This window comes from Cajanus cajan, chromosome 6 (genome assembly GCF_000230855.2).
Source record: "Cajanus cajan strain Asha chromosome 6, NIPB_CcT2T_4, whole genome shotgun sequence".
In the NCBI taxonomy this organism is placed as follows: Eukaryota; Viridiplantae; Streptophyta; class Magnoliopsida; order Fabales; family Fabaceae; genus Cajanus; species Cajanus cajan.
The window spans coordinates 53,624,452-53,759,652 of record NC_138522.1 but is presented as its reverse complement, the minus strand read 5'-3'; the positions used below and the strand labels follow the sequence as shown (position 1 = coordinate 53,759,652).

The 135,201-nt window shown below is 32.8% G+C and overlaps 15 protein-coding genes, 1 long non-coding RNA gene and 1 pseudogene across 22 annotated transcripts; 5 read left to right on the top strand and 12 right to left on the bottom strand.

Moving 5' to 3' along the window:
- Positions 1–1,506: 1,506 nt before the first annotated feature.
- LOC109798071 (putative homeobox-leucine zipper protein ATHB-51) lies at positions 1,507–4,473 on the top strand. Its single transcript, XM_083077641.1, has 3 exons — positions 1,507–1,799; positions 2,455–2,774; positions 3,705–4,473. The coding sequence occupies exons 1-3, from the start codon at positions 1,580–1,582 to the stop codon at positions 3,951–3,953; spliced, it is 789 nt and encodes a 262-aa protein (XP_082933767.1). The 5' UTR covers positions 1,507–1,579; the 3' UTR covers positions 3,954–4,473.
- A 2,769-nt stretch (positions 4,474–7,242) lies between these two features.
- On the bottom strand, positions 7,243–9,467 carry STV1 (Ribosomal protein L24e family protein). The gene is made up of 5 exons (XM_020356995.3): positions 9,317–9,467; positions 8,609–8,684; positions 8,393–8,494; positions 7,978–8,126; positions 7,243–7,573 (listed from the first exon to the last, which is right to left on the bottom strand). Exons 1-5 carry the CDS (start codon positions 9,325–9,327, stop codon positions 7,423–7,425), a joined length of 489 nt encoding a protein of 162 aa, XP_020212584.1. The 5' UTR covers positions 9,328–9,467; the 3' UTR covers positions 7,243–7,422.
- A 1,441-nt stretch (positions 9,468–10,908) lies between these two features.
- Positions 10,909–14,493, bottom strand: LOC109796838 (sulfite exporter TauE/SafE family protein 4). Its single transcript, XM_020356656.3, has 12 exons — positions 14,182–14,493; positions 13,928–14,087; positions 13,648–13,848; positions 13,463–13,524; positions 13,305–13,353; positions 13,018–13,073; positions 12,836–12,922; positions 12,701–12,751; positions 12,342–12,581; positions 12,020–12,113; positions 11,561–11,701; positions 10,909–11,484 (listed from the first exon to the last, which is right to left on the bottom strand). The coding sequence occupies exons 1-12, from the start codon at positions 14,338–14,340 to the stop codon at positions 11,402–11,404; spliced, it is 1,383 nt and encodes a 460-aa protein (XP_020212245.1). The 5' UTR covers positions 14,341–14,493; the 3' UTR covers positions 10,909–11,401.
- A 4,855-nt stretch (positions 14,494–19,348) lies between these two features.
- Positions 19,349–20,486, bottom strand: LOC109797586 (uncharacterized). The gene is made up of 2 exons (XM_020357671.3): positions 19,795–20,486; positions 19,349–19,710 (listed from the first exon to the last, which is right to left on the bottom strand). The coding sequence occupies exons 1-2, from the start codon at positions 20,416–20,418 to the stop codon at positions 19,513–19,515; spliced, it is 822 nt and encodes a 273-aa protein (XP_020213260.2). The 5' UTR covers positions 20,419–20,486; the 3' UTR covers positions 19,349–19,512.
- A 7,522-nt stretch (positions 20,487–28,008) lies between these two features.
- Positions 28,009–31,372, bottom strand: LOC109796956 (putative glycosyltransferase At5g03795). Its single transcript, XM_020356822.3, has 4 exons — positions 30,837–31,372; positions 29,347–29,585; positions 28,893–29,241; positions 28,009–28,801 (listed from the first exon to the last, which is right to left on the bottom strand). Exons 1-4 carry the CDS (start codon positions 31,167–31,169, stop codon positions 28,133–28,135), a joined length of 1,590 nt encoding a protein of 529 aa, XP_020212411.1. The 5' UTR covers positions 31,170–31,372; the 3' UTR covers positions 28,009–28,132.
- Positions 31,373–38,904: 7,532 nt separating this feature from the next.
- On the bottom strand, positions 38,905–41,932 carry EMB175 (Pentatricopeptide repeat (PPR) superfamily protein). The gene has a single exon (XM_020358309.3). It carries the CDS (start codon positions 41,787–41,789, stop codon positions 39,240–39,242), a length of 2,550 nt encoding a protein of 849 aa, XP_020213898.2. The 5' UTR covers positions 41,790–41,932; the 3' UTR covers positions 38,905–39,239.
- A 3,520-nt stretch (positions 41,933–45,452) lies between these two features.
- UPL7 (ubiquitin-protein ligase 7) lies at positions 45,453–56,952 on the top strand. 5 transcript variants are annotated; one of them, XR_014434884.1, is made up of 16 exons: positions 45,453–45,611; positions 45,716–45,838; positions 47,015–47,255; positions 47,506–48,095; positions 49,213–50,178; positions 50,267–50,601; positions 51,199–51,477; positions 51,585–51,837; positions 53,070–53,240; positions 53,336–53,428; positions 53,749–53,856; positions 54,915–55,031; positions 55,480–55,569; positions 55,964–56,057; positions 56,482–56,575; positions 56,665–56,952. XR_014434884.1 is itself a non-coding variant. In XM_083077639.1 (15 exons), the coding sequence occupies exons 1-14, from the start codon at positions 45,588–45,590 to the stop codon at positions 56,045–56,047; spliced, it is 3,474 nt and encodes a 1,157-aa protein (XP_082933765.1). In that variant the 5' UTR covers positions 45,453–45,587; the 3' UTR covers positions 56,048–56,057; positions 56,482–56,952. The 5 variants fall into 5 exon arrangements, 3 of the variants coding, with proteins under 3 accessions (XP_082933765.1, XP_082933764.1, XP_082933766.1); XR_014434883.1 differs by having other exon boundaries at positions 55,964–56,575; XM_083077639.1 differs by having other exon boundaries at positions 56,482–56,952.
- A 1,825-nt stretch (positions 56,953–58,777) lies between these two features.
- On the bottom strand, positions 58,778–59,780 carry LOC145959149 (uncharacterized). The gene is made up of 2 exons (XR_014434885.1): positions 59,298–59,780; positions 58,778–59,117 (listed from the first exon to the last, which is right to left on the bottom strand). It is a non-coding gene; the product is annotated as an uncharacterized LOC145959149 (long non-coding RNA).
- A 950-nt stretch (positions 59,781–60,730) lies between these two features.
- LOC109797810 (CHUP1-like protein) lies at positions 60,731–63,530 on the top strand. The gene is made up of 2 exons (XM_020357949.3): positions 60,731–61,744; positions 62,723–63,530. The coding sequence occupies exons 1-2, from the start codon at positions 60,935–60,937 to the stop codon at positions 63,182–63,184; spliced, it is 1,272 nt and encodes a 423-aa protein (XP_020213538.1). The 5' UTR covers positions 60,731–60,934; the 3' UTR covers positions 63,185–63,530.
- A 7,820-nt stretch (positions 63,531–71,350) lies between these two features.
- On the top strand, positions 71,351–73,799 carry LOC109797288 (wall-associated receptor kinase-like 20). Its single transcript, XM_020357272.3, has one exon. The coding sequence runs from the start codon at positions 71,608–71,610 to the stop codon at positions 73,501–73,503; it is 1,896 nt and encodes a 631-aa protein (XP_020212861.1). The 5' UTR covers positions 71,351–71,607; the 3' UTR covers positions 73,504–73,799.
- Positions 73,655–76,848, bottom strand: LOC145958764 (uncharacterized). The gene is made up of 3 exons (XM_083076300.1): positions 76,426–76,848; positions 74,388–75,792; positions 73,655–73,758 (listed from the first exon to the last, which is right to left on the bottom strand). Exons 1-3 carry the CDS (start codon positions 76,846–76,848, stop codon positions 73,655–73,657), a joined length of 1,932 nt encoding a protein of 643 aa, XP_082932426.1.
- A 14,217-nt stretch (positions 76,849–91,065) lies between these two features.
- LOC109797351 (splicing factor Cactin) lies at positions 91,066–97,041 on the bottom strand. Its single transcript, XM_020357363.3, has 13 exons — positions 96,766–97,041; positions 96,593–96,684; positions 96,340–96,439; positions 95,313–95,384; positions 94,675–94,737; positions 94,454–94,594; positions 94,224–94,319; positions 93,695–93,979; positions 93,448–93,589; positions 93,200–93,345; positions 92,940–93,116; positions 92,053–92,319; positions 91,066–91,973 (listed from the first exon to the last, which is right to left on the bottom strand). The coding sequence occupies exons 1-13, from the start codon at positions 96,955–96,957 to the stop codon at positions 91,854–91,856; spliced, it is 1,893 nt and encodes a 630-aa protein (XP_020212952.2). The 5' UTR covers positions 96,958–97,041; the 3' UTR covers positions 91,066–91,853.
- Positions 97,042–103,198: 6,157 nt separating this feature from the next.
- On the bottom strand, positions 103,199–107,935 carry PAB7 (poly(A) binding protein 7). 2 transcript variants are annotated; one of them, XM_020358231.3, is made up of 9 exons: positions 107,539–107,927; positions 107,247–107,365; positions 106,965–107,158; positions 106,425–106,791; positions 106,151–106,340; positions 104,896–105,185; positions 104,530–104,682; positions 103,838–104,032; positions 103,199–103,643 (listed from the first exon to the last, which is right to left on the bottom strand). In XM_020358231.3, the coding sequence occupies exons 1-9, from the start codon at positions 107,732–107,734 to the stop codon at positions 103,446–103,448; spliced, it is 1,902 nt and encodes a 633-aa protein (XP_020213820.2). In that variant the 5' UTR covers positions 107,735–107,927; the 3' UTR covers positions 103,199–103,445. The 2 variants fall into 2 exon arrangements, with proteins under 2 accessions (XP_020213820.2, XP_082933763.1); XM_083077637.1 differs by lacking the exons at positions 103,199–103,643; positions 103,838–104,032 and adding an exon at positions 104,053–104,275 and having other exon boundaries at positions 107,539–107,935.
- Positions 107,936–113,561: 5,626 nt separating this feature from the next.
- LOC109797610 (aspartic proteinase 36) lies at positions 113,562–120,098 on the bottom strand. Of its 2 annotated transcripts, none has more exons than XM_020357706.2 (10): positions 119,760–120,098; positions 119,363–119,492; positions 119,002–119,258; positions 118,396–118,623; positions 117,325–117,487; positions 115,020–115,093; positions 114,815–114,911; positions 114,623–114,686; positions 114,074–114,145; positions 113,562–113,992 (listed from the first exon to the last, which is right to left on the bottom strand). In XM_020357706.2, the coding sequence occupies exons 1-10, from the start codon at positions 119,990–119,992 to the stop codon at positions 113,823–113,825; spliced, it is 1,488 nt and encodes a 495-aa protein (XP_020213295.1). In that variant the 5' UTR covers positions 119,993–120,098; the 3' UTR covers positions 113,562–113,822. The 2 variants fall into 2 exon arrangements, with proteins under 2 accessions (XP_020213295.1, XP_020213296.1); XM_020357707.2 differs by having other exon boundaries at positions 119,766–120,098.
- A 4,418-nt stretch (positions 120,099–124,516) lies between these two features.
- On the bottom strand, positions 124,517–126,049 carry LOC109797920 (protein PELOTA 1 pseudogene; annotated as a pseudogene).
- A 3,727-nt stretch (positions 126,050–129,776) lies between these two features.
- LOC109795886 (non-classical arabinogalactan protein 30) lies at positions 129,777–130,619 on the top strand. Its single transcript, XM_020355445.3, has 2 exons — positions 129,777–129,968; positions 130,041–130,619. Exons 1-2 carry the CDS (start codon positions 129,791–129,793, stop codon positions 130,409–130,411), a joined length of 549 nt encoding a protein of 182 aa, XP_020211034.1. The 5' UTR covers positions 129,777–129,790; the 3' UTR covers positions 130,412–130,619.
- Positions 130,620–130,654: 35 nt separating this feature from the next.
- On the bottom strand, positions 130,655–134,464 carry VPS37-1 (Modifier of rudimentary (Mod(r)) protein). The gene is made up of 7 exons (XM_020355303.2): positions 134,305–134,464; positions 133,916–134,107; positions 133,633–133,720; positions 131,654–131,693; positions 131,508–131,554; positions 131,300–131,420; positions 130,655–131,188 (listed from the first exon to the last, which is right to left on the bottom strand). Exons 1-7 carry the CDS (start codon positions 134,316–134,318, stop codon positions 131,028–131,030), a joined length of 663 nt encoding a protein of 220 aa, XP_020210892.1. The 5' UTR covers positions 134,319–134,464; the 3' UTR covers positions 130,655–131,027.
- Positions 134,465–135,201: the final 737 nt, after the last annotated feature.

Below are 135,201 nucleotides of genomic sequence, written 5' to 3'. Positions count from 1 at the left end.
TTTGCTTTCTTAAAATAAAATAAACACAACTCCAATTGATGAATGAACTTTGTCTCATCCATGATCTCTATCACCATTTCTGGATCAAATGACTTCAGATTTTGTCACAGAAAGTCCAAACACACGTTCAGTCCTATAACTGGAAATAGCCACAATATCCAAATTGCAGCAAAAATTGTGAAAGCAAGGGAACCTAGATCCCAATTTTATGGTCAGACAGAAGAAGGAGTGCAAGTAAGATAGCATCAGCTGTATTCTCTGAAACACTGCAGCATATATAATTAAGTTGAAAGGGAAATAAGGTTGAATGAACAGAAGATGAGCCCAAGTTCTGTTTTCTTTACCGTCCTTTATTTGTCTTTAATTTAATGGTGCATCAGATATATGCCACCTTCTCTGTCATCATCGGTTTTGCAATTTTCCAACTCTTGCATTTGCCTATGGAAAATACTATTTCACACTATTTTCGACATCTATTTACCATGTTTCTGTCATACATTGTTTATAGGCAAAATAAAGTTTGTGCATGTTTAAATGCATATTTTATGTGTCTTAATAAAAAAAAAAAAGACCAATTAATAATGTTATCAATTTCATGTACGAATATCATTATTTATTAACAATTCAATTAATTCATAATTAAGATAAAAAAATGAATCCATCACTACTAAGAGTGAAAACAAGTTAGATCAACAAGCCTAGGCTTGAGTTATATTTGTTAAAAAAAACTAAGTCTAATTATTTATCTATTGCAGACATTTTTTAAAAGTATAATCAGACTATCATAAAAAGTTTAGTTCGGTTTAAAATTATATTTTGTGATTAGGACAATAAAAAGGTCGGAAAGCCTGCGGTTCTTAATAGGACTATCAACTTATTAAATAGACCTAATTTTATATTATTATGTTTAATTAATATAATATACAATAGTATAATATTAATATATATGTTTGACTTAATTTCTCTTTTAAAGGTTTAAGGGCTGACTTTTTTTATTTAAATTAAATAAGTTTCTTTAAAAGCTTAAATTTAAGTTTCTTAAGTTATGAACTAGGTCGGTCGAATCGTTATAAGACTTATTTTCATCTTTAATTATCACCAAACACGTAAATTAATTAATTTGAAGTTATTCTAATTTGTCTCAAACGATCATAGCTTTTTTTTTTAAGAAATAAAAAAGCTCATTAAGGTATATATAAATCGAGTAATAAATTATTTTTCGTCATAGAAACTGAAGTTAGTATTCATTTAATTTATCCATCGACTGATAACCAAGATAACTATCTAAAAAAATCAAAATGTACATTTCACAAATGTCTCGTATTATCTTTGTTAAATTTAACTTTGATCTCGAAGTAATTAACGAAATAAATGATTTTATGTTATTTTGATAATTACTTCTACTTCAGTAAAATAAATTTATTTGATAGAAGCAATGAATAATTTGACAGATCTCTGATTTACAAGCACCCAAAAAGAGAAAGGAATGTAGAGAGCCTTTAGCCTCTCATAATAACAAGTGCCACACCTCAGTGCCTTAGCTAAACTCCTATTCACCTTTTCTATCTTCTTTCTGCCTATGTGGTCCACGTCCTTTCCAACGCAGTGCATTGAAACCCTCCATCAGCCATATAAGACACACCATTTTTTTCAGATGGAATTCAAAGAAAGGGATCAAGACAGGAAACTGGAAACAGACATGGATTGGCATCACAACACAAAACTGCCGTATGTTCCTCGCCCAGACTCCTCCTTAAGCTTCTTCTACAACTGCAACAACGACAACAACCCATATCCAGGTAAAAGAACAACAAAAACACTCCTCTTTCAAAGAATTTACCTTCATCCTCCTATATCAACTTGCATTTCTTTTTCACTCCTCATGTTTACTAGTTTCCCACATGAATGGTAACTTGAATCCCAAGTAATGGCCCCATTTTCTTGCTTTTCTGAAGAAGACACAGCATAGAAAACCTTGAGAAAGCATGTATTTGAAAACTACGTAGTTCTCAACATCATAGATTCATTGCTGAATATACACTTGGTAAGTTGGTATATTCAGCGAGGACAACATCAATCATAAAAACACTTGGTCAGTAGTTGTAAATTTGTAATGTTTATCCTGATTCATGGATCGTCGTGGTGCTTCAAAAAAATCGATTGTCATAATGTTAAAAATAATATTTGATAAATAGAAGTTATTATTTGTGAATGTAAATTAGTCTTTAGTTAGTTTTTAGCTGCTTCTATTTTTATGGAGAAAAAAAAAAGTAACCAAAAGCACTTGACAACCTAAATGCTTGTCATGATTTCATTATTTTTGTAGGAATGTATTTTTATTCTCAAAGTTACTACTATGTGTTAACTTAATCATAAAATAAGTTATAACTGTATCTAGCATGCTTTCATTCACGTATCAGAGACTGAATTTTGTAACCTGCATATGTTGAGCAGTGGAAGTGAAACAACCGACATTGATGGATACAGAACAAATGTCGGTTCCAACAAAGGACAACGGAAACAAAGAGAAGAAGAAAAGATTAACAAATAACCAGATAGAGTTATTGGAGAGGAGTTTTCAGGAGGAGATAAAGTTGGACCCTGAAAGGAAAATGAAGCTTTCGAGGGAACTAGGCCTCCAACCTCGCCAAATCGCTGTTTGGTTTCAAAATAGACGTACAAGGTGGAAGGCCAAGCAGCTTGAGCACTTGTACGATGTGCTTAAACACCAATATGATGTCATCTCCGACGAAAAGCAGAAGCTTCAAGAAGAGGTACCTTCCCACACTTTACAATTTTCAAAAACAAACAAGTTATATATAAGTTTTGCCTTTCAGAATTCAGAGATCTCTTTTAGTTTCAAGTTTGAATATATATATATATATATATACATATATATATATATATATATGAGGAGGGTTCAAACAACATTGGTGTAATTTTTACTAAGTGTTACACCGCTCAATAACTTTATATTAAATGTGAATTTTAAAAATCTAACCGTTAGATTGAAATTTCATATTTCTTAGATCATATATGTCAAATTTTGTATTAATCTAAGATAATTTGATACTTCATTCTCATAAAACAAAATTGACGTAATATATACATTTCAAAATATACTAAAATATGAATACTTTGATTACCTTTAAGTTATTGTTCAATTTTAACAAAATTTGACATATATGATCTAAGAGATATGAACTTTCAATCTCACGGTTAAATTTTCAAAATTCACATTTAATATAAAGTTATTGAGCGGTATAATATTTAGTAAAAATTATACTGGTGTCATTTGAACTCCCCTCTCTCTCTCTATATATATATATATAATGGTCGTCTATATCATGTCTTGGTCTTGCCAAAAAAGTTAATATGATTTTCATATTTATGATTAGGGTTAAATTTTGATTATGTCGCATATGTGACAGATGTGAGAGCGAGAGAAATGTGAAAGTAACATTTTTCATGCCAAAATTATTGTTTTCAAATTTGAATTTAGTTATTTACACATTAGTATTTTTATACTATTTTTACTTTGATCCATTTGCGTTAAAAGAAATAAAGATAAACAAAATAATTTAGAGTGTGTTTTGTTTTATTATATTTTATGAGTACAAGAATGGAAAGATATGTAAAAGTAACAGTGATTATTCCCTGAATTGGTTGAATATTCCTATAGCTGCTACATGTGTTGTGAGCAGGTTATGAAGTTGAAGGCAATGCTAAGTAGAGAGCAAGGTTTCGGGAACCAAACATATGGAGGTTATACAGAAATATCAGGGGAAGAAACAGTAGAAAGCACGTCAGAGGGTCTAAGGGTTTCGAACACGGCACGGGGAAAGAGTACCATTGAGCAAGTTGCAGATCAGGTTTATAGTCCTTTCACTGTGGAAGATTATAACAACACAGTTACACTGCCTCACTGCCACTGGCCTGTTGTGCCTTACTAGTTATATGTTATCCCTAATATATCTTACATAAGTTTGAACTCTATGAGTCAGCTTAATTATTAATTAATACTACTGTTAGTGTTGTAGCTAGAAGATGAACTGACATTGGGATCCATGCAGACCTGTGACTGTGAGATGGTAGTTATATCTCATAAAACAACGTACGTACTGTTCTGGGCATGCATAATATAACTCGTAGTTTCAATTAATTCACTCTTAGCTACTTTTAGATAGGGAGATCACATTGCACTCTATCTTCCCACTTTTCAATTTTCATCATACCACTGGTTTATATAGACTGAGGAAGTCACTGTGCAAAAACGTTAATTTTCCCCTATTTTATTAAAAAATTGTAAATATTATATGTAACAAGAATTGGGTGCATATCAACATGATTTATGATGAAGTCCGATAATTACTATTAGTAAGAATTTGATTTTAATCATTATAATTACATTATTATTTAATTTTAGGATAATTATGTTAAAAATCATATTAATGATGATTATAATTAGTTAAATAACGTGAATCTAAGTTCACCGCATGTTTATATAGAATTTGTTTACAACCAAGTTTAAAATTATTTTTAAAATGTTATTTATTAAAATATATTAATTTGAAGAGTTTAATAGTAAACGGCACATCGCCATTAAACTTTACTTTTAATATAAAAATTCTCAAAAAAATTTAAGAAAAAACTACTTTTTTCCCATAAAGATAAATAACAGAATGAACTATTTTTTTCATTAAAATTTAAAAGATGAACATTTAAATATCTTAAAAAAATTAGTAAATAAATCCAAAATATGTAAAATACAGTTAAAACGCCTCATAACATTTTTAGGGATGGACGCTCGAGGATTTTATAGTTTATCTATATAAATATAGATAATTCTCGTAAACTATTCCTTTTTTTTTCTAATTGGTTTCAAATAAAAGAAATAATTTATGAGTTTATTGATATCTAGGAAAAATCCATGAAATTAATGTGATTTTTCTTTATGTGAAATAAGTAATTATTACAAAAAAAAATTGGTGAATATAACAAATTATCATTAAGAATCTCATCTTTTGAAAAAAAAAAAAAAAACACAAGCAAAAAGGTGAAATACCAGAAGGAAAAAGTGCACCTCTAAACTTATAATAAACAACACATACAAGATCTCACATAATAAATTATTAAATTAATATAATTTTCACATTCTTTTCCGAAGACACATGAGCATGTAAATAACTAAGTCTGTATATGATTCAAGTATTTTTGGGTGGCCTTGTACTTGGGCCACGTCTGTCAAGCAATTTAGACCTATCTGAGTGCAAGGGCGGAACATGAATAAAACAAGATTTTTTTATGGTAACAGTAAAATAAGATTTCATAATAAAAAGTTTAGTAAAATTTTAATATTTTATTGCACAACCTCAATAAGAAATTATAATACTAAATTATATAGTAACTAGTATTTTAATCTGTACAGACTAAATATTTATATGTAACTAAAATTTATAATAAATTATATATAAAAATAAATATTATGTTTGAATATATAAATTATATTTAAAATTGTATAAATAGATACTTTTAAATATATAAATTATATTTTAAATTTATAATAAATAGTTTATATTGTAGTATAATATTATTGATAACTTATTTTAAAAGTATTAAAATTTAATTTATAAATAATTATGATAAATAAAAACTAAATTAAATAAAAAATTTAAAAAATCTCTAAAAAACTCTCTGATTAAAAAAAGTCATAAAATACTCTTATATAAGATAAATGTTCGTGTCAGATCATTTACTTAGTTATTGAATCTAACTTTTGATTATAATTTTATCAATATTTATATGCCAAGCCGATTTGTTTTTATTATTCCTTGATTAGTATCAGTATGTCAAAGATTTAAAATTAATTTTATTATTTACAAGTATCTATATATCAAATTCTAACAAATCCTTAATTTACAATTATTTCTGTTTATTCATTACTAAAAATGTAATTTAATACCTAAATATTATGCATATTTTATTTAAAAATAAATGTCAACAACCTAAAGTTTAAATTTATAACATTTATATACATATTTTATATAAATATGTTTTGTAATTCAAAATTATAAATTATTTATAACCAATAATTACCTTTTAAAATATATAACAAATAATTTATATTTTAAAAAAATATTGAAAATTTTATAGTATTATTGAACTACTTTTTCAAAACAAAAAAAAAAACTACAGAAAATATTATTTGACTAATATTTTGAACAAAAAAATTAACAGAATTATAAATAAAAAAATTGAAAAACATCTAAACAACACACTACAAAAAAATCCTAAACCCTAAACCTTAAATATATAATGACATGTTCAAGTTACATTTGAGTTTTATAACCAAATTTTTTTTTATACTTTTAATGCCATTGGTAATTCCAAAACAAAATTACAAAAATATACATCGTAATGAAATGGATGAAAAATGCAATTAAAATTATAAATATTTGTAATTTAATGTGATTTTATATTTATATATGAACAATTATACAAATAAAAAGCCTCAACAATTTCTTAGTAAAACAAGTTTATTATTCAATTTCATAATAAACACCTCACTTCATTTATCCTAGAAGTATGTTTGGTATTGAGGAGAGAAATAGGGTGAAGAAAATTAGAAAATAGTGAATAGTTTAATATATATATATATATATATATATATATATTATAAAAATCAATTTATTTGATTTAGAGAAAATAAATGAGAAATAGAAAAAATTAAATATTTATATGTAAAAATACCCGCCCCGCTTAATAATATAATTAAAAAATTATTTTTATATATATAAACCAAAATTATAAATATTTATATGTAAAAATTTATATTATTTTATTTTTCTTTTATTTTTTTTAAATTGTTCATATTTATTTAAAAGAAAAAAAGAAGAAAAAAAAATAAAAGCGGGGGCGGGGCAGGAAAACCCGAACCCGGCCAGGGGTGGGGATGGAGACCTAGATTTTATCCCCGACGAGTATCGAGGGCGGTTTAAATTTGCGGGGACGGGGCGGGGAACGTAAAACCCGCCCCCGCCCCGTTGCCATGCCTAGTCGCGTGTTAATAATAAAAGCAAGGGTTTGCTTCAGATCAAAAATCACGTTTGTCCGTTTGGGAACAAAATATATTTTGAGCCCATGTTGCAAATGAAAAACATAACATATGCAAAGCCAACAAAGGATTGAGCATCTACATCACTTCAGCTAATAAAAAATTCACAACCAAACACGAACCAATAGTAACAAATAAACTAGCACAGGTGGCAAAATCCATTCAATAACCAGGTACCTTCTGAAGTTCCAAACACAAGTTTAATAAAACAGTAAAATACAAGATTAATCATGCAAATAAAATATCAATACAGAAGTTTCAAAACAACTCTATTAAAATAGGGGCCAAAAATAGGAAGAAAAGTAAACTCAGCGCTTGCCCCCTCCGCCACCGAGTTTGGGACCTTTGGGCATAGCACCCTTCGAGATACCTGTCGATTTTGCTTTTTGCGACTTAGCTACTTCTGCTTTCTTAGCCTTCTTCTCGTCCTTTGTTTTTTTGATCCTCTCTTTAATTTCACTGCACCACATCATAGATTCAGATATAATCCATATTAGAAAGCAAAAGAGCAGTCAATAATAAGGCTCTGACATGATTAAAGACAAAGTAGAAAACCATGTCAGAAATGAAGGAAATTCAAAATAAAAATGAATTCAGTTCCTCTTAACTGAGAGATACACTTTGAGGATGAAGTAGAATTACAACAGTTGATTGGAAAATAAATGGTCGAGTTCTAACAACTATCTTTGTTATAGATATGTACATATTTATATTTTAATCACACTCTCCACCATTAATTTTCTAATCGACAGTTATAACAGTACTTCATTCTTCTCTAAAGTGCACGGCCTTTTAAAAAAAAGCCAAATCCAAGAAAGCAAATCCAAAAACTAGCCAGAAACAATAAAAAAACAAAAACACACCGAAGAGCAGCTTCTCTAGCTGCGTCACGAACTTCAGGCTTCTCAGTTCTCTTTTTCTGGATAACTTCCAAAGTGGCACCAACAATGGACCTAGAGTAAGGCTTCTTGGTAGCACGTCTCCTTTTTTTCACGGCTTCTTGAGCAATGTCCTACTCATCACATGCAAACAAAAATCAATTAAAATATGCATGCAACCATTGCAGAATTACTCATCACAATCACCTGTTTAATGTGGAATAACTAAAAGCACAAAGCATAATCAGATGGTCAAATTTAGCACCCGTAGAAGGGCCAGCAACATTTTCACTTCCCAACCACATTCATCAATGCCTATGGCAATTCTGATTTAACATGTTCTGGATGTCTACATCAGCTTATTGTTTAATCTCAAGAAATATTTCAAATAAATAATCACCTTTTTGTGTTGCTTCCGGTACATTGCTGTCCAGGTAAGCTTTGATGGCTTCAAACGGTTGTGGAAATACCTCTTACATTTTGAGTTTGCAAACAGGAAGACCTGCAGATTCAACGAACACAACCCCTCATATCAGTTTCATAACTAATAACAGAACAAACATACTGAAATAAAGTCATACACCAACCAAAAATTCAATGAGACATATTTTGTTACCTGAGAATCACCACGAACAAACCTGATGCCTCTTCCAGGGTAGATCTTAGCACCACTGAATCGGCATAGTTCAGTTCTGATACATAAATATCATACATTAATATACATACGTGGCCTATAAGAAAAATGATCATTCATTCGACCAAACATAATTCTAAAAGCACTGCTTTGTTTAGGAATAATTATTTTCAAAAAACATCAAGAGTTGTGTGTCTTTAAATGCTACATATGTCTCTATAAGTTTCTAAAAGTCGAAAATGTGCAAGTCTATTGAGAAGCAGCTCCGAAACCGGTCAATATTTCAGAGACTCGGTTAGAGAACTGAAATCAAGTCATTAAGCAACAACAAATAAATTGGTAAATCTTGTAAAAATAACTTTTCTACGCATCGGAAAAATGTTAAACTCAACGTCAATTTAGATATCATTATCCAATATTGAATACAGAACGCATTTAAACGCTCCAGAACCCTAGTACAATCACACAATAATCTTAATTTTAAAAAATAGAAAATGAAAACAACATAGCCATACACAACTTCACAAAATCAAGATAGAATGAAAGGCGAGACTATCTTGAACAAACAATAAAAGTCAAATCGAATTTTGAGTTCATACGAGTTTATGCATCACAGAACTATCAGAAGAATTTACAAATAAGACCCCACGAATGAAGTCGATGAAAGAAGAAGGTGTCATGACTACTTACTTGAGAACCATGGTTGCTGCGGAAGGTGTGGCTGCTCAATGTAAACCCTAAAAACCCAACTCTCACTCATCCCCACTATCTATACCCCGAATATAAAACCACATATTTTCATTGATGGGCCTGGGCCCAAAGACTTCTCATGTAGATTCCTTCTCAAGTCTAGTGCAAACAGCGTATTCCGTAAAAATGCTTTACTATTTGGGCTCCGGGAATGAGCCCATATAAAATAAACAAAATTACCAACCCTGTGGAAAATCATTTTTTTTCTTGATAAATCATTTATAAAAAGAATTTAATTTATATATACTATCGCTAATTCCCTATAAAAATTTTCTATATATACATTTGATAAAGCCTAGTTATTTTATTATATTGATCTATTTATTTATATGATGCGATAATGTGATGGATTTTTTTTATTAAATGTCTATATAAAAATATTTTACGCTCATATTACATATAAATTAATTTTTTAAAAAATTAAACACTTGAGTAAATAATGGGAATTCTGTTACATTTTATCGATAGACACTTCCGATTTCTTTGTGAAACAAGTCTTTTACCTTTCTTGTTTTAATGATGGTAAAGGAGTGAAAAGGAAAAGGAAAAAAAAAATGCCGAATATTATAAGTATTCCACGAACAATAACATGTGTATAGGTATGGAAATCCAAAGTTATTTCAACAACTTCTTTCACATACAAAACAGACAAATATTTTTCAAAGTAATGGAAACCAAACATACACTTATAGCGTGTTTGTATGCACGTTGGAAACGTGGAAAACCACGTTTAACGTGGAAGCTTCCACGTACGTTAAACGTGGTTTTCCACGTTTCCAACGTGCATACAAACACGCTATTAATCTCAAAGATATGGCCAGATCTCTTTATCTCATTTTCCTTCTTCAAAATAAGATAGCAAGCGCGTTTAGGAAAATCTTATGAATCCCGCTGCTGTAAACATTTTTTTAGGGTGATTTTTTACAATTATGTTATCAAGGGTTTATTTGAATCCTGTAAAATAATATTTTTATCGTTGGCTGAAATGAGAAATAAAGCAAGTTTGTGAAGGAAAATAACTCTCTTCTTGAGAATAAAATCTCAAGTGTTAATTACAAGTTAATGATTGGTACGTTCAATAGAACATATAATATGACAATCAAATTCGTAACGCAAGTTTATGGTAATATTTAAGTTAATTATAATGCCATATAAACCATGAATTCTTCAGGTTAGGTTGTAATTGTTTTATAAGCTTAATTATTTTGGGTTGTTGAGCTTGTGCCTAGATTAACCTGTAATTAACACTTGAGATTTTGTTCTTTATTTGGTTTAAAAGCTTGATAGAAAGAGTGCTGGACTTTATTTAAGTTTATTACATTAATAAAAACAATTATTTAGTATGTGAATAGATGAATGGGCTGGTATAGTAGTACGTAGTCCTTTAACCATTGAACATTTGAACTCACCAAAGAATAATTTCCGGAGCATAAATATGTTCAACTTCTGAATATCCACACATAAAGTGAATATCACTCCAATATTTTGCCTAGCACAGAGCAATAATATAAAGACCAAATGATAAACTGCAATGAGAAGTGTGTTAACCAATAGCTAACACTCAAACCACAAACAGATTTTCTCAAAGGGTAGGGCAATCAATCCTTGTTTATTTATTTATTACATGGAGGAAAGGATCTTCCTGGAGGTCAACTAAACATTGACCAACATTCCTCAACGCTGTTGTCCTACCCTGAATATACAAGCTTTTTTCACATCGACTCAACAGAAATTTGAAGAAAAAAAAATATAAATATATATATCAAACAAATGTTGCACTTCAATGAGAAAAGCGTTATCCAGTAGCAAACACTTAACTAGAAACATGTTTCACAAATGGGAGAGCAAGCTAGCCTTAATTATTTGTTACTTGAAGAGGAAGGATCTCCTTGGGTTGGTCAACTAGACATTAACCAACATTCATTAATTAATATTGCTATTGTTCTACCCTGGATTTGCAAGCTTTTTTCACACTGACTCCAGAATATGTTGCCTTTGTTTGCCACCTACTGCACACTACATAAATCATTGACTGCTACAGAAGTCTAAAAATCCCATGAACTCGTGGTCTTTGATCATTTCAATGCTCTCGACAATGCCAACGACACCTGAAAGGAAAAAAAGGGTAACATTTACTACATGTATTGTGTATATAAATCAGAAATTGACTTTGATTTAGTTTACCCATGGTGAGAGCGCTAGCAAAAATGACCGCTGAGAGGATGAATACAATGATTGAGGCCCTTTTAAGAATTGCCATCAATTTCCTCACAAAATATTGTCCCCAAAAGCCAGCCAAAACAGACACTGCGGTGAGGTATAACGCTGCAAAAGAGATATGGCAACAACAATAGGATCTAGTTCATATGATACAGCTAGCATATCAGATCAATATAGTTTTGAGCATGTAGGTATTTTAAAATTTGTTCATGCTCCGAATCCGGTGAAAATATAGCATGTAGCCATAGTGAAAAGGAAGGCAAGTTGGTCGATATTATATACAAACATGATATATGGTGGAGTGTGGACCATGACCTGTTTCCACATGGTCCTGTCTCTTTCACTCTTAAAGGCAGGGAATGAGAATTTAAAGGCAACAAAAATTACAAAGATATATAAGCTAGGAAAGATGATGATAGTTACCGTAAGGAATGGGGAACCTCTTGAGAAGGTAGAATTCCACCACAGACAAAGATGATGAAAACATCATCACAAATGTTGCTGTTGCACTAGCAACCTGCAATTTCAAACAAAAACACGTACGTCCTTGGAAGTTAAGTTGCTTGAACATTAATGTGAAATCAAATTGTGTCTAGCATATAGAAATTATTAGGTGATATGACTATCATGATCCTAACTAATCTACATATGATATATAATTAAGTGTTATTAATTTTTTTCATAAATTGAAAAATTTAATTAATTGTAACATAAATATTTGTCATGCATATATTATGTAGCCTACCTGGGGGATGACGCCAATTTCGATGAGAAGAGGGCCCAAAATGAAGCCACCTCCCGAACCAAGTAGGCCTCCAACAGTTCCCCCTAAGATGCCACATAGTGCACAAAACAAAATGTGCAAAGGAGTCCATTCAATTGATGCCTCACAGATGGATTCCGGGTTCCCTGTGCTCATTCTCTCTTTGTGATCCTTGTACAACTTCACTGCTTCGTAGCCAAACACAATGAGTGCAATAGGAAACTGAAAAGATATCAACGAAGAAAGGTGCATGTCAATAATTCTGATTTGACACCACTGCACAATAAGTTAAGTAACAAATTGTGCTCCTGTAATATAATTGGTGTTACCATCTTAATTACCTGTAAGAAAAAAAGCACCCAATACCATACACCGCAGACCTGTACATCATTCTGCAGATCAACAAGTAAAATTAAAATAAAGAAACAAAAAGTGAACAGACTTGTGACATGAGTGGGAGAGAGAGAGAGGCTAGCCTTGATCATTTGAAGTGATAGGAAAGAAACCCACACGGCCATGAGTATCAAAATCCTTTTCCACTTGAGGTTGAAACAAAGAATTTGCTTGAGGGTTTGAGGGAGAAAACAAAAAGACAAAAAGTCAGGTTTCTAATCATCATCTGCTAGAACTCAATGAAAATTAGGACAAGTTAGCATACCAAAGATGACTTCTCTTCTTTAGGAATCAACGACTCATATTCTGTGCCAATTAGAACTGCATATTTCAGGAAATATAGTCACTATCACACCCAACACCATCAAATCATTTTGAGAAAATACAAACACAGAGGGCATGCTTTACAGAAGAGAATCTATTCTTAAAATTTCCAAATGTTTTTAATTTTTATTTCATATTTTTTATGGTTGAATTAAAGTACACCTTAAAGTAAAAAAAATTGGCTCCTATTTAATCCCAAATAAAGTGGAAAAGTATAATTTTTCTTACGTTCTCCACGAGAATTAACAAAAGCATCTTGTTGTCTGGCCATTTCTTTCTGCAATTAGCAAACACAAAAGTTACTATGGAAAAATTTTGCTCATGAGTTTCTTCTTCTGATAAATGATTCTGTTGAGGACTTATAATATTCATATGGTAAAACTTACCTTGAGAAGAGTCTCTTCCTTCCACATCTGAGTTCCCTTAAAGAAAGACCTTGAAGAGGTACCTAGCAAAAAGTAAAAGAACTTATTCCCCCATTTTTGAGCAGAGTCCAACTAAAGTGATTCATCCAAAGCACGGTTTGTTTTGCAGGTAAACTTTTTTCAGGGAATAGAGACAAGAGAGAGACCTATGAAGAGAATAATAATGAGAACAGTGATGAGCCAGTAGGGGAAGACAACACTAAGAGAGACACCAACAGTTATACCAAGCATGAGCATGGGCTGGAAAAGAAGGGCGAGATCATAGTCTAGTATTGGCACCTCTTTGGTTGGATGAGGCACTCTTAGGTTATACCAAACGGAAGCTGTTGAAGCCCCCATTATCATACCTGAAATTAAGTACAAGTGAAACTTAAGAAGAATTAACGCCAAACTTAATGATGACAAGTTGAAGGAAAGGAGATTTACATTTAGAAAGAGCAGCAGCAGACTTGGTATCAAAACGAACAATGAGAGTAAGCATGGGGACGAAAATGCCTCCCCCGCCAACCCCTCCAACGGTGCCAAAAGCAGATCCCAGAAACCCAATAACTGTGGCCAACGCAACTCTCCAACCCACCTTCAATTCCTGCACCGCAAGCGCAACAAACCAAGCATTAGTGTGTGTTTTTTGGACGTGCGGTATCGACGATGATAACGTGACAGAGAGAGGTGTGACGTACGGGCCAATTCTTATCGGTTGCGGATCCATAATTAGGAGAGGAGGGTGGTGACGTGGACACATAATGTTTGTAGTCGTTGGTTCTGGTGAGGAACAGCGCAGAGAGAAGCGCGAGGGAGAAAGAGGCTAGGAGATAGATGATGAAGCCTCTGGTGGACATGCCTGGCGCCGGCGCCCAATTCTTTTTCAATACCTCAAATTTATGTATAAACCTTCAAGGGATAGGATACCCATCTTATGCTTATGCCATGCGTCCTACGTTGTCGATTAACAACAACATTTCACTACGGACACATACTATTATTATGCATACATGTACCTGAGCCAAAACAATACAACAATTGTGTATCCAGCAATTGTAGGTGTAGTGATCTATTAATGTTTTTCTATTGTTGTTGTTTATATAATATTATTTAAATTGGTTATAATCAATATTTTTATATACATGTTGCATTTTTATTTTTATTAACATTAAGCTTGATAACACATAAATTTAACAAAATAATTAAATAAAACATTTTATATTTAAAATTAATAAAAATAGAAAATCACATTGAACAACTCGAGTTCTCAATGTTAAAAAAATAATAATAATAACAAAGCCGGGTAGGGGATAATTTGTTTTGGGAAAATAATATGGGAGGAGATAATTTGGGATATAATGATTTTTATAAGATTTTAAATTAAGCAAATAGATGGTAGTTATGAAATTTGTTTAAACTTGTTAGAAACACTCCTGAAAAAAAATGAAATAATTGTTTTATAAATTAAAATTAACTTATATAAATTTGTAAGAGTTCTTTTGTATTAATTTTTAAAAAAATTATACTTAATTTTTGCATAAGTTACTTTTAATTTAATAAAAAAATTATTTTCTTTTTAATACAAATTAATTTTTAACAATTTTTTTATTTTTCATTTAAAAGTAATCTTAAATAAATTTATTTAAACATTTCATAAATAAAAATCTTAATTATTATAAAAATGTAGAATATTATATACGAATAACCCCAAGCGTGTGGTTCAGCGGTAGGGGTTGATCCACCCTTAAACAAGGTCAGGAGTTCGAATCCTGCCTTGTGTATGCCCCCGCGTTAAATTTTGGGGCCAGCTATCCCACCCTTTGAGGTGCCTCCAACCTAGCGAGGAGATTAGTCACTGCTGTCGGCCCTGTATACTCCAGGAACGATAAAAAAAAAAAATATTATATACGAATAGTATCAATTAATACTGCCTGACAAACTTTTTTATCATAACACTTTTAATAGTTGATTAACTAAAGTACACTAGACAAGACTAGCTAGCGACACACAGATGACAGAACTATTACTGTTTTTTATTTTATTTTCTTCTTCTATGTTTGTTTTTATTTTAAAGAAAAACGACAAGACTAGGGACAAATATTTTTCCATTTTTTTTTTCAAATCACTCCTAATGATTAATGAGTAAATAATATATAAAAGTATGATATAAAAATGTCAGTAATATTATATATATATATATATATATATATATATATATATATGTCTTAAATGCATTATTAATTTGTTAATATTATAATTGTATTTTATTTTAGTTTCACAAAATTTAATTAATCAAGTTTATTTTATTAAGCATGGTAATTATGACATTTTTGTCATCAAATTTTAATTAAATTAGACTTACAAATATTGTAATTATACCATTTTAACCCCTTTCATTAAAAATTTAATAGTTTTTTTTTAAAAGGAAATATAATTAGTATATTTCAAATTAAATTTCTCCTATTATATATATACATATATTCCAATATATTTATATTTGTGTAAAACTATATTAATATATACTAATTTATATTTGTGAAATTATTAAGTTATGTAGAAATATACTAATAAGATTATTGATATTAGTTTATCAGTAATATTATAATATTAATAATATAATTTTTTTATTAATTTAATAATAATAAATATATATCATTTATTATATTTTTTATGGGAGAGATTAAAATTAAATAATTGAGATATTTAGAAGACTAAAATCATTCAAATAAAAATTGAGGGATAAAAAATTACATAATTACAATATTTAAAAGATAAAAATATAATTAAATATATAAATTTTAAATCGAGGAAACATGCTTCTTATATAAAGTTTGGGAAAATCATCAGCCTCAATTGAATATATAAACTTATTTCATTAGTTTTTATAATTATAATTTTATTTCATAAATATTTACTTATGTACTTCTAATAACTACTCATTATTATATATAATTTTTATTATTTATTATTTTTAAAAATAATTCATGAAGACACACAGTGTCTTTTGTATGTTATTATGTAATAAAAGCAGTAATTTTGGTATCATGTGTATTAGGTAAATAACCGAGAAGAATATATTTTTAGTAAGCATTTTTAATTAAAATAAAATCTACATATTAAAATAGTTTTATATTTTTATATCATAAACATTTTTAATAAGTTTTATCGTCGAAATTATAGATTTGACCATACCAAAAAAAAATGCATTTGATTGAGAGATAGATCGTAAATATATGTTACAAAAATCGTACTGTAGCATAGTTATTTTTCGTTTACACGTAATTTTTTTTTCATACGTATTGAATGTTGACAAACTTTAAAACTCGGTATTCAGAACATTACAACGATACTTCGTGTGACTATTATAACTGTAATGTTGAATTATTTTTTTATTCCTTATAATTTTTAAAATTTTACCTTTTAATTTCTATAATTAAAAATATTTTATTTTAGTCTTTATACATATAATTTTTTGTTTTCTTTTAGTTTCTATGATTACATAGACTTATTTTTGGCCACTGTAAAAATGGGATATATATATATATATAAGCTAAATTAAAAAATTAAAAAGACAAATTAAAAAAAATCATGTTTCTCCGTCGCACTTCTCTCGTGCGCTGTTCTTCATTGGTTGATGCGGTGAAAAAAGACAAATTCTTGGTTAGTTGGGGGTGCAGAAATTAGAGATAAATTGGTATAATCGAATAATAGATTAGAGTTGTTAATACGGGCTAAAATTCTCAGCTCACTCCTTTTTAACTCTCAACTTAACTCATTAAATTTACAATTCTCTTCTATGAAGTTATTTTCATGTATTTAATTTTTTAGAGGGTTAGAACTGGAATTTTAATAAGTGAGTTCATTCTATATATTTTTTTCTTAAGCAAACTCACCATTTGCAGAGTTTGGTGAACCGGACATTCAATGCCAGCTTTTGCCTTGTTTGGTGAACCAGCCTATCACATGCCAACCATTTACACCGTTTGATGTCTAAAACGTGTTCAGGATTTTACAATAAAGTATAATTATTCTCTCTATTATAATTTTACAAACTTTAATTTGTTAATTTTGTAATTATAAATATTCCACTTTAATTTCGATACATACTTATTTTTATTTTTATTTTTTTATAATTTAAAAAATACTGCTTCTTGGCGATAGTTGTTAAAATGATAAAAAATAATAAATATGAAAACTAAAATGAAACATTTTTTTTAATGATATGAACTAAAAATGTATAATTTATAAAATTACATAAACTAAAAAATAGTTAAAATAAACTCAATACCAAGAAATTGCACTATAATTCATGCATATTATTTAATCAACAACAAGTTAAACTCCACCTAAGATATATATAAATATTTTTTCAATCTCTAGTACGTAATAATATTATAAATATTTTTCTTATACATGTTTTAAGAGAATAGATTCAATTACTTTAAAGTAGGTCTCAGAATTACTTTTTTCAATAATTTATAATATACATTAAATTTCAATAATTTATTTATTAAATTAAAAATACTTAATAAATAAGTTATACTTCATATTAAATTTGAATGATTGATTTGTTATTTTAAAAAAATTCTTAAGAAATAGTTAAGTCTATAATTTTTCTTTTAAAAACTTAACTTTGAAAATTATTTGATACGTATATTGATAATAGTATATTATACTTCGAATTTATTGTCTAGACTTATGTGGGAAAATGTCAGTTAAAAACTTGAACAATAGTAACTCTCATTATTGTTGTTCAAAATCAATTGAGCACGTGAGAGCTTGAGATCTGACCTACATATCCAAGAAAAATTATTGGTGGCTGAAAGTACGTCCAAACCAAAACATTCCTTCTTCCTCATTTATTTCATCTTATGCAATAATATATCGACAATATAGGCAGAAATATGAATGAACATACACTTAGTGGAATTATACGACCTGATCACTTCTATAAGTGGTGTCAACTTTTATACTTTGTTTGGTGGAGAGGAATCGAAAAAAAATGATAAAATAAAATAAGTAAAAATTGATTTTAAAAAAAATGTATAAATACTCTATATATAAAATAGAGTAAAACTTATAATTATTTAGTCAAGTGAAATTAAGAAAAAAAATATATAGTATTTTAAAATTATATTTTATATAATTAAATTTAATATAAAAATAAATTATTTAGATAATTATATTTTTACCTTTTATTTACTTTTTTTCAAATAAAAATTGAATAAAATAGTCATAAGATTTATGTGTAAAAAAATTCACACAAATTTACTCATTAAAAAAATCAAATTAAATTCACATAACCCCAATATACTCTCAAATCCACTAAAATCATCTCCTAACACATAATTTTTTTTTAATTACTTCATAATTCCTCCCTATTTTCTCCATTCCCTGCTACTAAATCACCTGTAGACATGACCTGACTTTTAAGTGGAGTTACATGATGTTGGCTGAAATATTTATCAACCTTACGAAAACCTAACTAACTAGGTTTAGTGTCTCATTATCTCAATTGCTTGTTTTTTTTTTTCAAGACCCAAATGTTACTAAAGTGACTAAAACTCGCACTAATTCAAACCTTTCTTTTATTTATCCAGAGAACTCAGTTAAAACCTTATTAAAGTGTCTAATTAAGACTCGGCCTAGCTCAATCTGATCCACAATGATAGAGGTAAAGATGGCTTGAAACAAACCAGTTGAACAAAATTCTAAAAATCTAGTTCACGTTGTATCTAGTGAAATTTTAAACATTAACGCGTTGTTTTTATCACTTGCGCCGCGTATTCTTTTCCCTTCCGTTGGACACAGGTAAAGCTTCATACCGATAGGAGTTCGGAGGAAAAAGAGAGAGGGAGGGATGGATAACCAGAACAGGTTTTCATTATTCCGAAAAAGAAAAATAAAATGCAGATTCTAGAAAACATAGATGATGTTACAAAGAAAAGAGATGGTGTAAAATGAAAGGTACAGGGGCCCCGTTAAAAGAGGTGGCCACACATTTATTATATAGAAAAAATTGCATTGGATCACATTTTCTGGCGACGACGCTCCACATGAATGACCCCTTCCTCCTCGACATGGCCGCCAATGGCCCTATCCGCCGCTTTGAGCGCATCCGCCACGGCTCCCGGGCGAGACTCCTCCATTTTTATGACCAACTTGTCTCCTCCCCGCCCCACCGCATCTTGCACCCTCACTTCCTCCCTTCCACTCACCACCTTATCCTGCACCACATGCAAAGTAACTAATTAAACAAAAATTAATTATTAATAATTAAAGCAGAAATTAAAGTGTGGAAATTAATTAACATGTGCATGTGGCTCGTCTTTCTTGGCGGTGAAGAAACCCATGGCCCTGTCCTTGAGCTCCCCAAGCTTCCCCGTGGCAGCGTCCTTCCCTTCCTTAGCCTTATCTCCAGCATACTCCGTCGTTTCCTTCGCTTTCTGCGAAGCATAATCTGCATACTCCCCGGCCTTCTGCTTCGTCGCATCCTTCGTCTCCCTCGCCTTCTGCCCCGCGTAATCCGCATATTCTCCCACCTTCGACCCCGCCGCGTCTTTAGTTTCCTTCGCCTTCTCATAAACCCCGGGCGAGTAGCGCTCCTTCTCCGTCTCCTGAGGCTTCCCAACCACGGCTTCTTTGGCGTGCTCGTAGGTGCCCTGCACCGCTCTAAACATGGACCCTATCACACCGGGTTTGTTCTCGTCGCGGGGCTCTCTACACGCGCTTTCTTTTGCTCTGTTCACGTCCTCGAGGTCCTTCGCGGCCAGCTTGGCGGCGGCCTCGGCTCGCGCCTGCTTGAAGTTGAGCTCGGAGTTGAGCGTGTAGCCCTCGTCGCGCTCGTTTGCTCTGTTGATGTCGCCGATGTCCTTCGCCGCCAGCTTGGCCGCTGCCTCCGCTCTGTCTTCCTTCAGTTGCTGTCTCGACGCCATTGGTGATTGTCCTGTGTATGTTGTTTCAACCAATTGTAACTTGTGTTGTATGCATGGTCAATTAGACGTGAACAGAAACATATATATAATAAGGTTTTGAAGCGGAAAAGGTTGAAAGAGGGAGATGACACGTGGAGGTGAAGTGACACGTGGAGGTGAAGTGACACGTGGAAGGATATTTGTGTGGCACGTTGACGGTGAGGCTCTTGGGTGGTGACATCTATCCGGAAAGAGAAAGCGAAGCAAATCTGTTGTTCACACGATCAGATGGTCCGCGTGTCTCACCACGTGCCGTGTTTAGGGTAAGCGCCTCTCTTAAATTTAATACACCACCTTGCCTATTATGCTACCTATTTTTTTGCCTCCTCTGTTTATATTAGAATTCGACTTTTCTATAACTTATTTTAAAATGTGTATTTTTTATAAAAATAAAAATAAAAATAAAAAATAGTGCAAAAGTTTTTTTTCTTCTTTTTCTATCTGTAACTAGAAGATATATAGAGACTTGATGATAACGGTAAACTAAAAAAGGGTGCATGACTAAGAAATGTTATTTGATTAAATTAAAACCCAAATCTTTAGAGTTTTTTTTGGTATCTATCATCATTCGGTCCTAAGCATGGAGCAAAGTGAAGGAACATCAATCTCCTCACCTAGTTCCATCATTTTTGGTATCTAGAGCCTAGTGCTCTTGAGGTTTTTATCTCTAATTTTTTCTACTTGAATCCGTGTTGTACCTTCTTTGTATATGTCTAAATTTGAGTTTGCTGCATGGATCTAGTTCTAATACAATTTTTGATGGATCCTATATGTCAAGTATGAAGTAAATGATTCATGTTTGCTTGTTCCTATTCTTATGAATCATTTTCGGTTTTGTGCTTTTAAGTACTCTTAAACTTGTGCATTTTTGTATTTGCTTGAGTCTTCTCCATTCATTCACATGTGTCCGTGATTGGACAACATGCATTGAGTTAGATTTTGCTTTTGAATCAATTATTTTGTCTTAGAAAGTCATGTGTAGTTCTTTGTATGTTAAAACTTCCTAGACTAGCTTGCTTGACCTAATTTTGTTTTGTGTCTTTGTATCCGAAAATTTGTGTGTCTTTTCTTATTAAATCTGTAGCTTACTATATGTGCTTTTGTTTTACATGATTGAGTTCTTAATTTGCTATTAGTTCTAGCAAATTTCCTAGAGTTAGGTTTCTATTATGTCTTGTTAAAAGTTTTGTCAAAAAAATTGTTAAACACTTCTCCTATTAGGTTTCCTTGTGTCTTGTGTTGTGGCTGAAACTTTGTGCAATTTTTTTAGCCTTAAAACAGAGCCAAAACAGAGGTGTGAGTGTCTTAAATGCATGAGAAAAATAAAGGAAAAAGTGCTTAAAAAATTGACCTAAAATAATACAAAATTGTGAAGCACTAGAAAAGAAACATGCATGTGAACACCTTTGTTTTGTGTAGAAATTTTGCTGCAGTTTTTCTACATTTAATCCAAGACTTATAAGTGTTTAAAAGGCATTGAAACTCCTGAACATCAAAAGAAAAATAAGAGAAAAATATTTTGCAAAAGAAAAAGAAAGAAAATAGCAAAAGAAAAAGCCATAGGAGTGAAAATTTGGTGTTGTGTGCTCTCGGATTTGGAAAATTTTTGTGACATGTTTGCACTGGTCCAGCCATATCATTGAGTCTTATTTTGTTTTCTAATCTTAGCTTTTGATTTGGTAATCCATTCTAGTGCCATTCATAGGTTATTCTTTTGTGTGCTAGCTTTCTAAACTTGCCTTAATTTTTGCTTGTCAATTTTGTGGAACTCTTTCTAGTTTTGTCTCATTTCTCTTCTACCAATTGGTGTAGCTTTCCTAAATTGTTCTTTTTCAGTTTTTAGCACTAATATTCAGTCTTGAAGGTGGTTGAGTGCTTCTTAAAAGGTGTAGGAGGCCAAGGCAAAGGACATCCACTTGAAGGCTTTGGTGGTTGCTTAGGGAGTTTGTTCTCTCTTGGTGGTTAGGCTCTTGGAAACACCTAGAAGTGACTAACATCAAGGTTGCTTCTAAGAGGAGTGAAACACCTTGTGAGGCTGCAGTTGGTGGCTGAATTGAAGCAAGAAGGAGTGAAACTAATTATGAAAATTTTTGTGAAAATTTAGAACTAAATTTAGTGACGGAAATTTTGGTTACTAAAACTAGTTTTCCTTACAAAAATCCGTCTCTAAATTTGTTCTAAATTAGTGGCTAATTTGTTTTCTTTGAATTTAAGTGCAGCCACTAAATTCATTTGAGAGTAAATTTACATTTCATTTGGAGTGTGAATTTACATTTCATTTGAAGAAAATTTGAATTTCATTTTCCTTGTAAATTTTTGTCTTCTAAATTTTTGTACAAGGCCTTTATTAAGGAGTGTCTTGGAGTGCCTTTGGTGTATCTCCATCTCTCCTTAAGAACTCTCATAGCTAATCACGTGTAGTACTTGTGAGAGTGGTCCTTGAAGGTCTTTGGTGCCTTTCAAGCTCTCACTTAGGTTTAATTGCTTTCAACGACTAGTTTATGTTTTAAGCAATTTATGTTTTCAAGCAATTTATGTTTTCATGCTCTTTATGTTTTCAAGCATCTTATAAATTGTACACATAGGCACTTGCTTGTTATTTTTCCTTTAAGAAAAGTTCTTGTGAAAATTGTTTTGTGCAAGACAAAAGTACAAGGGGGTTTAGAGATTTTTACTTGAAGAGGCTTGGTTATTAAGTGGCTCTTTAGTAGCTCACCTCCCTCCAAAGTTCAATTTGTACTCTTAGACCTCCAAGTGCCAAGTCTAAAGCACTTCAAAAACTTTATTTTCATAAAAACTATTTTTGTGTGAAAAATCTCTTGAATTAAAATGTCTCAAAATTCCTCCAATAGTGAAAGTGATGGCTCTCCAAAAAGTCTTTCTTACATCACTAAAGAGCTCAAATCACTTAAACTATGGAAAAAGCAAGAGTCCATTCAAAGAGAGAAAGAAAGAATTGAAAGAGAAGGACAACTTGCTTATTTAGAGGAAGAATTGAGAATTTTAAGGCAAGAGGAAGAAAAATTAAAAGAAGATATGAAGAAACATAGGAAAAAGAGTAGGAGCTCATATTCCCAATACACATCCCCTAATGAAAGCATGAATCAAGGGGATCACTACCAACATACTCCTAGGAGAACCACAAGGCCAAGGGAAGTCAAAGTTGACCTTCCCCAATTTTTTGGCAAAGATGATGTGGAGTCTTATTTAGATTGGGAAATGAAGGTTGAGCAACTCTTTGCTTGCCATAGGGTAAGTGAAAAGAGGAAAGTACCTTTGGCTGCCCTTAGCTTCCAAGGGCATGCCATGTATTGGTGGACAGCCCTAGAGAGAGAGAGACGCCTCCACAATGATCCTCCAATTCAATATTGGAATGATCTTAAAAGTGCAATGAGGAGGAGGCACATTCCCACCTACTATGGGAGGGAGCTTATGAACAAGCTCCAAAGGCTCCAACAAAGGGACATGTCTGTAGAACAGTACATGCAACAAATGGAGCTTTACATGATGAGGGCTTGTATTAGAGAAGAGGAAGCCACCACAATCGCCAGATTCATGAGTGGTCTTAACTTAGAGATTAGAGACCAAGTGGAGCTACTACCCTACAGGGACCTAAATGACTTGGTCCAACTTTGTGTAAGGGTAGAACAACAAATGTTGAGAAAATCTTCTAAAAGAGAAAGCTCCCACTCTATATCTCTTAAGAAAGACTACTTAGAGGAGGAAAAACATTTTGAAAATAAAATTTCAGAACCCTCCAAAGAATTGGCTAAGAAGAAGGAGAAAAACAAAGATAAGGATAAAGATCTCATCACTCCACACACTAGCACAAGGTCTAGTGATATTAAATGTTTCAAGTGTCTAGGGAGAGGCCACATTGCTTCTCAATGCCCTACAAAGAAAGTCATGATCTTAAGGGGGCATGACACTTATAGTAGTCAAGAAGAGACTACCACCTCCTCTTCTAGTGAGAGTGAGGTTGAAACAAAGCTTCATAAATCCAAAGTGGAGCCAATTTATCCTTATGAAGGAGAGCTCCTAATGCTTAGGAGAATCCTTCATAATCAACCTAGTGGTACCCTATCACAGAGAACATCTTTCATACAAGATGTAATGTTTTAAACAATGCTTGTTCTCTCATTGTTGATAGTGGTTCATGGTGCAACTGTTGTAGCACTAGGTTGGTTAAAAAGTTGAGTCTAATTACTATGCCACATCCTCAACCTTATCATTTGCAATGGCTTAATAAGGATGGTGATATAGTAGTTGACCAACAAGTGAAGGTCAAGTTTTCCATTGGGAAGTATGAGGACCAAGCTTTATGTGATATAGTACTAATGGAAGCTTGTCATATTTTGTTAGGAAGACCATGGCAATTTGAAAATAAAACTATACATAATGGTCTTACTAATGAAATTTCTTTCACTCACAAGGAAAAGAAATTTGTACTTTATCCTCTCTCACCTCAACAAGTGGCTGAGGATCAAGCACAAATGAAAAACAAAAGAAAAAGAGAAAAGGTAGGGAAGAGTAAAGAGGAAGAAATATCCTCTAAGGGAATTATGTCTAAAGAGAATTGCTTTATCACTAAAGAACCTATAAAAACTATTCTCTTTATTCATAAAGACCTTAACTCTTACCCTCACGCTGCCACTAGTCTTGAAGAAGAGATTCACAAATCCATTAATTTTAAAGAAAAAGAATCTCAACTTCAAGATTTTGTGAAGGAGAAGTGGACTTCATTTAGTTATACTTCTCATGCTACTTCCTTGGTGGTGCCCGAGGTAGATAGTCTTCCTTTTTGTAGGACTTGTCCTACCTTAGTTGTGTCAATAATGCACCCAATTTATGGAATATATTATTTGTTGGATATAACATATGAACCTTCAAGGTTCCTTATGACAAATTCTTTTCATAACTATCCAACAAATAATATAATCCAAAATTGTTTAGGAAATTTCTTAGTAGTATTTTCCTTATTTTCTAGGAAGTGCCTAGGTTTCCACATAGGGTACTTTAGGCAAGATATTTTAATTTTTAGGATTAAATCTTTAGTGTGCTATAGTTATAGTTTTAGCACATTTTTAGGATTTAGATATATACCTAGTCTATGTTTAGGAGAGGATCCTAGTCATTATATTAGTAGGTCTAGTATCATAGATTTCTTTAGGTTCCGTGAAAGGATTCCTACTAGGATATACCTTTCACATTTATTTGTTGAGAATATCACCTCTAATGAATTTTATTATATATTTGTAGGTGTGGCCAATAATCATGAAGACCCTCGAGATTTGAGGTCAAATCCTTTTCAAGAGGGAGGGGATGATAGACTATGGCCAAGGCCAAGGAATCCAAGAGGTGATATCTTAAAAGAACCAAGAGGAATGGGATGATCTTAAAGACCTTTTCATTTGTTTGTACATATAGTAGTCTCTTGTATAGGTTATTTTGCCTTTGTATTTGTAAGGCACTTTACTTGCTTTTTCCTAGTGTTTGTATATTGTTTTTAAGGTAGGTTACTTGGAGAGTTTAGCTCCATTTAACCTCCCTAGTTGATACTTTCATTTTATATTTTTTCAGTAGGGAAAAGGGGGTGACGTTTAGCAAAGCTAGGGAGTGTGCTTAGAAATTGGGCCTGAGTTGGGCCTAGGCAAAATTTTGTATATTGGACTCATTTTGCTCCTAATTTTTTATAGATTTGAATTAGCTAGGCCTCATCATCATATGATGAACCTAGCTAACCCAAATCAAGGATTTTCAAATTAATTCATGGAGCATTTTGAGAACAAGGCCGCCTAGCCCACATGTGTTCCTTTGGCCGGATTTCTAAAGCCCCTCCTCTTGGTTTTTGAAGCTTGCCTTGCAAGCTACTAAACCAAGGGAGGTTAAGCCAACCTTACCATGGTTCTTAAGTGAACCATGGTCAAGGTTAGCTTCTCCTAGAAGCTACCTAAATCGTAGGAGTTAAAGCTAACTCTACCATGATTCCTAGTGAACCATGGTTAAGGATAGCTTCTCCTACAAGCTTTCTTTTTCTATATATTTCTAAATACCTCATTTGTAATCACTTTTGAGCAAATTGAGAAATAATAATCAGATTTCTCTCATCAAGAGTCTTCCTCAAAACCATGGAGAACTTTCCCTCCTAAGTTCTCTCCAAAGTTCCTCAAACCTTAGCCTAGGTTCCTTAAACTTCTTCATCCAAAAGGAAGTAACCGAACCTCCTTCTAAGGCTTCACCTCCATTGAAGATTTCTTCAAGGAGAATTCAAGTTTCAATCCAAGGTATAAAAGTAAAAAAAAAAAAATAGTGCAAAAGTTTTTTATTTTCTTTTTCTATCTGTAACTAGAAGATATATAGAGACTTGATGATAACGGTAAACTAAAAAAGGGTGCATGACTAAGAAATGTTATTTGATTAAATTAAAACCCAAATCTTTAGAGTTTTTTTTTTTTTTTTTTACCATGAAACATCTCTTAATATTTACTTTAATGTAATTCTTAGTTTTCCTCTGCCTTTTTACGCAACTAAAAATTATACTATCTATTTTTTTTTTCACTAGTGCCTTCTCCAAGTGTCTCCTTAATTTGAATATGTGCAAATTAATCACCTTATTGATTTTTTTTAACATTTTTTTCTCTAATTAATCAGGGTTACGCCAATATTTTTACGTATAGGCGTATAGCATTATTGTACTCGCATATCATTTTAACATTTTTATTTATGCTACTTCCTTCTTCTTCTTTTTTTCTTTTGTCCCTTTAAAGCCTACTATTTTATACAATCACAAATAATTGCTATATCTTTCTCTATTTCAATCATCTTGCTTGAATTCATTGTCTGGCATCTTTTTTTTTCTTCTTCATTTTATATTTTCGACACAAATATTTAAATATAGAGATTTGTTGTATGACATTTCCTCCTACATTTATTTCCAAATCATATATATTCTTCCCACCTTCGGCTAAAATTAAAATTAATTTTATAAACCACAATCTTTTCATAAAAGAAATTAAGTTTAGGTTAAGATACGAACTCAAACAAATTCAGAATCAATCACCAACTTTTTTATTACATTAAAAATAATAAATAAAAATGTATAAATGTAAATATAACGTTGGTGCTTAAATATTTTATTTCATAGAGTGAAGGCTCAAATATGTTATTTTATAGAGTGAATGGTTATTTGGATATGGCAAGACATGCTATATTAAGACTTATTTGTACTCTTAATAATTTGAAGTATGTTTGATTTTCGTTTTTTTTTTTAATTTTATTGTTTTTTATTTTTAAAATCAAGTAAATTTGATTTTTATCGGTTTTATTTTGTACAAAGTTATCTCTTAGATTGTGATAGTAATTATCTAAATTTTATTTATTAACCCACATATCCATCCTTCAAACATTCCTTGGCCGTGATCCACTCTATTCAATAGAAAAACTAAACATCACAACCAATTTTTTTGGTGGAACAATAATTAAGATTATAAGATATGGCAAACATCTTTGACCTAATTAGTAATAAGAAAAAATAGTTACTGGCATCGAATATGAAAAAACATATTTTATTTTTACTTCTGACAATTTTACAGAATACAGGAAAAGAATCACACATTCACATTTCACACCATCTTACATTGCGAATCAGAAACTAATTTGTTAATCAGCGTAGGAGTTATTGATCATCATGGACTCTAAAGTTCAATCTTCTAAGCCAAACAGAATGAAGGATCATATGGAACACATCGTATCTCTTGGGAGGAGAATGCACCTCGAAGTGCCTCCTAATTTGCACCACTCTCCTGTGCATTCTTATATACTGCCTCGGAGAAATACTCAAGAGAATGTCCTTCAATTTGGGAATGTCCTCCACCGAAACCTCAACGGAAAAGGACTTCCAATTCAAAACATCACTGAACGGAGGGACATAATGGTCCGAAATGAGCACTGGGACGCACCCTGTGTATATTGCCTCGACAACTCTGGGACTCGCCACCTCGTACCCACTAGGACAAAGACAGAACTTGCTCTTCCTCAGCATATCGTAGTAGGACACACCCTTCGGGAGGTACTTGTGAACCCGCATGTCTTGGTCCTTGTTTTCCCAGTGTTCAAGAAGAACGGGCCTAATTGGGCCGTGAAGCCCACCAGCAAAGAAGGCCAAAAGTGAACGTCTAGACGCAGACGGCCCACCAATGAAACCGTTTATTGAACCCGTTTGGAGATTGATTTCTGGGAAAGAGACATCCTTTGAAGGCTTGAATCCCTCAGAGGTGTTAGCATTACACAGCACACGGATCGAATTGTTTTGCAAGTTAGGAACGGAACGTGAAGTCTCTGGCCCCTGAAAAACAATTGTACAACATTATCTTATACCTTAAACCATATATTATTAATTTAATTGTTCCAACAATAAGTAAGAATGACATAATTACCCAATCATGGCATGCAATGTAGAAATGATCAGCACCAAGGCTTCGGTTCCAATAGGGATATTTTCCTGCAATGACGTTGACATAGTCCGTGACAGTTTTTTTTATGGGGCCGAAGTCATGAGAGTCACGTACGTACACAAATTGGACCAACATTGCTACACTAAAAGGTAAGAAAAACACATGTGCTTTCTCGGGATCCCTTGTTCGGAATTGCTCATTCATCTCAATAGCATGGATGAAATTTCCCTCCATTGAGTATATGCTTTTGCATGGTCCATTGTGGAAAACTGGAGGCTCCCCTTCTTCGTAGACAAATACTTTGAACTGTTTCTCCATTTCTAAGTAACTCCTATCATACCAATTACCAACAAAAAAAAAGTTAATTATAAAGTACAAGGTCCCAATTGTGAATGTTACTTTTCTAAGATTGAAAACGAGGAAGTGCATTGTGTACCTGTGAAATGCATTAGCATTGTTATACATTGGTCCAACCGGAACATAGTCTTTATCTTGTGTTTGATTTTCGTTTCTTGCTTTTCTAATTGCAGCTCGTGCTTGTAATAGACCAGCTTCGGTTCTATCTAAGATGCTGAATTTTCTTTGCAGCTTTGGCCTCTCTGGTGGAGGAACATAGGACTCGTTCACGGGAGTCAAATTTGGCAAAATTAGGGAAATATTTTGTTCATCCTTGTTCTGTTAAATATAATGATGGGTCAGCATCAACTTTATTTAAAACTCACAAATGGATAAGATTTTTATTTCAACCATGTTAGAATGCTCTAACTAAACCCGATTCAATATGATACATCAGAAATTAACCAAACCTCCCTTGTCTTTTCGCTTCTCTTAAAAGGAAATTGACAACTAATTTTTTTTAAATCAAACCTTTCGTAATCATTGGTTCATGTGCAGGGCTTGAATGTATAAGCTGAACTAATTAATTCCTATCTAAAATGAAAATTATCAACAAAAAAAAAAATAATACAAGAAGATAAACACAAACAAATAATTGTAAACCTTCCAAAAGTCCAATTTACTGGAGTAAATTGTAGAAACAAAGTACAAATTGTAAACCAACTAAAATACTTGAAAAGTGAAAACTCAAAGGCAGGGGGGGTTCACATTTCTTTGCTTATTTACAAAGTTACTATTCTACAAGGAACAGAATAATCATAAATTTTAATTCTGAAATCCTTAAATCCGCAAATAACTCCTTGAATCGCCACACTCAGGCAACGATTTCAAGGCAACATCCGAGTTGATAAGGCAATTTGCATTATTTAAAAAATCCTTCCATTTCGCCGAGAAAAAGATGTCTCGTAAAGATGAAATATAAAGCAAATATATGATACTATCTCGATAATATAATAGCAGTGCGTAGACGAAAACGTAAGGTTTAGTTTAATGTTAATTTTTAATTACTCAACACAGGGAACATTCCAAATTCATCTTCATTTTACAATTTCAATCTGGGAAAACAGAAACAACAACTATAAGCAGGATGTTTTCCTTTCCTTTACTAACATAATTAAATTGAGGAATTGTCTCCCCTTATTCTATAATTTACTATAAAACATAGTGAGCTTATGTAACAGCATCTCTCTCAAAAGGAAATTAAAAAAAACAATTGATTTAAATTTTTTAGCTTTTCTGCAAAATTAAAGAGAAAAGGTCAATTAAAGTAGTCTTTAGTCGGTAACATTCTCAAAGAATTGCATGTTTGAGAATTCAGAGGGAACTCAAAAGAAACATGAATGGGTTTAGTTACATTCTTTTCTTTCTATCTGTACATTCTTTTCTTCATGAATATAACAATCATCTGACATATTTTGCATAAATAGTTCCATCAGAAAAGCTTCCATAGCACTACTAATTATTCCATTTCCACCCCTGGTTTAATTATTATTTATTGTTAAAAAATTCGTAAAATAACAAAGCTCTTACATGTTGTTGAGGTGTTGGTATGGCCTGAACAGAAAATGGAGGAGTGGAGGAGTGATTGAAGTCAGTGTCATCGGAGATAACTCTCTCGCCACCGTGAGCATCCACGGCCACCACCACCAAGCCTTCTCTCTGCATCACCTCAGACGGGGTAGTTGAAGAAGAGGAAGTAACAGAGTTGAATAAGAGAGGTGGATTTGCAAAGAAAAGCCAAGTAGCAGGGTTAGGACCAAATATAGAAATAAGGCCTGCAACGAGTACAAGTGGCACCATGAACCACAAGAGCTTCATGGATGAAGATGAGTCTTGACCCCATCTAACACCACTACCACCCATTGGAGTATTCGTTTCTGTTCTGTACCTAGCTAGCTATACACTGCGGTATTGGTAGCAGAAGAAGAGAACTCAACTCATATATGCTTTCGTTTTGTTTGTAACGAAAGAAAGAAAGAGTTTTGGTGGCAGAGGAATAGGATGGTGAAGTGTTGGTAATAAATGGGTGCCATCTCAGGCCAAGCGTCCTCATACTTTACCCTCAAAATCCGAGTTTTTGCATGCAACTTTTTGGATTTCCCTTTTTACCCTTTTCTTCTGTTATTTTACCAACAACTCACCGATACACTTATTATTATATCACCTCTTTAGTTTTCACTCATTCTTGCCTTTCTTCCATGCCAGGTGTTTTGCTCCACACGTCTCGTTTTGCTACTTCTTTTCACTTCAAACGTGTCGTTTTGGGTGCAGATGACAATGAATGAGTCATTGAATAGTATTTGTCAATGGAGGACGTACGCTATTAAATTTGTCTTTATAGTAGTATTTTACAAAGAAAGAAAAAAAATTATACGAGTAAGACTAGTAATTTTATTATTCATTATCAGGCAGACAATGACATACGAATAATTATTTTACAAGATGTCGTGTATAAGAGAATCAATTTTGCTTCGGTCAGACCAAATTATTATGATCAGATTTCTTTTAAAATATTTAACGTAGCCGTGTATTCATCGAACCATTAGCATGATATAGTGTGGAATTTAGAATAATATGTATGAGTTCATGTATTTTTAGATCTTAAGGTAACTGTATTGTATAAATAAAAATTTAATTATTATTTGAATATAGAGTGACGATCAAAGATAAAGGTTGTCCCAATGGAAATAAAATAAAATTATAGTACTACTAATTGAGAGTAAAACGCAAGAGAAATTGAATGAGGAGCAAAACGGTAATTACACAAGTCATAACTCTGATGAATGGCACCTCCCATTTATTTCACCAGCGTGAGTAGTGGTGAAGGCATGAAGTGATTTTATAAAATTTTAATGCTCTTAATTACCATTTCTGCAATAACTTCACGGTTTTACGCACACCAGGTTGCTGTCCAAGGTTTTAATCTACAGTAGAAATTAATTATAAAACTTGGGTTTATCCTATTTTTCGCAAGTATAAAAGGTTAGGCTAAAAAATAATTGTGAAAAATGAATAAAGAAATGTCCCAAAATGAATATTTTTTTCTCAACACATAAACTGAAGCACAAACACAGATCAGCAGCTTCTTGTTTTGAATGAGTGTATAGTGCGACATTATCTTGTTACAAGGGATTAAACTTTGTTATAAATGAGCTCTAGCATATTTATTTTTCTTTTCTTATTTTGATGTTGTGCAATAAAATAGCGATATGACCATATTACTAATTTACTATCTCTCTCCTCAAAATTTAAAAGACGACACAAAAATATGATCAGTAATGATATTTTAAGAAAAACTTTTAATACATGTTACATGTAAGCATACGTTGTTTTTTGCATATCGTATATAAAATGACATTTAATGAAGACTACTTTAGTCACATGATGTCGATATTGTCTTCCGAATAAGTATAACTGAGAATAGTATGGAACTTTATTGTTGACGGTAAATGAAATATCAAATCAAATAACGTCATTAATACGATCGAGAAGAATTAATTTCAGTGGTGATAAAATATTACTTAAAGCACTACACTACTACGGTACTCCCAAACATTTTTAGAAGTAATACAAGGGTGATTTCTTCACAAATAAGCACTTAGTTACTATTATTACTTTTTTTTTCTTTTTTTTTTTTACAATAGCACTTGGTAACTATTATTATATAAATAAACATGAATATAAATAAATAAGGGATCAAAAATGAACAAAATATTTTATATATAAAAATTAAACTAAATTTTGAAATAGTTGACGGGTGAAAAGGTTAGTTAATTAACCCTAAAAACTATTGTTTTATGTTTCACTTGTCTATGCAAATAGGTACAATTAGGGCGTTCAGAGAATCCAATTAGAAGAGGAAATATTAATCATTGAGAGTAAATATATAAAAGTAAAAGTCGTTCCTGTCAGGAATAATGTCAACAAAACTGGTTGGGACAAGTTTCTTTATGTTTCTATTCGATCTGAAATTTTGATAGTTTTTTTCTTTTTTTACCTCAAATTTAATTTGATTACGATATGAGAGTATACTTATTGATATAATGTATTAATCATAATATTATATATATATATATATATATATATATATATATATAACTTCAACTCAAATATATTTTATAAAATATATTTTAAAATAAATAATATTATTATAGTTATAATATCATATTAAATAAAATATAATTTATCAAGTCAATAATTAATACATAATTATTTAAAGATATAATTTAAAAGAAAATACATGAAATTAGATTGAATTGGTATGATTCAAAATATAATTCAAACTTATTTTTAAATTATATTAGATCTAATTTTTTTCGTCAAGAATATCTTTAATTTAAGTTATATTAATGTGTGTTTAAATTTCATATATTTTAAAATCAAGTCAAGTCTCAGTATTGATAAAATTGAATTTAGATCAATGCAATTTTAGAGAACTGATGATTATGATAAAAATAATCTGAAGTAACGTTTTTTTAATAAATATTGTGTTTTTAAAAAATATTATTTAGATACTATTATAATTAACTATTATATGATATAATAATAGTATATCTTTAAGAAATAAGTTCCAATGTAAATGTGTATATTTTCTATTATAATTAACTATTATGATATATACATCAACATATAAAAAATAAATAGAGACATGTAGTAAATTTCTTTATTTCATGTTAATTATTAAAAGAGAGGTTAATTATATATCTATAGTATTCAATATACCCAAGTATTACTATGTTGAAACAAATGAGTATAGAATCACACATATGAACAAACTTTTTGTTTCAATAATGAAGTAAAGCTAGTTAGGAACCAACATGGTGATCTACCCGTCGTTCAAATTTCAATAACTTTTTAATCTATTTAAATAAAGAAACTTAAATAATTTCAAAATTATTCCTAAAAGTGAAACACCAATACACCGATGCATATATATATTGGATGCTACCATCGTAGCCTCCATTATTTTGCACAACCCTGATAATAAAATAAATAAATGGCGTAAAATTCTATCTGTATGCTATATTGGAATTAGGTGGACATGTGTGAGCATATTAATTTTATATTATACCCAAACTCTCGTTTTTGTTCCATCATCTCTATTTTCTAGTCTTTTATATATTATGATTCAGATATATACGTCATCAAACGGAAACGGGACAGCTTCTTTGTTTCATACACCGTTTTAAACATATTGGAATGTAGTTCCATGTTATGTGAGACTTGGCCCAACCAAAAATATTATTATTATTATTCCATGTTGACTGCATATTTATCGATTTATGAGCAAAAATATTTGAGTATTTCCGAGTTACCAAAATACCTCATTCGTTTCTATCTTCTCTTTTTATATATATATAAGTAAAAATCAAATTTGATACCAAGATTTTATAAATTTTTTAGTTTATATAGGAGTAATTTATATTAAAAAATATTCTTATTATATGAATCGTAAAACTCTTTCTAACACAGCTATATATATCAAGTAATTAAAGTTGTTGATTAAGTTAAAAGAATTAGACGGTAACAAATAAAGGAAGTTTTGCGTTTTGCGGTGTGGCGGCGAATGCATATATAACGCAACGGCACCGCAGGAGAGTGGACGTGAGGTCTCTTAAAACGAAGTTGGGTGCCATAAATAATATAAAGCATAGGGAAGTAATTTTCCATTTCCCCGTAACACACAGATCCGTGGCGTGGAGGTCATTCTCAACTTAATCTATCTATGCCATTTTGTATTATATTATTAAAGGTATTCCAACACAAACAAACCAAAAGAATTGGCTAGTTGCCAAATTTTAACAGCAACAAGTACATGCCCCGTTTTTATCCTACAGTATTTATTGTTAAGAAACTGTTGTCTGTTGGGTTAAGAATTAAGATCTTCTTTATCGGATCATGTGGTCAACACAATCTTTCTTGTGGAAGGCTAAATAGGGAAAATCAAACATATAGTTTGGATATTTAATTGATATTCATCTAGTTAACTGAAATAACCCATATGGTCAGTTTGTAAATAATTAACGATTACTAGCTGGTTATTCTAACATCCACTTTTTAGGAGTTAACTTCATTTTATGAATAAAACAGAAAATAAATTCGAAACCGCGTTCGTAATCAAAGATAATGCGCATCAATTCACGTCTATGTCTCAATTTCTTATGTTTCTATATTTGGGACGGAGATGTAGGTTGCATAGAATGTTGGGAGGAATTGGTTTTGTAAAAAAATTGAGTATCAGTTTTGAGAGGATAGTTAAGCTCATCAAATATAATAACATGTCTTAGAATATACTGCTTACCTTTATGGACTTGTATCCTTTATGTTTAAAGTTATAGCCTATGAAAACACAAGGTTGAAACCTCATCTATTTTATGTTTGTTGAATGGTTTGAGATGAGGATAACAAGTGCAATCAAACGATTTGAAGATAGAGTAATCAGGGAATTTGTTGAAGAGAAGTTTATATGGTGACTTGTAATTTATCGCGGGTGAAGGAAGCCTGTTGATAGTAAAAATAACAATAGTAAAGGCTGTCTGCCTCCCAGAACTGAGAAGGAAGACATGAGTTAACAAGTAAGGTCAATCCTGCTTTAGTGATGTGCATGTGCTTGCACTCAACAGAGTCTTGTTGTTGATGAGTATATGCACAGCTTAATATGTGCACAATTCTCATATCTATGAGATGCTGATAAAGTTCTTGGATATATCAAGAACATGAAATAAATTATTGAGTTTGAAATGAAAAGTACTATTCTTGGGATGTAATATAAAGTGACTAGTATGAGTAATTTTTAGGCTATTACCATCACCTATGAAAACAGAATCTTTACCAGTGTAATATGATTTAATGACAGGATTACTGAGGTCATGTGCCAGATGGTTGGTAGCACCAGTATTAGGCTACCAAGTGTCATCCACATTCTAAGGATCATTCGCAGAGGCAACCATGACTTTCATATTCTAATCATTAGTGGAGGAAGAATCAGAATTGGATGCAAGTGTTGGTTCAATAAGATTATCATCAAAACGATACCAACAATGAAAACTTGTATGTCCAATTCTTCTGCACACTTGATACTCGACTTTGTTTCCACGACCTTTTGAAGAGTTACCAGTATTTAAGCGACCACCACAACCTCTTCCACGATTTTGAGATCATCCTTGATTTCATCATTTATTATAGTTCAAAGAATTTTTGCTGAAGTGATTTTGGGCTTGTGCCACATTTGCTTGAATAAGACTAACATGACATTGTTTGCGTTTCTCTAATCGCTCTTCTTAATACATCAAAAGAGCCTCAATTTCTGATATAGTATAAGAATATGCTCTAGTGATACATGATGTGATAAATCCATCATACTCTTCAGAAAGACTATCAACGATGGCGTCAATGCGTTCTGCAACACTCAACGATGAACCAATGGAAGTTAGGGCTTCAACAATCTATTTGATTTGAACAAGATAGTCATTGATTGAACCCTATTTTTGAATCTCGCAAAGTTGGGTGTTTGATACGAGCCCGCGTATGTGAAGTGAAATAAGTTTTGAGAATATCCCAAATTTGATATCTCCATTCGCATCCAACCGCATAGACCTTGAATTTTGCCTCCATAGACTCCAAGAGCCAAGATTTTAGAAGATTATCTTGTTGCTCAAAATTCTCATACTCTGGATTCACTATTCCTTTTGCTTGATCCTCTTTGCTAAGATATTCACGAGGAATCATGGAAATACCAAGAATGTGCTTCTTGAGTTGGAAACCCTTGATTGTGGCTTTAGCATGGTGCATCCAGGTAAGATAATTGTCATTTCTTAGTTTGCAGGATATAGTAGAGGAAAAGGTTTGAGGAACGAAAATAGTGCTGGTGGCAGAAGCCATGGATGAAGGATCACAAAGCGTTTATATTGATACCATGTGAGAGAACATACAAAGAGGGAGATAAGCTTGTAATAAGAAAAAAGGTAAAAAAAGATATGGATGTATTATTGTGTTTCATATGCACACAGTTACCCAAGAGTATCCATTTTTATATAAGGGAAGAAAGTAAATATACAAAGCAAAAAATATTTTAAAAAAACCTTTTTTGATAGAAAAATAACAAATTTCTTATTATATCTATCCTTTATCCTTTTCATGGGTCTTTAATGCGAAACCAAAGGTGTGTTTGGAGTTCCTTCAAAGTTCAAACGCAAATCATGAAATAGAAGCTATCATACCGTATACTATCCACACAAAAAAGAACAAAAATTCAAATCTATTTAAGCCCAACACGCTTACTTCTCATTCTAAATCCCAGTATTCTTTACTTCTTGCTCTATATAGCCCAACATATTTTACAAGTTTGAAGCTTCGGAACCATTTGGCATTATGTTTGGTATCTTACAAAGATACACAATGAAAACTAGTTTCCATCATATCTTGCCATAAAGGGAATTGGTTTACATCAGATCAGATATACGTGGAAGAAAAAAAACTACCAAAGATAAGATTAGAAGCGCGAACACACACATAGAAAATGTAATGAAGGGCAAGAAAGCAATGCTTATAAAAGAAAAGTGAGATGTTTGAAAAAAAATGCGGTGAAAGCTGAAAGGTGCTTGGAGAGTGGGGGGAGGGGTTGTTAGGAGAGAAGTACAATAGAAATTTCAAAGAAACCAAAAAAATATTTGGGGATGAGAAGATAAAAAATAAGGGGTGAAAAAATCATGGGCCTTCCAAATTTCCAGCTCCTTTTATATTGGACATTAAACCCAAACCACCAAATTGGGGTCATTTTCCACACTTTTATCCATCAGTTTGGGCTCCAGTAGCACCTTGATGAGCTCTTTTATTAATTTTTAATATATTATATATACATGCACCTTGATGAACTTAACAACCAAGAAAAGAAGTGGGTGGACATCTAACTTTCGTGTTTGTTTAAATAATCATGGAAATAAACATGTTAAAAAATAATTAATATCTGAGTAACTTATTAGATACGATTTAACGGTTGTAAAATAAATAATATTATTATTTCGAGTATGTGAAAATTATACAATTTTTTGCAATCGTCTTTCGAGTTTTTTGTATTTAATTTCACAATCAAATTGTATTTATCAATTCCTCCGAATCAAATTAGAGCAAAACCAAGAAAACATTAACTTATTGATCACCAACTATTGGATACAATATGATGACGAAACTACTTTGTGGACATCCTAACTCTCATTTACACCTAGAGAAAGAAAGAAATAAAAAAAATAATAATAATAAGATACATGAAATGATAAGACGAGATAGATAAAAAAATATAACAAAATAATTAAGCGCAAATGTTTACAATATTAAGGTGTGTATGTATCAATATTCATATGATGAAAGGACCCGAGTATCTTCTCACTAACTACGTTAGTCAGTGCCTCTTTATAGGTTGAATTTTGTTCGATTTTCATGCAAGAACAAATTAAGCTGGTGTTACTCGAGCGTGTACATACAATAAAACAGCAGGAAGACACAACAAAGAACACTAACGTAATGAATTAGAATTAAAATAAAAAATAAAATAAAAAAGAAGTTATATGAACATTAAAATTTCATGTAGTTGGAGTAAAAATTTTCAAGAGTCGAAACCCGGACAGAATACCCAGTTGAATTGGTAAATACCGGAACTGTGTCAGATCATACACGGTGAAGGTTTTCAGTAAACTAGGAAATACATCTTTGTTCTAATGAAGGCTGTGCAGTTCTAATTCCTAATTATTTTACAGAAGCATTTGTAATGAACATCTTTCTTCCACATGATTGGTGCCACAAAATTCGGTAGTATAACATCTATAAAAAAATTCTTTCATACTACTCTTATATAACATTACTATCCTACAACTTACAAAATTATTCAGCAAACATCACTGAAATGAATGATGATGACCAGTTGGACGAAACAGCGTCTCACCAGCAGTCCTTACACGAGCACTGGCCATTGTAGAAACAATGAAATCCAGAAGAATCTCTCAGAAATATATCCCTCTTTGTGACAATAGATGCATATTTTAAGAATTCATGGCAGTCCCCACAAAGAAGGATGTTCTTTACTAACCGAACAGGCTTTCCGGGCTTGGTCATCAGTATCCCATAAGTTGCTGCAAGTTTAGCACTGTGATGGAATAGAAAAGTTTTCTTGTGATGCTCCTCTACTTCATGGAGAACAAAGCTCGTGTCAGGTTCATATCCAACCTTTAGGCACTCCATGATCAGAATCTCCAATCCTCTATATATATCTTTCTCCTGTGTGTGTGATCTATCCCTAGGATAAAATGTATGTATTTTCTTCTGAGAAATGATCCAACTTTGAACTGGGTGTTTGCGAAACCCCTTTTCTCTCATACTCTCCCTCACCATTTCAGAGCGATCCCATCTCCCAGAAGCAGAATACAAATTTGAAACGAGTATAAACGTGGAAGGATCCTTAGGTTCTAGAGAAAGAATATTCTGAGCCGCCCATTTTTCAATCATTGCATTCTTATGCAGTCTGCAACCCTCAAGCAATGAGCGCCAAATGAGAGCAGAAGGCTTGAAAGGCATCTTATTGATAGTTTCTAGTGCTTCTTGCAGAAGACCCCAGTGACCCAAAACACTGATGAAGGAAGCATAATGCTCGGATGTGGGCTCGATTTGATAAACACTTCTCATTGAATTAAATAAACTACGACAATCATCAACCAAATTCGAGTCAGTTTGCCTGTAAGCTGAAATTACCAAAACAAACGTAACTTGATCGGGCTTTATGCCCTCCTCCTGCATTTCCATCCATATTTCCAATGCTCTATCTCCCTGTCTGTGCATAAGATTGCCAGAAATCAAAGTATTCCACGTAACCACATTGGTACAAGGCATATCATTAAAAGTCCTCATTGCATCATCCACACTCCCGCACTTAAAATACATGCTAACAACTGCATTTCCGACTTCCAAATTACATCCCAAGCCACACTTCACAACATGGCAATGGATTTGCTTACCCATATCAAGATGGCCAACAGTTCCACAAAGACCAAGCATCGTAGCCGCCGTAACTTCATCCATAATCAGCTTCCCACCCGATCGACCAACGTGGAAAAGAGAAATGGCCTCCTCCGGTTGCCCGTTCCGAGCATAGCCACATATCATGCTTGTCCAAGCCACAGAGCTAAACTCCTCCAACTCCCATCTCAAAAACATCTTCTCAGCATCCACCATCCTCCCACACCTCGTGTACATGTCAAGCAACGCAACTTCAACACAAGCATTCGATCCAAACCCAAACTTCACCGCAAACCCATGAACCTGCTTGCAAACCTTGTAATCACCAAGCAATCCACTAGCATCCACAGCACTAGTCAAACTAAAATCCGTCAACTCCAGACCCTCCTCCACCATTCTAACAAACAACTCCATCGCCTCTAACCCTTCTCCGTTTCGACACAAGCCAGACAAAACTGCATTATACGACACCGAATTCTTGTCCGGCATTTCATCAAACACCTTCAATGCCAAATCCACCAACCCAAACTCCATATAAGCAGTGACCATCTCAGTCCAAGTGATAACATCCCTCACTCTCATCCCCTGAAACAAGGACTCCACCTCAGCAATACTTCCATACTTGGTGTAAAACCCTACAAGTCCATTCCCAACGTTCAAACAAGTTTCGAAGCCTAACTTAACAGCGTGCGCGTGAACTTGTTGACCCTCCACCAACGAAGCGGACGCGGAGAAAAGTATGGACAGCGTGAAATCATCAACGCTAAACGCATCCGTGGTTTGCATTTGACGGAATAAGCCAAACGCGGTGTCGTATAAGGAGTGGTGCAGCGCAGAGGATATAAGAGTGTTCCACGACGCAGTGTCCTTGTTTGGAGTTTGGTGGAATAACTTAAGCGCGACGCGGAAGGAGGCGTGGTTTGCGTAGAGAGCGATGAGGGAGTTTGCGACGAAGGGGGACTCAAAATGGGCCGTTTTGAGGGCCGCGGCGTGGAGCTGGCGGCCCAATTGGAAGTGGAAAGTTCGGGTGCAGGCGGTTAAAACGGCGACGTAGGTGTACTCGTTGGGGATGACGTGGGAGCGCGTCATGCGGAGGAAGAGGTGGAGCGCGTGGCGGGAGTGTGCGAGGGCGGAGATTAGGGTTGTGTAGGAGACGACGTTGGGGGAGGCGAGGGAGAGGAAGACGCGCAGCGCGTGGGGGAAGAGGCGGAGTTTGAGGTAGGAGGTGATGAGGGCGGTGGAGAGGTGGGTGTCTTGGGGGTGTTTGAGGAGGGTGGCGTGGACGCTCTTCGCCAGGAGGGTGTCGCCGGAGCGCGAGGAGACGTGGAGGGCGTGGAGGAGGGAGTGGTGGGTGGCGTGGCGGAGCCGGAGGGTGGTGGGTTTGTGGCGGAAAGGTGGCTTGGGGTGGGGAGGAGAGAGGAAAGGGTTTAAGGATCTGCAGTGGAGGCCACATTGCCATGTTTCCACTGCCACTCCCATATCCTCTCTTTCAAGTTTCAACTGTAATTTGCACACTTCTTCCTCTACATGACGCGCCAAATACACATCATTTTTTAATTATTCTTGTTTACTTTCCATAATTAATGGTTGAGGTCATTGTTTTCTCTGTCCTGTGATGAATTTTTATTAATGACAAATGAGACATGGTTCAGCTTACTTGTTAGGGTACTAGTAAATTAGTGATTATATAAATATTAAATGCTTGAGATGAATAGGGATAATTCTATTTTCATTGCTATATTATTATATAATATAAATATAAATATAAATTAGAATACACAATTTAGAGGTAAACGTCACACTTTTTTAATTACACAAATTCTATACTATAATTATTCTCTCATTTAAATACACATTTTATATAGTTAAACAAATTATCTATCCACCATCACAAACTAACACTTTTTTCTCATATATATATATATATATATAATATTTTTTCTTTTATCTTTTTAAATTAAATTTTAATAATTTTATAAAGAAATTATTCACAGTTAAAAAAATTATATTACAATTTAAAATATTTATGTAAAACATAAATATAATTTGTATATTCAAATAAGTGTATTTATAAGTTTTTTTTTTCTGTTTTTAAAATTGTTTATTTGTTATAATTTTTAATTATATAAAAAAAATATTTTGTATATTAAAGTATTGTTATATTACTCGTAATATTCCTTGTGTTGAAATAAAATTTACATTAGTTTTCTTTGATTTATATTAAATAATTAGAACTACTTTTGATGTGATAATTTATCTATTATTATCTGAATTAAAAGGATGTTACACTTAAAGATTATAAATTTTATTTCTTACTCATAAAAAATATTAAAAAATATAATATTATATTCTTTTTTATTAATATAATAATTTTTACTTTATTTATTTTTATCGATGGAAATTGAAAAACATAATGAATTACAATCCTAAAAAAAACTAAACTACATGCATATGCTAAAAGAGACTAAGAGTCTAAGATCAAATAGAAGATGTCTCAAGTAATTAAGTTGTTTGTTGATGGACAAATCAATCTAATATCGATTTCCCACACGATACACATGTCAAAAAGTTACATCTCATTGACAACCCTTAGAGAATATAATATAATTGATAACGGTGGTATAATGAAGAAAATGATTGAAACATTGTGAGTTTTAGGACTAGTAGTTGATGTTGTTTAATTATATGAGGTTGTTGATTGTTGTTTTGTGTTGAGAAACACTAAATCCATGACTTTCTTAAGAGTTATAAGGTAATTATTGGTTTTTATAGGTAAAGGTTAAGTTTGACTCTGAGGGGAAGGTAGTATATAAGATTTTTGTTAAAAATTAAGCTTCATAAATTTAGTTCTTTAGAAAATCAGAGAAATAAGTTTAGACTGAAGAGCTTTGGTCCTTGAGTTCTCTTCTTCTGTAACTATTCTCTTATAAGGTGATTCTTCCTCAAAAACCTCATTATAAGCATGTGTTTTCTGTTTATGTTGTTTAATTATATGAGGTTGTTGATTAATGTTGTATGTTTGTGTTGTCTGTTGATTTATTTTATTCTTCTTATTCTTCTTCCTTCTTCCCTTCTTCTTGGCCTAGAGATTTTTGAGGTAAAGGGAGCTAGAACTTGGTTTGTTATTGATTTCTGAAGTTGCGTGTTGCATGATTGTTGTGTAATATGCAGTTGTAATGGTATTCGAGATAAAAGACTTGAAGTTGTAGGTTTTGGGTTAAGGATGACAAAAATACCCGCACCTGCGGGTATCTGTGGGTAAAACCCGCTATGGATAATAAATGGATAAGTTAATTGGATACCTGCAGATAATGAGGACGAATAATTTTTTACTCGATTATAAACAAGGCGGGAGCAGGTATGATGATATTCATACCCGCAGATACCCATTTAATAATATTTTTTAAATATCCTAATTATCATTGTACCACATAACCCTTAAACTTCACTCTCTCATATTTGTGATATGAGACTTTCACTTACTTGTGAGATTGATGTATTTTAAGTTATTGATTATCTTGCATTTTTATTTATTTCAACAAAATTAATGTTAAATACAAGTTCAAAATTAACATTAAATTTTTATTTTTAATATTTCAATGACATTAAATATAAACTTAAAATTATTTGTAATATATTTTTTTTAATTTCTTAAAAAATTTATAAATATCCATGAATATCCATGGGTATTTAAGAAAATCATGGATACCCATTTAATGGATACCCGCACGAATATGGGGTGGGTGTGGGGCTAATTTTCATTCAGCAGGGCGAGGACGGATGTACTATTACCTGCCCTCATGAGGCCCCATTGTCATCCCTATTTTGGGTGTTTTCTTAAATATGTTGAAAGAACTTGATGATTTGAAATAAATTGTAGTTGCATGTTGTTTATGATGATAGAATGGAGATACTTGAGATGTATATATGTTATATTTTGTATTGAATGTGTGGAATCTTCTGAATTTTAGGTGGGTTGAGCAAAATCATGATTTTGTCAAGTGCAAACTTCACTATTGTGTTGAGTGCACCTTCATGGTGTCGAGTATGACTCACGTTGGAAGCTCTCTATCTCACTCACGCACGGGCATAAGATTGGTGGTGTCAAACGTGGGTTAGGGTTAGGGATAAGTCTTTGGCCTAGTCACACTAGGCGTATTTTGAATGAAATCGAGTGTGAGGAGAGAAAAACGTCTCTAACTTTGTGGCATTAGGCCCCTAGTTGAGTGGCGTCCAACGTGATTAAGCAAAAACTCTTTACTTAAACGACATCAAACACCAATATGGTGATGTAGGATATAAGACAAACAAAGACTTTTTGCCTGAAATGAGAATAGGCATGGGACTTTGCCACGCCAAGCATGAGGGCCTAAGGATCTTTACCTAATTCACATTAGGTGTGGGTTGGATAATAATGGGTACAAGTTACCTTAATTTAAAATGTTGTTTTATGATGGAGTTGGTAAACATGAATAAAGCACATTAACTTGTTACATGTTGTAGGTCAATAAATGTTTATTCTATATACATCGATCTAATATAATGTCTATAGATGATATCTAATTAAAAGTTGAGTTGAGTTGTATGTTAAACAATCAGGTATTTGTGTTGAATATGCTTGATGCATTATATTGTATGTTATTGACATTGATAATGTTTAAGACATGGTGTTGAAAATATGTTGATCAATTTAAGATAAGAGGAGATGTTATTTTAAAGTTGCATATCCTATTTTGAAGATATTGTATTGTAATGTTCCGAAAGCTTATTTTATTCAAAACTCTTATTAGATTTGTTGTTAATATTATAACGAATTAGTTTGTCAAAGTATATAAATTTAATTATTTTAATGTTATATACGATGCACCTTGAATATAAAATTTAAATTTATTTAAAGACACATTTTGATTATATTTAACAATTTAAGTTTATTTTGTAAACATTAATTTTATCGAGTTTTAAAACAAAGGAAGCTTGTCTCATAGGGGAAATTCATTATAACTATGTAAGCCTTGTAAGGTACACGCTACGAAGTAAAAGAGAAGGGACGGACAGATGGAGGCATGGGAAATTTGACCAATAATAATGACAATACTTTGTTTTCGATAAAATTAAAAAAATTTACTGGTCAACTTTTATGACGGAAAAACTTAAAACATACTTATTGTTTTTGCACACCGAAAATTAACTTGAAAATAAAGCAAAGAAAAAAAATTTGGGTGCTAGAGAGCGTAGAAAGGGGAAGCAAATGGAATTGAACCTCTTTTGGTGATTTCCATGGACGGAACTCGTAAACAGCAGGTAGGTACTCATTCACTCACTCACTCCTCTTACCTGCAATTCATCAATTATTCAAGTGACTCTGATTTTGATTCTGACAATGGAAGATTGTTGTTAACGTTTAGGTATCGTTGAGAGGAGCAAGTGCGAAGGAGATAACGCGAGACGCTCTTCTTCAAAAGGTCTCGCAGGAAAGAGAACTTCGCAATTACGCAAAAAGAGCTGCTGCTGCTGCTCTCTTCATTCAGGTTCATCGTCTTTGCTTCCGATTTGTCCAATTTTAAAAATTACCATACCACATAGATGCCCGAATATCATCAATTTTAAAAATTATATGGTATTACAAAGTTATAACATATATAAAATTAATCTATCACCGAGCACATAGATCGAGTAATACGAGGTTCTTCCGGTTTAACCAGTTGTTTCAACTTCGATTCCTAGATATGCAACAACTTTATATACTTAGAGAAGAGTTTTGTCGCCTCATGCTGTCACATAGTAGTTCTACTTAGTTTGAGTAAGATTGCCTCCATACCTCTGATTTGTACAAAAAAAATCTAAAATTAATATTAATAGAAGTAGAAATCTTAAATCATGAAGAGAGAATTCGTGTTTTAAAGAAGAGTATGGACCATTGTAGACATAATAAAATGTTAAAATTTATCTCATCTTTATTCTACTCAATTTTATAGTGGAATGTACGAAAAGGTCATTGGTCCGAGTGGTATTGAACTTGGTTCTTTTAAGCAAGGTCTTGAATTTAGTCTTGTGTATAAAAAAAAACGTGGTTGGGAGGACAGATCCTACTAAAGGTGGCCAACTAGGTTTTCCAACAAAGATTAATCATTGGCGAAACTAATGAATACTTCGTATCAATAACATGGTTACTAAAAGATAAATAAATTTTATAGTGGTATGTATAAAAAATTAAAAAAAGAAATACAAGTAGAAATATCGTCAGTGTTCATGCAATGTCCATGCTTTTTAATGAACCTTGTTGCAATTGAAATTGCAGCCTGATGTGATCTTGACATCTTGTGGTCACGAGTTCTGGTTGTGGAAACAGCCTATATGCTCAGGACCATGTGAATGTGTTACCTTTCCCTAGACCCCACAATGGAGTCAGTCTTGTGACCTTCCCTTTTATGTCAGGTTTTGCGTCTTGGAGCTGTCATTGAGTGTCATTTCTCGAATGCTTAGAGAAGCCATTGGTTACAAAGTGAAATGTAATATTGAATGTCCAAGTTTTCTTAGGAGATTTTATTAGTATCTTCATAGTTTTCATTAGTCTTGTGTATAGAAAAAACTGTCCAAGTTAGAAAGTTGGAAACTGCAATTTATTAGTATCTTCATAGTTTTCATTTGCATCTCACATGTTTGTATCAAATGGAGAAATAACACCTCTTTCTTAATGTTAAAAGAGAGTATGGAGGCGCTTCAAGGTCTCAAAGATGGTTTCTCTGCAGCTTCAGCAGGAGTGGGAGATAGTGGTGAATCATTATTCTGGTATGATGACAGCAAATTGGATTTCAAACAATTTGTTGAGACCATTTCTGTTTTTTATCACCCGTATCTCAACTCAGCATCAGAAGGTCCACAGAAAGAGAATAGATTCGATGAAGTTGTGCTTTACAATCCTACTGGAAAGCCTGAAATCTTCTGGTATATCCCCTCATTCAGATGTTCTATTGGATTTCAAGTTCACTTTCCGATTATGCAATTTATTTTATTGTAGTAACATAACGAGATTATACGAAATTATGAATGCCAAGATACTTTTTGTTGCTCTCTGTTTTTCTCAGTTTTGAGAGTTTAAAGGAGCTGCCCCCTCACCCTCACCCTTTTTATTTCCCTTTTGTTAACAAACCTACTTAATACATTACTAATGGATCTTTTTTTGGTCTTTGGTTAGATACAAAGCAGAACTTTTGCTTTCTGGCAACGGGTACAACTGAAGAAAGAAGAACATGGAAATACCAGGCACAACAGCTGACTTCTCTTAGTTTTTTCATTCTTTCAGAGTTTAGTGAATGCAATTCAGGGGCTCAAGATATTACTATTGTTACATCCCTAGCTATGCGAGTTCTTGTAATGTTAACTGATCTGAAAGGATGGAAAGGCATTACAGATGACAACCACATAGATGCAGATTTAGCAGTCAAAGATTTAATTCAGTTCATGGGGGATAATAAAAGTGGTTGTTATGTGTCTATTTCCAGATATATTAGTGCATTGGATAATTATTCTTCTCAGTCAAGGAGTATCACCCAGGCAGATGAATTTTTTTTCATTACTGCAAGTGCAATAACTTTAGCTATGCGGCCATTTTATCTGACAAACTATGATGTAGAAGTGCCTGGTATGCTGGATGTCAACCATGCTGTTAAGCAGTATCTTGTTTATCTGCTGACTATACCTTGTCTAGTGCAACGTCTCCCACCTGTTCTTCTACCTGCTTTAAAGCACAAATCTATTTTGTTTCCATGCTTCCAGACTTTATTGGTAAGCATCATTAATGTAGAACATCTCGCCTGCAAAATTATTAGCCTGCTCTTTTATTTAATGACAACTTGGTCTCCTATATTGTTTTTTATTCTGTTCGAATTTTTGACTATTTTTATTCAGTTGATGATTGTGCATGCACATTCAGCTTCTCTACGCATATATAATTTGTTTGATGTTGTAGTTGTAAGTTTGCTAAATCAAAGATGGTTCTTTTTTGCTTAATAGCTAATTTTTATATTTTATAGTATCTACCATTTAGAGTATATTTGGAGAAACTGTGAAAATTAGATTATTTTAATAATCATTTATCATCATAATGAAATTTGTTTGGGCAAGTTTGTTGAGTAGTGATTTTAAGATGTTTAATTTCGTTTAGATACAAAAAAAAAAAAAAAGAGTTTTATGTAGTAAATCAATTTAAAAGGGAAAAAAAAACTGTTCATAAAAGCAACTTATTTATAAAAAAACTTAAAAATAATCACAAGCTTTAAATTTTCAGCTTCATAAAAACAACTTATTATTATTTTTTTTTTATAAAAAAACTTAACAAATTGAAGTTGTTGTTCCAAAATAGTTTTTTCCCCCTTTAAGAAAACAGCTTAAATGAGAGATTATAACCTTTCTCAAACACACAATTAGTATTGGAATCATGACAATGCAAATGGTTGTTCTGCTATTTCTATTTATTAATGTACTATCTAATTATTTTTCACCATTTATATGTAGGAATATAATCATATATAGATAAAGTACTTCTAAACTGGAAAAATTCTTAATATATTTTTCTGTAAAATAAAAAATAATGGTTCAAAGGTGAATTTTCACCCTTAGTTATCGAATATGTTCTCATTTTTTTGTGTGCATAATTGTATTATTTTATATTATTGATGGTAAAGGAAAACCTCTCTCTGATATATTGAGATGCTGCTTTCCTGTGACAGATGAAATTAAAAATAATGAGCCTTAATTGAATTTTTAGAATTTGAAGTTTAATCTTTAATATGCCTTCTATTAAGCTTTCACCTGTCAAGTCAATAAGATCATATAATTTCATAGATTATGATTTATGATTCAAACATATCAGAACTGATCAAACTCCGACAGGCAATGCCAGATTTTGAAAGAGAAAGTTTTGATGGAGATGTCAGAGTTCATCAAATCAGAGAATATTGTCTCTTTCAAGGCTATTCCACCAGTTGGTTGGGCCCTCACTAACATTATATGCCTAGCAACGGGGAATGAGAATGAATCTTTCAATCAAGGTTTAGACTATGCATTGTATGTCAGTGTTGTTATTACTCTAGCAGAGGCCCTACTGGCTTGTCTCAATAATATTGGATGGATCAGAAAGAAAAGCAAAGCCCTAAAAACTGATGTTGATAGTTCAACACGGCCAGTTGATACAGTAATGCATGAGGGTGAAGCAACCAATGAATCCTTAATAATGTCATACATGGATCAATTTAGGCCTGTTTGTCAGCAGTGGCATCTCAAAAATCTTTTGGAATCAATAGATAGAAATGCCACTAATGAGGCTGAGACTGTGCTCTCAAATAGCCTAGAATGTTTAGGGAAGCTAGAATTGTGTGATGTTGCACTTTTTTATTCTAACTTACTTGGAATATTTTCAGCCTTGAGTCCAATTCGTGGGTCATTATCAGTTCTCAACATGCTATCATTCACTCCTGGATTTCTTGTGAGATTGTGGGATGTACTAGAGGATTCTTTTTTTTCTGGAGACAAATATAATTCTGATAATAACACAAGTGAAAACAGCAAACATAAAGCCTTTGGGAAGATGCAAAAACACATCAGTAAAGACGGGGCTAATAAGTGGGTGAATGTACTTCATAAATTTACAGGTAAGTCACAAGCAGCAACAGATTGCACCGATTCTGTTGGAAGTCACTCTGAGCCTAGTAGGTTGAATGAGGATTCATCAGATGTATGGGACATAGAACCTATGAGGCATGGCCCACAAGGCATTCCAAAGAATATGTTTGCTATGCTTCATCTTTTCTGTGCGACCTATTCTCACCTGCTTTTAGTTCTTGATGACATAGAGTTCTATGAGAAACAGGTAACTGCCTGGTTTTCCCTTGTCCCTGTCCTTTTTTCTGTTAATTCACATTTGCAAAATCTAATTTTTCAGCATATAACCTTGTTAGGTTCCATTCAAAATAGAGCAGCAAAGAAGAATTGCGTCAATGCTAAATACCCTGGTTTACAATGGCTTGTCCCATGTTAGTGGTCATCATAATAGGCCTCTCATGGATTGTGCTGTCAGATGCTTACATTTACTATATGAAAGGGATTGCAGACACGTATTTTGTCCTCCTGCTTTGTGGCTTTCTCCTGCTAAAAAGAGCCGACCACCAATTGCAGTTGCTGCCAGAACTCATGAAGTTTTAGCAGCCAACCTGAGATCTGATGATTCATCAGCTTCACTGAGTGTAGGTTCTGTTGTCACCATCGTCCCTCATGTTTTCCCTTTTGAGGAGAGGTAACTACTATCTCCTTGACCATTAAGAGTACTCTTGCTTTTTGTGATATATGTATTATGTAATCATGTTGTTCTGTACTTTATATCTGTATGACATTTCAGCTGTCACATTCAGTTGATACTTTAGAAGGATAAGATATAAATAAAATAAAGCTAATGACCAGGTTGCAGCCAGCATGGCTTGATTTATTAAGTTTTCTTATGTGAGTATAAAGTACAGGTTACAAAGAAAGGTTAATCTTAATTTGGTTGTCTGGTCACACACACACACACCGATATATATATATATATATATATATATATATATATATATATATATTGTTCCTTTTACTGTTGGCTGATCAATTATTATAAGCTAAGCATTAGGGTTTTGTCAATGAGAATAAACTATAAAAAGAGAACTTTTGTCAACGAGAGTACTGATCAATGTGATTGAATTGGATTTTCTTTTCTCTTGACAAAAGTAGTGATTGAGTTTAGATGGGATATTTGATTGCGACCAGTCATCAAAATCATTTTCATTTGTTATTTTGTTTTGAATGTAACCCATGATAGATTATAGAAAGTACTCAATCAGATATTTTACCACTGAAATAGAGTTGAGATGTTTCGGGAATTCATCAAGATGGATAAAGCATCCCGAAAAATGGCTGGTGAAATTTCTGAACCTGGTTCACGAGCCATTGAGATAGTAGTACGCCGGGGTCATATTGTTGAAGATGGATTTCGGCAATTAAATTCCCTTGGATCAAGGTTGAAGTCATCCATCCATGTATCATTTGTCAGTGAATGCGGCCTTCTTGAGGCTGGCCTGGACTATGGTGGATTATCTAAAGAGTTTCTGACTGACTTATCTAAAGCAGCATTTTCTCCTGAGTAAGTTTGACAAGCTATTGTGTACTTGTTTGCTTTTATTTCATGGTTATTGCCTATTTCGAGAGTGAATTTATAAACCTATTAACTGGCACTTTTTCTTGTCTTAGATATGGGCTCTTTTCCCAAACCTCAACTTCAGACAGGCTTCTAATTCCAACTGCATCTGCCAGATATTTGGAGAATGGTATTCAAATGATCGAGTTTCTTGGAAGAGTAGTGGGTAAAGCTCTTTATGAAGGAATATTACTCGATTACTCTTTCTCCCATGTTTTTGTACAAAAGCTACTGGGACGATATAGCTTTCTTGGTGAATTATCGACACTTGATCCAGAGCTATACAGGAATCTTATGTATGTCAAGGTAAACCAAAAAATGCCACACATTATTTTATATAAGGATCCATGTTTTCTGAAATCTGAATTTTGATTTGGTTTAAGGCGGGCTTGACACCTAAGTTTTTCCTCCTTCTGTAGACAAGCCTGGTTCATTTGCAATCCTGCTAAAGCATAAATAGTATTGTATATGAACATTGCTTAAAGAGTCCATGTCTTGCTGGCTAGGTGTAGTAGCTGGATGTTATATAACTATAATAAAAGTATTATTCATGACAAATTGACAATCTTAAACTTGATTATGTTTGAGTTTGACTTGAGTGTATACTGTGTATTCATGTTCTGGCATTTTACCATTCTACTGGAAGGTTCACATCATGGTTATCAAAATCGTGATTGCGCTCAGAAACCTGTATGAGTATACATTTCTATTCCACTGACATGAGCTAACTCAATTGCAGAATTGTTTTTGGGTGTGCTCGTGCTAACTCGAGCAAAATTGGATAGAATCATGTAGGATTGTGAGTTCAATATTGATTGGGAAATTCTGTTTTGGCTAAAATAAATTGCCCCCAAAATGACATCATGCATTACGTTTTAGTCCCATTTTGATTCACAACAACACAGAGCCCTCACTCTCTTCTATTCCACTGTGATTTCGTCATCCCTTCTCTGCAGTGCTTCTTGTCTCTTCTCCGTTGTGCTTCTCATCTCTTCTTTGTTGCTTCTTGAGTATGATATTTTGCTTGCTCAGTCTGCTGCTTCTCATCTCCTCCGTTGTTCTCCGCTGTTGGCAAGACCCATCAGCATTCAAGGTCTGTTAACCCTTTTTTCTCTCTAATCACCTGACCAGTTCGCAAGATCCCTATTTTGCTTTAACAATCCATTTTTTTTGCTGAACAATCAAAATTCAAAACGCAGACACTGACCCATGACCCACTGTTTCATTCTCTATTTTAGTCAAAATGTTATTTGTTACTATTTGTTTACATTTATAATTTGTTAATTGATTGTTTGTCTTTTTGATATTAGTAACTGATTTGGTATAGTTTGATCTTATTAAGTAGTAATATACTACTAAGCTTTGCTACTTTATTGTTGAAATGTTGAGTTATTATGATATTTATAAGTATTTTAATATATATTTTTATATTAAGTAAGTAAACTCTTATGAGTTTACGAGTCGATTTTAGGGAACCTCCATGAGTTTACGTAAACTATTGAGTTTAACAACCTTGGTTCACATACCAATTCATGCAGAACTATGACGGTGATGTCAAGGAGCTCTGTCTTGATTTCACAGTTACTGAAGAATCATTGGGGAAAAGGTATGTGGTTGAACTTAAGTCTGGTGGCAAAGATATTTCTGTGACAAATGAGAACAAGATGCAGTACATACATGCAATGGCAGACTACAAACTTAATCAACAGGTTTTACCATCATTTATGTAATGTAATGCTGGTTATTCACTTTTGTATCCCCTGTTGTGTCATGGGTATATATATGTGACATGTTGCAATTGCAGATATTGCCCTTTTCAAATGCCTTTTATAGAGGGTTAACTGATCTTATATCTCCATCCTGGTTGAAGTTATTCAATGCTAGTGAATTTAATCAGGTATCTTCTTTTTCTTAGTGTATTGAAAAGGTTTTGTTTGCGAGTCTACTGTTTCCTCTTCTCTATTGCACAAAGGAAAGTAGAACATTATTGTGACAGAATTCTACATTTACTATTTTCTTCTGTGTCAGTTTTGAAGTAGTTTTTAATTTGTGTAAAGGAAAATGTCATAATAAAAGAAAAATCTTTATTAGTCTCCAAATCACGATACATTTGTTTATTCACCAACTACAGCCAATGTGCAGTGATTCATACTGTGAAGAAAGAGTGTTAATGAGTTCATTTTGCCTGCAAGATATCTTACATATACTACAATGCAGTTGCTTTCAGGTGGCAATTATGATATTGACATTGATGATTTGAAAAATAACACTCGATACACTGGTGGTTATAATGAGGGAAGCCGGACAATCAAGATATTTTGGGAGGTATTGGCATCTCGATATTACTCACATGCATAAAATGAGGAAGGATCAAGTTATTCTAAGAGTAACATTAAAAGAGTTACTCTTCATCTCCACCCATTATTTTCTTTTAATCTAACAGCCAAAGATAGGTTGCTCGTTAGAATCGTTAAATTGAGAGAAAATAAAGGGTGAGGATGAAAAGTAACTCTTTTTTAAAGTTACTCTTTGAATAACTTGATCCCTCCTCCCTTTCTCTCTCTCTCTCTCTCTCTCTCTCTCCATATATATGGCAAATTTTGCATATTTGATTTTTTCTTTCCTGCTGATTTTGCTTGTAGGAAGAATTAATGACTTGATGTAAAAAGTTATGTTCTTTATTATATTATCTTCAATACATTTGCATAAGCTGGACTTAACTAGGTAATAATTCCATTCCACTGATGACACTGTCAAAATAATTGAGGGACTTTAGGGCACTAACTTTTCCTTCCAGAAGAGGGTAGAACCACTGAAAACTTAACAGAAACAGATAATTTCATTTTCGTTTCAAACCAAACAATCAAATTTTTGTTCTAGAAACTAAATTGACAGATACATACAATAGCTATGTAGATTCCTATTTGAGTAAAAGCACTTGATGGGTTGACAAGAGTCCAAGTTATTTCTTTATGGAGGAATGCTAAGTTGCTAACAAGTAACAACACTCTTTCTAACATTCTCTTTATTCTCACATCTCATTTAACGAGTCTTTCTCTTGAGTTAGTGGCAGGGACCATCAAAATTTGTGATTTCCAATAAAAATTCTAGTCAATAATAGAGATAATATTAGAAAGAGTGTTAGAGAAAATGCCACTAGCATTCTTCTTACTTTGTATTTTCTGTAGTTTGAGATTGGTGGTTTATAGTTGAAGTAAATCCTCCATAGTTAAAGTATACATGTTGATTACTGAATAATGTGACATTTGACCATTATTTTCAGCCTCATGAATTATAATGAAGAGTTTATGCATGTTACTTTGTGCAGATGCCAATTTTAAGACATCTATATTCATTTTGTGCTTTCTGACAATTGTGTACAGGTAATTAAAGGCTTTGAACCTAAAGAACGCTGTATGCTTCTTAAATTTGTCACCAGTTGTTCTCGTGCTCCATTACTTGGGTTCAAATACTTGCAGCCACCTTTTGCCATCCACAAGGTATGTTCTTGATCTTTTATGTTCGATGGGAATTCAAAATTATTTATACCAACTCCTCTTTGTTCCCATTCTGCTTTTCTTTAAAGATTATGGCATGGTTTGTAATTTTTCTGTTACTCAAGCAGTGTATGTTAAGCACAACAGTAGAGTAGGAAGCAAAACATCCTGAACTCTTCTAATCAGTTATCTGAAATAACTTGTTGCCATAGATGGGACTTATGCACGAAGCAGTTTTTCTTTCATTAGATATTATTTGCTTTAATTGCTTGCTGAGTCGAAAGCCTTACCAGCCTTTGTTTTCTAGGAGTTCTGCTTTTCTCTCTCTCGTTTGCAACATCGTCATCCAGTTATGTGCTGGATGAATCCCTAAAAATAGTGCATCTTTTAATGAAATAATAAAATGTCTTGATTCCATTGATTAGCACTTATTGTCTATTTGTTTACGCAGGTTGCATGTGATGTTCCTCTTTGGGCAACAATTGGAGGACAAGATGTAGATCGGCTTCCATCAGCTTCAACCTGCTACAATACTCTTAAGGTACTAATGATAGAGTAATAGGGGAACACGTCCTTAACCAAACACGTAGGAGTCATTTAGCATGATAGGTTCCTACATTCCCAAGTATTTTTTAAGATCTATGAATAAGGTATTTGGATTTGGTATGAGATACTTAAAAGTGAAGATCCTTATGTTGCTTACTTGTTATGACATATTGAACATGAGGATCTCGAAATTTTCATAATCTTATGCATCAAAATATCATATAAATAGGTTTCTAAGCAATAAGTAGGGACTTTTGGATGTCCACTAACTAGCCATGTCTATTTAGTGATTTGAGTCATTGGAGACAAAATTGTTGGCATTTTTAGGCAATCTCTAGTTATACTCCTGAATTATTTACACTTTTATTTTCCACCTCTCATAATTACAGCTACCAACATACAAACGTCCAGGCACTTTGAGAGCCAAGCTTCTATATGCTATCAGTTCAAATGCTGGATTTGAACTTTCTTGACCTGCTTCAGGTGCTCAGTATTTTTATGTTGTATAATATAATGAAGTGGTGCCAATTTCTGTTGCACCTACTTTGATAAATCATGCTCAGCAAGATTAGGCATGTTTCTGTGCTTCTGTTCACTTGTCATGTACATGCTAGTCTTTTTGGTTGTGCTCTTTTAAGTGTTGATGATATCAATAAAGTTTTTATGTCTTAATTTTATTCAATCAAAGAGCCATTGGAAGCAAGGAGTCCAGGAGGTAATATTGGTGTTAAACAAGTTTCTGAAGGGACTTGCATTTCATTTTAAATGGCAATTTAAAAACAAGCCAAATGAGTGAGGATTGTTTTTAGAATAACGTTTGGATTTCGGATTTCCAGTTCAAGTTTGTGTATGTATCTGAGTCTGAATGGCGCAGGTGGTCTAGCTAATCTCATGCAATCTTTTGCAGTTTAATTCACATTCAAGGAATTTGAGAGTTGTCTACTTGTTCGTGCGACTTTTTATGTGTCTGTTTTCAGGACATACCATTGTTAGTGGGTCAGGTGATAATATCCCAAAGACCAAGGCTAGTATACATCATTTACCATAATGTTTAGATTACTGACACGGAGTCTATTCTGCAACTTCTCAGATGTGCTATTCAAGTTTTTGTTAAAGAAAATAGCATCCTGATTTTGTCTGGAAGATCTTGGTTGCTTCCAGAGACTAATAATGACTCCAAACAGCTAGTCTGTGCCAATGTTACTCCAATCTACTATTATCCCCGTGGAGGTTATGTTGAATGTTCATATCGGAAATACTGTTATTTTATTGGTTATTTGAAGCAGGTGTAAATGAAAATAATTATCATTATGCAATCAAAATATATAGTTATAAGTTTTCACGCTAGAATTAATATTTAGTGCCGTGGTTTGAATCACTTTGGGAGAAGTGCTCCAAATTTAAACTTATTGTATAATTATTCTGAGTAGAATTGTTTGTGAAGGATGTGGAAGCTAAAAAGAAAAATAGGTATTAGTCTCCAATCTCCAGTCATTCGTTATACGGTAATGGGAAATTTTCCTTTTCGTCATGCTTAGCTGAAATGGTACGACCTTGTGTTGTGTGGTCTTCTTGTGGGGCTCCGGCTCTGGACGTATATTTTGCCTCTTTCGTTTTGACCTTTTTAGGCAGGATTACTTAATATTGTTTGGGATACTGTTGCAGACCTTAAAAATGAGGTTAATCTTGTACAACGTTAAGAAACTTTAGGGGTGTTATTGTCATTTGTTTATAATAAGAACATTATGCTCCCTTCTGCTTTCTTTAATATTCCACACTTCCTTTTTCATACATCTAGTCTTATATTTTGTTTTTGTTGTTATTCATTTGTTATATTTATTTTAAAACTTAAAACTTTAGAATCCCTGGCATGCAATTTGATGCCTTTTTATGTTTAATATAAAAATTCAATCAAGATTTGGATTAAATTATTGATTCTGCAAAAGTATTAATAATATTCTTTCCTTAACAGGTAGGAGTTACAATTCTTGGTACTATGGAATGGGATATGTTTTCAATTTAGAGGTCCAAAATAAAATTTTATTACGTAGTGTAAAACTAATGTTAAATCTTATAACAACGTACTAATGTTGTTTTATTATAAAATTTTACAAGAGACGCCATATATATATTTCTGAGGGTAAGAGATGCCATATTCATTTGGTAAAGATGCATGCCCCAACAAACACGATACTCTAACCAAAAGGCAGCGACATCAGATGAAATGAAATCTTGACCAGTGTCAGCCTACATTCATAATACGAATTACATTGTCGCAGAGTAATTGTTAGAATATCATCTTAGTTAGAACAGTACCTGCAGAATTAGTCTTAATATCTTGTAACAATATGCTGATAAATAATACTCTGATAAAAACACTAATAGGAATTTCTTTTGCCATTTTTCGTCTATTATGATACGCTCTAAAAGAGAGTTACCTCCATTAAAAATATTAATATCAAGAGAAACAGCGGACATCTACAAAAACATGGAAAATTACTTAGAGATTATCATTAAAAAAACGTTTTTATTATTTTATTGATATTTAGGAATTAGGGCCATGTAGGGGTAAATGCAAATTGCTTTCCTCCGCTAGCATCGATAATCGTTAAATTGTAAATAACTTTTCTAATGCTAGAATTAGGCTTTCCTTGATTAGTAACATAATTTTTTAAAGTTCAACATTGTAATGTAGAATAATTTTTTTTAATTTTTTTAAAATTAATATATTCTTTAATAAAAAAATTAAGAACTAATTCCTAATCGTAGAACTTATATAATTTTTTTAAAATAAAAATAAAAATGTTCTCGAATACTTAAACCAAGTAGTCCTATTTTATTATTATTATTTTTTTATTGTTATTATTATTTTATATTCTAACTTTTGTCTGAACTATTTTTGCAAGTCTTTGGTCTAACTTGCTTTTCTTTCTTTTTCTTCTTTTATCTCATCATTTTTAGGATGATGGATATTGCATCAACCTAATTTCAACTAAAAGTTCATTTCTCTTTTTATTTTATTGCATTTTATTTATTTCATCTTTATTCACTTTCTTTTAATGTCTTTTCTTTTTTTATTTAAATGAACAAATGTTAAACAAGATGAAATTTTTTTTCTCACTCTTATTTTCTTTTCTATTTTTAATAGATTATAATCAAAATATGAGTTATATTCTTTATTGATATTGTTTTACATATTTAGATGCAAATCAAAATGTAACATTTTTTTTAATGTTTAGGAAATAAATATAAGAGATAGTAACTAACCTACTCAATAAACTAAGTTCTTACAACATCTAATACTGACAAAGTGTTTAAGAGAAGATGAACAACGCCTTAATACTTCACAAGGTGAGAATGAAGTTGCACCCTATTTTCATATCCAATCAGTGCAAACGTTTGCTTCCTTATAAGCACGAATAAAGTTAACATTTCATGCACGAGATAACAAAGAGTGGATTCTATAAATAAGAGGAGCATATTGATGAATTGGGACAATCTCATTATTTATGAGATGAATAACAAGCTCAGAATCCGATTCATCTACAAGAAAATAATATTCATTAGTCCAGGTTAACTGTAGACCATAAAGAATAACAAATAATTCTATATTTAAATTAAAGGAAAATTCACACGAATCAAAATAACCAGAAAACCATATACCAGAAACATCATGAAACTTAACCTCTAAACCCCAAGCTACCCAATTCCCATGAGACCTACCATCAATATTAAGCTTAATGGTGTTCCCAATAGGAGGTTGCCAACAAACTAAATTTTCTATACATCTCACAATTGGTTTGACCAAAGAATGTGTGATGACCAAATGCATATTTTGAATGCATCAAACAATATACTAAATGAGCCACTTAGATTCATTAAAAGTTACATGATTCCATGACTTCTATAACCACCAACAAATAACTGCAAAAAGAACTCCTTGATAATCCTCAACATGGTGATGCAACCAAGCTCTAAAGTCCATAGTGACTACATCCATGTGAAACATCACACCAACATATTGTCAAATAGAAGTAGATTTCGAACTAATTGACTCTCGATTAAAACCACACCTAGGACAAAACACATTAGTAGAAATGTCTTTGATGCAAATATGGTCTTTTATCCATAAAAATTTTAAAATATTTTAAGGAATAGATCAAGATGTAATTTGAATAAAAAGAAAATCAAGATTTAATGTTTTTTGTTTCGCATATTCGGCACAAATATAGATTGTGTGAAGTGATGCAGAAATTTATGTTGATGCAAAAGAATTTTTGTTTATTTATTGTTATTTTCTATTAAAGATCCCATTAACTAATGCATAAGGCGCAAAAGATTTTTTTTTTTCCTTTTATTTTTACCTTCTTAAATGTAATTATTGTAACGATTTTTTTAAAACGTAAAAATGAAAGTAAAGAAAATGAAGACGAAATATGCTTCTCTAATGTCTTAAATGGGTTTATCCTAAATAAAACATGAAGCTTCTAACTTTAGGGCTTAAGATCTTTTTTATTTAGTGAATGCTTTCAATGTGTGATTCTCTAATTCTAATGGCCTCTAAAGATTTTAATATTTTTTTTAGGAGGATTGACCATGACAATAATAAATAATTAAATATTGAATATTAACAAAATTGGTCTCGTCAATGACAACCATATATATACTTGACTTTTGATTTGTCAATTAAAATTACAACATCAATATTAATGAATTAGATTATTAGACTACGTATTTATAGGACAAAAAATAAGTATTTATGTAGTGTTTGCTCTAGTTTTCTTTTTCTTTTTCTTTTTTAGAAGTTAAATCAAATACCTTTTCAACAAAATCTTTAAAAAAAGAGAGTTTATTCTTAATAAAAAAATAGAAAAGAAGCTTAAAAATAAGTTCACTAGAGTAGCTTTTATAAAGCTTTTGGGTGGCTTATTTCGGAGGTACATTTGAATAGTATGAATATTGTGAAGTGCACTTCTCGAAATTAGTAATTCCCAATGGATTCCACTATATATGCTTAATCTTTGAACATGTGGAAACTATAACATCACACGTATGATTTCCCATAGAAGAAAAGAAGCCCAAAAATTTATTAAACCAGAAAAGAATTAGATTCCAAAGATCACGAACAAGGCTAGTTGACAGCATTTGGTGGCGTAGAAGGCCTCATGGGGAAGTCAAAAAGCTATATCATTGTGCTTCTTCCTCTCAACAAAGAAAAACCAATTCCAATGACACAATGGCACACTATGCAAACCATCTTTCAAACCTTTGCTAGCATAACAAATATCAAGATTTTTTGTGTCTTCCATTGGGTTTTGATCGAAATAAAAGTGTAACAAAATTGCTGAAACTTGCCTTTGATGTTCAAGATGGAAAACACAACATCAAAGCATGAGGTCCTAAAGCCAGTGATCCTCAAAGCTGGTGTTCCTTTGGCTGTGTCTTTCGCTGGTTGCATTTATGCTTGGTTCGTGGCAAAGAAAAGCCTCTCTAAAGCCTCTTCTATATCCAGTTCCCAACATGAGTCTAAATATGAAGAGAGTTGTGATAGTCATAGTCATAGCCTCTCTTCTTGTATGGAAGATGAAGGACATAGTGTTGTTGCTGAAAGCTCTATGATCCATGACACCCCTTGTTTAAAAGAGGAGATTAATGGCTTAAGAAGCAGGATTGAAGGTATGCAAATGAAAGAGTTGGCCTTGAGATTGCAGTTTGATCGTTATTGTGATTTGAAAGAACAAGAAAGTGTGGTTGGGGAGATCAAAAACATGTTGTCACTAGAGACTGCTCGTGTTGACTTATTGGATAGGGAGATTTCATCGATGGAGACACAGAATAGGAGGTTGGAGAGTTTTGTTGTTCAATATCTCAGAGTTGTGGAACAGATTGAGATGTGCAAATCTGAGAATAGAATGCTTCGGAGGAAGTTTGAGAAGTTAGTGAGGAAATCAAAGGCTCAAACTCGCTTGGCACAGGAACAGGCTCTGAAGATCAAAGTGGAAGAGGCAGAAATCTTGAGAAGCCGTGATGATTTGGAAACAAAAATTAATGTGATAGGTAAACTTGAGGAAAAAATGGAAGAGCTGCAAAGGACTTTGGATCAATTGCAGGTTGAGAAGAATGAACTTCTGAAGAAGCTTGACATTGCAGAAAAATCATATGCTTCTAAGGTAAGCAATGGATAAGTACAAAACCAATCATTTGCTGCATGAAATCTAAAAGGTTTATCAGATCAACTATGATAAACAAGAATACCTATAATAGTATTTATGATTTTAATTTTGATATACTTTTAGTGTCAGGTTTAACTTGTATTCAATCATATATTGGCATGTCATAAAAAGGGTTGGACTATGTAAATGCTTTACTCTTTGAGAGTTTAATTTCGGTACACTGTAGTGTACTATCAACCAATTAGAATTCATCCTAAATATGATTTGTAAGAGTAATTATTACAAAAGTTAAATATTTTCATTTATATAACAATCCATGATTGAATGATAGGAAAAAAATAGTGTATTCCAAATTTCCAATTAAATTAAATTTGGAAGGAGAGTTTATTAGCATCCTAATTTTATAGTATTTGTTTGAGGAAATATTTTATGAGAGTTATTTTTTATAAGGTTATATTACACAAACATACTCCACAATGATGAGATATTGTCTGCTTTGGGCCTAAGTCCTCACGGTTTTACTTTTAGTTATTATTCAAAAGGCCTCTCAATCATTGAAGTATGTTTATGCTATATAAATTATTATTTCTTGTCTTATTTTATTGATGTGAGACTTATTTGTATCCCAACAATCCTCCACTCAAACAAGGGACCTAACCTTTCATACAGCGAAATCTGTCTTTATATATCACATTATATGTTATGAGTTATGATAGTTGTTACCATGGTGGCTCTGATACCGCTGTTGGAATTATTTTATAGTATTTGTCTGAATGGATATTTTATGAAAATTATTTTTATAAGGTTATTACACTGGCCTAAGCCTTCACGGTTTTGTTTTTAATCATCACCAAAAAGCCTCTCTTACATCGAAGTATGTTTGTGCTATATAAGTTGTTATTTCTTATCTTATTTCATTGACGTAGGACTTGTTTGTATCGCAACACATTATAATACAAGGTTTTCTAATTGCAGATTGAAGCTGGAGATGTGAGTAGGGAAGAGTACAAACAGCTTCTGGATGAATTGGAGAAGGTCAAGAAGGAACGAGCAGATGAAGCTAAAGAACTCATTTACTTGAGGTGGACCAATGCTTGTTTGAGGCATGATCTAATGAGGCATCATGAACAGAAACAGAATCATGATATAACCCATATAGAATTGGAATTTGGAAGAAGTGATGAAGTTATCCATTATGACTCAGAACATGAATTGCACAATTCCATTTTGGAGGAACATCATAGTGATCCTGCCTTTGATGAGCATCCTAGTGGCCATGATCATAGTGACAGTGCTTGTTCAAAAAGGACAAAGTTGCTTGAAAGGCTAAAGAGGTGGGTGGAAGGCAGTGAAAAAGGGAGAGTTAGGCATTCTGTTTCCAAAGGGTCAGCAGAGGAACATCTAGTTCCTAGAAGGAGGTCTTGCTCTAGTGCTTGAGCCAAATTACTATTCTGTGTTATTGCCACTTGTAAACAACAAACTTCTGAACTTGGCATAGAAGCACATTTGTTGCAATGAAATATAGATCCACCAATATTTGATCTTCAATGAGCTGGTGCATTTAGATTAAATTTAAAGGTATCTGCACATACATATTTATTGGTGTTGTAAATAATTATTAAGCATAGTCTAAGCACCAACTACATATTATATTCAGTTGGAAGTATAATAGACATCAACTAATTGGGAGCTACAAGAAATTTGTAAGTAACTTGTGAGTTGTGACATCATTTGGTTTGACTTTGAGAATTTCAACTTTAAAAGAAGGATGTTTATTATTTAAGATGGTTGAGCACATGTTTGGAATTGGAATTTCGTTGTCATATGAAACTCGTAACAAATAAGCACGTGTTTGTTTTAGATGTTTCTAAACATTGATTTGTTTCCCCTTCTATGGTACGTTGATTTTGGTTTGATACTCTTGATATTCATAAATTATTTTGGATTTCGATTAATGTGTTGAGTAAAAAAAAACTCCTTACTATTTCAACCAATAGCCGTTAGTCTTCTATAAAACATTAGGAGATCAAAACTTGTCTCAAAAGAAATATAAATTTTTGTTTGTGATGACTGCAGTTCAACAAAATAAACGATAAATAATTAAGGATACAAACAAATATATATACTTATATATATACAATTTTTTTTCCTTTTGTGAAAATTATCATATGATTGATGATTCGTCTCTTTCTAAGATTAATTTTAATAGGTTTTTGAAGAGCCGAAAGCTATGGATCCCCGTTAATTTTCTGGCCATGGTAATTGAAACAGTACACGTTTTTTGTGTTCCCTCAGCTCCTCTCTCTCCCTTGTCAATATTGTAGACTAGTGTTTTTGTTCCCTCTTTGTTTAAGTTCCATATGCACTTTGTAGTTTGGAGTTCAATTTAAGAGGTGTATGACTAGTTGGAGGCAGTGATTGTTGATTTATTTATTTTAATGAAAATTTAATTATTTTAATCATACCAAGCTCATTTTTTCTTAGGAACTTCATTAAATATTAATCACTACAAGAGTATAAACTATAATGTGTTAGAAAAATAATTATTTTATATACGTAAATTTTAATCTTATATTATTTATAACCTTATATATATATATGAGGGATCTGTTTACTTTACGAGTAAGTCTATCTAGACTTACTCCGTTCAATAACTCATGTTATCATCAAATTTTAATGATCTAATCGTTGATTTAAAAAAATTTAATATATAGATCAAGTCTGCAAATTTTTAAAAAATTTGAAAATTATTTGATACTTCATTTCATTAATTCAAATTGATGGATAATCATAAAATTATTTTATACATTATTTTGAATCAATGAAACGAAGTATCAAATAATTTTCAAATTTGTTAAAAATTTACAAATTTAATCTATGTATTTAAAACTTTAAATTCAACAATTGGATCGTTGAAATTTAATGTAGAACATGAGTTATTGAATGAACTAAGTCTACTTAGACTTATTTACTCCTAGAGTAAACAGATCCTTCCTCATATATATATATATATGAAAGGAGGAATCTGTTTACTTTAGGAGTAAGTGTACATAGATTTATTCCATTCAATAATTCATCTTCTACATCAAATTTTAACAATCTAATCATTGAATTTAAAATTTTTAATAAATAGATTAAGTTTGCAAGTTTTTAAAAAATTTGAAAATTATTTGATATATTATTTTATTAATTTAAGTCATCGTATAAAATAATTTTATAATTATTTATTTATTTAAATTAATGAAATAAAGTATTAAATGATTTTTAAATTTTTTAAAAATTTATGAACATAATCCATGTATTAAATACTTTAAATTTAATGATTAGATCATTACAATTTATTATAAAATATAAATTATTAAACGAAATAAATTTAGGAAAATTTATTACTGAAATAAACAAATCCCTTCTATATATATATATATATATATATATATATATATATATATATATATATATATATATATATATATATATATATATATATATATATATATATATATATATATATATATATATAACCAGCCTAAGGGTATGGTGGCGCAAATGGATTAGCCCAACCCAAATTAAGTTGTTGTGATACAATACAGAACCTCGCGTCAAGCTTTCGGAAAAAGTAAGAACATTTCATACATAAACTTTAGGGAAAACAAAGAGAAAATTTTGTAAGGTTGTTTTTTATTTGAAATAGAAAGAAAGTGAAAGGGGTTTGTTTCAAATAGAAAGAAAATGATGGGTAAGAAAAGAAAATAAATTGATTGAAACATGAGAATCATAATAAAGGGAGAAAAATGTAAATATGGTTAAAGTAATTTTATATAACAGTGCAAGAGCTATTATATAGGTCATAAACATGAATTTATTTAAATATTCAAATTTACTGCGACTGACTCCACCATTCTAGAAAGCCCATTTATGTTTTTGCACTGGACTCCGGTTAAGATTGTTGAAGGTTAAAGCAATCATTTTTAATTTATAAGTGTATCTTTGGAATAATAACAATAACGATATTAGTGATGGTAACGGTGATAACAATGATAATAATAATAATATTGTAGTGGATGATAATAGATAATGTTGAAAGTTAGTGAAGTTGTTGTACACCACGATAGTGATAATGTTGAATGGTAATGATAAGGATCGAGATAGTATTGGTACAACACTATAATAGTGAGTATTTTTATATTTAGGATAAATAATTACTTCTTAGTTTATTGAGTAACAAAAAATGAATTTTTATTTTTTTCTTCTATCTTCTTTGTCATATTCCTTGACCCTTGTGTAAGTCAAGCATATGACAAATATATTTCTTCTATTCATTATCATGATTTTTAGGGAATCAATCAAACCTTAAAAGTGTTAAAAACTTTAATGTACTCCACTCAATAGGTTGGTTGATTAATCTGGTGCAAAAGTTGGGGTGAGGCATTGAACTATATGATATCTTACTCTATTTTTGTGTGTGAACTTTTTTAAACCCCTCATAAACATATATTAAACACAGTTTATAAATTTATCACAATAGTTAAGTTTATGAGTTCAGCAATAACACATAATTTTACATTATTATGTAATCACAATCTACATAAATGATAAGTTTGTTATGATTTTTGATTGGTTCTTTATGTAAAAAAATTTACATTGATAGTAGATCACTATTAAACCCTAAATTTATACATATAATATAGTAATTTTTTTATACTACTTTTTAGTTTGCACTAAAGATACACTAAAAAAATTGATATATAGTGATACATACTATAATAATATAATACTTGTTATTATAAATTATTTTTACTTATATTATATATATAACATATGTTGGTATATTGTTAAAAAATGTAAGTATAAATTATAATGACAAATAATATATATTATTTAATCTCATTTAAAATTAACACTAAATTTATATATAATTATATATTAAATAAATTTATGTCTATATATATTATATTTATATTAACACTTTTTTATATATATACGCATGTAACATTTTTTGTTGAGATATTGTTTATTGGATAGTTGAAAACTAACTTGTTGGAGCGCAGAGATCGTAAGAGTATTTATAACTCTTCCAAAGTTTTCTCCCTACGTATCAATCAGGAATCGAAATGCTGACAATACTATGGTTTTGTTTCTATTGCTTTCCTTTACTTGTATCATTTCCAAGTTGTGATAACGCTTTTGCATAAATAAGATTGAAATGATATAGAGATGGCGTTCACAGAGCATAAGACAACTGCCAAAACATAACTAGTCTTGAGTCACTTCATGTGGAATCGCCAGCGGGGAATTGTGGGAAATTGTATGAATGGAAAATTTATAAACTTAGCTCCTATTTTTAGGGTGGATTAAGATGGAAGAAAGATAACAAAAAAAAAAATAGAAAAAGAAATTTATAATTATAATATCAGAAATGATTAAAAAAAAAGTAAAATAAAAGTTATAAGAAAGTGGATTATATGCATGTTTATAAAGACTCAACGAATGAATGCAAGTGTTTATGAATAGCATTCTCACCATCATATTGCTACACCCTAAGGAAAGATGCCCAAATATTAGTCGCTCTGATGATCATTAAGTGATTGCAAATTAATGAGAGAACAAAGAATAAAATATTGGTAACCGGAAAGTTAATCATGAGTGTTTACCATTATTGTTTTTTTTTTTTTTTTTTTTTTTTTTTTTTTTTTTACCATGGTTAATCGGAATCTTGATATATAGTGGTTTTAAACTTTTAAAGCTCCTAAACTAATTAAAAGGGATTTGACTACTAAATTAATTAAGAGGATTTCACTCTTTCAAAATAAAAGAGTTAACTCATAATTATTAATTATAAAATCAACAATAAAAATTTGTAATAAAATTTAAAATTAATTATAATATTAATCCTTAATTTTCTAAGGTACAATCTTCTCACAGATGAGCTAGATTCGATTAAAAGATACGGATTTGCGAAAATGTCATGAAATGAACATCATCGCAAATAAAATACATTAATTAAAGAGAAGATGCGGTAGACAGTGCCAACCAAGAATTTCCCTGGCCACAAATTCCTATAAAAACATTCCTAATTAAATGAACATTGTTTATCACATTATCTTTACTACTACATTTGATTGTTATCATGCATAAAGTCATTCTATATATAAATTGTGTATTCACTGTATTGTAACAAGTGTAATATTAAGTGGAGTGTCTTCAATAAGCTACGCTTATTCAAAAATTTAATATACAAAAATAGCAATTTTGAATAGTGTCTACAAACAAATTACTTAAAAATTTAAAACAATATTAATACAATTTTAGTAGACTTTTGATTAATCTATACATATTTTACTGTTATTTATTTTAATATATTTTAAATTTTTTATTAACTATATTAATACAAGAATTGCTCAAAATAACAATAATTGACTCCATTTGCAAAAGCAATACATACATACATATATATATATATATATATATAAAAGCTAAAAACCTATTTTGGTCCCTTATAATAATTGTTTGTTTCAATTTAGTTCCACTTTTATTTTCGGTTTCAATTTGGTCTCAAACTAATTAATTGGTTTCATTAGGTCTCTAATAAATTAATTCGTTTCAATGTGGGACTTCCGTCTAAATTTCTTTAACGGTGTTAACTGTTGGCCACGTGGATGCCACATAGATGCATAGGTGGATGTCACGTGGATGCCAATTTTTTTGAAAATACTTGGAACCAGAACGGCCTGTTCTGAAACCAGAACGGGCCGTTCTGGATGCACTCTTGGTGTGTTAATTTTGCATCTGAAACGGGCCGTTCCAGATGCAAAATTAACACACCAAAAGTATATCAGAACGGGCCGTTCTGAAACCAAAACGGCCCGTTCTGGATTCAGAACGGCCCGTTCCAAAACTGAGAATAGAATATTATTTATTAATTTTATTAAAAAATATAATAATTTTGAAAAATATTTTTTTATGGTAAAAATTTTAAAATTAATTATTTTTATAAAATACAATTATCTTATAAATAGAGTAATAACTTTTTCTTTTTTTCTTTCTATTTGAATAAATATTTAAGTGTCACTTTATAATTTTTTGTAACTTATTTAAAATTAGAGGAATAAAATGATAAAAATTAATAAGATAAACATAATAAAATTATTAATTTATTTTCTTTTAGTGTCCTCTAAATTTTTACATTCATTTAAAACAAAAATATTTTGTATGTTAATTTGAATTAATTTAACGAAGTATCATATGATTTTTAATTTTTTAAATTTTTTTTATAAATTTGATCTATACATGAAATTTTTTTAATTTAACAATTAAATTCTTAAAAATTTGATATAGAACATTAATTATTAAATAGAATAAATCTATCAAGACTTATTCTTAAAGTAAGTAAATCTTTTCTTCATTAAAAATGAAGATAATTTTACCACAAAATAAAAAAACAATTAAACAATAAAATAAAATATAAAAAAATATTAATATATTTATTATATTAGATATAACAACATAATTAAAATATAATTAATAATATATATTTTATAAAATTATTAATATTTTATATATAAAAAATAGAATGAAAATATTTTTAGTGGGGGCAAGTGCTCTCACTATGATTAACTTAGATCTGTCCCCGCATATGGTTGTGTGGTAAAATGTTAGTTTTGTGTATCCTCTTCCTTTACTTTAGGTTCTACCTCTTCAAGAACATGTTGTTGTTGGGGTACATCGTTAATGACTTCAAGGAAAAATACCATGTCATTTCATCCTTTACTAGTTTCAATTAGGTCCCTAATAAATTAATTAGTTTCAATGTGGGACTTGCGTCCAAATTTCTTTAACGGTGTTGGCCACGTGGATGCCACGTAGATGACACGTGGATGCCAATTTTTTTGAAAATACCTGGAACCAGAACGGCCCGTTCTGAAACCAGAACGGGCTGTTCTGGTTGCACTTTTAGTGTGTTAATTTTGCAACTGGAATGGGTCGTTCCAGATGCAAAATTAACACATCAAAAGTTCAACCAAAACGGCCCGTTCTTGTTTCAGAACGGACCGTTCTGGTTTTAGTTGTTTTCAAAAAAAATTCTCATCCACGTGACATCCACTTATGCATCTACGTGGCATCCACGTGGCGAACAGTTAACTCCGTTTAAATAATTTGGACGGAAGTCCCACATTGAAACCAATTAATTTATTAGGGACCAAGTTGAAACCAATTAATTAGTTTGGGACCAAATTGAAACAAAAAATAAAAGTGAGACTAAATTGAAACAAACAATTATTATAAGGGACCAAAATAGGTTTTTACCCTATATATATATATATCGTTTCTATCTACATTTGTCGTTTTTAATGTGCATGAACGTATATCTGTCGATAGAGTTTCAATAATCCGTGTGGGGAACAAATGCTGGCCAAGAATATTGATTAACTGGATTTATAGGGGACCCATTGCACTTGTGTGTCTTCTAGACCGAAGAGGAAGAGTTCATTCAAAAATATCTAGAACTATTTATAGGAAGCTTATTATATATATTAATTGGCTTTTAGATCGACTTATTTATGAGAGATGCATGTCTAATATAGCAATAATGAATGTGGAAACTCTTCTTATAGTTGTTGGAAGCACTATTACTAGCTGATATTAACGGTGTAATTAATGTGCGTGCGCATGATCCAAGTGTCAGAATGCTACATGGGAGAATATTAATTGGCTCATCACATTACTGATAGTGCAAGAACTATAATGGTCTAGGCGTCTAGCATTTTGGTATATTTTAATCAGTAATTTCTCCACTATGATCATATATGTGTACATGCTGCTTCACTAAATAAAGAAAAACACTGCAAAATTTAGTAAATGCCAAAACCTTTTTTCTCTTTGCACCTTGTAAAGAGAGTATATGTAGCTACAAAAGTTGTTTCCATGATCATACATGAGGTATCAAAACTGGTCCCATAATTCACCACCATTTTTTATGGCATTTGTTCCTTTCTGGTCCAATTATAGACGATTATTAAGTGCCTCCTGCGAGAGAATAAGTCGTGCGATATGGTTTTCACGCTGATGTTGGGATATTACTTGTAAAGACTTCGACATTCAAATGAAAAAACACTACTAAGGTTGATGTTGTATATGATTCTTGTTGCTAGGTCATCTTTAAGGGAAACTATCCCTAAACCTGAAGATAAGGAGATTAGAGAGCTGCCCTAATAGGTTGAAGTTATTAATTATATAACTCAAAGATTATTATAATCTCAATTAATCTTCGTGACACATAATTAAATATTATTAATTCTGTTTTAAAATTTAAAATGTCTACTAGATACTCCAAGGAGCTATTTCTCTTAGTATGTGTTTGGTTCGATTAACATAATTTTTCACGTCAAAACCAAAGCTACTAATCGTAGCTTTTGCGTCAGTATGTGAATTCATATATTAGTCGATCGTATTTTCAAACACACTAATTAATTAATTAGTTTACTAATTCATGATTTCATGTATATTTACAGTTGATAACAACTAAGTTCTTTAAGTAAGCTAATAGTAATTTCGTGATAATGCGTATATAATGAGTATATAATGAAGATTTTGTTAAAAAAGATAAAATACATTCCAGTAACCTCTGCACATGAGAGTAATTTAAAAAGAAAAATTATCTTGGACATACTTTGGCGAGCTGTATCTAGGCTAGCCCGGGTCCAGAATAGTATTCCACAGGGTAGATTCTTTCAGCCACTTTAACTTGCAGTATTTCCCCCACTTTATTCCATAACAGTAGCAAGGTGTAGCCTTTATATTTATTGCTCCGCGTATATCTATCAGTTCTTAAAATTTTTCTTCCCCTAATTGTCCATGCAAAAATGATTGCTGAATCAAACATGAGACTCACCTTCTATTTTTGCCATGCTTTTCTTCTTTCCCTTCTCCTTGCCCACTACACTTCTTCACAGAAAACTTGTCCAAACTGTGGCTCTATGCAACTTCCATATCCTTTGAGCACACATCCAAGTTGCGGTGATCCCTACTACAAGCTTCGTTGTGATCCCCACTCTCAAAGGCTTTTCTTTGACACCCTCAATGAAAGCTCCTATCTCATACTCAGAATCATGCCTTCACTCCAACGCATGGTGCTACAACCTTCACCTTGGTTACCAGGTTCGTGTGTTACACAAGACATGCCAAGAAGCAATGGTATATGGCTAAACCAATCACTTCCTTTCAACATAACTTCATCAAACACGGTTTTTCTCTTTAACTGTTCCCCTCGCCTCTTGGTTTCTCCTCTTAACTGTTCTTCTTCTAGTATTTGCCATCGTTACTTGGAGAGTTCAGGCCATGTTGACACAAAAAAATCACTTGAGTGTGCAAGTGGTCTTCACCCTTGTTGCACCTTTCTAGCTGGTGGAATACCTTCAGCTTACAGGATCAGGCTTCATGATTCTGGTTGCAAAGCATTCAGAAGCATCCTTCATTTGAACCAAGACAAGCCTCCTAATCAGTGGGAAGAAGGCCTTGAAATTCAATGGGATCCTCCACCGGAACCAGTTTGTGAGACACAAAGGGATTGCTCTGAAGACTCCAAGTGTTCCCCTTCTGGTAGAAATGGCATATTTCGATGTCTTTGTAATGGGGGACACAGATGGAACCCTTTTATGGCAACCTGTGTGAGGTATGAGAGAAAATCCAAATGGGAAACCAGCTTGGTGGTCTCAATAGGGGTTGTTGTTACTTTTTTCTCTCTTGCTGTGGTTCTCACCATCATCACAAAGTCTTGCAAAATCACTACCTATAGAGAGAATCAGGCCAAGGAAAGGGAAAATGGGCTGAAATCAAGCGCTGGTGAGAAGCCTTGTAGGATGTTTCAACTCAAAGAGGTGAAGAAAGCAACAAATGGTTTTTCCCAGGAGAGGTTCTTAGGGAGTGGTGGATTTGGTGAAGTTTACAAAGGTGAGTTACAAGATGGAACTTTTGTGGCTGTGAAGAGGGCTAGAGTGGGAAGTCTGAAAAGCACTCAACAAGTGCTTAATGAAGTTGCAATACTCTCTCAAGTCAATCACAAGAACCTAGTCAGGCTCTTGGGGTGCTGTGTGGAATCTGAGCTTCCACTGATGATCTATGAGTATATCTCAAATGGGACCCTCTATGACCATCTTCATGGAAGGTATTGTTCCAACTTTCTAGATTGGAAAACAAGGCTCAAGGTTGCTTTTCAAACTGCAGAAGCATTGGCTTACTTGCATTCTGCTGCACACACTCCAATCTACCACAGAGATGTTAAGTCAACAAACATACTATTGGATGATGAATTCAATGCCAAGGTCTCAGATTTTGGACTCTCAAGATTGGCTACGCCGGGACTAAGCCATGTGTCAACATGTGCTCAGGGAACTTTGGGGTACTTGGATCCTGAGTACTACCGCAACTATCAGTTAACAGATAAAAGTGATGTTTATAGTTATGGGGTTGTGTTGCTAGAGCTTTTGACATCACAGAAAGCGATAGACTTCAATCGTGATCAAGATGATGTCAACCTAGCAATTCATGTGAATCAACATGCCAGCAATGGTACAATCATGGAAGTGATGGATCAAAGGCTTCTTTCCGAGGAGCCCTTGGGGGATAAATTGTTCACAAGCATAAAACTCTTCTTGGAGCTTGCACTTGAATGTCTAAGGGAGAAGAAAGGTGAAAGGCCTAATATGAGGGATATTTCTCAACGCCTGCAATGCATAATTAGGATTGAAGAACAAGAGTAAAGTAGTACACATGAGATGGGGTTTGTATTTGAATTTAAATTAACTGTGTAATAGTTAGCCTAAGCCTATAGCTAGTGTTTAATTATTAATGGTGAAAAACTTGAAATCTGTATAACTACGTAGTGGCAACGAGGACTTTGATAGATAGTGATTAGTCCACTGAGAATGGAGGAAAAGTGATTCCAAAACTGGATTTTATTGGGTTGGCGAGAACTGGGTTGGAATCAGATGCTCTCATTCTGTGGAAAGTATGAACTGTTCAAAAGTATATGCAGTGTTGTTAGAATCTTTGAGAATGGTTTTCTTTCTCGTCTAAAGTAATTTTCCTTTTGCAACTTAGGAAAGCATTTTCAATAATTAGATGTTGAAATGGAAATTCGATTTGGTTATACTAAGAAAGCATCATTAAAAATTTAAAAGGTCATTATTCGTCTAATTCACAAAGGATTATATGTAGAAAAAATAAGAGAGACGAGGTAATACTAATGTTGTGGGTGAACGTAGCAACTCACTGTATTTTTTATTGAATAAGAGATGACCTTTAAATAGTCATTTTACAACGTACTGAACTAACAAGAAGATAATAAAATATCTTATCAAATCAAAACTTATCAAGAAACTATCTTATCTAATCTGAAACAAAATAACTCAAAAGATAAATCAAATAATTCCAGATAACTTAAATCGGATATCTCGGAATCTCTAGAAATTTAAGATTTTCCAACAAAACTCCCCCATAATCTTAAATTTTTTTTTTTTTTTATTTCGATGCCTCTTCCACCAGAGCGCGATACTCCTCCGCGTACCATGGCCCCGCGAGCCATGCGACGTCCAGCACCCCCGGCGTCGCGGTGGCCGATGCCTCTTTTGGGACACAAAAATACCTGTTGTTCTTTGGTCCACCTCTAAATCCAGAAAATACTTCATGATGCCCAAATCGGTCGTCTCAAACTCCCTCTTCATCACTTCTTTAAACTCCTCAACTAGCTCAGCTTTGCTTCTTTCGTGATTGATTGGATTCTTGGCTAGCTCGATTGCCGACCTGTTGTCTACTCGGATCAACACTTTCTCAGCTTTCATAATTTCCAGTTTGCTTAGCAAGTTTCTAAGCCAAACTGCATGTTGGACACTCCAAGATGCTGCTAAGGACAGTAATAATCGAATCGTTTCCATCCTTGTCACGGGTGCAAAGACTTCATCATAATCAATACCTTTCTGTTGTTTATAACCCCTCGCCACAAGACGAGCTTTGTAGCGCTCCACTTCGCCATTTGCATTTGTCTTCCTTTTGTATACCCACTTCAAACCAATTGGCCGAGCTCCTGTGGGTAAATCTATCAACTTCCACGTCTCACTCTTCTCAATTGATCTGATCTCCTCATCCATTGCTTTCTTCCATCTCTCATCAAGTACCGCCTCTTCAAACTTTATATCTTCTGTTCCTGTCAATAGACATACTACATGTAACTCGTCAGTGGAGTTGTAGATGTCTTGCAAGCTCCGAGTTCTAAGCTGCTCAGGTTCATCATCTTCCTCGGAATGCTCATTGGTCCTATCCGAGCTTCTTCCTATCATCTCCGAGCTCTTCCTTTTAGAGTTCGAACTCCCCGAAGTCTTTTCAGAGTTTCTCCGCTCACTTTCCTTGTCTACCTGGACATCTCGACTTACCAGAATTTTGCCTGTAACAGGGTTGTACAGTTTGCAGGCCAAGCCTCCAACGTTTAAATGCCCAAAACGAAAATGCCACATCATGGCTTCATCCTTCACATCTAGCTTTAAGCACTTATTTTGAATGATGTTCAGCTCCAGTTTATACATCCGATTCTTTTTCATCTCTACTCGGGCTATTAAACGATCATGTTTGTCCTTCAAATAAAGCACTCGATCCTTCATCAGAACTGAGTTGCCTTTCTCCATCATCTGCCCCATGCTTAAGATGTTGCTCTTAAGTTCGGGAACGTAGCAGACATTTCTTATTTCTCCAACTCGTCCATCCTTCTGCATAAACTTGATGGTTCCATGCCCTTTTACCGCAACCTTGGAATCATCTCCAAATGACACGAATCCAGCCTTCACCTTGATGAGTTCGTTGAAGAAACTCTCTTCTCCACACATATGATTGCTCGCTCCAGTGTCCAAATACCAGATCGAGTTGTTTAAGCAACTCGAATCAAGCTCGGCTTCTGACTTCTCATCTGAGCTTGGAAGCTCAACTACTGATCTCTCCACGCAACTCAAGTTTAGCTCATCCTCGGAGGCACAACTCGGACGTAGCTTGGTCTCCGAGCTCTGCGTCATCATCAAAATTCCTGCTTCCTCGTCCTCTTCTTCTGTGAGAAGATTCTTCTCTTTCTCTTCACTTCGGCTTTTAGCTCGGCAATACTTTGCTATGTGACCGTATTTGCCACAGTTGTAGCAATTTGCCGATCTGCATTCTTTTGCGTAGTGGCCGAGTTTGCCACACTTATAACATTCCACCTCGGACCTCGGCTGACTTCCTTGGCTATGATCACCTCGTCCTTGTCCACCTCCATGATCACCTCGTCCTCTACCTCATCCTTGATCACCTCCATGATCACCTCGTCCTTTGCCTCGTCCTCCATGATCACCTCGTCCTTTGCCTCGTCCTCCATGATCACCTCGTCCTTTGCCTCCTAATGTTCGGCCCTAGGTGTTCCGAGTTTCATTCAAATTAAGTTGCGCCTGTAATGCTTGATCAAGTGTATTCTTCATCTTCCTCCTCCTTTGTTCGTGGGCTTCGAGTGACCCAGCGAGCTCTTCCACTGAGAGGACTGACAAGTCCTTTGACTCCTCAATTACGCATGCGATACTCTCGAAATCATCTGTTAATGATCTCAAGATTTTCTCCACAATTCTACTTGCTGGCATTGACTCCCCATTCCTTCCGAGTTGGTTAGCCACCTTCTCCACCCGAGTTATGTACTCGGATACTTGTTCCTTATCCTCCATCTTCAAACACTCAAACTCTCCTCGGAGAGTTTGAAGTCGGATCTGTCTGACACGGTGATTACCTCTGTGCGCAACCTCCAAGATCTTCCATGCTTCCTTTGAAGATGCAGCGTTTGCAATCTTCTCGAAGCCTGACTCATCCACGGCATTGTATAAAAAATACAAAGCCGATTTGTCCTTCACTCGTGTCTTTTCCAATGTGGCAATCTGAGCCACATATTGGTCTTCGTCCTCCTCGGGTTCTCGGTACCCCTTCTCTACTATGTCCCGTAGACTTTGGGAACTCAATAGGGTCTTCATCTGTAAACACCAATTATCATAATTGGTTTTCTTTGACAGTTGTGGTACGGTCATTCCATTCACAATCTTTGTCATTACTCTCTCTTTCTTCTTTCTTCCTCCTTCACAGGCGCACACTGTTTTCCTCTCACACTCGGCACTCAGAGCATAAAGCTCTGATACCAATTTGTAGAAAAAATAAGAGAGACGAGGTAATACTAATGTTGTGGGTGAACGTAGCAACTCACTGTATTTTTTATTGAATAAGAGATGACCTTTAAATAGCCATTTTACAACGTACTGAACTAACAAGAAGATAATAAAATATCTTATCAAATCAAAACTTATCAAGAAACTATCTTATCTAATCTGAAACAAAATAACTCAAAAGATAAATCAAATAATTCCAGATAACTTAAATCGGATATCTCGGATATCTCGGATATCTCGGATATCTCGGATATCTCGGAATCTCTAGAAATTTAAGATTTTCCAACATTATATGCGATCTTTACCTAATATAGCGCCTCGGGTTGATAATCATCCCCACTAATTATATCCCCATTTGTATAGAAACATTATTTGTATATACTTTCAAAGCAATAAAAATGAACACACTAGCTACTTGCTAAGTACTTTTATTTTTAATAAATTAACTTGCTAATCAAAGACAAACCATTTATGCGAAAATGATTGGATTCAAAATGAAAACTTTTGGCAGCTAAAATCAAAAGAGTTGATAAATTTAAAATTTAACTTGTTACAATATTGTTAGCCACACACATTATATTTACTTTACATTAAAGATAGAAATTTTCCGTCCAATGAAATAACACATCATAGAAATAAATACTTTCTTTTATATATATAGGGAGCATATCAAGTGAGAAGGAATTTATTATGAGAGATGAGAAGGTTAAAATATAACCCTTAGATTAATTTCCTCTCACTTGATTAAACCCCAAATTTTCTCTCACTTGATTAATCTAAGGGATATTTTAACCCTCTCATCTCTCATAATAAATTCTTTCTCACTTGATATGCTCTATATATATATATATATATATATAAAAGATGGATCTGTTTACTATAAAAATAAGTCTATCTAAATTTATTATGTTCAATAATTCATATTCTACATTAAATTTAAATGATCCAACTGTTGAATTTAAAATTTTTAATGTGTAAATCAAGTTTACAAATTTTTAAAAAATTGAAAATTATTTGATACTTCTTTTCATTAATTCAAATCAATGTATAAAATATTTTTATGATTATCCATCAATTTGAATTAATGAAACAAAATATCAAATAATTTTCAAATTTTTTAAAAATTTACAGATTTGATCTATACATTAAGAACTTTAAATTCAACAGTTTAATCGTTGAGATTTGATGTAGAGCATAAGTTATTGAAAGAAATAACTCTTATAATAAACAGATCCCTCCTTATATATATATATATATATATATATATATATATATATATATATATATATATATATATATTCCCAATATGTATGTCTTAACAAATTAGTAATTACTTGAGGATAATTTATAAGAATAAATTATACATATGAAAAAAATGTAAAGATTTTATACAATCATCTAATTATACATTATAATGTATGCATAATAAGTTTATTAATTTTTATAATAATTATTTTTTTATCAATAGGAATTATAATAATTACAACAAAATTTAAATTTAAAATTTTGTATATATTACTTCAAACTCTCATCACTAGATCATTCATAGTGATTTATAATAATTATTTTACAAGTCATATCAATGACAATTTTTAATTGATTGATTGTAAGGATGTTAGGATTGACCTAACATGCTTTTAACATGCTTAAAAATTGAGTTAAGTTGGACATGTTTTTTCATTAGATTCAAAACCTCAACCCAACCTATGGTGGATTGAGAGATTGAGTTGAGTTAACTCACTAACTCATTAAAAAAATTATAAACCATATATTTTAATTTTATTTTCCTAAATTTCTTCAAATTGTATGGTCAAATATAATTAAAAGGAGAAAAAATAAATGATTCAAATTTTCAATGAAACATGTGCTTAATAAGTTAATCAACAATATTAGAATAAGTTCACTATACAACCATAAATGAGATTGCTAATAACAATGAAATAAAACATAATACTATCACAAGTAAGTCTTGATAAACAAAAACTAAAATAAAGCTTTACAATTTAATGTCAATGAGTAAAAATTAAGAAAAAAAATGGGTTAAATTGTTGAGAAATCAATCCAAAATTTTCAATTAGTCATGCATGTTTGTGAAATGTTGAGAGGTGGACTCCAAGAGGCATGATTATTGGAGAACTAGTCCATTATCATAATGACATGTAAGTTAAGAGTTAAGGACATTTATGAATGTAGCCTTGAACTTCAATACCATAAAAAAAGAGATTTTGTATGTAGTTATCATCAAATTTATCCAAAAAAACACTCGTTGTAATATGGAGTTTCTCAAATTTGTCCCAAAAACTTATAATGAGGTGATTTCTCAAGTTTGGCCAAAAAAACTTGTAATATATATTATTTGAGAAAATGAATATTTATTTAAATATTTTCATGGACATAAATAAAAAGTGTCAAATTATGTTAACTTCATGTCTTTTCTATTTATATTTGGATGTCAATATCATTTGATTTTTTGTGAAGGGATTTTAATTTCCCCAACATTACCCAATAAATTAATCCACCTACCCAATTCATCATTTAATTTTTCAAGTTAGTTGGTTGTACAAATTAAAAAGTTAAAAAATACAACTCAACTCAATCTATTTAGGTAAATTATACTTGTCAACTCATTGAATTTAACTTATTTTGACACCTAAATTTGACATTAATAAAAAATAATAATGTTATACATTAATTATCATCATAATTTATGTTGCTAAAATAGTATTTGTTAATTTGATAATTATATTAAGTTCACATTTTAATAGAGTAAAATATATTACTCGTATGTGATGTGTGGTATGCCTATCTCTGGCCACTTCACTCAAATATATATTTTAGGTTAAAATATAATTTGTCCATCATTTTTATTTTTAAGTTTCAATCTAATTTGTAAGTTTAAAAATTTTCATTTTATTTCTTTAAATTAAGTATCTTTATTAGACAAATTGGTCCTTCTATCAAATTTTTACACTAACGATGTTAATTCTAATCAATGTAACATTCTCACAGTTTGTCAAGGGTCGCTAAATTAATCAAATTAATATGATAAATTGACAGAAAGATTAACTTAATTTAATTAAAAGAAATATTTTAATTAAGGGATCTAAAATAAATTTTTTTTAACATTAAGAATCAAATTGAAACTAAAAATAAAAAACGAGTGACCAAAATTCTATTTTAGTTGTTATTTTATTTAATTTTAAAAAATGATGATGAGTATACATATACTCAAAACCAAAAAATTAATAATACATGCATGTAACATAATTTATATAATGAAAAGAAGAAAATAACGTGATAAAAGTAAATACATCTAAAACATAGTATTATATATATTATTGTACGTGCGTCATTATTCTTTAAAATATACTGCATACCGTAGGACATATATATGGCAAGCATATTCCTTAGAAGAAAAAAAATCTTAAACGTATGGTTCAGTGGTAGGAGTTGATCCACGCTTAAGCAAGGTCAAGAGTTTGAATCCTGCCTTGTGTATGCAGCCACGTTAAATCTTGAGACCAGCTATCTCATCCTTTGAGGTGTCTCTAATGTAACAAGAAAATTAGTCACTACTATTGGCAGTGAATACTTTAGGGACGAAAAAAAAAATATTCCTTAGAAAAAGAGTTGTTTGCACATGATCACATGACGGCATAAACTTGACAAGCCACTTATACAACTACAAGGGACGTACTCTAGTTGGTGGGGGGAAAAATAGAGGACATGACTTTAAAGTGGGATAAGTCAAAAGCAATCTCATTATCCCTATAATGCTTTTGCATAATTCTCTCAAATGCATCCTCACAATGGGCAAGTAATTATGGCATCACCAAAAACTTAGTCTTGTTTATGGCAAAATGCACTAAATTCGCAGCAGCCATGTAATTATGCAAATTCCACATTCTAGGTCCACGCTATTCTTCTATCTACAAACAAACAGGGATAAGCCTCGCATTTTTCATGTCTTCAATTTTGGTTCCCCTTTGACTGTCTCATCTCGCACTAGAGAAATCTATTGGTGCTCAATAACTACATTCGAAAAACCTTTTTATCAAGAGAAGAAAGAAAAAAGAAAAAGAAAAAAAAAAGTTTCTGCGATACTTAATCTTTTAATTAAGAGGGCCCTAAATGCCACTAACTTTAACCCAAATCATTTGAATGCTTTGCTAAGTTTCTAAAGTTGAAAAGAAAACGAAAATTGTAGGTTAATTATTACTTAAGCATGACAATAAACTGATGTCTAGCTAGTATAAATAGAAAGATATATGAGCAGACAAATTAAACAAGCATGCATGCATTTAGTTTGCGCATGAAAAAATATTGTCCTTTTTTTTTTTTTGACTGAGGAAACATCTTGTTCTATTAACACTTTGATAATAATATCTTCCATTTCTGTCTTGGTACATCTAATGATTAGACAATTTTTTTTTTTCGGTACGTAATGATTAACACGATTTATGTATATACTTTGTCTACCCAAAATTTAATCTCATCTGAACACTTAGGCTATATGTTCAAATATTAAAATAGATGGAATGAAAATAAAAACGAAACTTGTATATAAAAAAAGAAAGAAAAAAGAAAGAAAGAGGAAGCTGAAGCAGCATTTTATTATTTAGATATTTAATGATAAAACTAAAGAAAGTTCATTTGCGGGGTTGGGGGGAGCAAATGAAATGATGAGGAAATTTGTAAATAGTTGTTTTCTTTTATTTTATACTCCCAAATTGGAAAGGGCAAAACGAAAAACATAATAATATGCATAAAGTTTACCTTATTTTAAACAATCTAAATAATGAGTTTCAATGACATTTTATTTCAATTTTTATTAATTTAAACATAATTAAGGTTATGTTTATATATTTAATGGTGAATGGAATGAATTTTTATTCTAACAATATGAATGATAAAATTAATGAATAATAAGTTATTTCTGTCCATACTATCAAAGTAGAGTGTTGTAAAACTATTAGTACCAAATTCAATTCTGACGTATCAAAACAAAGTTCATTTAATTTTCAGTTATCCTAAACATGAGTTATATTAAAGTGGGAAGATAAATTTATTTTTCCCTCGTTCTTGATCCTTTACTTGTGTATAAAAGTAGGCATCATTATGCTCATTTTTCTTTTAATTTGTAGAAAATAAGCATCAACTTCAAAAAAAAAGTTTTAAATTTACGTCAAACGAAAATGTATTTAGATTACATGTTAAATTCACAAAAGTATTTTATATTAAAAAGTATAAAAAAAAAAAATTAACATGAGCCGTTAAAGCAAAATTTAAAAAATATGCTTAACAATTTAATATAAAAAAAATAATTAAAGACAGTTAACAAAATGTTGCCTTTTAGGACAATCCTTTACAAAACACTAAAAATTATAGAGCAATGATACATGGACATTGCTTAATTACTTTCCATTACGGCACAACATCTCTATTTATTTGTCTCTTCCTATTACATTATATATTATCTATCTTAAATACACGTATGTTTTTTTTTTCTCTCTTTTTCTAACTGCCTGTCAAATAAGTTGAAAGTGTCTACCAATTATTTTTGAAAATTATAATGATTTATACTGGCAAGGGAAATGAAATACTACTTAATTCCACGAACCGAACAGTTGGATGAGAACTCAATTGTAATACAATCTAAGAAGTATATGGATTAGGAGATGGTGTTGGTAAATTCCTCTTTTTCCATGTTTAGCTTTGTGACTTTCATGATTCGTAAGGCCATTCCTTCTTCTGCCTTTCATTTTGATTCCTTATACTTTAAGTTGTGGTCTATGATTATTCAACTACTTGAATGTTACCATTCTTCTACACGAATGCTAGATAACATATCTTTTGTTTCAGTTTCTTGATATTGACAACAAAAGCATCTTTTGAGACAGACTAACAAAGTTATAGAAAAGAATCATGTGTTTATTCTATTGATGAATAGGTAATTATACATAAGTATATGACAGTTACAAATCTTAAATTTCAGGCTAAATTATCTCCCTCATATCCTTGATATGATTTGACATTATTCTGCAATAAAGGAGAATTAAAACGGACAAAATGTATGCCAAATTAATTATTCCAATTGATGAAATAATCCCAAGAATTGTGCATGAGAGCATAACCCGTATAACATATCACATATTATCATATTACCCCCCTCAAGGTGGAGCATGAGGATTACGAATGCCCAGCTTGTTAAGTAGAGTCTGAAATTGATGTCGTCCCAAGGCTTTTGTAAGGATGTCGGCAAGTTGCTCTTGTGTTGGAACATATGATGGTTGAATGGTGCCTTGGAGTATCTCATTACGAATGAAATGACAATCCACTTCAATATGTTTTGTCCGTTCATGAAAAACTGGATTTTTCACTATATGTAAAGCAGCCTGACTATCACAGTGGAGGTGCATAGGTCCTTTATGAGAAATGCCTAAATCAGCCAGTAAGCTTTGAAGCCACTTAAGTTCACAACAAGTAGTAGCCATAGAACGGTATTCTGCTTCAGCGGATGAACGAGAGATAGTATGTTGTTTCTTGATTTTCCAAGATATAGGAGAGTGACCCAAGAACACAAACCACCCCGTAGTTGAACGCCGAGTTAATGGACATCCGACCCAGTCGGAATCACACCATCCATGTAGTTGGAAATCAGATGTGCTTTTGAGGAGAATTCCTTACCCAGGACTTCCTTTGTGGTGTGTTTGGATGAGGAATTTATATAGGGTAATTCATTTATTTGAAGAATTTCAAATTCTTTGAGATGAAATGCTTTGTTTGGATGAGGAATTTACGAAGAATTTGAAATCCAAGCATTTGTGAAATTCCTTAAAATAGTAGAATTTTAAATTTTCCCAAAAATGGGAGAATTTGAAATTCTTCATATTTGTTTTTCTTATTTCACCTATATATTTTATCTTATCTCTTCATTCTTTTAATTATTGGATATTCAAAAATATTTTTAAAATTGTTAAACATTATCTAATATTAATTTTTAAAATTATTAAATATTGTCTAATATTAATTTTTAAAATTATTAAATATTTAAAAATGGATTAATATTTATTTTTATAAAATTTAATTTAAAAATCTTAACATATAAATATATTTTTAAAATCAATTTTTATTATGATGGAATAAAATTATCATATTCAACCTAACAATTTAAAATTTAAAAAATTTGAATTGACTCATCCAAACAAAATATTTCAAGAATGATAGAAATTGAAATCAAAGTAATTCAAATACCAAGAATTTAAAATTCCTTGAATTTGTAAAAGTCTTCATCCAAACACACTATTGAGGTATCTCACAGTTCGAATGGCTGCATTCAATGTTCTTCACACGGTTGTTGCATGAATTGCGACAAGGTATGGACACAGTAGGACAATTCCAGTCTGGTAAAGCACAAGTATATGAGGCGCCCAACAAGGCGTCGATACCTGTCAGGTTGATCAATGTAGCGTCCAGTGGCTAGTCCAAGTTCATGATTATGCTCAAGAGGTGTAGCCACGGGCTGTGCACCAAGTAGGTCTGCTTCTTGAATAATGTCTAATGTGACACCCTTACTACCCCAACACATATATTGTAATAAATCTTTTCACTTTCGGTAAAAGGGTTCACGTGAGAAACTTCAAAAATCATTCTTTAATAACCACAACAGAACATTTAGATAATGAAACACAAGAGTTTACAATTTTTTTTAAAAAAATAACATTCATTACAATTCCAATTTTGGGCATTTTTCTTATTCCGGAACGGCCCGTTTCACTTTTGAAATGGCCCATTCCGGGCAATCAATTGGGCCTCTGGCCCAGCAATTTTGGGTTGTTACATCTAATGCATATTTACGCTGACACAAAAATATTCCACTTGAATTCCTTGCAACTTCTACTCCCAAAAAATATTTTAAATGTCCCAAGTCTTTCATGTGAAAGCACTTGTTAAGATATTCTTTAAAGCGTTGAATTGCAGTGGAATCGTTCCCACATATGATCAAATTGTCTACATATACTAGAACCATCATTTGCACTCCATGGACAAGGAGAGTAAAGAGTGAGTGGTCACAACCCGATTGACGGAATCCAAAGTTTATCAAAGTATATGATAATTTGGCAAACCAACAACAAGGGGCTTGCTTCAAACCGTATAAAGACTTTTTCAATTTACAAACATAGTTCGGTTGAGAAGCATGAAAGCCTGGAGGAAGCTTCATGTAGACATCTTCATGTAGATCACCATGAAGGAAAGCATTGTGGACGTCCATTTGATGCAATTCCTACTTCTTTGTCGCTGCAACAGCAAGAACAAGGCGAACCGTAACCATTTTGACAACAGGGGCAAATGTCTCAGTATAGTCAACCCCTTCTTTTTGATGATTCCCGAGAATAACCAACCTCGCCTTGTATCGCTCTATCGTGCCATCTGAATTATGCTTGATCTTATATACCCATTTACAACCAAGAGGTTTCTTCCCATCCGGTAGAGTTTCTAGAGACCATGTTCCATTGGTTTCTAGTGCATGACGTTCTTGTTGCATTGCAAGCCTCCATTTGGCATCTTGCACTGCTTCAGCATAATGAGTGGGTTCTCGGGCTAGAGTAATAGCAGCAACAAACCTGAAATGCTTTTCAGAGAAATTTTCACAACTTATATAGTGAGATATAGGATAGGGAGTACTTGAAGAATACTGTGAAGTGGATTGACTTGGAGATGGACTTAACTTCTTTATGGTCTGAGTTACATACTCACGTAGCTTCACGGAAGGCAATTTGGTACGATGACCTCTTCCTAGTTCCTCCAAACTACTTTGACGAACAAGCTCCAGTGAGTCAACATTAGGAGTTGGATTATTTCCTTTTTCTATGAGCTCATCACTTCTTTCACTGTCTAAGGCAACAGTTCCCCCCCTTACTTCAGAACCTGCAACTACCTCAATGAGTGTATTTTCTCCCATCCTTGTGTCATTATCCAAATCATTATCATCATCATTATCCAATGCATCGTTCATTAACGATGAATCCAAAGATAAATCATATTTGACCCCAGCTGTATGTGTGAAAGGAAACTCTGTTTCAAAGAACTCAACATCACGAGACACAAAATAACATTGACTATCTAAATCAAATATTTTCCAACCCTTCTTCCTGTAAGGATAACCCACAAAGATACACTTTCAACTTCGACTAGCAAACTTATCACCATGTCTATCCAAGTTGTGTGCGTAGCATAAACAACCAAAAACTTTTAAATGATCATACATGGGGGCTTGACCATACAACATCTCATATGGTGTTTTTCTAGACAACACTGGAGTGGGGGTATGATTAGTCAAGTATCCAGATGTTGAAGAAGGCCTCGACTACGAGACTGATCCCGAGGAGGCCACAAGATCGCTCGCAATGCGCCGAAGGCGCGAGGCCAGCAACGACGAAGACGCTGACGGAGGAGACGCCGCTGCAGATCGTCGTCTTACTCATTCCGACGATTCCGACGACGAGGGTGGCCAGAGAGTTAAATCACGTTCCCAGAGAGTTTCGAAGGATAAAAAGCCTTCGAAAAGGTAGAGCCTTGCAGCTGCTGGTACATAATGGACGTCTGGATTAAGGACAAGCACCAGGATGAGGACAAGGCCATTGGAGTACTAGAAAGGAGAAAGACCGGTTTATGGTCGCGTACACGAAAGTTTGGCATACATTTTGTCCGTTTTAATTTTCCTTTATTGTAGAATAATGTCAAATCATATCAAGGATATGAGGGAGATAATTTAGCCTGAAGTTTAAGATTTGTAGCTGTCATATACTTGTATATAATTACCTATTGATCAATAGAATGGACACACGATTCTTTTTTATAACTTTGTTATGGTATCAGAGCGTACAAAGTCTCGGTGAGAACGTGTGACAAAACTCTTCTCATGGATAAAGCTGAGATCGAGAAGAAGATCGAATTGGTGAAAAAGATACCTTCACCATATGACTTGCATGCAAACGATAATTCAGGAAATTTGATTGGAAGAAGAAATGGAGGTTTTCGAGCAAATGCAATGCAAGTGAATGGAGAAACCAACGGGACTAATGTAAATGCATTGAGTGGACTGAGTTCTGAACAATGGCAAACTCTAAAGGATTTGTTGAACAATCACAAAGTAACCACAAGTGACAAAATGACAGGTAAACATAGTGAGTGGATCATAGACACAGGTGCCTCTAGCCACATGACAGGAAACTTGAGTTTATTATGTGGGCTGAGACGTAGTTGGGTGTCCAGTGAGACTTCCAGATGGAAAACAACTAATGGCAAACAAAGAAGGGACAGTGACACTTGATGGAGGATTGAAAGTGGAAAATGTGCTTTATGTGCCAACATTGAATTGCAACCTGTTGTCTATTTCTCAATTAACAAATGAAACAAATTGTGTTGTCTATATCACTGACAACTTATGTGTTATGCAGGATTGCACTTTGAAGATGTTGATTGGAGTGGGTGAACAACGAGATGGACTTTACTTCTTTAAAGGAATCCGAAGTGAGAAAGCACACAAAGCTAATGGAACTTGCGAACTTAATCTGTGGCATCAACGCATGGGGCACCCTTCTTTCAAGATCACTAAAGTAGCTTCCAACATGAGATGTGATAGCGATATTTTGAAGAACAAATCATGTGATGTATGTTTACGGGCTAAGCAAACTAGAGGTGTCTTTCCATTAAGTATAGATAATGTTGGTGGTAGTTTTGAATTAATAGACTGTGATTTTTGGGGGCCCTATAGAACTCCCTCTTCTTGTGGTGCTTCATATTTTTTGACAATAATGGATGATTTTTCTCGTGCTATTTGGATTTATTTGATTTCTGATAAAAGGGAAGTGTCACGTACATTGTTGAATTTCTTTGCATTAATAGAAAGACAATTTGGTAAACAGATTAAAGTGTTATGTAGCGATAATGGTACTGAATTTACATGTTTGAGAAACTACTTTCATGAACACGGGATAGTATTTCAAACATCTTGTCCAGGAACCCCACAACAAAACGGAAGAGTAGAAAGAAAGCATAGACACATTCTTAATGTTGTTCGTGCTCTGATACCATAACAAAGTTATAGAAAAGAATCGTGTGTTCATTCTATTGATCAATAGGTAATTATATACAAGTATATGACAGCTACAAATCTTAAACTTCAGGCTAAATTATCTCCCTCATATCATTGATATGATTTGACATTATTCTGCAACAAAGGAGAATTAAAACAGACAAAATGTATGTCAAATTAATTATTCCAATTGATGAAATAATCTCAAGAATTATGCATGAGAGCATAATCCGTATAACATATGCCATATTACCATATTACAGACCATAGCTAAACTACACAGCCAATTCCCATTTCCCACTCCATCACAATTTGCCGTTTGACCTCTCTCAATCCTAGGATTTGACCATGGTACAACTGGATGAGTTTGTGCATGGCTAAAGTGAAGATAAGGTTTGAGAATGACTTACTTTTGTGTCGCGTGTTGGAGTGACAAGTGTCAGCAAAAAAAAGTCTTATATTACGCAAGAAAGAGTAAGTCGAACAACATATAAAAAAGTTCACTTGCATGGTTCATACTTAGCCTGTTAATTTGAGTGGCCTGTTGATGAAGAGATGAGGTGTACTTTAGCCCCCTCGTTTGTCCTAGCATGGCAGTTAACGGTGGAGATTCATGGAAGAAGTTTGAGCGTAGAGCTTGGTTAATTGCAAAACTAGTTTAAGATGTGTTAGAGATATGGAGTATTTCCGGATTAGATTGGATCGATGTTAAGAGAAAAATTATTCGATCCAATCTCTATGATTTTGTTTCTTGATCATTCAATTCGTTTGGTTAAAAATCAAATATAATGTAAATATATTTTGATTTGAATTTGACTGATTTTTTAGTTTTTAAACAAAGTTATAATATTTTTATGGAATAAAATAAGTTATTAATATCAATAATAATAATTAGGGTATCTCCGATGGAAACAACTCATTTGAGTTACTTCATGCATTGAAAAATGAAAAAAGTGGTCCCTAATGTGTCATGTCAGCATTAAGCAACTCAAACACAAATTTACTTCAATGATAAGAAACTTTAAGAAATTCAACTTTTAAAATTTTTTTCTAATCATTTATGAACCAAATTTAAAATTTTTATTAAAAAGGATAATTGCACTATAATGAAAAAAATAAATTACGAGAAAAATACACAATAAGTAGATATATTAAAAATAAAATAAAGTAAAAGTAAATACATAAATATTATACGAAATTAATTTTCATCATTATTATTTCCGAAATGTTCCCAAATATGTTCAATAAGATCTGTTTGAAATCTGGTAAAGAACGGTTGCTTGAGGAAGCAACTGTCTCTCTTCTTCGGGCAACTCATGTTACCACGTTAGAGTTCTCCAATGATAAGAAACCGATGCTTGAGTTACTTCATGGGTCAAGCAACTTCCATTAGAGTTGCTCTTATAATAAGTCTTAATATATAACTCAAATAATCTATGCATATTGAATATCATAATAATCACAAAATCACTAAGAAAAAAAAAGTGACCACCCACATCTTCAATTTTTAAGTACTTCAATAGTCATATGTTCGGTTAGGGGTGAGCAACGGGTGGGTTTGGTCGGGTTCGGGTGAAAAATGTCCAACCCGTTGTAAACCGACTTTGAAAAAATGTGACCCATATCCGACCGACTGAGCTTTCGATTTGAGGCGGTTCGGGTTGAAACGGGTTCGGTTTTAAGCGGGTGGGTATAATCGGGTTTGAATTTTTTTATAGACCAATTTATCTTAACGAAGATGAAGCTTAAAACGATAAAAAATATTTTTAAAATAGTGTATAAAAATAGAATGAAGGTGACAATAGATGGTGTAAATAGATTCGTAGTTGAAACATTTACAAACTAAAGAAGCAAAAATAAAAGATAACAAAATTCATAGTTGTTACATGGAAAAGAAATATAAAGTTAGATTACAAAACCATAAGAAATCACAGTCACACAAAATGTACTCAAAATGGAGATAAGACGATAGAAAAGAAAGACAAAGAAAGAAGCAAAAAGATAACTCTAAAAATGGACTAGTGTGTTGAGAAGTTGAATGAGGAAGGAGAAGACAAAATAAATATCTAAGTTATGAGAAAAAGGAAAAAAATAAGTTACAAATTGATGGCTATATTATACTTGAAATAAAGACTTTTAAATTTGGACCATTGTTGTTTAGTTATACAAAAATAATAAAAATTTAAACTTATCTCATTTTCGGTTGGATTCGATTTTTAGCGGGTTTAAAAGTTCAAAACCGAACCCGCCCAATATAACCCGTATAAAATCAAAATTTTAACCCGATTTACCCATAAGACCCGCCCGAACCCACCCAAAAACTATATTTTTTTTCGGGTTTTTCGGGTTCGGTTCGGGTGTCGGTTTAATGCTCACCCCTACGTTCGGTTTATTGCACTATAGAATAGCATTTCAAAATAGAAAAATTTTGGATTTGCTAATCAAATGATTTTATTTCCTAGAGCCAAGATGGAAATTAGCATTAATATTTGTTGCACAATATTGGATACCAAACAGTAATTTAAGTTGATAAATGATAAATGTGAAACTAGACAGTCATTTTAACTAGTTAAAAAATAGACAAAAAAAGTAAACATCATTTTAAGTATAAGTGATAATTTAATTTAAATAATAGGTTAATAGCAGCACATATTTAATTATAAAAGTGTTTTGTTTGATGTGGATTTCATCGATTTTTTTTATTGGAACTGAGAAATGTTACAATTCAATTAAAAAGTCAATTTTCTTTTGGATATTTCAATTCAGTTTTTCGATTTTCGACTTTTTTGTTCAGTTGTTACTATTTATGTTAGACGAGATTAGTTATGAACAAAGAACAGAGAGCAAAAATCGGTCTTGGTGGTGTTCGTACGTTGAGTTGTGCTTAGAGGATCGGTTATAGGCGTGAATTTAGAGTTATTTGATGTTAACGTGGACTTTTCATAAATGTGACTTTTATCACCGCAGAAGATCTACCTTGTCTACTAAATTTGCAAACTTTCCAATACTTAAAAAATTTCGAATGAAAATCAAATTTCAAAAGTCACATAGACCATAATTCCAGTGCAATAATTTCCGGCTCCGACACTGAAGATGATCAAGACTTGGCCACAACAAGCCTTTACTCACAGCCACAGGCACGACACGGTGATACATTGGGCTAACTAGATAAATACATGGGGAATAATAATATGCTTCCACGATGGTCGATGAGCCATGACTCTGAATTTTCCCACCCCTTGTTCGTGTACATATCAAACAAACCCATAAAAAAACACGACTCTGATCAAGAATGAACGCCCAACCCAGATGATGGATCTTGAAAAAATCAACTGTTCGAATTTCTATTCGCTCAGGAACGACAAGAAAAGACATGTAATTAGTCTCTCAAGAAAGCCTAGATAATCTGGACAGGATTCAGAGTTGAGAGTTGGGTGAACTACACAAGAAAAGACATGTAATTAGTCTCTCACCATCTGGAAAGACCCTTTAATCTCGATATTCTTATGCACAGGAGTACTGCACTGAATCCATTTAAACATAATTACTAGATCAGAACAACATAACTACACTATCTCCATAAATAGCACAAAAGATTTAGATCAAACTTTAAACGGTAGGAGTATCAATCTAATAGTACCTTAGAACTTCTTAGTCTCAATCTATCTTTTGTAAAATTCCTGGCCATCTATCTCTGGTGAACCATGGCATAAAATGTATGCTTAAAAATGGCAGCCACAGCCTTCCAAGTAGGGGGAAGTTCATAGAAAGCGAACCATTGCCTCTTGTGAAATTATCTGCGGTAGCGATGGCGTTTGAAATTGAAGTACACATGCAGAATTCCACGTTCAAATGTGCACTTAAAGCCTTTTTTATGAGAATATTCCCATTCTTTGTTTACAATGCGGAAAGCCTGTCATGGAAAACACAAGGAAATAAGTAGATTGATTGAAAATTAAAAATCCTTCACAACATCAAGATAATAGACTTACTATGTCTTCGTATGGTGGCCCTGCATGGAATCTTATAATGCAAGTCTCCCCGTTGCTGCCATCCTTCTCAATGGTGTAACTTGGGGCTTTTGTTTTGTCTACAAGATCAGGATAGAAAATATTAAATTTGTACCCTTGCACAATCTTTGGAGGTGGGTTGTCATGATCATAGTGAGTCTGATTATATTTGTTCCACTCATATCCAGTATGAACCCGGTTGAAATACTTTGGCTTCCTAGGCCTGTATTTGTCATGCCACCAATAAACCTGCTCCAAAATTTATCAACCAGTCAGGAAATTTAAAAGACAAGGAGAAGAAAAATAACAAGCTTTCTATTTCCCATTAAAATGCTAAAATATACCCGTGGAAGTGTATTTACTACATGATAGTACAAAATTCAAGCGGTGTTTAACCCAATTTTTTTCTAGCTTTTCTTTTCCTTAAAAACTGGGACAATTGCACTTGGTGATAAGCTCTTAAAAAATTAGGGAGCTTATTTTTATTTTACAAGAGAAAAGAAAGGGAAGGGGGAGTAGCTTATGCCAAACTTCTACTTTATTTTGAAAACTCTTATTTTAAAGTAGCTTTTTAAGCCATAAAAGAGCTGGGTCAAACATAGCCTTAGTAGAAACACCCTTCACTGCCAACTTTTCTGTGGAGAGAAGTAACCAGAGGATTATTTAAGACTGTTCCATGATAATAATCCACAACTTACGATATTACTTCCGAAAAATCCATACCAGACTGTTGTATTCTTATCGAACTACATATTTTTCTATCCATCAAAAACTCAAAACTCTTTAAAGATCATAGAAAGTGACAAGCTGATGTCATATGCCATTCCACAAATAGTGAAGCAGCTATATATTAGACCAAGGCACTATACCTGAGAATCCAAATTCACTTCAGCACCAGATCCAAACACAGCATCTCCATCTTCCATATCCCCCATAGCTTTTAAGGCTTTCATCTCAAAATTATCTTCAGAAGGAGCTGGCTTTGATGCCATTGCTTCCTGAACTCGTCTTTGCTGCTCTTCTAATACAGCCTTGCGATTCCGCTCCTACAAATGTACAAACAGGGTCGTGTGACAATCTGTAAATTAAGTATGAGATCACCATTAAAAACCATGATTAAAAAGGTTACCAGCATAGCTTTGTCCTCTTCAGGGTCAACAGCTTCCTCATTTTCATCACCATGCAACAGTTGGGGTGAAAATGATCCAGCCTCATCTTCAGCTTCTTGATCCTCTCTAACAGGGTCTGGTGAGAATGATTCATCGGCAGATCGGACTAGCAAGATAAAGAAATAAAACAAATTTCAACATTGAACTTGAGATGAATGGAGCCAATAAAAATTGTTTCATGAACAAGAAAATGACAATGACAACATACCTTTAATATCATCTTCAGTACCTTCCTCCTCCTCAGGTATCATATCATGAGCATTCTCTAATTTATCTTCATCCTCCAATGGTTGCTCAAGACATTGCAAATGCTTACGTAGCAATTTAGCATGAATTTCCTTTAAACAAGCCTGTATTTGAAGCAATTTAATAATACACTAATACAGTCAAACAAACCATTATTTAAAGGAATGTACAGAAGTTTGAAAATAATGTGACGAAGAATAGTAGAATACCTTGGCCTTATAAATGTGGAGATGTTTTAAAATGGCCTCCCAGTATTCAACCACCTTTGCTGTACCAGTACGCATTTCTGATTCAATGTGAACCTGTAAAGCCTCCAACTCTGCATGTGTCTTCCCCAGCAGAAGCTTCTTCACATCTGGTTCAACACTGGAATGCAGACCCCTTTCTTCTGCAAGCAGCTCAGCAGGAGGTTCTTCTCCACGCACCCTAGCTCGATCAAGTGCATCCTTTTTTCGGGCTTCAGCTAGCTCCCAGTCACACACCAGAAGGAGTGCCTGCGTGAAGATATTAAACAATGAGTCTTCAACTTTAAACAAGATACCAACCAGGCAACCACAATAGCCATACAAGTTATAACTAAAATAAATGGTCATGAAAGTCAACTAGTTCACTTGGGCTCCATTTTGTTGATATTATCTTGAATTTGTTGCGCAATTAATTAGATAAGATAGAACTTATTAAGTAACCTGTGTAGAACTATAAAGCAAAAAGTAAACAATGGAAACAGGGTGGTGATACCTCCCAATATACTACATGTGTTGGCGTTGCCCTGTCAAGGTCCAGATGCATTTTGATGTCATCACGTAGCTCATTCATTTCATTAACAGTCAAACCCTGCACCATTTATCAAATCATTATGTAACTTGTCCAATAATATTAACATTTAAAATGTGGATATCCTTAATTATACTATATAAACAGTGAGGAATACGAGGAATAAAATGAAAAGGAAAACACTAAGTATTAACCTTGAAGACCATGTATGGTTCATTTATTTCTATATCCAAATCATCAGAACCATTGAGATGCTTGGTTAAGACATCAATTGGTCTGGCACGCCCTTCACGCAATCTGATTTCTGACCTAACTTTGCTTTGATCAAAATGAAACTGCAGATTAAATTGTCTAAGTCATCAAACTGACAATATAATATAAAATAACAAATGAATAGGAACTCAAGGCTCATTACCTCCTCTTCTTTTTTTTCCCAGTCCTGAAACTCAGCTCGAGCACGTTCTCTGGCAAGCAATGCCTAGGAAAAAGAATGTGTTAATTCCCAACAAGATAACATAGTTTATGCCACCAACAATCTAATTCTAAAACCTATGTCAAGCCTCAGCTTGACTCAAATATCTCCACATTCGGGCCAAAGTGAAGATGAATTCCAGGACCCTTCTTAAAGGAAAGACCTGATATGTAGCCTTGTGTCCCCCAAGCCCCACCCCCCAAAAAGACAAAAGACAAGGAAGGGACATAATTGGTATATCATAATAGAATAGAACCACAAAAAAAAGGGACACGGGCAAGATAAAAAAAAATAATATTCCAGCAGATTAAAATGATCTGTTGAAATATAGTGAATAGATGGAATCATGGAAAGGAGATAATAGAGAATATTAACTAATATGACTGAATAATTGAGATACCAGAGGCTGATCTAAAACTCCTATTTATATTAATGTGGTCAGGACGTCAGGTATAAAATGAAGTACTGTAGAAGTAGTAAAAGCCTTTACTAATAATAGTGAACACTGAACACAACATGACAAATGTTCTCACAAGTCATAACAACTATTCACTAATAACAAATTATGAGAAAGGACTTACCATTTCTTCCTCATGTCGTGCTTTCTCAAGTGCCCTTTCCTCTCTTCGTTTCTTCACTTTTTCTATTTCTGCCTGCATTATAATTCAGATTATTATAATGGTAAGCAGTAAGAAATTTAGTTGTTAGGCCATCAGTGACAAATCAAAGGACCAACATATTTGTGAAAACAAAGAACTAAGATGCAAAGCCTTACCTCAAACTCAAGTATATAAACCATATGAATTACTGAACTAGTTTAATCCATTGATTCGATTCCCAGTTATAGTTTAATCACAGTTGCAATCATAGTTTCATCACATTCCTTGATCTTGTAGGATATTAAAGAAAAATATGGCTGATGTAGCCATAATGGTGGTCACAAAGTCTACAGATACTTTGGTATTGCAGATGAAACTGCGGTTGCAAACCATTTTTTAAAACCTTACTTTAATATAATCCAAGGAAACCAGATTCACAATCATCCCTAATGGACGAAAGTAAATTGGAAGGGGATAAAGTGTATAAGAATCAGGCAAAACGTCCTGGACTTATGGTTTAGGAACTACCTTGGTACTACTTACCATTGTGCTATTATCTCTTTAACTCTTCTAAATTCTCAAAAGTTGTATAGGAAATGTAGCTGAGGTTGGAGAAACAAATAATGACCAGTTGTACAATTAGCTGCTGATGCTTAAACAACATCTATCGCCTATCATGATATACTTAAAATAAAATTGGTAAAATCAGTTTAAGGTCTCTCAATTTTTGGTCAAAATTGATTCTAGTCCCTGTACTTTAAAAACAAAGATTTTGGTTTTCATATTTTATATAATAATTGGTGAATTTCATCCCCCACCCTAGTGCCCTATGTTCCATAAAAAGGGATGAAATTCACAACGTATTTTATTTATAATTGGTAAATTTTGTTTCTCACCCTAATATCCTGAGCTCCATAAAGAGGGACGCAATTTACCTTTACCTATAAAAATTGATAACCTAGATTGCATTTTACCCAAATAGATAAAAGTCACGGAAGGAAGTGCATACCATCCTCTCCCTCTGTCTATTCTTCTCTGCTTTAACTGAAAACGTATCAATAGACACGCCTTGAGAAACATCACGCTCAATCTTCTTGCGCCAAACAAACCTACAAATAACATTTTTGTAGGTTTATAATCTATATACATCGGGCATATGAGCGACCACTACTTATCTGCAAGATTTATAATATTATGACACTAAAATAAGTTCAATCTAATCGCAGGATACGAAAAACAACGAGAATTAGGTAGGAACTCACTTCTCGTTGAGATTAGAGTCACCAAAGGGATTGGAATCGTTTGAATAACCAGATACCGTACTAGTTTTCAACTTTTTAGCGACTTTCATTGCCTGAAACAATGGAAAATGATTTAAGAAGTGAAATCAAGCGATGAAAGAGATGAGATGGGGAGAGGGAAACGAGTTTGATACCTTCGATTGGGCCTTTTTGGCCATGTACTGCGTAATTTCCTCATCTGTGATAGTCCTCGAGGACTTCTTCTTTTTATCGCCGTCGGAGTCCCGCCGAGAGCGGCGGGTACTGCTTCCGTGGCGCCTGTCGGAATCGGAATCGGAATCGGAGTCGGAGTCATGTGATTTTCTTCGTCTTCGGTCTCTTCCCATTCTCTGCAGAGAAAAATTGAAAAGAGGGAAACTCTGTTCGGCCTTCGTATTGGAAGTGGCTAGCTCAGTCGGCGTTGTTAATTGAAATGTATCACCCTATTACATATTAATATTGGTTGATTTTTATAATAATTGTTTTAAGATTCATGATTAAATTTTTTTGGGTACCTAGATTCATGATTAAATTGTTGATTAATTATGATAAAAAAAAATAGTTGATTTGTTAATAATCTATTTATATATAATAGGTGAAATTATACTTTGTCTTTTATTTTAATTTTAGATTTATTTTATTTTTTGTATATCTTACATTTAAATTAATTTAATATTTTTAAAATAATGATTATTTTTTAATTTTTAGATATAATTTTGAATTTTTTTATTAATTCAAAACTTGAAACTCACATATTAGATTTACTTATATGAAAAATATTGAATGCAACTCAAGTTTAAAACAAGAAATATTATAAATATGATAAGAATCATATAAAAATAACCTCAAAAAGTAATAAAAAAGAATTATAAAATATAATTTCATAATATTTTATAGTTACACATGAAATGTGTTTTCACATTATTTTTATTTTGTTTTCACAATATTTTTGTTTATAACCCTTTTAAATTTAAATACTAATTAAATTTCATAGTTTTCATATAAATTTTGTCTTAAATTAATTGAAAATTATTTCAAAATTGTGTCATAAAATTAAAATGATCTATAACATTATAATTTGTGATAGTATTGTATTACTCTTAGTTATATATGTTGCTAAGTTAAGATGTCTGTGTTGAGAAACTCGTGGATTTGAGGATCTCTCTAAAGTTTTAGTGGTGTTGAAAGGGAGTTCTTGGTAGACACCCAGTTTAACCTTAAAGGGGAGAGTATATAAGGTTTCTGTTTTGAGTAAAGCTTCATAAACTCTTTCCCTCAACTTTCTAGAGAGATAATTATAGAAAGAAGTTCTATGATCCGTGAGTTTTTTCTTCTCTCAATCTTCTTCTCTTCTTCTTCCCAATTCTCTTCTAAGTGGTGGTGTTGTGATTTAGGTGGCGGGAACCTCGATTCAAATAGTTGATTATGTGCGAAACTTTGGTTCTCCTTTCTTCTTCCATAGATTTGTGCTACCCGAGGTAAAGGAATCTAAACTCTTACTTTTATGGAATTGTTGAGCTATTGAGGGTGGTGTTGGTTGTAACTTCCAAGAATTCATTTCAAATTCGTGGCTGAATGTAGATCAAATTAGAGAGTGTTAGGTATTAAGAGTTGAGGTTTTTTGAGTTTTGAGAAGAATGTGATGATTTGAGTTGATATTTGGTTGCATGCTGATTTTAAGTGCATTTATGAGTTTGTTGTGATGTATATAATAGTTGTTCTTGGTTGCACATGTGAGATGTTTGCTGATTTTCAGGTTTTGGCTCGAAAATTAAGTTCTATAGATGCAAAATTCTAATATCGTGCCGGGTGCACCTTTAAGGCGTTGAGCGTTGTTCTAAGTTTGAGGCTCTTTGTCTCGATCACGTTAGGCGTAGGATTGGTGACGTTGGGCGTGATAAGAGAGACTTGTCTCGAGTTATAATAGTGTTGAGCATGGTTGAATGACGTCAAGCATGGATGTCTTGAGAGCTCTCTAACTTGGTGACGTCAAGCCTAATGTTATGTGGTGCCCAGCATGGCCAAGCTGGAGGTCTTTGTCTGGTTTTCCCTTAGCGTCGTGGTGGTGATGTTGGGCGAGACTTAGGCAGAGACTCTTTGCCTAAGATGAGGTTGGGCGTGGTGTTTTACCATGCTAGGTGTGAGGTCCCAAGGGCCTTTGCCTTAGCCATGTCAAATGTGGGATATGTAATGTTGAGCATAGACGAGGTAAAGAACTCCTTGCTTGGATGACGTCAGGCACAAGGTGAGTAACGCCAAGCGTGAGTTGTTGAAGTAAAATATGATGATTTGATTGATAAAGTGTTGATTTCTTGCTTGTTTGAGTTGTTATATGATGAGTTAGTTGTAAGTTGTATGTTGAATGTTGACCATGTTGTGTGTTGACCTAGTTATGTGTTGATTGTGTAGTTATGCTAAAAATATGAAGTGTTGTTGAGATGCATGTTGATTATAGTATTGTAAATGAGTTGTGATGATGAAAAAATGAGTTAAAAAGTTGTGTGTTGATTATGTTGTTATGTTGAAAATATAATGAGTTGTTGTGTTGTTGAGTTGTATTGACCACTTAGAACTAGAGGAAACATTTTCAAAAGTTGCACATCTCATTGTGTGCAAAATCCTTCTTGGAAAGTTGACCCTTGAAGTGGGTGTTGAGTTGTTTCTCCTCTAAGACTTTGTTGGTACCGTGTGTAGGTAAGGTTGAGGTACACATGTATGAAGCGACTACAATATAAGGGCCAAGTTGAACTATACTGATTACAAGTGACTAATCGAGTAAAGTACGAAGTCAAAAACTTAGTTCTTAACTGAGTATCAAAAGGTTGTAGTATTTGGAGGGTAGTTGATGGGTTAATCCCAAATGAGTCTTAATTAAGCTAGCTAATGTCATGGTAGACTCATACCCAGTTGTTCTATACTTACATTAGTATTATACTTCCTTGTTTAAGTAGTGACATCCGAGAAATTGAGTTGTTATGTTATGATTTTTATCCAATTTGCTGTTGTTCTAGCAATCCCACAAAGATTACCCTATGCTGCTGATTCGGTAAGGTCAAACCATTTAAATTGTTCATCTTTTGTTGTAAAAGATCCCCTAGTTAAAATGTGTGACGAAGCATATGAGTTGCTATGTTAAGCATATGATGTGCCGAATTGGTTGTGTTGCCCATATGCTATGTTGATTTAGAGTTGCATTGTGCTAATTTGTGTTGTATAACATGTTGCTTTGTTGCTACGTTATTCAAGATGAAATGATGATGTGATGTTTATGTGATGCATATATGTTGTTTATTTTTACTCTAACTTACCTTTGTGTGTTTCCATATGGTGTAGACTATAATTGATGGAAATTTAATCCCTAAAGATCGGAAGAGGTAAGACCAAGAAAAGTGAAGGTTGATTCATAGGAGAGCTCACACTTGAAAACCATTGGGCCTTTAACTAGGTTCGTGGTTAGAAGGCTAGAGGAGACTTCTATAGAGGTGGTGCTTCTTAGACCTATGCTCAAAATGAACATTGAGTATGATTCCTCTTTTTAGTCTCATAGTCTCTATTGTATATACATTGTATAGTTTGAGTTCTTGTACCTTGTATATAGTAGATACTTCTATAAGTGTATTTTGTCTTTGTATTTGTAAGGCACCTTTTCCTTTTCTTATAGGTCATCCCTTTAGGATTTTAGGGTATGTTGTTTAAAGACTTTTACTCCATTTGACCTTGTATTAAGGGTAATTGATTTTCATATATTTAATAATAGAACTGGGGTGACAAATTGTAAAGTGTGTAGGTGAAGCTAGCAATTGGGCATGTAGTGGGCCTAAGCTAATTTTTACATATTGTGCTTGTTTTGCTCCATTTAATCCAAGAATTTGATTTAGCTAGGTCTCACCCTCATTAGGTGAACCTAACTAAACCAATTCCAACATTTTTGGATTGGATTAAGTGAAGGAAAACAAGATGGGCCACCTAGCTCTTCTAACTTCTCCCACACACTTGGTTAGCTTGTGCTACAAGCTTCTAGCTTGGCTTGCTCCACAAGTTTTGAAGCTTAGCTTGTTCCACAAGCTTCCAAGTTACTAGACCGGTTAGCTTGAGTGTAAGAAAGCTAACCATGGTTCTCCTTGAACCATAGTTAGCCTAGGTTGCACCACAAGCCACTTCCCCATTATATAAGTTTTTTCCTTCACTTTGTAAACACTTTTGATGTTATTATAGAGAGATTTTCGAAATTTGTTCAGAATTTTTTCTCTTCCAAAAGTCTCAACCTCTTTGATTTCAATCCATTTCTCTTATCCTCTTCATACAAGAGTGTGGTGAGATTTGAAATGGCTAATCTTCCTTTAAGGAGTGGCGCCACTTGAGAGTGTTCCTCACAATTAAAGGTGAATTCTGAAGCTTAATCTACCATTGGAGGCTTTGGAGAAGCTTAAAGGGAACCAAGGAACCAAAGGTCTAGGGAGAGGCTTGAAGAGGAATCAACTCCAATCCGATTCCAAGTCAAGTTTCCATCAATAATGATTATACATGATATAGGAGTAAGGAGGGGATAAGGCTAGAGAGTTGCTATGGAGGTCATCCAGTGTCATAAGAAATGGAGGACATTTTGTTGACTACCCTGTGGCAGTAGTTTTGTACAGACACAAGAGATATTTGACCGATAACTTAAGATGTATAGGTTACATTACTAGATTATTGTATTTATATTGCACCTAAATAATTAGACATATATTTTTTGTTACTAATAGTTGTATTGTACAGTGTAGGGACCAAATTGGGTTGTTACATGATTATTATTTCAAAAGTATTAAATTAATTCAAATTTAGAAGTAAATAATCATAATGAACATTTTAAGAGATAAAAAATTAAAATAAATCAAAAAATAAGATAATTGAGAAAAATAAAATTTAACCTATACAATATAAAAAAAATTGTCACATAAACAAATGTCATATAGCAGCACCTATTTATTCTTTTTTGTCTAAATATTCAATAATTTTTTATTTTATTTTCAAATTCAAAAAATATAAAAATTAGCTATTGAATTCAAATTTGAACTATAATAAATATATATAATAAAAAAAAAAAAACTAAACCAAACTAAAATTGGATTCAACTAAATCTATTATTTGTTATCTATTATTCAACTAAATTGTATTCAACTTTGTCACCAGGTCATCCTAACGTGTGATGTATTAGCTCATCATGGGTTATCCATCTCAGTTTATTGCCCAAGGTATAGTGGAGCTATTGAAACTATGGAACATTGTCTTTTCTCTTGCCCTAAGAGCTTGGCGGTTTGGCAGTGTTTGGGCTTGGGCTATGTGAGGGACGATTCTCTTAGGGTTCACTGGACAGCTTGGCTGGAATAATAAGGGCATCAAGAAGGTGCATTATTATTGATTATCCTTGGGCAGATTTTGTGTAGTTGGAATCTTCTGGTGTTTGAACAGCATCGCATGAAGGTTCAAACTATTTGCCAACAAATTTATTCACTTTGTATTTGGTCACGTGCTGCATTTGAGGTCTCTATGATTGTTAGTTCGCTAGTTCCTTGGGTTGTGGCATGATCAAGACCTTCTGTGGGTTTTGTTGCTTTAAATGTTGATGGAAGTGTGGTTGGTGAGCCCATGAGGGCAGAATTTGGTGGTTTGTGTAGGGATGATGCGGGTTCATTTCTATTTGGTTTCATGAGACGCTTGCGTAGTTTGTCGCGGGATGGTGTGGCATGGGTATTACATGTGGAGGTGTTGGCATTGTTGCACAAGTTACGTTTGTGTTGGGAGAAAGGTTTTCGAAAGATCTGTTGTTGTTCGGATTCGCTTACTTTGATTAATATTCTAAATCAGGGTCATTCCATTACTCATTGTTACACAAATGAGTTAATAGAAATCCAGTCTTCTAAATAGAAGTTGGAATTGTTCTCTGTCACATATTCTTTGGGAGGGTAACGTGTACAAATGCTTTGACCAAAAAAGACACGTCATCTCAAGAGGATTTTACGATTTTAGTAGTTGAGTTGTTCACCTGTTTTGCGGATTTACTTGATTTCTTGAGTTTCTTTATATTCTTTTTTTTTTCCCTTTCTTTTTCACATCCTATGTACCAAAAAAAAAAAAAAATTAATTTTAAAAAATGATTCTTTTATAAAAGAAATCGTAACAAATAGACCTATTGATTGGTAAGTATTGCGATATTTTAAATCAGCTCCCTAAACTAACTTTAGGAATTCAGTTAGCTCCCTGTATTTCTGATGTCTACAAATATTCACAACTACATATATAACTAGCAAATCTTAAACTGATGGCTTAAACTTCTTGCTACTGAAGGATAGTAACAAGGTTCTAAACTTCTAATCCACAACTAAGACAAGACTTAAACTCTTTGCTACAGATGAATAACAAGGTTATAATCCAACACCAATAAGGTTTAAGTGGTAGATTGTACGTCTGCAAAACATGAAGGCTTTTATTATCAAAACTACAAAAGTAAACTGATGTGTTTGCATATTATATTCGATTCAAAATTGTTTACATCCCTGTAAGTTTGTAAAGCAAATCAATACGAAATGAAAAAATATTGAACCACGATTCATCGAAGTTAATCCATGTAATCAAAATCCAAAACAAATTTGTCCCTGATTCTTATCGTCACTACCAATTTTTGTCAACCCTAATGCAAGAAAACAAAAAGTTTTGTTCATAAGGAAATATACTGTAGAAGAAACACTGTAAGGTAATCATTGATGTCAAAACTCATGTCTCAAATTTCTTTGTTCTTGGAGGCTTCAATCTCTTCATGATCTATGCTCAAACAAGAATCATCAGGTTAAAGTCTTCAGTTAACTGCAACCTCAGCTGAAAGGTAATTTGAATGAAGTACATCCTGGCCAGAAACCTTGCTCTTCGAGTTCTTAAGCACTTGGACAGCTTCTTCCACCTTTGCAGAAAGAGACTCCGGCGATTCCAGGAGAAGCAGCAATTCTCCATTGTCCATCTCCAAGAGCATCCCCGTTATTTTTGCTGCTAGGCTAGGCTGCTCAAGATAGCATAGTAAATATACTTTAAGAATTTAAAAAATTTAACCTTCAATAACAAAAACAAAAGAGAAACCCTCGAGGAAGCGAGAGAGAGAGAGAGAGAGAGAGAGAGAGAGAGAGAGAGAGAGAGAGAGAGAGAGAGAGAGAGAGAGAGAGAGAGAGAGAGGAGAGAGATAGTAGATTGTTATGCCTTTAGTTTGTGAACAAGCATGTAAAGATGCTCCCCGAGTATCTCTTTCTGCTGCTCAGGAGCAGCACCAGCTAGCAAGCTATGCAGCATTTCTGGGGACCCTCCGCCAGCGTTCGAACCACCAGATGAGGATCCGGATCCTTTTTCCATGTCGCGCTGGCGTCCACTAGGCATATATTTTGCCTGACCAGTTCTCTTCAAAGGATAGAAAGTTAAGAAATCAGAGCATTCAACATCGGAATAGAAAGGGGTCTAAAACATAAATTTTGAAATGAATACAACTATATAGTTTTATATTGAAAGGGGTCCATGATTTCAAGTTCAGTTTCTGGGATATGTTTAGTGCATTTTAAAAGTGCTGTTGGATTAAACAAGTGGCACTAGCACCGCCAAGAGAGCAGATATTTGTGTAGAGAAAGTTCACAAAAGCATTTATTACTGCAAATAGAAAGGAGTAATATATTAGGAATCATGTTCGATAGAAAAATGACACTTGCACAAAACTGTACGACAAATTTTATAGAAGAGAGAGAAAATAGAGAGAAGTTTTTAAATGTAATACATGATAGAGTGGACAGAGATAGACACAGAAAAAATGTTGTATAAATTATATGAATTGTTGTGTGTATTATCACTCTAATCTATAAATGAGGGGGACAAAATAAACAATCAAACAAACAAAAAAGGCAAACCTGCTGAATGCTTGTCTCTCTTGGAGAGATCACTGACTGAGAAATCTGCTGGGCTTGTTGTAAATAAGTAGCAGAGTGAGTATTTCCCTGTGTTACTGAATGCCCATTCAACCTTCCCCTGTTTTGCCCATGCTGCCTAGTATTGTTAGAAACCTGTGAAAGAGACATATACAAGTGACTCATTACAACTCTCGTTGAAACATGACTAGTTGTTCACTTGTTCCAAATAAAATAAATGTGGCTATTTAGTTTCTTCATGGTAAAAATTCTTCAGGAGTCCCATTCCCAAAAATTCATAGTAAAACAATCATGAAAAAGTGAATTAAATAAAGCTTTTATTGGGTTCCTATCAAAGTTGTTACTCACTGCAGGAACTGGTGATTGTTGAAATGATCTAGCAGGGGGTGCAAAGCCATTAGCCCCCCATCCGGGCCTCAATGCCAGATGTTGATACATCAGCCCACCACGAGGAGGCACATGTGAAATAACACCAGTAGTTGCATAGTAGTAAGGAGGATATCCACCAGGGATAATGGCAGTTGAGGGTCCAGCTAGTCCTGCCATCTGCTGTGCGTACTGCAGCTGCAATTGTGCTTTCCTATCTTCTTTCCTCTGAGCAAGAGCAACATATAGTGGTTTACCATGAAACATGAACCCTGTGGTACATACATAACAACAACTTAATTAAGGTATTGCAGACAAATGGTGCTGAATGCAACGTTATTTACATAAAATTTCACAAATTTTTCACAACAAAATGCTGTAAAAAGGCAGAGATGCAAAATTTTAATATCAGAACTTCAGTTCCAATTTCCAAACCAATATACAAAATGAGATATATGACTAATATATTTTCAGATTTATGGATATCCTTTACTTGGTGTTATCATGTAGGATTGATTGTGTCGTATATCATACAAATTTGTCACTAAAAAAAGCTGTAAAAAGACAGATGCAAAATTTGAAGATCAGAACTTTAGTGCCAAACCAATATACAAAAAGTGATATATGACAACTATATTCTCAGATTTATGGATACCTTTTACTTGTGTTAACATGTAGGATTGATTTGTCGTATATCATACAACCCTCGTGCACGTTACTGCTAAGCAATCACATAAGCCAAATGGCTATAGTAACATTCTCTTCAATTTTTTAGAAGAATAAAAAACCAACCCGAGAACACTTTTGAGTATGTACGAAAAAAAGAACCCTCAACAACAACCACCAGCCTCACGAAAAACAAAAACACCAACACACAGTACACATCTACACAGGAAAAAAAAAAATCACAAATCCCTGGCAGGAACTACCAAACTAGTGATTCTAGTAGTCTTTCATAAACAATGATCAAAACCTCATGGAATAAGGTGAAGAAGAGAAAAGAACTATCAAAGTATATTCTTGTCAATATTCAACTTACAATTTTTTAACATCAAAATGTAAGAAAAAAGTGGCATATACATAGGCACATAAAGAGTATATCATAGTAATCTTACATTCTTTTATTGAAACAAAAGTAAGCATTTGCATTCCTATTTCATATGACTGCTAGAATACTTATCTAAATAGCAAAAAGCGTGAATGGACCCAAGTCTTATCATTGACTAAGCTCACTTACCATGAAAAGTATTCACAGCTTTATTGGCCTCCTCAGGAGTGGAGAAGCAGACAAAACCAAACCCTTTACTTATCCCTTTTTCATCTCGCATAACTTTTGCAGATGTTATAGTGCCACATGGACTAAAATGATGTCGCAGTTCTTCATCATTTACATTGTCATCAATGTTCTTCACATAAACGTTTGATCCCTGAAGTTAAATGATGATACCCTAAGACAACTGAAATGAAAAATGACTAGTTAAATGTAGGAGAATGGCATAGAAATCAATTACCTTGTATTTCAAAATTTGTTCCTTCCGTTTCTCCTCAAATTGGTGGTGCAAGATCTGCTCACGCTCAGCCTTCTTTTGTGCTCTGGCTACATACAGAACCTTAGCACCTAATTGTGATCCATTCATTGTTTCCATTGCCTTTTTAGCATCATCCGGGTTATCATAGTTCACAAAGCCAAAACCCTTGGGCATCCCACAGTTGTCCTTTGCAATAGCCAAGCTAATAATTTTCCCAAAAGTGGAAAACTTTTCCTGCAGTATCGCTTCTGTAATATCTGGGTCCAAATTCTTCATGTACAAATTTGTATATCTAGCATCAGGGCCAGGCAAAACCCGATCACTTTTTTTGACAAACTTCCCAACATATCTGGACAAGAATCATAACAATCAGAATAAAATTAATATCAGGAAGCAATAGCTGCACCAATATTGATTACCAAAAATTAACTGTAGACACAAAAATCATAGACTCCAAACTCCAAAGCATAAACATATATATGGACAACGAAAAGCACTATCATTATGCAGAATTTCACTTACAACTGCTTATCACCAACAGCAGAGCCATTCAGCTTATCGATAGCAACACTTGAGGATTCCTCTGTTTCGAATTGAACAAATCCGTATCCTTTGCTCTTTCCATCATCAGACATGACAACTTTGCTGGACAAAATATTCCCATACTTTTTGAACATATCTTGCAGTCCGGCATTGTCAACCGAGTCAGGTAAGTTCTGCCAAAAAAAAAAAAAAAAAACTCTTAACAAAGAACCAAACAATGCCTTAACAATTACAAAAATCAAAGCTCTCTCCAGTAGATACCTTAACAAACAAGTTCCCTATAGTGTTTTTCCTGGCGTCAGGATCACGTCGCGACCACATCACGCGTATCGCTTTTCCATTCAGCATGGAATTATTCTTCACCTCAATCGCGCGAATCGCTACAACAAAAAACACACTCAGATCTCTCACAACAAGAAACTAATCAAGAAACGAGCACGATCACGATCACGATCAGTTTGAATGTACATATTAAAAAAACCTAAGGAAAGAAAAAAAAAAAAAGAACGGCAAGAAAGGGTTATAAGCGCGAAATGCGAAATGCGAAACGCACCGTCTTGAGGAGAGACGAAGTTGACGTAGCCGTAGCAGAGGGATTTGCCGGTGGAGGAGTCCTTGCAGACGCGGACGGAGGCGAGGGTCTTGAAGTCTGAGAAGGCGTCGACGAGCTGGCCTTCGGAGACGTCGGGGTGGAGGTCGCCGACGTAGAGGGAGGCCGGAGCGGCGGCGACCGAGGGAGGAACCGCCATGGTTGGAGATTGCGATGCGCGGTGTAGGGAGAGAAAGAGAGGGCGCGAGCGCAGGGGATTGTGGCTAATGGCTATGTGAGTGAGAGAAGGGAGAAAGAAAGAAAGTGTGTGATACGATTTGATATTAGCGTTTGGCCAAGGACAGAGAGAGGGTGGTGTGTGTGTGAGTGAGTGAGTGTAGGAGGATTCCGCATGCATGGCCGTTCGATACTATAAACCTCCCCACGCGCCCAAAACCACGCGCTCCTTCACTTTCCTTTTTTTTTTTTTTTATTTTAATTATTATTATATTCGCGCCTCAACCTCATCAACAAATCGTAAATGCCTCTGCCTGCTTCGCACTTGTCTTCCATTTTAGATCACTTTCCTTCCACTATTACTTTTTCAAACTCTATTATTTTTATTATTATTAATCTATTTAATTAATGTGATTGGTTATGAGTTTTTCTTATCTTATTAGGAAAAAGAGTATAGAAGCTTGGTTGTGAATCTTGCACTGTTTTGGTAATGATAATTAATGCTGTCCGTTTAAGGAACTTTGGTTATTATGTATGATGAGTGTAATAATATGGGATATATGGTTTAGGAATAATAATTAATTGGAAAAGAAGTAAGATGAGCGCGTGGGGCAGAAGAAAAGGGATAGCAATTTAGAGTTTAGAGTGAGAGAAAGAGACGGGCGTACGAGCGTTGAGGAATGAGGAGGAGGACTGTTTCAAACATGCACGCAACGCTTGCCATCGCAAACGCAAAACACACTGCATTTAATTAAACATGTAAGAAACTCAAATGTGCTAATTAATGTTTTTTTAACTTTTAATAAATAATTTTCATTATTAATTCTACGGTGGAGGTTTGAAGCTGAGGCGGCTCCCGCGGACACCTCCCTCTTCCCATTCGCTCCTGCCCTAAACAAAACCATCCCAGTGGCAGTGGCGAATTTTCATGAAAATAAAATATAGAAAAATGATATATACACAATAAACAAGAACATATACACTAAAAGACTCGATTCAATTTTAGTTTTGGATATGGGTTGAAGGATAATTTTATTTCTATAAGACTCAATTTAATAAAAATATTTATTAAAAAAACAATAATTTATACAATAGAGAGAGAAAAAAAATTAAAACACAATAGATACTAATTGATACGGAAACATAAGAAATGTTATACAAATTGTTATTTATATTTATCGTCGCTCTGAAATATAATGAGTGTAAAATAACAAATATATTTAGATAATGGAAGAAAGAAATAATCATAAATACAATATTTATTTGTATGATAATTAGTATGAAAATTAAGGATGATAAATTGGTTTTATATGCGAACCGACCAGTTGACTCGTTAAAAATTGTTTCATGTGGTTATATTTATTTATTTGTATTAGTTTTTTATTTGAACACAAGATATATTATTTTTGTAATTTTTTTAGTGGTATATGAGCTGGTCTACCAACTCGTCCTTAGACAGGACGGGCCAACATTCTTAGCCTATTTATCAATGGCGGGGCTAGCCTGTTTGGTGGGCCATTGGCGAGCTCAGGCTGGGTCAAAACAGGTTAGTTGTATATATATAAAAAATACATTATAACGTGGTTAAATTTGTATATAAAGAAATACAATATAAAGTTGTTAATTTTATTTTTTTAAGGGACTTTTTTTACAGAATTTTTTAAGTGGTTAAAAATAAATATATGTGATTATATATTATTGGTGGCATTAAGTTATTAAAATATTTAATAGTAACTAATTAATCTTACTTTACAAGTGATTAATAATGTTAAGAGAATATTGATTATTACATGTAATTCATGTGTTGAATCCAAGGTCGAATCATTCGACAATGTTCGAGGTCGATTCTTGGTGGAAACAATTTTTGATTAGGTTTTACTTACCTTCTGACTAAACCAAATTAGTCTAAAGCAAAGTCTTAGAACATTTGTACAAAAATCAAAAATTAGCCTGCGTAAATATAATTAACTTTGTCTTGTAAATGACTAAAAAAAATGATTGTGATTATATTTAATTAATGATATTGATATTGATATTCATATATATGATTAATAGTGTAAGTGGTTAATTGTTAGGGAGTTGATCACCAGGGAACACTTCACCAATGAGTAGTAAATAAACTATAAAAGTGAGTTTAATACTATATTATATCATAATCCAAAATCTTACGATATTAGGTAAGTGACTTTTTTCATTTATATATTACTCAATATACTCAACTCTAACCAATATGAAACACTTTCATACATGAACTCCAACACTCCCTTTCAAGTACCGTGAATCTCTTCCACGTGGTTAGACTCTTCCTCGAGTAGAAGTCTTTTTTGTCCATGAATATTCAAAGATGACTTACTTGCACCGTTGTTAACACACTTCAACGTGACACTCCAGAAAAACTTTGATACAAGGGAAAATATCACTCTTGGATCTCCTATCAATTCTATTGTTTGATAAGGGATCACACTCTTGGGTCCACCACCGAGCTAGTCATTAGTTGCTTGGTTGAACTATTGGTTCTGATACTATTTTCAAGGAGTTTTACATTGTGGAGACTCGATTCATGGATAGTAAGTGAGTTTGATACCATAATAACATAACTCAAAATCTTAAGATATTAGGTTGGTGGATTCTTCTCATTTATATATTACTTAACACGTTCAACTCTAATACATGTGAGATTAAATTCACATTAAATTTCAACACTCTCCCTCATGTGTGAATTTGTTTCACATGGTCACACTCCTCAAGCAAAAGTATTTTTTCGCTCACAAGTATTCAATGGTGTCTTTTTTATTCACAAGTATTTTAATGGTGATTTACTTGTATCACCATTAACACACTTTAATGAAATGCATCATTCACACTCCACTGCCTGATAATGATCTACTCTTTAATACATTGCTAATTTTATTAACCAATAATTGTTTGAGCCAGTGGTGGATCAATCATCAATCATTTGGTTAAACCATTGGTTCAGATACCACTGATGGGGAGTTTTACATCAAGGGGCACTTTATTTACAAGTAGTGAGTAAACCACATAAATAAACTTGGAGTATGAGCTTCACACCACATCACAAGCTTTGATACCATTGTTGGTATGGGAGTCGAACATCGAGGAACACTTCATCCTTTAGTAGTGAGTAAATCATAACAAATAAATTTGACACCACAGCAAAATCTTAACCTTAAAACATTAGGTAAATATTTTTTTTCACTTATATATTACTTTAACATATTCAATTATAATTAATGTGGGACTCTATTCATACTTGAACACTAACATTAACAACATATATAAATATAATTAATTTTATTTTATAGATGATTAAACATAATGAATGTGATTATATTTAATTATATATATATATATATATATATATATATATTTTTTTTTTTTGTAAGTGGTTAATTTTATCTTTCAAGTAGTTAATAATTTTAAATATTTTTTATTTATTAAGAATGTCACAAGAGTTGTGATTCCACAGAATTATTGAATTTAACACGTAGTAAACTGCGCATGTAAATATAACTAAGTAGTATAAAAAAAAAATAAATATGGCCAATTTAATTTTAAAATATTTAAGAATAAATGAATGTGATTTTATTACATTATTGATGTGATTAATTTCGTCTGTGATTCTGTAAAAAAAGTATAAACATAATTAACCACTTATAACACAAAATTAATCATGTTTAACTAAAAATATTAACCCAAGTGATTTGACGTTTGTTTTTCTTAATTCAAAATTAATATTCAATCTCTAATTTGGACATAAAATTCTATGGAGCTAAAAATATCATACTACTTTAGTCTTATATAGATTAACTCCAGTAAATATGAATTCTACCTTTTTATTGAATAAAAAAATCAACTATATATATAATTAGTGATGAGTGGTACTCAGGTCAAATCTACGTAAGTGGTTCTACTGCAATGCGAAATTTATGAGACACGGCGATTGTAACATAATATAATATTAAATTAAAATTAATATTATAAAACTATATAGATAGTTTTTTACAGCAAAATAGTTATAAATATATATAAAATATTATATTCGTTTAATTATTATAATATTATATTTTTCTTAATATAATTTATTTAAAAAAAAAGTTATTGAACACGAGACGGACACGAATACATAATTTTAAAGTGCTCGTATAGTCGAATATACTCTCTTTAGCCACGTAATACTATCTTTTTAGTGTATGTGCATTATGTCATGTTTAACATACTTTTTATTATATAGTATGCACCTATATTTTGTACAAAATACATATTTCAGTCACTTTTTTTCGTTTTTTTTTTTTTATACATTTTATCTTCGAATTATTATTATCATATTAAAAAAAATTGCACAATTCACTCGCTTTTTATTTATCTTTTTACCGGAAACCAATAATTATCATTTTTTAACTGCAAGCACCTACTTAGATAAAAAAAAAAGATAAATTTAACTTATTTAAAGTGATAGAATTACACTTTAAAAAATAAAATGTACTAATAATTATTGATTAAAAAATTAATAATTAATATTATAATTAATTTTAAATTTTATTTTATAAAAAGTTATTTTTGTCACAAATTTTAATTATTAATTTTATAATTAATAATTATAAGTGAACTTTACTTTATCTTTTAAAGTGCACTTTCCACTTTAAAAGAATGAAATACAAAAAAATACTTGCTTTTTTCTCCTTTTTCATATCATAATTTCATATTTTTATATTTTCTTTTATTTATTAAATAAATATATAGAGACGTTCGAGGAATTTTTTACGTAAATAATATTTTTTAAAAAAAAATTTACCGAAATAACACCTGTACAACTTTATTTACACAACTAGAACCGTTTACTGTTCACATTCAGAATTCGGTTCCCCGGGAACCGAATTCTGAGCTTCAAAATTTTTTTTTCTTTTTTTTGTGCTCAGAATTCGGTTCACGGGGAACCGAATTCTGAGTTGTTTTTAAATTATTTTTTTTTTGCGTTTTCTGCTAGTTTGCGTAAAAAAAAACACTCAATGTGTTTAAGCAGAACGGCTTCTAGAACGGTCCGTTCCACTTCCCCACACTCGCGAAAAATCAGCCATAAACCAAAAAAAAAAAATTAAAAATAACTCAAAATTCGGTTTCCCGGGAACCGAATTCTGAGCACAAAAAAAAGAAAAAAAATTTTTGAAGCTCAGAATTTGGTTTCCCGGGAACCGAATTCTGAGTGTGAACAGTAAATGGTTCTAGTTGTGTAAATAAAGTTGCACAGGTGTTATTTTGGTAATTTTTTTTAAAAAAAATATTATTTACGTTAAAAATTCGACGTTCGAGACTCTTCCTCAATAGTTTGAAAATAATTTAAATTTTTTGGAAGAATGAGTTTTCTACTTTAAATGTTTTTTTTAAATTTATTGTTTGTTGGTTTATTTATTAGGCAAATGATTTTTAAGTTTGAACTTGCTAAATGATTTTGTGGCTGAAAATTATTCAAAGGTTACTTATATTTATTAATGTAAAATATTCTTCCTAGAAACATTAAATTTCATTTTAAATATATATTTCTTTTCCAATTTCCTTTACAGTCTACTATAACGTTCTTAGATTTAGGTTGTATTGAAAACATTTGCGATATTCCCAACTTACCTTACTTTTTCCTTTGGGGAAATAAATAGAAGAACTTCAGTCTTTCGTAAACTTGTAAAAATACTTTATTGAAGTTAGATAATTTGTGTATCTAAGGTAACAAATAATTGTTTGTGTATATAACAAAAAAAAATCATCTACATTGGTGACAAAATGAACACAATTACACGAATATGAAAATCACAAGTAAACTGTTTGATGTAGTCAGATCAGTTTATAAATAGTACAATTTCCAGAGATATACAAATATGGCAGTTCCCCTTTACAATGAGATCCTCTCATTAACATGGAAAGATACCAATGAGATTAAATACAGAGCAGACCACCACCCGTTTCAACATAAGGGAATGCCGATAATAAATAAAACTTCGGCCAACCCTAGTAAGTTTCAAAGAATGAGAGCTTTGATTCTTGGATGTGGTTTACAGAAATTAGGACCCCATGAAAACTATTATGTGCACAAGGAAAACAGCAATGCCTACAGCTAGCAACTTGGAGAAAGTGCCTATGTGGGAGCAGCTCACATTCATCTGCCCTGAATTGTTGATGTATGCATCCTTGCTCTTGCTCGTAGCCACAGTGACGTTAACAGACAAGGAACCTGAGCACCAATTCAAGATTATGACAAAGTAAAGAAGACCATATATGCTGGAAGAAGATAGAGTTTCTTTGGTGAGCTTACAATCATAATTTGCCCATCCAATTCGTTGATTTTCCAAGTCATATACAAATATCTTATCTTTTAGGACAAGATCTGCAAAAGAACAAAACAACTTACTTCATAAACTCAATACGGGACTACTTCACTTGCTGACCTGATAAATTTGATGCATAATTGACACAAAATAAATACGAAATTGCAAAATTAAATGTCTAATGAAAACTAATTTGAACGATGATATGACATCAACAGAATCTATCCCTTTACTAATCATATTTTAAAATCCTATTTGAATGTTTCATTAAAATAAACTGTTATTAAGGTTCTTTGTAGCACCTTATCCGGCGTTTTCAGTTTTGCCAATCCCATGTACAGCTCACCAAAATGAAGAATTTCTTAAATGAAATGACTATATTATTTACTACCATAGAAGACAAGACATATTAACCATTGAAGATTTTCTTTGCTATTTACTAAAGAGCCCATTTCATAATCAAACTTGAGAAAGTGTTTTATTCTTCAAACTCTTTGCACAATGTATTCTGTTTAAATAATTTTCCAGCTTCTAACCTCCTAAAATTGAGAATCCCTCCTCTACTTTTTGGAAGCCAATGCACCACATTGCAGCACCATCCTGTGAAATTAAGGTAGCGGGGCATCAGACTATTATCATCGGTGACATGCAATTCAAAAGAATAACTCCTACTACGGAAACAAAAAAAGAAGCAAGAATGTGACCGAACTACTAACAGACATACTTACAAGGAAACCATAATGCATGAGGTAATGTTCTGGATTTAAAACCATAGATGCTCCACCCATAAAGTTTAAACTGACTTGAGGAAATATATCACCTACGCTGAATAAGCATAAATTCAAATCAGATCCTGTTGTAATAGGACTAAAACTTTCTCTGATGGAAAAAAATTTAAAGATCTTTACAAAATTGAGTTTAAAGTGAAATAACCTGTTTGATACCAGATAGCACGGGTTGCCTTTTGATGTTATGGGTTTCGAAAACTGTAACACAGCATCGGTTATCTGCACATTCATTCACATATTCAATATCAGTGCACGATATATCATTTCTTAAAAATTTAAAATACAAGACAAATAAGCCCAAGTAAAAATTTGTTTGCTTCTCTGCAACACATTCTTTGTGGTGCTGGGGGCGGGGGAGGGGAGAGGACGGTGACAAGAAATTTTCATGGCTCAGTGTCCAATGCATAGTGAAACATCAGGATATAGGTTCACATTGCAGTTCAAATACTATTTAATAACACAACTACAGTGAAGTAGTCTTTGCATTTAATCACATATTCATATATCCCCATGTATCATGGAGTCAAGATTTGGTGTTATCATTTTATTTGGACTTCTCAGGTGAATACTATATCTTGGTAACAAAAACTCTTAAGTAACTAAAGAAGCTAAAAAGAAAATAGAAGAGTGATAGGGACTTGGGTATTAATGTACTATGGGGCACTTAGTCTTGCATCAAGTAGTACAGGATGCTCGGTTGAGTACTTACTGGCTTGGTACTCTTCCCTTGACAGCTAGCTTTTAAGGGAGAGTTCCCCAAGCGTTTGGGTACTTATCAAGTGGTATTAGAGCTGAATGTTGGCTGACTTGGAAAGAAGTATCTATGGAGGGGCTAACTAGAAAGGTTGAGTAAAGCATAGTAGAGTGCCAGCCGCCAAGATGTCTGTGCCTTCAAGGGCTTAGGGCTGTGCCATGAAAGAGACTTGGGTATTATGGGGTGCCCCAGTCCTGCATCGAGTAGTATAGTATGGGATGCTCAGTGGAGTATTTACACAGCTCGGTTCCCCCCTGTAATAGAGGAACCCTCACTTAAAATCTAGTTGTCTATCAAATTATTCAACCTAAGAAAAATATCAGGCAAATTTCGATCAAACTTTGAGAAAATGCACTTGGAGATTTTGCATCCAAAATGTGATGGGAAGCCCAAAAACTCTTACCAAAGACTACAAACAGCACCAAGTCCAAAATGCACTAGGAATGGAGATTGAGGCCAAAATGTGATGGGAAGCCCAAAAGTTTTTGCTGGAGACTACAAACTACAATAAGTCCAAAATGCACTTAAAATGGATATTTCAAGGCCAAAATGTGACGGGAAGCCAAAAAACTCTTGATGGAGACTACAAATTGCAATAAGTCCAAAATGTGCTAATAAAACCAAAGGAAGGTTCTAGTCCAGAGTCAACTCTGATAAATGGTCAAAGTCAACAGTTAACTGGTCAAAAGCAATCATCAACAATCAACATGATGTAGCAGTGAACAGATGACACAGAAATCACAAGTGAGATGGCTGCCAACAAATGGCATAAAGTAACAAGCCTCCTTATAACTTTGTCATTGGATGGTGAGGGTATTCACTCTTCACTAAAATATGGCAACAGAAGTCAAAGATGTAGCCAAAAAATTAACGAGTCTCTTTGATTATGACTTGAACCTTGTTTCTCTGGTCCATATAGATAGATGGTTATTATTTCCATTTTCAAAGTTTAGTGTGTGTGGAAAAGTTGCAGCGACTCCCCCATTTTTGCAAAAACAAAGACAGGGTTCTGTGGGTGTGAAAAAACTCTCATATTGTGTATTTATGAAGTTAGCAACTGGTTATCATGGGTACTTTACTCAATGAATTTTTTCCAAACAAGACATTGTGTAAACAGATTAATGGGTGTGAAGATAGTCACTTACAGAAGACTTAACTTATAACATAGATCTTAAACCATCATTGGGAAATGATCATTCGGTTAACTATGACATTTAAATTAGAGGACAACCTCAAATTACCAGTCTGGTCTTCCGCTTGAGACAGAAGGCTTTTCCTGTTACTCACATTTACCATCTATTATAGGTTAAATTACTCGGTTGATCCCTAAACTATTTGGGAATTTTCAATAGGTATCTAAACTACTTTTTTTTTAATTGGGTTCCTAAACTAAAAATTAGGTCCATGGGGTTAGTTTCTAGCAGCTTGAAACAGCTAGAAAATGACAATTAATGGTGGTTTCAAAAACTCTAGGAATTCTATTAAAAAAATTACATGATCAAGGACGTAATTAAAAAAATAGTTTAGGACCTACTTGAAAATTCTCTAATAATTAAGGAAATTTTAACCTTTATATTAAGTAGTAGAGGGTTGTGGCAGAATTTCTGTACTAAAAGAAACACATTTCGAGAACAAAATCACAGAACTTTGCCACAACAGTGTAATTTTACAAAATTTCAAGTGAAAGAAAACTTACAGCCCTGACAAAAGGATCATAAGCTTCTTGAACGAGGTATGCCAACGTTGTGCCAGAGTCCACTATAGTTCCTCGATTGTTGGCTGTTGCAAATACATTTGGATCAATTGAGAGAAGTTGTCCATTGACAGCAATGCTCTGAAGATTTAAGTTGTAATGAGGCCTGAAAGTTAATCAGTGAATTAGTCAAATACGCAGCAAAATATAGGATACAGCAAGGAATAATGGCATGACAACATTATTAGAACCAAAATCTCTTACTATTATATTCACCTATTATATTCGATTCAAAACCTTATTTCATTAAATTAAAACAAATTCATTGTATATTATCATTTATATTCATTTTAAGAAATTTATTATAACAAAGACCAACATTTTTTTGCTGAATAAACAGTGCATAGGGCAGGGTTTGAAACCCCAAAAAAATAAATTTGAAAAATGGTTTACCACGTTCAGGCTAATTATGCTCATTTACCAAGGATATGGAATGTAAATCTGTCCTAGAGAAAAACATGAAAAGAAACCGTCCAGGTAAGGCGAGGGCAGAGACCTTCATGATATCTGCTAACAGCATGAATTCAAATATTCAAACTTGCTTTTATAACAAGAGTACTACCCAAAATCAACATATTTGGCTAAATATAATGAAATAGAAGTCGCCCTTCAAAAAATTGCAATGAAGGTTGAAAGATGACAGTTTTATAAACATTCCAACATTGACATTGACATTGACATACTGCAACAAACAAAATAGAAGCTTCCGGTCTAGGGGCACAAAATGATGATTATGTAGTTAATTTGAACTTTTAAGATGTCAATTAGCAGTGTGCTGGTTTTATGTTTTGCTGTCATGTAAACTGGTATATTATTATACTAAATTCCAGAGTGATTATCTCATAATTTTATAATCAGTAATTAATCTTAGACAATAATGCAAATACTTAGTTTCGTAATTTTCTAACAGAAATGAGGAACTTGTACTTTCCCTTCATATCAACGTGATAGGGAAAAATAAGTCCACTGACAGAAAATAAAACACGGAAAGAGTGAGCAGAAGAGAGAACATACTGTGATGGGACAAGTGGACTATAAACAATACTTGGCTCCAAAATTTCACCAAAAACTAGTACGCCTCCTCCATTTTCTTCTCCTTTTAAGCAATGAGAGAATACTTTGGGTGTTACTCCCCGTGATGACAATTGTGATATAACAGATAGAGCACCGGGGCCAAACCCAAAAATTCCATCAACTGCTTTATCTGTCTTGGTCAAATCCCCAGACTGATAGGTGCTACACCTGTTGCCAAAACAACCATCCAAAAGAGTTCATTTAAAATAAATATCCATATTAACATAAACAAGAGAGTAAATGAGCAAACTACCACAACAGAAAGAAAGAATAGGTAAAATAGTGAACAACCTCAAGATTAACAGCCCATACTATGTTACCTTTTCTCCATTAATAAAAATCATCTTCTGACAAGATTTGCCTTAATACTTGTGCAATTACTGTTAGTTTGATCTACAATATTATAATATCACAAGATTTTCGACTAATGAAACTCAGAATATAACCTTCACCAGAAAAACTAGGCCCCTCTCTGACCCGGTGATCCAACTCGGGTCTTCATATGTTCCCAACCCCACACAACTACATGAAAGCATAAGGACTCACCCAAAGACAATGCCAGGTGAAGAGTTAGAAAACAAATTCTGTCCCAGGATCATGTCAAAATACATTGTATCAGAAACATAATAACCAGTTGTCCCACTTCCATCCCCATACTGAAAAGTGTAGCTGCACTGATTAGCCTGAGAAGAGCATTCACTTGTTGCAGTTTGAAGTTGAGCCGCATAAGAACACACCGGGTCTTCACAGGAAACAAGTGCAGCAGTGGATGAGCCAGCTGTGTCAAAGAAATTGAGCTGAATCTGTGGAGTGCATAACATAACACCAAAGCATCATACTCTCAATACAAAAATAAAAATAAAAATGTTAAATTAAATGCCAACAAGTAAAAGCATCAAATTCTCACCCCCAACCCACTAGATTGCGGGCAATTACTGCAAGTAATGCAATTTAGCCACAAGATGTCACTTCCCGTATCAATCTGAACGTTAAACTCTTTTGCAGGAGATCCCAACTTCACTTTCGTGAAATACAACCTGCACAAGAAATTCAAGATTAACCTCAAGCTCAAAGAGTATATGACTATATGCTATATGCTACTTCTAAGTTCTAGCTTCTCAGTCGTTAGTATTATCTTAAGACATATCATGATCACAAATAAATACTCTGCCTATTGTGGCTATTCCTCTTTCTCTCTCTTTATTGTTCTTGCAATTAGGGCAAGCAGCAAATGCGCAACAAAAATGGAAGATTAAAAAAAAAAAAAGCAATTAGAAAGAAAAAAAAAAAAAAAAAAGAATTACCCGTACCCAACGGAGTAAGGATCGGAGGTTCCTTGGACGGAGAAGTCAATAACGCCAGCAGGCACGGCTTGCAAGATTCGAGCGTGGCGTGCTCTGTCGCGAGCTCTGAGCGCCTCCAGTTCCACTCTTTGGTTCAGAGGAATGGCTCGTTCCAGAGGAAGAATAGTCCCCGCCAAACCGCCGCACGCCACCACGGTGGCTAACGCCAGCAACACGGGAACATAACCCCGCATTTTGCTCTGCCTTCTTCAATCGCCACCACCAGCCTCTTCCTGCATTCAGTCTTTTACCCAGAGAAAGAGACCAGCTATGCTGTTAGTGTTACACTTGCTTCGTAGTAACTTACAAAATAATATTATTATATAAATTAAATGAACGTTTTTCTTTTCTTTCTTTTTTTTTACTATATACTATTAACTAAATAAATCTTCATTATTAATACACAAAAATTCAACACAATCTCTATATTTTAAGAAAATATTATATATTAAACCAGCCCAAATGTATTCTAAATTTATCTTAAATAGTATCGAATTCAATTTCAAAATTCAAGTTCATACAAATTAATTTCAACTTCGGATTAACTAGCAAGGATGGACTATGCTCATCCCTACACATATTGAATGAAAATTATTTAATATAATAAAAAATCACTTGTCATTATTTGATTTAATTTCTTTGTACTATAAGGAAAAAAAAAGTATATTTTAACTTATTGTAAATTATCATTAATATTACTTGTTAAAATGTAAAAAAAAAATATAATTATCATACATGCAATCTGTACATACTATATTTATTCTTATTATTCAATTTGGAATTTAATGATAAGAATGTAAAAATAATTCAACTGAGTTTTTTTTATTATAAAAGTTGATGTATTTATTTCATTTTCTCTTATACGTGTACTTTTCTTCCAGAGTGAGAGACTTTTTTTTTTTGGGTTCATCGTTGAGGCAGAGCAACTTTGTTTGGTTTGAAGGGTTGGATCAGGTCGTTTAAAATCGCATACGGGAAATACCATTTTATTTTTATAAAGATTGAATTGGTGTTAAAGAATTATATTTGATGTTCATTTACCAATCCAAATATGATTGATCACAGAATGTAATTGTATCCACTTGTTTGGATGCTTCCATAATTTCAGTTGATTATGGATACCTTGCAAACTCGGATTGAAATTTGCAATTTGTCTGAGAAACATAACAATACCAATTACCAAGATTGGAAAAGCCGAAAAGATAGAAAGAGACGTGTGGAAAGAAACACTAATTTAATACAGTATTGATGGGTCCATGCACAGAACTTTTTTTATTAAATATTACACTTAGATAATTACATGATTGAAATAAACAAAATAGAAAAGGTAATAAATATTAATTTTTTATCTTCATAAATAAACGTTTCTTTGAGTTTAAAACGGGAACAGTACCCAAGAAAGGACTGCGAAGTCAAGCCTGTGTGCCTCTGCCACTGCCTCATGCGTTGGACTGCTTACTGTTTTTATTTGCATGCATCTCAATTTTTTTTTAATTTTTTTTTTTCTCTCACAAAGACCCAGTTTGAGAAGTGCATTTTTGCTGTTTTCATCCATTGAAGTATGAAGAGGTGGATGGGAGGGTGAGAAGAATCCCGTTCTCCGTGGCATCAAGAAACCGCCAGAGTACAAATGGGTGTGGTACTGAACGAGCAGTGCCACGGCTTATCGTGGTCCTCTGATGCCAGTATTAAATGCCTTATGGTGGTCCTCTGAATCTCTCATGCCATAATTGAATAGTGAAAAACAAGTACTTTTCGTAATTTCACATTTAAATAAGAGTTAATAACTTATTTAACACTTTAACCGTTTAACGTTGGGGGACATGTTTAAATCGAAGAAAGGAAAAAAGAAAAAAGAAAAAAGTGTGGGTCATCATGAGTAGCTGGCAAATGGCAATGGATGAGCCCGCCTTCCTTGACTCGCGAAGGGACCAAAGTCATATAGACCCATAGACCTCTAGTTATCATTGAGCACGTGCTCACCAATGTCATTGCCAACATTTTGGGTTAAATTGCATTCTTCATCTATTTTAATGTAATTTTAATTTTTATTAAAATATATATTTTTATTTTTATTTTAAAAATACAAAATTTAACATCAATTTAATATTCATAAATAATTAAATTTTCCCGTTATTTACAACTAACGTACTTTTCACATCAATATTTTAATATAAGATGTAATAAAACTAAATTATTTTTTAGTTTATAATTTAAATATAATTTGAGATTGATTTGTTACATTTGTCTTTAAAATCCATTTTTATAGATTGGTCACTAAATAATGTGATTTTAAATCAATTGTTTTACAATCAGTACAAAATCAGTAGTTATAAAATGTTACTAAAAAAAACAGTTATGAAAATATTCTTTTTAATATCAGTTGTCACTCTCTCAAAAATGTGTCTAAAAAAAATTGGTTTCTCAATCTCTTATTTGGACTTTTAAAATGGATTTATCTAATACATAAATCCGTATCAAAATCAGTCTTTAACACAATTTATTAATTTAGAAACTGAAAGTCGGTCTCTAAAACCTATTTTTTATTGTAATGTTTTTTCCTAATTTATAAAAGTGGTTAATTATAAAATTGAGATAACAATAATAAATATAATTTCTTATAATTTAAACATTCAAAATAATAGCATATATATATATATATATATATATATATATATATATATGTGTGTGTGTGTATATATATATATGAGGAGAATTCAAATGACATCAATGTAATAATTTTTACTAAGTATTACATTATCAATAACTTTATATTAAATATGAATTTTATAAATTCAACTGTTATTTATAACTTTATATGTTTATATCAAATTTTATTAAAATTGAACAATAACTTGAAAATAATCAAAGTGTTCATATTTTATTATATTTAGAAATGTATATATTATTTCAATTTTGTTTTATACGAATGAAATATCAAATTATTTTAGGTTATTATAATTTTTTTATTATAAATAATCTAAGAATAAATAATTTTTAATTTAACGATTGAATTTATAAAATTTACACTTAATATAAAATTATTGAGCGGTGTAATAGTTAGTAAAAATTATACTGGTATCATTTGAACCCTCATATATATATATATATATATATATATATATATATATATATATAGAGAGAGAGAGAGAGAGAGGGGGGGGGGGGGTTATAATTACACTACTGTAACTTTTACTAAGTATTACACTCCTTAATAATTTTATATTAAATGTGAATTTTGTAAATCTAACCGTTAGATTGAAAGTTCATATCACTTTAGATGTGTATATTAAATTTTGTTAAAACTTAACAACAACTTAAAGGTAATCAAAGTGTTCATATTTTAGTATATTTTGAAATGAATATATTATGTCAATTTTGTTTTATAAGAATGAAGTATCAAATCATCTTGGATTAATATAAAATTTTGTATATATGATCTAAGAGTAAAGAACTTTCAATCTAACGGTTGGATTTACAAAATTCACATTTAATATAAAGTTATTTAGTAGTGTAATACTTAGTAAAAGTTATACCAGTATATATATATATATATATATATATATATATACACACACACACACATAGAGAGGAGGGTTCAAATAACACCGGTATAACTTTTACTAATTGTTACACTGCTCAATAACTTTATATTATATGTGAATTTTGTAAATCCAACCATTAGATTGAAAGTTCATATATCTTAGATCATATATACAAAATTTTATATTAATCCAAGATGATTTGATACTTCATTTTTATAAAACAAAATTGACGTAATATATTCATTTCAAAATACACTAAAATATGAACATTTTGATTACCTTCAAGTTGTTGTTCAATTTTAACAAAATTTGACGTACACATATAAAGTGATATGAACTTTCAATTTAACGGTTGGATTTATAAAATTCACATTTAATATAAAGTTATTGAGCGGTGTAACACTTAGTAAAAGTTATACCGGTGTCGTTTGAACTTTGAGTATTAAATCAACATATATACAATCTTACAATTTTTACTATTTTGATTTTTTTATCAACATATATAATAAATAGAAAGTACAAAAAGATAAACATCCATGCTATAAATTTTATTTTTATCATTTTTTTTAATATATTACATTATATTTGTGAGCATTAATATAACTTTGTCATAAATGAGAACTAATCTCATTCAAAAGTTTGACAAATGTTAAATAAATGAACAGTTCTACCGAATTTATATTTTATACATATGATAATTTAAATATATATATATTATTAGAATATAACTTTTATTTTTTAAAATATATTCTTTTTTGTATAAAAAATTTATGTATGTGTAAGATGGTAGTGGGGGCAAGTACCCCCGGCCTATATGTAGATCCGTCCCATTGATTGGTCACCGAGTATTTTTAATATCCTATTTTTATAGGAAAAAAAACTGTTATATATATTTATTACCACATTATTTTGATATTATTTTCATGATTATGTACATAACTTTAGTTAATTTGCTACATGAAAAACATTGTAAGTGATTCATGTAATTAATATCCCAAAATGCATTCTTGAGGAAATAAAATCACTGCGGTATGGTTAAAAGAAAGTCAGTTATCTGTTAATTGTGTATATGCTTAGCTTCCAAGTTCCAACATATTATATTTACAGTTATTGAGAGTTTTTTTTTCCAACTCCATGCATGCATCAATTTCTCACACAAAGTCAACAAGAATCTGAACAAATGATTACATATATACACACAAATCCAAATCATTAAAGGTAACAACGACAATTCACTTCTCCCCCTGACTTGAGCCGGAGATGAATCAACGTACATTTGACGAAATTAATCAAACTCCACAAACAAATCCTTAACTAAAACTAATATGTATACATGCAGGCACAACCTTGTTCATGATCAACCTCAAAGTAATGATAAACAAATCAACACCGATTGACTAATTGACATCATGGATCTTCTTCAAGGTCAGGCAAGGGAAACCTGAGAATTGCAGCAACACCGGTAAGCTGCGAGAGTTGGGGCGCGGAAACATGCATGGAAGAATACACCAAAGCCTTTCCGCCACCCTCTTTCACGGATTTCACCAAACCCTCGTACCTCTTCCTCGTCCCAACCTCGTTGTTCCTATAAAGCTCATCGCAAATCAATAGCGTCTCAATGGCCCTAACCTCACGCGCACGCTCCACCTCCGCCTGTCCATAACACGCGCGACCCGAATCGTTGCAAACCATCTCCCACAGCTCCCTAAACGCGCCAACTTTAACGTCTTTCACCAAATCCGTCACCGCCGGGTCACCCAACACTTTCCCCAAATCACCCTCGTGCCCCGAAACCACAACTATTCGCGTTTTGTTCTCCTCCAACCAACGGTTCCTCAACCTCTTCGCTTCGGAAGACACAAACCTACGAAACTCCTCGCTCGATAAAACCACGCTCTTGACAACGTTAAAATCCACGTGCTTCACGAGCGCAGCGAAAACTTGCCTGAAGAACACGGTCGAACCGGAACCGTGTCCGGTTTTTTTTCTCGGTTCGATTTTGAAGCAGCGAGCGGTGGCGCCGTGTCCGACGAGGTGGATCTCGGCGTGGTGTTGGTGGAAGAGGACGACGGCGAGGTCGGGGGGAGAGTTGTTAGGGTTTGACTTTTGGGCGGTTTCGTTTAGGGCTTGGACGGCGTCGTTTTCCCAGAGCTTTTTGCGGAGGTGGAAGGGCTTGTGGGGCTCAAGGGTGAGGGTGTGGAAGGATCCGGCGGCGACGTGGTGGTTCTGGTGGAGGTTGCGGCCGTGGAGGCGGAGGGTGGAGGAGTCTTTGTGGAAGTCGCGGCACGTGACTTTGAGGTGGAGGGTGAGTTTGACACGTGACACGGCGTGCTTGGTGGAGGATTCGAGGTGGACTTTACGGGTGGTGTCGGCGGAGACCACGTCGCCGGGGAGGATGAGGTTGTAGAGGAGCCACACGTCGTCGGGTTCTTCCGCCACGATCTTCGCACTTCCGGTTTGGTTCACGGTGAAGTCTTTTTCGAGTAGCTTCATTGAAGGGTTAATTAGTTTTAGGTGATATGAAGTTTACGTGGAGGAAGATCGAATGGGTGATATAGGAAGAGAGAGGAAGATAGCCTGCTCTTGTTGTTTTCCTCTCCTCTCTTCTCTTCTCTTCTTCCGAGTTTGATTACCTTGGATCGATACGAGTATTGTTTGTTTGCTCAACTTGGATTGGAATGAACTTGTTTTACCATGCAAACAATTCATTCATTCCTTATTTTGGGTACAAGCTACTCCATGCATTCGCGGATTCCTCCATGCAACCTGATCCACTTATTTTATCACCTATGTGTTTTTTTGTACGGGAGTATAATTTTCATGTTGTAACTATAATAGTGTAAAAAATCCTAAAATTTGTGTGGAACATGGATATGGATAGATTAGAAGCCTAATGCAAAATTAATAGTGGCCGAAGGATAAAGACATAAATTAATTAGTATTTTATGGGTGTTTCAATTATTTTTATATGTGATGTGACATCCTCTAATTCAAATCCTAACATAAGCATATAAAATAACGAAGACGAAAAAGTGTTTAAAAACATATTTTATTGATTAAATAAAGGTTAGTAAATTCTCTTAGATAACATGTTATTAATAAGGAATTAAAACAAATGTTTAATATATTAATTACAAAAAGAAATTGAACATGAAATCCTAAACATAAAGAAATCAATAAAATGAAGATTCTAATTAAATCTCAATACTAAAAAAAATACTCGTTATCGACGGATTTTTTTTCACTGATAAATATTCGTCTAAAAAATAACATTACCGACGGATATTTCCAACGGATATATATCCATCTGAAACATAAATGATTTCGACGGATATTAACCACAGATTTTTTTCGATTGAAATTTTAGATGGATGTTACCCATGAATTTTTTTCGTGAAAAATTTATGATGTTTCAGATAGATATTTCTCACGAATTACCTATCTAAAATGTTCTTTGTAGAAAATGCAAAAAAAATCATCAATAACTTTAAAAAATTTAATGATAAAAGATTAACAAATTAAATTCTTAAATACTTAACTAATTTTCTCATGCTAATTAATTTACTATACCAACTATTATATATATAATTTATAATTAAATGATAGTATAAAATAATAATTTACTATCAATATATTTTAATATTATATAGTTAACTTTATTTAAATTGAGAAATATATAATTAGTGAAATGATATTGATGCATGATAGTATAAAATTAAAAGATAATTTCTTAACATTTAATAATTTTATCAATTTTGAACTATATTGTTTTTAATAAAATAAGATTATTATTTAATATAATTTTAAAATAATTTTTTAAAAATATTATCAATAATATCTACGAAATTATCGACAAATGTATCCGTGGATAATTATTTTTTATTAATAATTTATTTTAAAAATAATAAAATTAATTTATAAGTAATTATGATAAATAAAAATTAAATTAGATAATTACCCACGGATGTATCTGTAACCAAGTCAGAAACAATTCTTTCTCTTCATATCCAATGTCACTAATCATGCGTCCAACTTCAAGAGACTGAGAATCCATGACTCCAAACCACAACTGATGCCATGAAGATGCTCCTGACACAATGATAGTTTTGCAATCTTGTAGAAACTTGATTCACCCATTCCACCTGAAACTTAAAAAAAAAAAAAAAAAAAAGCTAACATGTAACCGGATAAATCTTATATACCCTTCTTTAGCTTAAGGGACTTAACTAAACCTAAGACTATCTTTGAGACAACCTAACTCTTAGCATTCCTAAACTATCAAAGCTCTAAAACAATCTTCATAACAACACAACAACATTTTATTCATATAATTAAATTAAAAACATCTAAAACACACAATGTTACAAATTTTGCCGTCTATTATTTTTAAAAATTGCAATTCTGCAGCGTTTTAGTCTAAACTTGACAACTTGACCTTTGTTTACTAATTTGATTATAACTTGAGTTTTAAACTTCTTTTTTAGGTGATTTCAACGACATTAGAAAGCTAACATCCAAGAGTACAATTCTTATGAAGATCACAAAATTTGATTATGATGTTGCCATGCCCGACAACATTTTTTGAGCCTAGCGCGGAGAGGACAGAACCCTCTTTGCAGTTCTTGCACCTGACATGGTGAGGTCACACCCAATGCAATATCAATTCATGAGAAACCTATAGATTGTGCAAAAAATGCATAATACAAACCCAAAACTCCAAACCAATCAATAAAAATTACAACTAAAGCTTAATATTGCTATATTATACCATTAGTTACATAACTTCAATATCAATTTCACATGCACATCTCGATTATCCCATATTAACTAATGCGTACATTCCTTAGAGTTCCCACAAAAATCCATGGACAGTCCAAAATCTACAAAAATTAGTTTATATACATAATTTAACAAACATATAATGATCAATAACATCAATTGAAGAATCATTAAGAAGCAAAAACACAAGTTGAGATTAGAAATTGGGATTACTCTCTCATACAATGCATACAACTAAAAAAGAGATTGGAAAATCAATTCCACTATCCAACATATGTCTCACACTCAAAACAAGATTACTCACTCTCTCATTACCTCAATAAGTGTTAGGTGACAATTACAAAGCTTTGGGATGATCTCTTTCATATTCTCCAAGCGTTTTTTCTATTCTAGAGAGAAGAACACGTAACCATACGAGGAAAGCGTAAACATAAAATACCAAAAAAGTGTATTTTTTTATTATATAAAAACTACTCTTTCCCTTTTTTTTATTTATTTATTTTTAAATAAAATCGTATTTTTCAAAATACATTTAATTACATAATTAATTAAAACATATGTTTTCTCCAAATATTTTTTATAACAAAATAATTTCATAAATATTTTTTATTAATTAAAACTACTCATAATTATTAAAAAATTAAAATATTTTATAAACTTCTTTAATTATTTAAAACATCTTTTTAAATAATTTTAAAAAATTTAGGTGTTACATGTGAGATGACTATCACATATTTGTACCTAGCTAGAGTTCAATCCGATATTGAATGTGTCAATCCAGTTTTAATAATGTCACCTTCCAAGAAAAATATATATTAAACAGTGTCAGCCAAAATTCAATACTAATTAGAAAAAATATTTGCTAAATGCAATTTAGCATGACGGTGTTAACTTTGTGATCAATGCTAATACTATTTAAGCTAATAGGTAGTATCAACTTTTTGTGGTCGTCACTAAATTAAAAGCTTATGTCAAATTAAAGAGGATCACGCTAACATTATTATAACATTAATAATCCCAATTTAAATTTGGTTTTTTAAATTCTAAAATTGACACACTATACCAAATTAACAAATTTACAAAGATTTTGTGTCCTAATTTAAACAATGTAAGAAAAAAAAATTCTAATTTTGCTTTATGGAGTGTCCGAATTGCTAATTTTGTTTTTGGAGTGACCGAATTAAGATGGAGTATTCTTCAATTTGCGTCCTCCCTGTTGGGTGTCTACCCTAAGGAGTGATCTCTTTCCAGCAGTTGGGGTTTTGGGCCTTCGGCCTCCTTTCGTACGCCCACCAAAAAAATTAGAGCCTGCAAGATACTTTTTTACTAGCCTTTCGTGGCGTCACTTGGAGGATCTAACCCAATTTCCTAATGATATATAACAACATTCAAAATAATATTTTCCCTGAATTACTTTAAATATATTTTTGATGCTACGTTAAGCGGGTTGAAAACTCCCAATTAATATCATAATTGGATCATATGATTAATTAATATTATAAAAAAATTGAACAATGGGTTGCACGTCCTTAGACCGATAGTAGTGCTGTGCCACGTTTATCAACAATTCAAGCACATCGGTTGTGTGTATATATATATATATATATATATATATATATATTTGCTTCTTGCAGGCATATATCCTTGTGAATAGAGAGAGAGAGAGAGATGGGTTTTGCAGGAGCTTTGGGGATCATTTTTGCCTCAATGCTAGTGAGTTGCACCAATAACTTAGCAGTCTCAGCTTTCGATGAATCAGGAGTCATTCACGTGGGTGGAAAAGTGCTGTGCCAGGACTGCACTCAGGGCTGGAACGAATGGGTTAATGGTGGCAAGCCTATCAAAGGTATTGTACCATTGTAATTGTAATCTTTTCATATATAGCTCAGCTTTCAACTAATTACGCTTACACTAACAGGTGTTAAGGTGTCCCTAACATGCATGGACAAGAGAAGCAGGGTTGTGTATTACACAAGTGATACAACAGATGAGTTGGGGCAGTACGACTTAACTGTGAACAAGTATGTTAACGGCAAGGAATTGGATACAAAACGATGCTCAGTGAGGTTGGTATCGTCTCCAGGTAATGTTTGCAATATCCTTACCGATTTTGGTGGTGGAAAGTCTGGCGTCAAACTCAACTACCCGACATCAGTCTATCGCAGCTTAATCAAATACGTCCTCAACCCTTTCTATTATACCACTCCTATGTGCGATAAGCCAGACACTGATGTCGATGATTCTGAACCTAAAGATCCCCAAGGACAAGGAAAAGGAGGCTATTACTAATTAATGGGGATGCTCTCTCTGGTTTCAATATAGATGATTTTCTTATTTCTCATTTATTTACTTTTGCAAGAGAAGTGTATGTGAACCTAAATTCAAGTTGTGCTCGTTCGTACAAATACAGGATGAACTTTCTCAACCAATCCAAACACAATATTAACCTGTTTAATGCTTTTTTTTTCTTTTTTTATTTTTAAAAAATGAAGTTCAACTAAAGTGTCCGGCAAAATGTTCTCAAGGTTAAAATGAGTTCTGAAAAACTTATTGCTCCCAAAGAAAAGAAAGTACAGCATTTGTTTACATTTTACAACACACGACAGTAAATCCTATGTCAACGACGATGATCTCTTACAGCATGTACTTCGGAGTTCATACAAATAATGTTTGAAGGTAGCCAGCCAATCACAAACCAAAAAGAAACAGTGAAGAACTGAAGACAAGTCCAAACAACATCTCAAGCGGTACTCGCAAATGTCACCATCTAAGGCTGTACATATATGAACAATCTCATTTCTAGTAGATGGCTATCCCAACGACTGCGACTTTATATGGTGACAAGTATCTTTGACCAACAGATAACTATAGACAATAATGAAGCAAAAATCAAATACGTAAGTACTCATATTGTTGATGTTTTAGCGGCTAAATGTATGAGAGTTTTCCTGTGGTAAGTGGTACGTAGCTTCTTGTACTTTTGCAAGAAAGCCCCAAGGTCAATCTCTCTGTCCAGGAGATGCTGGTGCAGATTTTCAGATTCCTCGTCAGTCTTATTCGCAGACTCTGCAAAAATATTATATGGTTTATCATGTTTATGACTGAGCCTTAGCCTCAATTGTAATAAAAATTGTGATCACCAAAACTATTGCAGCAAACTACAATTTGTAGACATACCTTGAATCCTTTGGATAAGAGATGCTGGGGAATTCAACTTCAACATTTCTTCTTTCTGCTTCTCAAGCTCATTTAGTTTCTCTTTAGCAGCAGCCAACTCAGTTGTCCGAATTATTCTACACTGTTTCCATAGGACAGAGAAAAATTCAGTAATCTGCCATTATTCAAAAAGAAAAAAATCAAACCAATCATAGGATTATAATCTTACTTGATTCCTAAGTTCCATGATGCGAGGTTCTTTTTGAAGATTTTCCTCTGTAATAAAGACAATATTTGAGAATCTCTACTAACACTTTAACAGTAGACCAACCATCTAATGGCAATATATCAAATAAAAGAAATTCAATAACTCACCTGCAAGCTGTAAATTCTCCTTGCAAAGTTCATCTTTCAGCTGATCAAGTCAATAAGCCAACAAGAGAAATAGTTAAAATATGAGCCAATACATACTCCAGCATCAGGAATAAAAGCAAAACAACTGCAGAAAAGTATCTACCATCATATTTATTACTTTCCATCTCTATTCTTAAATGCTATTTCTATCTTTTCACTACATTATCCATTACATTTGTGCTTTTTTTTTTCTCTAAGTATATTTTTCTTCTCACTCAAAACATATACAGTTCAAAAAAATGTAAAAACAATATTTTTCTAAAATTTGTTTAGGAATATATATTGTCTTAACAATCAATCATTGATGATATAACAATAGTTTATTCATATTTAAATGATTAAAAAGACAATTAAGAATTTAAAAAATATTTACCTTGCATTAAAATAAATTTTAGTCACATAAAAATATTATACTTTTTCATTGTCATTAAATATACAAATTAGATATATTAGTTTTTTTCCCAATCCTTTTAGCAATACTTTAAAAAAATATTAAATTGAATAATAAAATAAAATACAAAATATGTATACATAATTGTAGCACCACCAACACCAAGTTGCAAGAGCATAAAAAAGATCAATGGGAACCCAGAACGGAAGAAAAGGAGAGGGGCATGGGCACTGGCATAAAAACACAGTAACAAGGACAAATGCACCTAATAACAAATGCATAAAGTATCACTCCGTCACAAATCACAAGACTCACAAATTCACATCATATTACAGATGTAACAATCTCAAAAAATCATTTCAATTGCAGTGTCACAACTCACAACTATGAGAAGGGTCAGTCTCTTTTGGGTTTCGGAGTTTAGGCTGATTCTCTTTTATCTGGATTTAGGCAGCTCCAACACACTATTTTCTGTCTAACTCCTGGGTTAGCTAAATCACAAAGCCTACCATATTACGCATTTGGCTCCAAATTACAAGATTGAGAATGCAAGTTTGGGATTATTCCAGCCCTTCTAACACATAAAATAGTACAGTTCAATGTGTTGAAAGACAAGTTTAAACTTAATAGAAATAGGATCAATTGACATCAAGTGTTAAACTTTGTAAAATGATATGCTTAATAACTTTTTGAAAATATAAAACTTACTTTTGAAAATGCTATAAAATGCATCATTTTACTATGTCTGATAGCTGGTGTCAATCGATCAATATACCCACACAAACAAACACAAACAAGAGGTTACTAATATACTACCACTTTTTTTTTTTTTTTAAAAAAAAAAAGAGTATGTTAAGACATTCCACCTTTGAGAGTCTTTTAACATGGTGATAATATATACTCCTAGAAAATGAGTGGAAATATAATATCACCATCCCACTAGTGTTTTAGAATGAATAAGAAATTAATAAGATATAAGTAGTTTAACAAATATATAGTTATAAATGCACTCCTCCTAAAAGACATCAATATATATTAACAAACCCCGTTCTATCCTATCTTCTTTGATAATGTACAAAGGTATGAAACAATACACACTATCAAAGACAATAAATATCAAGGTGGAATACTACATTACATGCAACCGAACTCCATCTTAGCACAATATATAGTTATAAATGCAAGGGCCAGGCACCCAGCAGCTACCCTAAGGCCTTAGCACTTCAATGAAATCAATTGAATGCTGATTTGTGGACACCTAAACGGTCCAAACACCTAATTGTCATTTTCCATTTCTCTCTATCTCTCTCTTTTGTCACATTACATTACTAATCATATCAACCACTTATCTCTCCTCTCTTCCTATACACCAAGAGGTGTTCATGGATCTTTTTCCAAATCAATAATTTCAAACAAGGTAACAAGAACTCTTTCAACTCCAGAGAGAAGGTGAAATAGACTAACAAAATGCAGAAAACACAGCAGGTAAACATACACTGATTCGTAAGTAATAAACCACAAGAGATTGAAGTAAGGATATGAAACTTACATTATTTTGAATCTTGACCTGATCAAGCGAATGCAAAAACTGTTGATACGCATCTTTGTCAGATAAAAGCTTCCGCAACTCATCAGCACTGCAATTTGTAAAGACCACAAAAAATAATCAACATCAGCAATTCAGCATATTTGAATAACCGAAACAATTCACAACATCAGAGTAATCAGAAAGCACTAATTGAACAACTAACAGCACCCTTCCCAACTACTTTCCGTTAACAAAATCATAAACAGCTAAAAATATGAAAAGAGAATAAACAAAAAAGACAAACCTCTTGTCCTTCAAAATGGCAATAACTCCAGCAGCTTCGGAAGGTGGAACATTCGACGAAGTCCTCTGCAAGGAAGATGATGACGCAGACGGTGTAAGAGGCCTCGACGATGTTGGTGTGCTCGCCACCGATGGCGGATACCACGATTGTGATTGCGAAGAACCATCCTGCGATTGTTGCTCTTGTGATCCCCTGCGCATAATCATCGTTAGTGGCAAAATTAACATATGATGATATTAACCGATATCAAATCGGAAATTAAGTTTATGAAAGTTCTCTGTGATCAAACGCGCGATTAAATTCCTCAAATCAAGGGAAGCGAAATAGATTGAAGAGAGATGTATGTATACAACGTTTAATTCGATTTTGGAAGAGAAATGAAGAATTACCAGAATCTGAACATTGCTAACTGGTTCCGAATTGCTGATTCACCAAACGAAAAAGCACCAGAAACAGAAACCCTCGAAATTTGAGAGACGGGAGCGAGGAGGTAACTTAGGAAAGTGGGAACAAAACTGGTTCCTTCTTCGAAACTAACTTTACTTTTTATTTTTATTTTTTAGTCATAAAAACCCTTTGGGCTGATTATTGCCCGTGGTCCTCTTTCCAGTTTTATCAATAACTATTTCCCGGGCTGGCCCAGTCATCTTTGGCAAAGCCTCTCAACTTTTTTGTTAGCATTTAAAATTATTTTATCAAATTAAATTTTGTTAAAATCTTCTACCATGTTATAATTATAAATTAATTTAGAAATAAAACTAATAATGATAACTTAAAAATATAACTTTAACAATTTTTAAAAATATTATTTGTAAAGAAAATAATTAAAAAACTATTGTTGAATAATAATTCTTAAAAATAGTGTTAAATAGGAGAATTTTTCTAATTTATATGAGAGAATGATTATTATTTATAATTTATTTTAAAATAATATTAAATTTAAAAATAAAATTATATATATATATATATATATATATATATATATGTATATTATTAATAAATTAAATGATACATTATTAAAGATAAGAGGTTATAAAAAAATCTTGAAAAGTTAAAATACTATCATTAAATCTTGTAATGCATTTCATAGTTGTGCAACCCTTGTCAACTTTATTGTTGAGAATGCTGAAATGAGCCAAGGGCTAAAGTGTATCTACATTTTTTCATGGAAGAAAATCAAGTTATTGGTACTATGACAAACCTTAGCTTTAGCTTTATTGATGGGGTTATGTTTTTGAATGACCCCCACCTAGGATTTACATTTCTTTGTTGTTGGTATTTTAGCT

Bases quoted from the DNA above. Each gene is read 5' to 3' on its own strand.
- LOC109797810 (XM_020357949.3), top strand. From the start codon at position 60,935: ATGTTCAAGATGGAAAACACAACATCAAAGCATGAGGTCCTAAAGCCA. The intron at 61,745-62,722 runs GTAAGCAATGGA...TTCTAATTGCAG, and splicing joins AAAAATCATATGCTTCTAAG to ATTGAAGCTGGAGATGTGAG.
- LOC109797288 (XM_020357272.3), top strand. From the start codon at position 71,608: ATGATTGCTGAATCAAACATGAGACTCACCTTCTATTTTTGCCATGCT.
- EMB175 (XM_020358309.3), bottom strand. From the start codon at position 41,789: ATGGGAGTGGCAGTGGAAACATGGCAATGTGGCCTCCACTGCAGATCC.
- UPL7 (XM_083077639.1), top strand. From the start codon at position 45,588: ATGGACGGAACTCGTAAACAGCAG. The intron at 45,839-47,014 runs GTTCATCGTCTT...TAATGTTAAAAG, and splicing joins CTGCTGCTCTCTTCATTCAG to AGAGTATGGAGGCGCTTCAA. The intron at 50,179-50,266 runs GTAACTGCCTGG...TAACCTTGTTAG, and splicing joins TAGAGTTCTATGAGAAACAG to GTTCCATTCAAAATAGAGCA.
- LOC109797351 (XM_020357363.3), bottom strand. From the start codon at position 96,957: ATGGGAAGAGACCGAAGACGAAGAAAATCACATGACTCCGACTCCGAT. The intron at 94,320-94,453 runs GTTAATACTTAG...TAAATGGTGCAG, and splicing joins AACCATACATGGTCTTCAAG to GGTTTGACTGTTAATGAAAT. The intron at 93,117-93,199 runs GTAACCTTTTTA...GTACATTTGTAG, and splicing joins AAGAGGACAAAGCTATGCTG to GAGCGGAATCGCAAGGCTGT.
- STV1 (XM_020356995.3), bottom strand. The intron at 8,495-8,608 runs GTAACAAAATAT...TTGAATCTGCAG, and splicing joins TTGTTCGTGGTGATTCTCAG to GTCTTCCTGTTTGCAAACTC. The intron at 7,574-7,977 runs GTGTGTTTTTGT...GATGTGGTGCAG, and splicing joins GCTAGAGAAGCTGCTCTTCG to TGAAATTAAAGAGAGGATCA.
- VPS37-1 (XM_020355303.2), bottom strand. The intron at 133,721-133,915 runs GTTTGTCTTTTT...TACAAATTGCAG, and splicing joins GCCATTTTGAAGGACAAGAG to TGCTGATGAGTTGCGGAAGC. The intron at 131,555-131,653 runs GTGAGTTATTGA...TCTTTATTACAG, and splicing joins GGAGAATTTACAGCTTGCAG to AGGAAAATCTTCAAAAAGAA.
- LOC109796956 (XM_020356822.3), bottom strand. From the start codon at position 31,169: ATGGGTGGTAGTGGTGTTAGATGGGGTCAAGACTCATCTTCATCCATG. The intron at 29,586-30,836 runs GTAAGAGCTTTG...TATATTTAACAG, and splicing joins TACCAACACCTCAACAACAT to AACAAGGATGAACAAAATAT. The intron at 28,802-28,892 runs GTAATTATGTCA...ATTGTTTTTCAG, and splicing joins ACATTGCATGCCATGATTGG to GGGCCAGAGACTTCACGTTC.
- LOC109798071 (XM_083077641.1), top strand. From the start codon at position 1,580: ATGTGGTCCACGTCCTTTCCAACGCAGTGCATTGAAACCCTCCATCAG. The intron at 1,800-2,454 runs GTAAAAGAACAA...TATGTTGAGCAG, and splicing joins CGACAACAACCCATATCCAG to TGGAAGTGAAACAACCGACA. The intron at 2,775-3,704 runs GTACCTTCCCAC...TGTTGTGAGCAG, and splicing joins AGCAGAAGCTTCAAGAAGAG to GTTATGAAGTTGAAGGCAAT.
- PAB7 (XM_020358231.3), bottom strand. From the start codon at position 107,734: ATGGCGGTTCCTCCCTCGGTCGCCGCCGCTCCGGCCTCCCTCTACGTC. The intron at 106,792-106,964 runs GTAAGTGAAATT...ATTCTTGTCCAG, and splicing joins GCTGTTGGTGATAAGCAGTT to ATATGTTGGGAAGTTTGTCA. The intron at 104,033-104,529 runs GTTTGCCTTTTT...TATCCTTTGAAG, and splicing joins GAGAGACAAGCATTCAGCAG to AGAACTGGTCAGGCAAAATA.
- LOC109795886 (XM_020355445.3), top strand. From the start codon at position 129,791: ATGGGTTTTGCAGGAGCTTTGGGGATCATTTTTGCCTCAATGCTAGTG. The intron at 129,969-130,040 runs GTATTGTACCAT...TTACACTAACAG, and splicing joins TGGTGGCAAGCCTATCAAAG to GTGTTAAGGTGTCCCTAACA.
- LOC109796838 (XM_020356656.3), bottom strand. From the start codon at position 14,340: ATGTCCACCAGAGGCTTCATCATCTATCTCCTAGCCTCTTTCTCCCTC. The intron at 13,525-13,647 runs GTCTCTCTCTTG...ACTTTTTGCTAG, and splicing joins CATTATTATTCTCTTCATAG to GTACCTCTTCAAGGTCTTTC. The intron at 12,752-12,835 runs GCTAGCCTCTCT...GTTGATCTGCAG, and splicing joins TATCACTTCAAATGATCAAG to AATGATGTACAGGTCTGCGG.
- LOC109797610 (XM_020357706.2), bottom strand. From the start codon at position 119,992: ATGCGGGGTTATGTTCCCGTGTTGCTGGCGTTAGCCACCGTGGTGGCG. The intron at 119,259-119,362 runs GTGAGAATTTGA...TGCACTCCACAG, and splicing joins CGCAATCTAGTGGGTTGGGG to ATTCAGCTCAATTTCTTTGA. The intron at 113,993-114,073 runs GTAAGCTCACCA...ATTGGTGCTCAG, and splicing joins TGGATGGGCAAATTATGATT to GTTCCTTGTCTGTTAACGTC.
- LOC109797586 (XM_020357671.3), bottom strand. From the start codon at position 20,418: ATGGCGTCGAGACAGCAACTGAAGGAAGACAGAGCGGAGGCAGCGGCC. The intron at 19,711-19,794 runs GTTAATTAATTT...CATGTGGTGCAG, and splicing joins AAGACGAGCCACATGCACAT to GATAAGGTGGTGAGTGGAAG.
- LOC145958764 (XM_083076300.1), bottom strand. From the start codon at position 76,848: ATGACAAAGATTGTGAATGGAATGACCGTACCACAACTGTCAAAGAAA. The intron at 75,793-76,425 runs GTGGCTAACCAA...ATGATGACGCAG, and splicing joins ACATAACTCGGGTGGAGAAG to AGCTCGGAGACCAAGCTACG. The intron at 73,759-74,387 runs GTATTTTTGTGT...ACTTTTGAACAG, and splicing joins GGTGGACCAAAGAACAACAG to TTCATACTTTCCACAGAATG.